Source organism: Cryptomeria japonica, chromosome 2 (assembly GCF_030272615.1).
Source record: "Cryptomeria japonica chromosome 2, Sugi_1.0, whole genome shotgun sequence".
Lineage (NCBI taxonomy): Eukaryota > Viridiplantae > Streptophyta > Pinopsida > Cupressales > Cupressaceae > Cryptomeria > Cryptomeria japonica.
This window is the reverse complement of record NC_081406.1, coordinates 361,828,989-361,973,167: the sequence shown is the minus strand read 5'-3', so window position 1 is coordinate 361,973,167 and position 144,179 is coordinate 361,828,989.

Genomic DNA, 144,179 nt, shown 5'->3' with positions numbered 1-144,179 from the left:
CTTGATCAAGCTGGACAGTTTATCTTCATTATATCTTGATAAATCAAGTTCAAGATCGATTTTTATCATCACTCACTGCATCTAAGTTCAATCAAGTTCAAGTTTGGTATCTTTTGTTTCTATCGTTCCTCAGTTCAATCAAGTTTGGGAATAGTATCACTTTAATCAGACTTCATTCAACTTTGTCGCTTCGAATCAAGCTAAACACCTTGCTCTTCATCTAGTTCGTGATCATTCAAGTTCAGAACTGGCATCTCCTATACATCACACATTCTTTGAACCAATGCGCTACTCACACATTAATTCAAAGAGGGGCAAATGTAATACCCTAAAAATGGTCATCTAAACCATGGGCCCCTAATCATGACAACATCACCAAGGTCCTAACCAAAGGCAATTAAATCAATCTTGAGCACATTATTAATTCTTTAATCATCAAATATCACATGGCAAATCAATTACTCAATATTAATTAAATATTTATTTAATTAATTGAATCATTTCCAAGAATATCATTTTGATCAATTATCCTATTTTAATTTATTAAATATCCTTGCATATTTAATTAATTAATAAATTGTCATTTAATCATGCAAAAGGAATTAATTTATTACAAAAGAGGAATTAATTACAAAACAAGAGTTGAATTGAAATTAAAGTAAAAGAATTGAATTGAGAGAGAAATCAAACTTGAGATATTATTTCTTTTTCTAAATTTAGAACTTGAAATCAGAAAAGCAATTAAATTGAATTATTGAATTATTCTCTAAAATTGGAACTGAAAGCTTTTCAAAAAAAGAAGTTCAGTTGCATTGAAAAGATTCTTTTCTTGAATAAATAAAAGAATTATCTATTTTTATCACAAATGCATGGAATTAATTTATTATTATTTCCAATGCAACTTGGACTTCTAATTTGAATGCATTTCAATTAAACTATAATTGGAATCTATCTCAAGGTTAACTAAACCCGATTTCTCAATTATTTTCAATTAATCCTAAATTGAGCTTTTCTCTTGGTAATTCTCTATAAATTTAGTCTTCAGCTCTCATTCCAATTTACCCCAGAGATTTTTGAGAACATGCTTGGAGATTATTATCATGCTAATTTTTCTCTGGAGTCATTGAAGATTATTGTTCTTTTTTAGATTATTTGCATCCATTTTACATCCATTATTGCTTGAATTGATTATTTTCTTGAATTATTCATCCATCTTGCATCCATATAGTTAATATCATATAGATTAAATCCTTCGTCTTGGTGTAGTCTAGTCACTGGTATTGCTTATAACAATCTGAGAGCAATCTTATACTCGCATCTTTTAGAAGGCGATTAGTCTCTTTGTTATGGTTTATTACTTATTTATTATTGATTACTAACCATGCATATAATGACTTAATTGAAGTGTTGTGCTTGCAGCTTATAGACCACTTTTTCACACACACAACCCGGTTAAGGGTTTCAAACTTGTTGAAGATATGAGTAATCAACAAGTAGGTGATCTAGATACTAGCATAATATGCTTGGTTAGATCCATGATATCTCATTGTTAATGCATTTCAGCATTACTTCAGTCTTTCAATATCTCCACACTTCTACTCTTTACACAGACCTAATTTTCTCTTATGTGATCGCATATACAAAACCTCATCAACATCTAAAAAACCTGGACATGATGTCCTTATAAAGGAGTCTGATTTCATGTCAATCCAATAGGATTACATTACAAGTTCCTAGGTTCAGTGCATCTAGACACATTTGGTAACACAACACAAAATCACCACCAAAGTGTCAGTGGATGATAACTCATCACAGAAATACTGGTTGGTAACTCATCATAGAGTAATACTGGTTCATACATTTTACCGATTTTCGGTTGTCAAAAATGAAGACTGGAAAAATGTTAACTATCACTTTGTTCCTTCGTACCGCTTGAGATCCTTGAATCACTTGAGGTCTTCATACCGCTTTGGGTCTTCAGTCAGTTTGTGACTGGTAAACATCTTCTGCAAAACACCAATAGTCTAAAGACTATAATACATAATACCGGTTGGAACAAATACCCGTTGAGCATAACTCATACATAAAGAAAGTGATCTCAAAATAAGTGCGTGTCCATAAATGACAATCATAGCATCATCAAAATGCCAAAACCTACATGACCATATGCATAACACAACCTACGTGCTATGATCATACTAATACATGATGCTATACCTTGTTTCTGCATATAGCATGAGTATGGATCTATTACATATGCATGGTGTCTAAGTTCACAAGTCTTTGACTCTAGCATGAATGTAAATGTAAGACATTACATAAAATCAACCTTGAACTTGACTGAATACATACACTCTAATTCCTTATGCTTATACTTTAGCATGATGGTTTTAAGTTGCTATGACTAAATGAATACTCCTATATCATTGCCCACCTTTTATAATGCAATGCTTATAGGCCATTCTATCTCACTTAATCACCAAATACATGTGCACAAGCCTACTATTGCAGCTATATTCACATTGACACTAAATATGCATTCATATTTTTATTGCAGCACTTACAATTCATGTACATTCCCATTTAGTTATTGATGATATCAATTTAATAAGTTTTATATTAGTTTTCAACCTTGGGCTGATTGGGTTACCATGGTACTAATTGTGCCAAGAGAGGTCTTGTGTTTTCATTCTCTAACTTTGGTACCTCATTATGCTCTTTGGTTTAATGTCATTGTTCAAGTCATTTTACCTCATTAACAAATTACTAACATCTACTTAGTATGCATTGATAACCATGTGAATGAGTTTGATTGTCTAGCATTAGCTCATTACTGTTGGTATTATGGATGTGTTGCATTAGTTTTGTCATTGATGCCAACACTTATCCTTTTGGAGATCTTTGGTTATGTTGAACTGACACATTATGTTCACCGGCATGTTCATTGACTTATGCACAATCACCGATATATTGTTCACTGGCAGGTTATATTGTTCACTGACACTAAGGATGACTTGTTATCATCTAAAGATCACTTGGTTATGTCGAAGACATGGTTTGAACACTTGGTTTTGGTATTTTGGTTATTGGTCTAATCGGGTTGACAAATTTGTTGTTACCGACAAATTGGTCTAGGCTATGGACCGACATGCATTATCTATTCTAGATCAGCACGACATGTTATGGAGATGATTTATTAATTGGATATTATTATAAATGTATTGAGATGACATGATGCATCGCATCTTGACTTCTTTGTAAGTGATTTTATTGTAATATTCTTAGTAATCCGACCTAGACATTTGGTCCTAGGTTTTGGTATATATGTAAGATCTCATTTGTGAGATGGAGATATAGAAAAATATTGTAAGTAAGGTTATGGTTTTGTAACATGGTATGTGCGAATATTGAAGATCATATGAGAAGACCATAGAGAAGGTTCAAGGAAGGTTTGAAAGTGATTATTAGAGCTTAACCGATACTGAATCCAACATTGGAGATGCTACTTTGAGAAGTATATTATCATTGGATTTAACCATCCAATTGTAGTCAATGTGACTCCTATTTTTTGATTGAGCAGTGAGCTCTAGGCGGTTGGCCTTTTTGCATGTGCAGACCCCATTTGTATACACATACTATCTGCAGTAGTATCATTTGATTGCGGGTAAGGTTTCCCATCATGGTTTTTCCACTTATAGGGTTTCCACGTACAAATCTTTGTGTTATGTGTTGTGGATGTTGTTTCTCTTTCTGTTTTATGCATTAAGCTTCACCGGTATTAATACTATTTGTTAATCTATCAACCGGCATTAAGTTTGGTTTACCGGTATTATGCATAAAGTTTGATTAAGTTATATTTGGGTTGAAATTAATTGACAATTGATTCACCCCCCCCTCTCAATTGCCTCTGGGTCCTAACAATTACTTATGTCAAGATATATCATAATGAAAATAATAAAACATCTTGCTATCATTGCATTGACCACATCTTCACATCCTTCTATCTAACATATTAATTCTACATAAGTTGTTGTATTTATGATCTAAACTAACTTTAACCATAGCATATTGGAATTGCAACTAACTAATTAATCATAAATAACATAACAATTTCCATCAAGGTTTTATAAATCAAGTCAAAGGATTACAATGCTTACTAATACTAAGACATTACTTACAAGTGTTTACAATTTACTAAACTAAACTAACAAATACTTAACATTGACTAACACAAAGGTGAACAATAAACAAATTGGGGCAACGAGTATTTTTAGCTTAGCCTGTGCTAATACTCGCGGCTCGCCCCAAATTTACGAGTGATCTTCACAATTAATCAATTAGACTAATAACCGATGTAAGAAAAAAGAAATCAATTAACTACAACTGAGAATGCAAGTTCAGTCATTAAAATTATACTACAATAACCATTAGAGAATCACACATATTGGAGCACCATAATGCCAACTATATCAAACTATTAATTAACAAAGACATACATGTGTGGCAGGCTGAAAAAGAGATGAATTTTATAATTCTATGGTCATGGTGAAAATGAATTTACACCCCCTACTAGTAATTCAGTTTCAGTAGGGTATTATTTAAATACTAAAATTTGCAAGATATTATTTTTAATACTAAATCTACAGGGTATTATTTAATTTTTTTCATAGCGCTGGGAGCACAACACCCTTCCCACATACATGGAAGGTGATGGCAGCAACACCACATAGGTGGTTTGTGCCGTATCACCCACCAATACATGGGAGGTGCTGGACAACACCACCACGTAGGTGGGAGGTGCTGGTAGCAACAACACATAGGTGGGAGGTGTTGGTAGCACCACCACATAGGTGGTTGGTGCTTCAGCACCCACCACCTGCATGGGAGGTGTTGGTAGCACCACCACATAGGTGGTTGGTGCTTCAGCACCCACCACCTGCATGGGAGGTGCTGGACAACACCACCATGTATGCTGGCAGCACCACCACATAGGTGGTTGGTGCTGTAGCACCCACTACTTACAGGGGTGGTTCCATAGCTCCCAATCCCACTATGTGGGTTCAAACAATGCAACAGGGTTTTAGAATAAATATGGTGAAAAGAAAACAATTTGCCCTATCCAAATTTTAAAAAGGGCAATAGCAATTTTGCTAGGGCAACTGATGAATTCAAAATTCAAAACCCATTGAACATGGGTAACTCAATACTTAGTTTGAATCACAAATTCTAGACATGGTTATCGGCATTTTACATCTGCAGAATAATGAAACCCCAATTTCCTCAATTTCACTTGATTCAAACTTCAAGGAAAAAATTAGAACTAGATTTCAAGTTTAATAGCAACACATTTCACCTAGCAACTACTGAATTTTTGCATTTCAACAAATCCCCCATGAATGCACTCAAATTTTGAAACATAGAAAGGAAGAAGAAACAAAGATTTCTTTCAAATTTTGGATTTAAACCTAAAAAGAGCAAGAGAAAGCAAAAACCTACCTCTTCTTGTGAGATATAGAAGAAAATCTTGGGCAACAACAAATCTCTTCCAAAGCAATCTCCCAATTCTCTAATTCTCCAAAAATTGTCCAGCAAGAAGGTAAAAATTACCTCCAGCTAAAAAAATGGGAAAATATCTTAATTCCCAATGTCCATGAAACCCTAGCTTGAAAATAATAAAAAAAATAATTCAATATAATATTTTCATAAACTTATAATACTAAGTTTTATGTTCCCATTTTATTTCATGGGATTTGAAAAATCAACCTAATAATATTTATATATTATTATTATTATTTCTAACTAAAACTGAAATCAAGAAAATGATATTAAAATAATAATATAAAGGTAAATATAAGAAAACTATTTAATACTCACCCTTATCATTAATATTATTCAAAATTAATCAAGTACCACTAATAATTTAAAAGTAAATTAAATGATCAAATCACATACAATAAATAATAATCAAATCGTCAATATTTAAATAAATCACTATGGTGAAATAATTTAATAATTATTAATCGCCACCAAATCCAAAATCGCTAAATTTTTAAATAAATCAAAATATCATTATTTAAATTGCAAAAAAGTGAAGATAATAAAATAGTCAAAGGTCATTAAATATCAATTGTCAATGTCCAAGGGGTTGAGCTTAACTGGTTAAAACACTGGGTCCTCATTGTGGAGACCCAAGTTCAATTCCCAATAGGGACATCTAAAGTGGAATTCTAGGTTGTGACTCTTGGCCTTCCATAGGATGGGGAAGCTCTTGGGGTCAATATAATCAAACATAATAATAATAATAATAATTCAAAGATATGTAATGGGGATGGGGCCCCCTACTGTGTCCCTGTTAGGATTAGGATTCCCAAAAATACTGAGAGGTGGGGGTGAATCAGTATCTGACTAGTTAATAGATTTACTTGACTTAAAGCATGAAAAGCATATTAAAACTCTGTATCGGTAAACAAGAAATAATGCAGTACACAAGAATATAAACAACCATGTGAGAAGCACACCATAACACAATATTTTAATGAGGAAACCCAGTGTGGGAAAAACCTCGGTGGGATTTGTGACCCACAATATTTGCTTAATGTCCAATCAGGTAATATTACTCTTACAATAGGGGCCTGCACATGCAGGAAGGCCAAGTGCCTAGAGCTCACTGCTCAATTTCAAAAGAAGTCACACTGACTTACAAAAATGGTAATCCAATATCTTGTACTGCTTCATATTAGCATCTACTATGCCAGATCCAGTACCAGTTTAAGCTTTGCTACATACATAAACCCTTAACCTATAGTTCGCATATCAGGTCTTCTTATTTCGCATCCTATCACTCACATTTCCTATTACAAAATGATCTTATAATATATGAGTCATATTACAACTCACCATGTCGGTTTATAATGATTTTACAATTAATTACAAAATACATTACAAACAAAATTCCTGTCGGCCAGGGTGCCGGTATCCTTCCTTTCACTGTTGGTGTAGAGTTTGTCGTTGCCGGTGCCAGTATCTAGTCTTGTCGGTATCATATGATTGCAAGGTTGCCATCAATTAAAAAGCCCTCAATCACCTACAATTTCTCATTGGAGTGTGCATTTTCCAACAATCTCCCCCTTTGGCATTGATGGCAACACTCATGAGAAAAATTAAAAAGTGTCCAAGATGATATCCAAAAATAGTCTGCCAAAATTATCTTGCCAAAACTATATGCTCCCCCTGAGCAGATGAAGTCCCTTCCTTCTAACCATTTTTCTCATCCCACTACTCCTCCTTTGACATCAATGACAAAGGTTGTCATTCATTGTCAGTAGAGTCTTGCTTGGATTCTTGTAACTAGTGGGTTACAATCTGAAAGATATCTGTCAAAACTAAATTTATGCCATTGCTGAAAGTTTTGCAGTCTTTTATTGCCTCTTGTGTTCTTTGCACTGTATCGGTGAGTATGTGCATTTGCTCTTCCGGTGTCTTTAGTCCAAGAACCAGAGCCTCAGATATTTCTTTTCTCAAGGAAATAAGATACTCTAGTCTTGGACTAAGTTTGTATTTTAAGTCCTTTGCCTTATCCTTTATTCCCTATTTGTCTTTCTCCAATTTCTTGATTTTCCCTTCTTGCTCTGCAATTTTCTTTTCTAATTCCAAAAATGAATCTGATGTTCCAATCAAATTGTCAGCAATATTATTTAACTTCTCTTGAGCTTTGTTGATCTCCTTGTCAAGATCCTCTGTTAAGACATTTGTTTTGGAAGTATCCCTGTACAGTTTCTTGAAGTCAAGAATTATTTCTCCAAGTTCCGGTAATAGGGTATCCATTTTCTCCTTGTTCTTATTTACAATATCCTCAAATAATTTCTCTTTTTCCTTTATCATCCTTTCCTTAAATGCATCCTCATTTATTTGATCAACACTTATTAGATTGCCGGTGATAAACTTAGACAATGTGTCTAGTTGACCTAAAGAATCTTTATTCTCAATATTGCACTTTGGTGCTATCAATTTAAGAATTGGTATAGTATCATCAATAGCCTTATAGGCTTGTGCATTGCATTCTGTGATCTTCTTTATTGATTCTAATAAGACCTTTGTTACATTAGTAGGTTTGAATTCTATCATAGCTCTACCAGATGTTTGTCCAATAGTTTTTATAATAGCCATGCTACCGGTTGTAGTTATTTCTTTGCTTGGTTCGACCTCTGGTAGGTCTGTCTGAGTTTGCATTTCCATAAACAAAGTTTTAGGCTTTTAAGTTTGACTGGGTGGCACTGTCTCTGTCTGTGCTTGTGCTTCAACCTGTACTAGTTTGGGTTTCTCCAAATGTGCCTCAGATGGTTCCTCTGAGCTTTTAGTTGCCGGTTCCTTAGTTTGTGCCTCTGAACTCTCTTTTGCTGATTCTTCAGATGGTTTTTCTGTTGTACCTATCGGTTTCTCTATGGTATCCTCTGTCGGTTGCTCTTCCTGTGTAGGTTTTTCTAAGTTTATCTCAACCTCTATAGCCGATGACTCAGTGGTCACATTTTTCTCCTTATCCTCAGTGGTTTCTCTATCAACCATGACATTAACTTCCTGAGTATCTACATTTACAGTATACAGAATTTCTGATTTAGGGTTTGTATCTTCTACTAGAGTCTCCATACTCTCAGTGGCCAGTTGATTTGTAGTAGTGTCTATCGGTGGAGTATCTGAAGGAGGTGGGGGCATATTGTCAGTTATTTTTAAACTTGGTGGTCCACCTACCTTACCTTTCCCCTTATCTCTATCCTTTTGATATACTTTGATAGTTTTTGGCTTAAGTAATTCTTCCTCTTTTTCTTTTTCCACAAAGAATATATCCCATCCATCTATTGTTTCCTCAGAGACTTCCTTTACTCTACCTGCCATCAGTGCTACATGCCGGTGAGCAGTGGAGAATACTGTTCGGTTAGCCTCACTGATTAATTTGTCTATTTCATTAGGTGAGTTAACTGGATGCACTGCAAGTAATTTTTCAATCTTAATCTTCTTGTCCAACTCAACAATGGCTAATCTTCTAGCTTCTAATCTCCTATACAGATCATTTAGAATTTCATCAACAACTTCCATTAAGGATTTCTTGTATATATCTAAGTGTAAAATTACACTGTTCTCTATACTTTCCTTGTCATATGCTGATAGTGTGTTGTATATTTTGTTGATGTTCTTCAGCTTGCCATCCTTTGTAATTTCACTAAGAAGTTTGTCTAGAGGAGCAATAGTCTGTTTCACCTTCTTCTTCTTAGGAGTCATTTTCTTCGCTGGAGGCCTTACTGCCTGTTGCTTCTGTCTTGTTCTTTTTGGTGTAGGAGAGGGTGTCGGTGAGGTTTTTCTTTTCCTTTCAACCCTTTTAAACTCTACCAGTATATCACTCTCAGAAGAAGTTCCAGCCAGTGAAGGATGAGTTTTCGGTTGAAGTTCTTTCAACTCACTTTCAGTTATACCATTTTGTTTTAACACATCTTCCTTAATTTTCTTTGCCTATCGGGTTCCTTTTCTTACAGTTGCTTCAACTTTCTTAACCCTTTTCCTTGATTGTATAGTGCTCTCAATTGTTTCTGCACTACCAAATAATTTCTCTTCCGATTCATTAGGAGCTTCAAGGAGGGCTTTTGCATAAGTTTCTATGATGTTATCATCTATCTCATAGCCCATTTTAGTTACCCAAATGGTTCTAGGGATAACTGCCTCCATCCAAATTTCATCTTTCTTGATCAAAAAATAGATTTCCTTTTGATACTTATCTACAATAGCTTGTGATATTCTTACTTTGTTCTTCATTTGATCTTTAAATGCTTGAAAATGCTCATTTATGTTTTTCTCCCTATTCTCTCCCATATTGTTTAATAGTTCTGATAGTTGCTTTCCTACCGGTATATCAAAACCAAAATCTCTAGCACCAATACTGGGTACTTGTTTGGTTATGTATAGCATCAGACAAACAAGTAAGTTTCCAAATCTAAATGTCCCCTTTTTGTCTCTTTTGATCTTACCCAAATTGTCTATCAACTCATCTTTGAGCCATTCACATATGTATATTCTTGCCTTATCAATTACCATATCATAGGCACTCTTAATACATAGCCTAGAAACAGAGTTTAACCTATTTGCATGTGTAGCCTTATAACCTAAGATCATACTGATAAATCTAACATTTGTATCCTTCACATCATTTACCCGTAGAGATCTCTTATCAAATGTTGCACCGGTTAGGTTTGTCACTAAGTCATTTGAGACCTTATTTTGTCAGGTCTGCTGCCGATGGAGGGTAACCTTGTTATAGCTTTTACTGCTTCTTTTGTGATTTTATGAATAGAGTCTAACTAGAAAAATTCACCATGTACTCTGCATAACACAATCCTTATGATTTCCTGGGGGAAATCCGCGATGCTAAGTATTTCAGTTAAACCTAGGGTTTCTACTATCTTATGTCTAGGTTTGACATTTCTAGATTCATCACAGATTACAGTCTCATACATATTTTTAGTTTTATCATCACCTAGTTCATCAATATGACAATGTATATACATTCTAGGGTCTTCAGCATATACTACTCCTTTAGGGATCTAGGAGAATGCACCTATGCTATCATCTTTCTTAGCAATTTCGGGAACTAGCTGAAAAATGGGTCTAGGTCGCTTAACAACTTCAACAACAGTAGGGTTTGCAATAAATTTAGGAGTGGATGAAGATGCCATAGCTATAAATACCTCAATCTGCCTTAAGGATGAATGCTTTGATGGATTGCTTCACTTCTTTGCTTGGAGTACCTTCACTCGAGAATTTTCACGCTCTCGAAAATTTGAATGCTCGGTGAATGAAAAAAGAGCCAAAACACTTTCTTTATAATGTTATTTTCACCAACTACCACATTTAATGCTTGCCGATTAAGTCACAACTTAAGTCATCTACCGGTATAGAAGTAATTTCAACTTCTCACTATCAACCGAGGGAATAATAGCATGTTTTTCTTTTTGTTACTAAGCCCCCAAAATAATTTTCTTCAGTTAGATGAAGAGGCTCCTACCGGTTGAGTGTTACTCTATCCTTCCGGTGGAGGTGTAATCACATCAACATTCTGATCTGACTTTTTGATCCATTGTTTTGAAAATTCTTGCTTTACCTCTTCAACTTTTTCTTTACCTTTCAAGCTAGGACCTTTGTTATTTGTCGATGATGCCTTACTTCTACAAAATTTAGCAATATGTTCGATCTTGTTACAGGCATAACAAGTCACATTGTTCTTTTGAATAGCTTTCCCATATCCTATGCCAATATGTATTCTGCATTGATTAGATAAGTGCCCAAATTTTCCACAAACATAACATCTCACATTCATTCTACAATTTTCTGAATTATGACCAACTTTGTTGCATTTAGAACATTGATCGGTGGGTGTATTAGTGTTCTGATAAATTCTAGATCTACACTGATTTTCTCTATGACCATACTTGTTATAGTTAAAGAATTTGCCATTAAACTTGTAAGTAGTAGGTTGTCTTACCAGTTTGCTATGATCATGATTATTTGTAGTACCGGAGATTTCATAAACTTCAATGCCAAGGACATTTGTATCACCATTAGGTTTCTGATTCTTCAGCATGTCACCAAGCTCTTCTGAACATTTCTTGAATTTTTCTTTGTGATGATTTGCAGCAGTTAGTTCACTTTCCAAGATTCCTTTCTGTCTTATGAGTTCAGTTCTGTCATTTTGTGTGTGCATTAGATCTGTCTTCAACATATCATTTTCATGACTAAGTCTTGTGTTTTCATTTCCAACATCATTTAGTCTTCTGGCCAAGTCTTCTTCATTCTTCTTCCTATCTTCAATTTCTTTACAAAATCTCATAGTCACATCCTGCATCTCATTCTGTGTTGTACTGATCTCTTGTCTTAGCTTGTTTACCAGGTCATTAAGAGTTTCCTTTTCATCATTCTCATTATGCATCTTTTCACAAAGTTCTCTTCTCTTATTTCTTGCAATGGTAAGATTTTCTTGAAGTGCTTGAATGATATCCTGAGCAGCCTTTAGATCATCTTCAAGTTTGATATTCTTCACCTTTTCTGCATCATAGTCTGAAAGAGTTGTTTTCATTGTTCTCTCATGTTTTCCATCTCTATCGGTGACAAGATCTTGCTCAAGCTATTAGGCTTCTGAAAATAGAGGACCAGGCTCTGATACCAATTGTTAGGATTAGGATTCCCAAAGATACTGAGAGGGGGGGGTCAATCAGTATCTGACCAGTTAATAGATTTACTTGACTTAAAGCATGAAAATCATATTAAAACTGTGTACCAGTAAACAAGAAATAATGCAATAAACAAGAATATAAATAACCACATGAGAAGCACACCATAACACAGTATTTTAATGAGGAAACCCGGTGTGGGAAACACCTCGGTGGGATTTGTGACCCACAATATTCACTTACTGGCCAATAAGGGAATATTACTCTTACAATAGGGGCTTGCACATGCAGGAAGGCCAAGTGCCTAGAGCTCACTGCTCAATTACAAAAGAAGTCACAGTGACTTACAAAAATGGATTTTATTAATCCAATGTCTTGTACTGCTTCAGATTAGCATCTGCTATGCCATATCCAATACTGGTTTAAGCTCTGCTACATACATAAACCCTTAACCTATAGCTCGCATACTAGGTCTTCTTATTTTGCATCCTATCACTCACATTTCCTATTACAAAATGATCTCATACATATATGAGTCATATTACAACTCGCCATGTCGGCTTATAATTATTTTACAATTAATTACAAAATACATTAGAAACAAAATTCCTATCGGCCAGGGTGCCGATATCCTTCCTTTCACTGTCAGTGTTCTGTGTGCCAGTGTAGAGTTGTCATTGCCGATGTCGGTATCTAGTCTTGCTGGTATCATATGATTGCAAGGTTGCCATCAATGACAAAACCTTCAATCACCTACAATTTCTCATTGGAGTGTGCATTTGCCAACAATCCCCACTGGTTCATAGCTCCAGTCAAAATCTATTCAGGCTTTGGACAATTACCTATCAAAAAAAATAAAATATCAATTGTCAATTAAATCAACTCATCAAACATTAATAAATCGAAATAAAAATTATTAAATAAATCAAGGTAAACATTATTAAATAAATTAAAAAAAAAACATTATCGCCATAAAGTAATTAATTAATATTATATAATCACTTAACACAATCAGTCAACAATCATAATCAAATGGGTCAATTAATCAATCTATTCTCAGAAATTAACAATTCACAATTAATTAGATTAAATAAATTGACCGAATACACAAACTCACCATGTCACATACTCACAGATCAAAGACATGACGACATGGCGTATCATGCCAAGACTCATGACAACATTGTTGACCAAACTAGACCTAGGGTGTGAGTAGGGAACCAATGATATCTCCATACCACATTTTTCATTGGGAAGAGACATGCTCATACCTATAAAGCTAAGGGAGCTCGCACCCGGTTGCCCGGGAGGAATAAGTGTCTTAGTACCTGCAATCCCTGCAACCACAATGACGTATATGTGCATATATACACACATATATCCATACATCACAAGCATGTGGGATGATGTCACAATGACACATTCGCTCGCAATGAGCATTGTGATGTTGATTCCCCCATGCAAATAGTCAGAGAAGACTAATACAATCGCCATCGCATCATAAATAAATCAGAACTGGGGTTAGTATGTCCATTACATAATAAAGAAAAATCAATGAAATCTATTCATGTACATGATAATCAAAGCACTAACACTATCCATCTATGCATCAATCATGAAATAAATACGTATAGCAACGTAATCATCATTTTAACATCTAAATCCCATAAAGTTGTAACTAGGCATGATCACATTCAATAATATCAAAGTCATGAAGCATATAATATCTATCATTGATCATCAATGAATCACATATAAAAGCCAAAAGAACATCCATGCATCATGTGTATCTAAACATGTCTATCAAATCCATTGCACAAAATAAATGTCTAATCAAGTCTAGAAAAATAGATTAAGAGTTTGCTCAAGTGTGGGCATTATAATAACACCGATGATGTCTTGTATGTTGAAGGTTTGAAGCATAATATTTTGATTATTGTATAGATGGTTAACAAAGGTTATGACTTGCGAGTTAAAAATGGAAAATGTAAGATCCTAAATGCCTCTGGTATAGAGATTGTGCCAGGAACTAAAACTGTAGGTAATATCTTTCATTTGAATGCTGGTGAGAAAAGTTGCTTGATTGCTCAAATTGATGAAAGTTGGTTATGGCATAAGAGAATGTGTCATGTTAATTTTGGCCCAATTATTAAGATCATTTCTACTCAAGCTATTAGAGATTTGCCTAAAATTGTTAAGCTTGCTAATCTGGTATGTAAGGAATGTCAAATGGGTAAGCAAACAAAAATTTCTTTCAAGAGTAAGCAGTATACATCTGATGAATTTCTTGATCTTGTGCATACTGACCTATGTAGACCTACTACAACAAGAAGTGTTCAGGGTGACAAATATTTCATGTTATTTATTGATGATTATTCCAAGGATGATGTGGGTTGCATTTTTGAGGGAGAAATTAGAAGCATTGGACAAATTCAAGATATTCAAAGCAAAAGTTGAAACTGAGATAGGACTGAAGCTGAAATGTCTAAGATCTGAGAGAGGAGGAGAATTATGTTCTAGTGAGTTTGATTCATTATGTGAGAAGCATGGAATTAGAAGACAATTATCAGCTCCTAGAACCCCATAGTAGAATGGAGTTGTTGAAAGGAAGAACAAGACTATCTTGGATGCTACAAGGACTATGTTGATTGAAGGGAATGTTTTGAAGATCTATTGGAGAGAAGTTGTTAGCACTGCTATTTACACATTCAACCAAGTTCATATAAAAGTTGATACCGGTAAGACTCCTTATGAGCTATGGTTTGGTCATGTTCCTACTATGAGATATTTCAAAATTTTTGGAAGCAAGTGTTATATCAAGAGAGATGAGGATATAGGAAAGTTTGATGAGAGAAGTGATGAAGGAATTTTCTTGTGATACTCTACAAAGAGAAAATCCTATCGGTGCTACAATAAGAGATTGAGAAAGATAGTGGAAAGTGCAAATGTGACGGTTGATGAGAAACGTGGAAAAGAGATCAGAGCATGCAGATATGATGATGATCAAAATGTTGTTTCAACACTAAATCAGATTGAAGAATTAAAGCAGAATGATCTGGTAGAGATAGTTAATCCGGATGCTATTGTTTTTTGGTGAAGAGGTATAGGAACTTGAAAATCAAAATAATCAGAAGATTCTGAGGTATGTGAGATTGAATCATTTTGAAAATCAGATCATTGGTGATAAAAATAAAGGTGTGATGACTAGGAGAAGTTTTGTTGCTGAAGAGGTATGTTTGATTTCTAAAATTGAACCTAAAGATGTTGTCAAGGCTTGCAAAGATGAAAATTGTGTGAAGGTTATGGAAGAAGAATTGAATCATATTGAAAATAAAAAACACATGGAAACTTGTGCCTAGAGCTAAAGATGAGAGTTTGATTGGTACTAAATGGGTATTCAGGAACAAATTGAATGAAGCCGGTAAAGTTGTTAGAAATAAAGCAAGATTGATATACAAAGGATATTCACATAAAGAAGGAATTGATTATGAGGAGACTTTTTCTCTGGTAGCTAGACTTGAAGCTGTTAGACTATTGCTTGCATATGCTACCTATAAGGATTTCAAGGTATATCAAATGAATGTCAAGTTAGCCTTTCTGAATGGTGATCTTGAGGAAGAAGTCTACATTGAGCAACCTGATGGATTTTCATCATCATATGATGGATATATGGTATGCAAATTGAAGAAGCTCTTTATGGACTAAAAAAGGCCCCTAGAGCTTGGTATGCTAAATGTTAGTCCCAACCGGTGCTGAGAGGGGAGGGGTGAATCAGCACTATATCAGTTTGTTCCAGATTTAACCTTAATCAAAACTTCTATTCAAACTTAACACTTATCAGTATAAGCAGAATTAATAAGAAACATGCACACATAAAATCAAACACACATGACTACCAAGATTTATCACGTGGAAACCCAAATGGGAGAAAACCACGGTGTGAGTAGAAATTCACAAAATCTGCACTCTTCTAGAGTACGCTCGGTGAGGAGTCATCCCTATTAGGAGATTACAAAGACACTATTAGGTGGCACCTAGTTAAGGGATTTTCTTTAAGGCCTATTAGAACCTTTACCCTGTTAGAGGTAGCCTTGTTAAAGGACTTAGGATCATCAATTAAGATGTCACCTAGTTAAGGGATTTTACAAAGGGACCTGTTAAAGTCCACCCGGTTAAGGGATTTTACTATTATAGTTATTAGAAAACAACAAAGAGAATGATTTTTTGTAATAGATACTCTTAGGTTAATTAGATCCAAATGAAGCTCTTCGGTTTGACCATCGATTACACTTACTCTGCACTCTACAGGTGCTCTGCATTACACTTTCTCTGTACTCTACTGGTGCTCTGCATTCTTTCTCTACTCTTCACACTATCTAAGCTCTGCAAACTCTCTTCACCACTTTTCTATTCACTTAGCAATTCTTCCCTCTTCTCACCTTGTTGGATCGCCTCTCTTCAAAATTGCACTTTGCAATTTTTACGATCTATCTTTTTGGTTTTCGCCAAAAACCTTTATACCATATTTTTCCAACACATACCCACTGATTCCTCAATGATTTTACACCTAACAATTGGTAGATTTAAAATTTAAATCTTTCCAAATCTTCTCACACTCTCTCTGCGTGCTTTCCATTAATCTCACCAGCAACTCATCCTTATCTGCCTCTTCAACTCATCATTTCACCAACCTCTAGGTCATATTCTATCTTTTTAATGCGAATCGTAAATTCCACACAAATCTCACCTTAACTAGTTGTTAACTGATGTAGACTTCACTAGCTATTTGTTTGATGATATCTCTCCATGACTGACTCACCTTTGGTCATCGCATTCAGCTTACCGATCACTGCTCTGAGATTCTCGGTGGATAGCATTCTTCAACCTATATCACTGGTTCACCAATGTAACTCTTCATCTTTTGCAACCAGTCACTAATCATTAATCATACTAATCACTTGTCTGTCCAGAGTGTTCTAGTTGTGCATAAGACAACTAAACTACAATCTAAGTCACTTCTTGTGATTGCATCATCATTTCATCTACCAGTTTTAAGAAACTGATCTCAACACCTATCGAGTGCTTGACTAACAGATCAGCTACCCTGTTTATCCTTCAACCAATTAGTCTTCTACCTATTGGTATTTTGGTATGGTTTTGTCATTGATGTCAACACCTACTAAATACACCTACTTTGGAAATCCAGCAACATTCACTGACAAATAGTAAACTGTGCAACAGTTACCAGTATATGATTAACCGGTAGGATATAATGTTCACCGGTACCTGGAATGACATGGAAGACACTTGGTAATGTCAAAGACATCATGTGGACACTTTATTTTGAATTAATAATCATTGGTATATTCTTATTTGCATATTTTCTTTTACCGGCAAATAGGTCTAGGTTATCTAGGGTTACACCGGCAGGTTTATCTTTTCCAGATCAGCACGACATGCTATGGAGATGATTCATTATTGTTGTAAATGCATTAAGCCGACATGTTCAATTGGTTATTGCATCAGATATTGTATTGTTTGTAGAATGTTTTTATTGTAATATCTTGTAGAGCCAACCTACTAAAATTGGTCTTAGGGTATGGTATAAATGTAAGATCTTATTTGAAAGATCAAGTGGGGAATGCAAAAAAGATTCAAGTGAAAGTATATGCGAGATAAAGCGGAGGCATACATGAAGACATCATTTGAAGGTGAAGTTAGGTTTTTGTAGAAGCATATCAGCATTACACCAGTACTGATTTTAGCATATGAGGATGCAATTTTGTGTAGTACATTCTTATTGGATTTAACCATCCAACTATAGTCAGTGTGACTCCCATTTGTGACTGAGTAGTGAGCTCTAGGCTATTGGCCTTTATGCATGTGTAGACCCCTCTTGTACACTTACTATCTGCAGTAGTATCATCTGATTATGGGTAAGGTTTCCCACCATGTTTTTTCCCTTACAGGGTTTCCACGTACAAATATTGGTGTCATGTGTTGCATGTTTCATGCATTAATTCCTACCGGTATAGCAATTTACTGTTAACATTGTCTACCGGCATACTTAACTGATTTACCGGTATTAAGCATTAAGTTGGTTAATAAGTTTTTGGTTTGAATTTATTAGACAACTGATTCACCCCCCCCCTCTTAGTTGTCTCTGGGACCTACAATTGGTATCAGAGCCTATACCTCTTTTTGTAGAAGTTTAACAACTTGAGGAGATCCAATGTCTACTAATTATTTCAAAAAGGATAGTCCTAAACTTGATGGAACCAACTATGGCATATGGAAAATTAGAATGGAGACACATCTGAATTGCATTGGTAAAGACATCTGGGAAGTTACTAAGAATGGTTATACTGCTACTGTGGCTGGTCAAACTGCTCCCACTACTTTAGCTAAAGATGAAGAAAATGATTGCAAAGCAAGAGAAGCACTCTTGAGTGCATTATCAGATCAACAAATCATGGGATTATTAGATAGGTCCACTTCAAAAGCTATTTGGGATCATTTGGAAACACTGAATGAAGGGGATTCCATAGTCAAAATTGCAAAACTTGAAAGCTTCCGAGTCTGGTATGAACATCTGAAAATGGAAGAAGATGAAAGGATTTCTGCTTTTATGGAAAGAGTAAATGAAATTGTTTTGGGTATCAAATGTTGTGGAGGAACCTTGAGTGAAGATGAGATTGTTTCAAAAATCTTAAGAGGTTTTCCACTGGCATATAAAATGAAGGTTACTGCTATAAATGAGTTGAGAACAATGCCTAATACATCAGTAACTAGGGATACATTGATTGGAAAACTTTTAGCTTTTGAAATTGAGGAATTTGGTCCTGTTACTACTATAAAAACTGATTTGGCCTTCAAAGCATCAACATCATCTGCTCCATCCTTTGACAAATCAGACTGGAGAGCCTTTTATGCAAGAGAACTTGAAGAAACCAGGAAGGAGAATGAAGAGTTTGAAGAACTTGAGGCACCATTTGCAAGAAAAATGCCAAAAGGCCCAATTGGAAGTAAGTATGAAGGTAAAGCACCCTTTAAATGTTTTAACTGCAATAAGATTGGTCATATGGCTTCAAGATGCCCTGATAGACATGCTAGACTAAGAGAAGAAGCTAGAAGAACATACAAACCTAATCCTAAATATCAGAGATACAGATTTAAGAAAAACAAAGATAAATCTTGTTACATTGCTGATGAAGGTGTGACTAATGATTCTGATGAGGATCCAGCAGACAATGGATGGGTCTTTGTTGCTATAACAGAAGATCAACCAGTACCTATTGCTCAACCGGTAGAACAAGCCCTAGCAGCTAAAGTTGAATCAAAGGATGAATGGATTATTGACTCAGGATGCTCACATCACATGACTGGAGACAAAGGTAAATTCTTGAACTTTCAAGAATACAATGGAGGTTTAGTAAGATTCGAAGATGACAAAGCCTGTTCAATCAATATCTCTTGATGGTAAACATAACACTGACAATGTCTACTATGTTGAAGGATTAAAACATAATCTTTTAAGTGTTGGTCAATTAGTTGAAAAAGGTTTTCAGTTACAATTTAAAAATGGAAAATGCAAAATCATGAATAGAACTGGTTTGGAAATTGCAACCGGTAATCAGACTAGAGGTAATATCTTTCATTTGAATAACAATGAAAAGGCATGCTTAATTGCACATATAGATGAAAGTTGGCTATGGCATAAAAGACTATGTCATGTAAATTTTGATTGTATGGTAAAAATTAGTACTTCTAAGGTAGTTAGAGATCTACCTAAAATTGTGAAACCTCAGAATACAATTTGCAAGGAATGTCAATTTGGAAAACAAGATAGAGCTAGTTTCAAAAGTATTCCAGAAAAATCCAATAATGCCCTTGATTTAATTCACACTGATTTATGTGGTCCAACTAGAACTAAAAGCTTACAAGGTGATAGATATTTCATGCTAATTATTGATGATTATTCTAGAATGTGTTAGGTTACTTTTCTCAGAGAAAAATCAGAAGCACTTGGGAAGTTCAAACTATTCAAAGCAATGGTTGAAAATGAAACTGGTAAGAAAATTAAATGTTTAAGATCAGATCAAGGAGGAGAATTCATATCTAAAGATTTTAATACATTCTATGAAGTAAATGGAATCAAAAGATAGTTATCAGCACCTCGGACACCACAACAGAATGGAGTTGTTGAAAGAAAAAATAGAACTATTTTGGATGCAGCAAGAAGTATGTTATCAGAAGTAAATCTACCACATGTGTACTGGAGAGAGGCAGTAAGCACTGATGTCTATACATTCAACAAAGTTCACATCAAAGGTGAAACCGGTAAGACTCCTCATGAACTATGGTCTGGTAATACTCCTACTCTTAAGTATTTCAGAATTTTTGGAAGTAAATGTTATATTAGAAGAGATGAGTATATTGGCAAGTTTGATCCTAGAAGTGATGAAGGAATATTTCTTGGTTATTCATCTAAGAGTAAAGCATATAGATGTTTTAATAAAAGACTATAGAAAATTGTTGAGAGTACAAATGTAAAGATTGATGAACAATTCAGAGGAACTTCAAGGTATATAGCCTCTGAACCAGAAAAAGAAATTATGACAAATGGACCTACAATAAATCCACCAGTACAGAATGATGATCCGGTTACTCCGGTATCATTAGAGGATTCCACAGTAATTGAAGAACAACAATAGACTAAGACACCCCGGTATGTAAGACTAAATCATTCTGAAGATCAGATAATTGGAAGCAAACTTAAAGGACTCATGACAAGAGGAAGATTGGAAAATGAAGAGGTATGTCTTATTTCTCAAATTGAACCATTATCTATCAATGAGGCATGTGAAGATAAATTTTGGATTAAAGCTATGGAAGAAGAATTAGGACAAATTGAGAAAAATAATACTTGGACATTAGTTCCCCGGCCTAAAAATAAAAATGTAATTGGAACCAAATGGGTATTTAGAAAAAAACTCAAAGATGGTAAGGTTGTCAGAAATAAAGCAAGACTAGTGTGTAAGGGATATTCTTAGAAAGAAGGAGTTGATTACAATGAAACCTTTGCACCGGTAGCCAGAATTGAGGTAGTTAGATTATTCTTGGCTTTTGCAGCTCACAAGGATTACAAAGTTTATCAAATGGATATTAAATGTGCATTTTTGAATGGAGATCTTGAAGAGGAAGTCCATATTGAACAACCTGATGGATTTTCCTTGACAGATGACAATGATATGGTTTGCAGATTAAGAAAAGCTCTGTATGGATTAAAACAAGCTCCAAGAGCTTGGTATGCAAGATTTGATAAGTATCTTTTAAAGATTGGTTTTACTAAAGGAAATGCAGATAGCAATTTATATTACAAAGTAACTAATGATGACATCTTGATTATTGAAGTATTTGTTGATGATATAATCTTTGGAGGAGAAGATGAACTATGCAAAGAATTTTCTCTTGAAATGCAGTAAGAATTTGAAATGTCTATGGTCGGAGAAATAAAATTCTTTTTAGGATTGCAGATTTTACAGACTGATAAAGGCATATTTTTGAGTCAATCTAAGTACTTGAAATAACTACTTAAGAAATTTGGGATGGAGAACTCTAAACCGGTAAGCACACCTATGACTACAAATGACAAATTATCTGAAAGGGATGAATCTAGACCTGTTAATCCAACTAGATACAAATCTATGATAGGAGGTTTACTATATTTGACACAAACCAGACCTGATATTATGAATGTAGTATGTATAGTTTCTAGATTTCAGAGTAATCCTAGGGAAAATCATGAATCAGCAGTAAAAAGGATTTTCCGGTACTTACAAGGCACAACAAATCTTGGATTATGGTATCCTAAAGATGAAAATTTTGATCTATATGCATACACAAATGCAAATTGGGCAAGAGATGTGGATGATAGAAAAAGAACCACTGGAGGAGCATTCTTTCTTGGAAAGAGATTAGTTTCTTGGTTAAGTAAGAAATAGAGTTGAACATCTTTATCAATAGCAGAATCAGAATATGTTGCAGCAGCAACAAACTGTACACAGGTACTTTGGCTTAAGCAAATGTTGAAATACATAAAGGTAAAATGCAAGGAACCTATTACTATATATTGTGATAACACTGCAGCAATTGATAGATCTAAGAATCTAGTATTACATTCTAAAACAAAACATGTTTCTATCAAACTGAATTTTCTAAGGGAAAAAGTTGAAGAAAAGGAGATAAAACTAGTTTATGTGAATACTAAAGAATAGCTTGCAAATATTTTCACAAAACCTTTGCCTAAGGAAACTTTTGAGTATCTCAAAGATCAGCTCGGAGTCATACCTCCACCGGTAGAGACTTAGATAGTTGATGATTGTCATCAACCAGTAGAATTAAATTGACAAATCTTTTAATCTGGTATTTGATGAGGAAGCTACTTCTCAGGGGGAGTAGTTGGTATTTTCGTATGGACTTAAATTTTGTAGCTTTGGCATTTGATGTCAAAGGGGGAGAGATATATGAGAAACACATTATCAATTAAGGAGAGATATCTATGGTGAAAATACACATTATCAATTGAGGAGAGATATCTATGGTGAAAATTGGTACAGGATAACATAAAATAACTCATGTTGCTTCCAGGGGGAGAGATTGTCACTTTGAGGAGATTGTTGGTTTTACACTTGGCATTTCTGTTTTGGCACTTTGATGGTTTTTCCATCTTGTGTTGCCATCAATGCCAAAGGGGGAGATTGTTGGTATTTTGGTATGGTTTTGTCATTGATGTCAACACCTACTAAATACACCTACTTTGGAGATCCAGCAACATTCATTGACAAACAGTAAACTGTGCAATAGTTACCGATATATGATTAACTGGCAAGATATAATGTTCACTGGTACGTAGAATGACATGGAAGACACTTGGTAATGTTGAATACATCATGTGGACACTTTATTTTTAAGTAATAATCATTGGTATATTCTTATTTGCATGTTTTCTTTTACCGACAAATAGGTCTAGGTTATCTAGGGTTACACCGACAAGTTTATCTTTTACAGATCAACACGGCACGCTATGGAGATGATTTATTATTGTTGTAAATGCATTAAGCCAACATGTTCAATCGCTTATTGCATCGAATATTGTATTGTTTGTAAAATGTTTTTATTGTAATATCTTGTAGAGCCGACCTACTAAAATTGGTCTTAGGGTATGGTATAAATGTAAGATCTTATTTGAAAGATCAAGTGGGGAATGCGAAAAAGATTCAAGTGAAAGTATATGCGAGATAAAGCAGAGGTATACACGAAGACATCATTTGAAGGTGAAGTTAGGTTTTTGTAGAAGCATATCAGCATTACACTGGTACTGATTTCAGCATATGAGGATGCAATTTTGTGTAGTACATTCTTATTGGATTTAACCATCCAACTATAGTTAGTGTGACTCCCATTTGTGATTGAGCAGTGAGCTCTAGGCTGTTGGCCTTTCTGCATGTGTAGACCCCTCTTTTACACTTACTATCTATAGTAGTATCATCTGATTGTGGGTAAGGTTTCCCACCATGGTTTTTCCCTTACAGGGTTTCCACGTACAAATATTGGTGTCATGTGTTGTATGTTTCATGCATTAATTCTTACTGGTATAGCAATTTACTGTTAACACTGTCTACCGGCATACTTAACTAATTTACCGGTATTAAGCATTAAGTTGGTTAATAAGTTTTTGGTTTGAATTTATTAGACAACTGATTCACCCCCCTCCCCCTCTCAGTTGTCTCTGGGACCTACACTACAACATACTGCTTAAGTGTGTCAATAATGCATATTTGGTAAGCATTGAATCCTCCATACTGTTTGCAGCAATGAGTAAACCATTCTGGTTTACAACACCTCCTTGCTTATGAGCTTGGCCTTATTCACCGATAAGTGTTAGTCATCAGTGACAATACTAACTGATGAATCAGTTGTTCCAACACCATTAGTTATGCCAACAATCTCCCCCTTTGGCATTGATGGCAACACTTCAAACTCCTCTTTTAGCAACCAGTCACTTTGGCTTTTGTTGTATCAATCAACTGATCTATTTGAATCTCCCCCTCTCACTGGCTTCCATTCATGTCACATATGACTTCATCTCCTTTCATGTTTCATCTGACTTCACCCTCCCTTTTACAACAATGCCAAAGGTGTAGTCTAGACATCCTATTTCACATACTGAAATGACTGCTCCCCCTAACAGGATTAGTCTATAATCATCAATCCAAATACATTAAACTTTTAGGAAAATCTTACTAGATTGATGTTGTTCCAATCTTGACTCACCTTAGAGCATGTGTGGGAATTACCCCTAGCTTACCTCTAAGATACTCAAAAGTATCCTTAGGTAGCAGCTTGGTGAATATGTCTACAACATGTTCCTTGGTTGGCACACATTCCAGTCTAACTTCTTTGTCAGAAATAAGGCAAGATTGATATGCAAAGGATATTCACAAAAAGAAGGAATTGATTATGAGGAGACTTTTTCTCTGGTAGCTAGACTTGAAGTTGTTAGACTATTGCTTGCATATGTTGCCTATAAGGATTTCAAGGTATATCAGATGGATGTCAAGTCAGCCTTTCTGAATGGTGATCTTGAGGAAGAAGTCTACATTAAGCAACCTGATGGATTTTTATTGTCAAATGATGGAGATATGGTATGCAAACTGAAGAAAGCTTTTTATGGACTAAAAGAAGCCCCTAGAGCTTGGTATGATAGATTGGATAAGTATTTATTAAAATGAGGATTTAATAAAGGTATTGTTGATAGTAATCTATATCTCAAGATTGATAATGATAACATTTTGATTGTTGAATTTTTTGTTGATGACATTATCTTTGGAGGAGATGATAACTTGAGTATGAAGTTTGTCAGAGATATGCAGAAATAATTTGAGATGTCCATGATAGAAGAAATGAAATTTTTCTTAGGATTGCAGATTTCACAAATTGGAAAAGGTATTTTTATATCTCAAGCTAGATATGTAAAGGAATTGTTGAAGAAGTTTGGGTTAGAAGATTATAAACTAGTTGGAACTCCCATGGTGATTGGCTGCAAATTGTCTAAGAATGATGAATCTCCGAAAGCTAATCAGACTTTATACAGATCTATGGTTGGTGGACTACTATACCTGACTCAGACTAGACCTGATATTATGCATGTTGTGTACATGGCTGCTAAATATCAAGCTGATCTAAAAGAGAGTCATGTCACTGTTGTAAAGAGGATATTCAAATATCTAAAAGGAACTATGGATTATGGTTTATGGTATCCAAAGAATGAAGATTTCATGTTGTGTGCTTACACTGATTCTAATTGGGTTGGTGATGTTGATGACCAAAAGAGTACCTCTAGTGGTGCATTCTTTTGGGTAAGAATTGGTTTCATGGGCTAGTAAGAAACAAGATTCAGTTTCCCTATCTACTGTTAAAGTTGAGTACATTGTTGCTGCCAGTAATTGCACTCACATAGTTTGGATGAAACAAATGTCGAAGGATATCAAATTTATCTATGATGAGCCTATTGTCATATATTGTGACAATTCCATTGCTATTAATATGTCAAAGAAATCATGCAACATTCAAAGACTAAACATGTATCAATCAAGTATCATTTATTGAGAGAAAAAGTTAGTGAAGAGGAAGTGAAGCTAGAGTATGTATCTACAAAGGAACAAATTGCTGATATTTTCACTAAGCCTTTGCCTATAGATACATTTGTCTATTTGAGAGACAAGTTAGGGGTATCTACCCCTTCTGATGGGAACTAGATGCATTGAATTGCATCAATCTGGTGGACTTCACAGTCTTATCTCTTTTGTCCAGATTAATGAGTTTATGCTACTCCTCTAGTGGAGTAGTCTATTTATGGTGATTTGTTTATCTAAGAGGGAGAGTTTGGTTTTTTGTTTTGAGAACCTTTATAATTAATATCAAAGGGGGAGAGAATCATGTGAAAAACTATTTTATCTGTTCGATCTTAGGGGGAGTTTGTTGGAGATGTTTTCTTTCTTTGCATTGACTATTTTTCACATCCATATGTTGCCATCAATGCCAAAGGGGGATATTGTTGGACATTATTGCTACTAGGATATGTTGTTGTCATTGATGTCAACATATTCCTTTGATTTAGTGATTTATTGCTCTGGCAGTTACAAATTGGTTTATTGGGATCATGGTTCAGTTTATGGATTATTTCTAGTATCATTATATCTTTCTATATTGGTTTCTGTGATCCAAAAGAAACTGATCATATCATATTATCTGGTTTATAGTTTGGTTTTCTGATCAGTGCTTTGCAGAGTTAGGTATTTTCTTCGATATATTTCAGTATGATCATATCTTGAGTTGAGATTATTTGGGATGTTCATCTGTATCTACATTTTAGATGGTTCATGATTTGGTGCTCCGCAAGATATCTTTCTAGTCTAAGTTGCTGTTGTTTGAGTGTTATTTAGTTTCAGATGTTGATCAATGAAGATTTGATAAGTGGTGTTGGTGCAGCTATTGTGGATGGTTCTAATGTGCTTGTTGGTGTTTCCTGATGTTTTCCTATTTGTTTTGGTGCTCCGTATTGACTCTTGTGCGCATTCTTGGTGATTTTGTTGATCCGGTGATATTCTTCATGTTATGCAGTATTCTTGGTGTTGTAGCGTGTTGTGATTGATCTTGGTGATATTTTTGGTGGTGTTGCATGTTTGGGCATTTGGTTTAGTTTCATGCTATGTCATGTATATCATAATATTTATCCAGTGGTCGATATTTGTATCGTGTGATGCAATTTTGTAATTGAGAGTTGAGGGTTTAGCTGACCTTGCTGCCAAGGTTGATGATTAGTATATATAGATGGCAGTCATATAATTTGAGAGTTGATAAAGTGTCTGCATTATCAGAGAGTGATATATGTTATGCTTAAGAAAATTTATTTTTCAGTAGCAAAGATTGTTACAAGGCAGACAAATATGCTTAACTGGAATTGTCATCAGGCATTAGGAGATGCTATATTTGTAGTTCATATAATCTAGATTGTAGTCTGATCATTATTGTAAGGTAGTGAACCTTCCCTAAGGGTTGTAGCCTTTTGGGTCATCTTATTTTGAGAAGTGAGCTCTAGGTAGTGTGCCTGAATGCATGTGCATTCCCCTTTGTAATATTTACATATAGTACTATAGAGTATCATCTTATTGTGGGTAGGTTCCCACTGTTGTTTTTCCCTTAACCAAGTTTTCCATGTCAAAATCTTGGTGTTGTGTGTTGTGTTGTCAATTTGCTTATCTTTGTTGTTACTGCAGTTTGCATTTGAGGTTAAGTTTGATAATCCGGTGAAAACTGATTCACCCCCCCTCTTAGTTTTCCTTCATTGTTGTTGCCAACAGACCCCTTATCATGTCACTATTAATTTCCCACAGATTCTGGGTCATTTTAGGGGCCTCTTTCTACTCAGATGCTTGTACCTACCTTGGTTCTTTTGGACTGTTTCTAGTTTGAGTATTGATCTAGTTTATAGTTTTAGTCATTATCCTTTATATAGCCTTTTTGGAGCCTCCTTTTCCATGGGTGTGGAAAGAAGTCATGTGGATCCTAGCTCTTATGAGAAATGAAAGAAAGATACTAAGATTTGGGAAAAACTTATTGAAGGTCATGTCATCCCATTCATGGAGAAACTGCATGGTGCCAACTTGAATGCTACTAGGGAGATTGTTGAAGGCTATAAGAATGAGTTTTTAAACATTTAAGATCAAATTTGTGATCTCTGAAGAATTCATAGATCAAATTATGGACCTTCCATCTAAAGGGAGTAAAATCTTTTGGGACCAAAAGGAGTTAGATGATGCCCTAGATACATTCTTCAAAGACTAGTAAAGAGATAAGATTATGTAAACAAAATATGGTGGATATGCTCATGATTCCATTGAACCCTTTCAGGAAAAGATCATAGAGGCTATTATGAGATATTTTACTTTGGATGATAGATTCACTAGTTTGTTTTGGCCACCATTTCATTTTATTGAATCACTCTTGCCACAAATTAGCCGTGTCATTTCCCTTTTACTTGTTGTCTTATTTGGAGGTTGGGATTAGGAATAAAAATAAAAATTCTAGGCTCTTGGTTCTCCATGAAAGCTTAATTTTGTTGGTTATGGAAAATTCAAAAATTATCTTAGTGCAGCAAGAGCCTAAGAACACCAAGCCCAACAATAAACATATCAAAATCCACTGCTAAGGTATGTCCACTAACACTGGGTAAATTTACTTAGATGACAGAGGGGAAGGGGTTGTTGATGATTATGAAGTGAGATCAACTTATAAGAAATCTAAGAAAAGAACCAAAATCCAAATTTCTCGATCGACTAGTTCTTCCACTAGCAATGAGGAGGAGTCTATTGACAAGAACAAAAATGATTAGAAAAAAAATCAAGAAAGGGTCAAGGGAAAAGGAGAAACAAATTTTAAGGGGAGAACAATGCACTAGGAGAATCTGAAAACCCTAATAAGGAAGTAGGAAAAGGTGAGATGGAGATGCCTTATGCTAGTGAGCATATTGGCTACACTGAGGAGGGTATTTTTGGTCACAACTCTATGGAGAAAAATGGAGGATTTCATGGGTCTTTCTAGGAGCAGAGCTTATGGTCAACTTAGGTTATCCCATTGGTTCTTTAATGATATTACCCTTAGAAAGGAGAATATTCAAATCCTTCATAGCATACTAGATAATGTTGATGTTGGGGGTGATGTTGGGAAGAGTATGAAAGACAAATTAAAATGTTGTTCTTATTAGAGGAGGTAGCCAGGTATGTAAATACTATTAGAAATGATCATGGGAGAAAAATTAGTATGTTTGAGGACATTGTCAATAATATCCACAAGAAAATTGAGACTATGATGATATTACCTATTCTTTTACTACTAAATATCACAACATCCTTATAATGGGGAGTATGGTAGATGCTTATGCATGGATCCTAAAAATTCCAAAATATTATTAAAATTGGTGAATGTATCTCTCCCAAAGAGAATTTATCCTATATTGAACTTCATAATTTTACTTATGTTTTTACTTAGATATATGAGGATATTCCCAACATTGATAAATACATTGTGATGCATAGTATTACTTTTTCATCTAATGTAAAACCTTCGACACAATATATATGAAAGATGCATGCTAAGCAAAGAAGAAAATAGAAAAGAAATTAAAAGTCAACTTTATTTACCCAATCAATTATTACCTTTGGATTTTTAACATCATGTTCATGCCTAATCCTAATAGATATGTTCACACTTGCACTAAATTTTGTGACCTAAACAAGGCTTCCCTAAAAGATATATTTGTAAGTTTAAAGGAAAATATGGATATATTTGTAATTTAATTTAGATATTTATTTGAATGTAAGTTGAATATTGATATTTATTTTAACAAATATTTTGTAGTCTTTTAATGCATGGATTCATTTGCATATGAGTAATTAAATGTTTTTTTTTTTAAGCTTGCAGGTGGTCTAGTGGATCGAATGCCTCAATAGGATAAATTTTTAACAGATGATATTTTGGAGCTTAGCTAACCTGAGCTACCACAAAACCCTCCATGTCAACAACCCCCCCCCCCCCCCCCCCCTCAATAGCCTCCACCTCCAAATGCCTCACCCCTCCACCTAATGAGGCTCCTACGAGAAAGCATAAATAAAAATATTAACATTATTCAAGAAAAAAACAATTTGATTCAAAATGAACCTCAAATCCTCCACCCCCCCCACCCTACTCATTTACCATGGTTTCCATCTTCAATGCAAATTGTTGATGATTTTATTAGATCCATTGATATGGAGCTAGATAGATTCCACCTTTAGAGAGAGAAGAGTAGGTAGTACCATGCAGATGAACTCCCATATAAATAATTACATGCCCTTCATATTACCAAACATATTATAGACCCATTTTTCATTGACACTACCAATAATCAACAAATACCTTTAAAAAAATATTCAAATAGGTGTTATATGCATCCTTATATTGCAACATATTTTTTGGGAGTGATGGTGGATGGCATTTTATTGTCCACTACACATTGATTGTGAGGTTTTATTAAATTATTTGAGGAAATTATAGAAAGAGTTTGAATTTGGTTTAGAACCCAATTATTTTGAAATCATATCATTCCAAGGGGTTAGTGGTGGCATGCCACCACATAGGATAGGGGTGTGTGTAATCCAAATCAACCCATTCATATTCCACCTATGGATTATCCTCTTTCATTTATTATTCTTGCACCCATTCAACTCTAAGTAGTAGTTTCAACATAAGGAGCATTGAATGAACTCTCAAAAAATCTCACTGAATAATCCACCCACATGGTAATGTTAGAAACATGGTTGTCGTTGCATCAAAAGATTAACACATTAATGCTTGATACAATTGTGAGATTTAATGAATCCATGGGAGGTGGTTAAGCCATGACTCGAGCACTATGTTGCACAATACAAGGAGACCAAGGGTGCACACTTTGAACCAATCCCCCCTAGAACAAGCGAGGGGCTTGGACCTGTGATATAGGCTTTGATACCACTTGTTAGAAATACGCTTGTTGTACCTAAATATTGACTTGTTAATTCTTGATATGACTGCGAGATTTAATAAATTTGTAGGAGGTAGTTAAGCCATGTTGCAAACCCAAGCACTACGCTGCACAACACAAGGAGACTAAGGTTGCACACCTTGCAATAGGTAACTACAGTATGGTCGAATATATGTCTATATTTGGCTACCTTCTGCTTTACGACCTACAATAGCAATGAAGTTGAGGCCCCCCTACTATTTTGAGGGCTAGTAGGTTAATTAATTAACATTCCTATGTAGAGAGCATAGAGGAGATGTTGTAGCTTGTCCTAACACCTCACACATGTCAATTCCATATTTGTATCAAAATTATAATCATCTATGATATGACCTTTCTCCTACACCCACTTTAGATGCACCTACATTATAGGTCATATGATATGTAGATTTTTATCATGTTGTAACGATCATCTTACATAGGTGCATGTCACATTTTAATTTGTTTCAAATTGTGTTTGATGTACATATCAAAATTTATATTCAATAACATAAATTATAAATATATGAACTTTTTGGTGTAAATGAGTGGCTTTAGGACATCACCTACATTTAATTGAATCTATTTTGCATCAATGGTTTTACAACTCAACACACATTAGAATGTAAACCAAAATATTGACACTAAAACCATATGTATCGACTTCTAATTTAAAGTTTCATGTTAAAATTTGTAGATATATTTTAATTTACTTAAATAATTCAGTTCAACTACATGTGAAATATTTTTGTTGCTACAAAGAGTGCATGTCACAAGTCCATGTTCGACCAACCAAAGGGTGTGGTGATTGCTCCTCCATCATTATTTATTATGCAGGAGACATCCTAGGTATGTATTTTAAAAATTATATTAAAAATTTATACTATATTTATTAGATGCCTATTATTTAAAATTTTTAAATCATTAAATTGAATTTATATATCTATATGTATACATGATGATATCACTATTAGGATGGGTAATATTTAGTCCACTGAACAAGGATAGTTAATGATTCATCCACATCATTTAAGTTTGTAAAGTATTATAAATTTTCTATGCAATTTGTAGGTATTTTATATGGTTGAACATGTTTCAATAAATATTTTTTAACCTAATTTACATGCTTTATTTGATGCTATTGGAATTGGCAGTTAAGAATTTTGGTCCTAATTTGATAGCTATACTATGCATATAGCACAATGTGGGAGAAGATGAGAATATTCATACGGTAATTTATGCATTTAGTCTAGATAAAAAAATTTAATTTCATGATTTTATAAATTAAATAAAATTAAATAAATTTAAAATCATATATGCACATATATTTTAAATTTTTTAAATCTAATTTCAAGTTTCTTTCTCTTGTAGACATGTCCATCTAGTTCATTTAGAACGAAGAGGACTCTTCATCTTAGTGAAGATAGGACTTCGAGATATTTCACTATTTCATGAACTATGATTTATGTTTATTTATATGTTGCCTATGAGTAAATGTTTTATTACCTTTCATGGACTATCAATATTTTAGTATTTTATGGACTTTATGCCAATATTACTTGTTTATGAAATTTATTTCAATATTCATGGACTTTATTTTATATAAATCATGGAATTTATTTCAATGTTACATGTACATGCACTTTATTGAACTTCTCTTAAAGTACCCATTTCAATCTATATTTTTTATTGGTAGGAATTCTTAAATTGAAATTGAAAATATCAAATATTATAAATGTCAAAAAGGAACTATAATGAGTGATTATCATGATAAGTTTGATTTCGTTTCTAGCTTAATATAATTGTTATGATTTAAATTTAACTTGTGATTGTTAATTCAATTGTCATAATATAAATTTCATTTTTTGTGATTCTTAATTCAATTGCCATATTTAAATTTAACATAATAAAATATACATGTGTTATAATTCATGTCTCAATTTTTAACTAAGATGTCATTGTCGAATGACTTGATACTTTGATTTATTATTTTATTTTAGTTTAAATCAATTTAAAAAAATATTTACCACAATTATTCAAGAATATCCACACAATTTACATTTTTAGTTTAGTATACATTTTTTAATAAAATGAATAACTCTAATTGATAAGAAAATTTTAAAGGGATATCATGGCAAGAAAGACATAAAATGATCTATTTATTAATATTAGTCAACCAAGCTTTGTGCAATTGAATTCTAATTTGAGAAAGAAAAGCTTTACTCACCAAAAATAAGATTCTATAGAATGTGAATGTCTCCTCATTATAATGTGGTCTGAAACTTATTTTACTCCACCTTTCACTAAATTTAATATTTTAAATAGATGACACTATTCAATTTTTAAAGTCATCTCTTATGGAATCCTTTAGGAGGAACAAAATTTTAGCCAACCAATTACTTATTATGTTGGTTGAATATCCTTAGCCTCTTACCACCTTAATTAAGCATAGATAGAAGCCCCATGAGATTAATAATAGAAGGATTCATAACCTCACTAAGGTATATTATATTTAATTTCAAGTACCTTCAACAATTCACATGCTTTTGAACCATCCTAGTTGTTGGTACTAGGATAAACCTTTTCTACCTGTTATCAACAAATGGACAACCATAAGAGTTATTTATTTTTATAATAATTTTGAGTACCTATAATACCAAATAATGTTATTTATAAATTGTAACATTACCCAACTCCTTGCCATCTATCCAAGCCTTCTTCTCATATGGTGGTCTTGATTTGAGGAAAAATGAAAATCTTAATTGAACTCTCATACATTATATTTGATTAATTTGTATGAAGGATAGAAAATTTAAACACTATATTACTCATTTTTTTCCTCTACCTTCCCTATGGGACCTCTCATATAGAATAATATAAGTAAATCTAGAATCTTATTGGCTAAAGAGATGCTAATGAGGGTTAGGAGGCAAAATAACAATGGGAGTAAATTAATATTTACTCACAATCTTAATTTTACATAGGCATATCATTTTCCTAGGTAGTAGGTGTAATGGGTGAAAATGGAACCGGGTAGTATTAGGACCTAACTCCATTTTAATTCATACATTGGAATACGAAAGCACCTAAAGGAGTGATTCTCTTTTACTAACTCTTGTGCAAGAAAGCCAAGTAATTATTTTGGGGTCTTTATTCCTTCGGTGCTATGAAAGTGAATGTGCAACATATGGGAGGATGTGAAACTATGAAAAGAAGATGAATACAAGTGACTAAAACGGTAAGACAACAGATTGATAACTTAAAAAATTTGAGACAACAAGTACATATCTGATAATGGAATTATTTTGTGCACTCGTGACCAAAATTTGAGCTCAAATCAACAGGACTAGGGTGTTGGGCACCATAGTCCCAGAGTCTGGGTTGAGATACAAACTAGGGAGATGAAATCTAAGACTGTTTGAGAGATTTCTACCAAATCTAAGGAATAGGGGTTTGGGAACCTTGGTCCTGAAGGACTATGACACTGGGAACTCTGGTCTAGGAACTTTCTAATAAAATTTTGTTGGATACTTTATCTTTGGGTCTTGATGTTGTTTTGATCTTCCCGGCTCCACTAGCTACCTGTAACTACACACAAGAAGGAAATAAAGGGGGTTGTGGATAGGGATTTGTCTTAGATCAAACCTCGGGTTTGGAATTAACCCTAATTGAAATAGAAAATAAATTTGAACTGATTTGGGAAAGATTTCCTTTTGAGGGCAAGGAGGAAATGCTTGAATGTAAATGATTACACCTTCAATAAGTGATGCAATGCTCTTAGGATAAGTCCTTTGTGTGTTGATGCAATCACATAAAATCCATCACGAAATCATAATTGAAACATAATATGAAGATGCCTTGATGTAGTTTGCTGCTCCTTGAATCAGATATTCTCTTGGGGAAGAATAATTGCCCTTGAATTGATGATAATGGTAGCATAAAGTGTAATATGAAAATGAATTGAGAGGGATGCCTTGTATAGGGATTTCATAATTAAAATCATCATTAGGATGACTTAGATTTAATAAAAAATGATACAAAGTGGGATTTGAACATTATAGTACTGCCAAATTAAGCTCTCGAAATTCAAGGAAAAAAGTATGGGAACTGAATGCTAGCATCACAGTTCGACCGATTTTCTTCAATTTTCTAGGAATGTGAGATATTGTGTTTATAAAGTCAAATACAACATGGTAGGTCAATCTAAGGTGTTTAGATATGCAAAATTGTTCTTAGAAGATTAAAATTAGGACATTGTTAGGATTAAATTATGATTAAAATAATAAAGGGCACACCTAGAATTAAGGACCCAAATAAGAGTGTGATGATGTAATAAAGTGGAATAAGATTGGGGTATGTGAGGCTGTTGTGCAGCTAGGGTTCACTACCCACCTATGTGTGGTGACTATCTCCTAGAGGCTAACCACCATACATAAATAAGGGGTAGGCACTGTGGCCTTGTATGGATGGTTTCATCATATATGTGTGTGGCTTAACAACATCATGCCACTGAGTGAGAGTTATAGATTATGGATCTCAGACTTTAGGCGATGGTTTTGTATGCTCTTGGTGACTGAGTGTGAGTTTGTGTCTAAAGAGATTTGTCCACTTTTCTAGCCTTGTGATGTGTACTTCCCGATGATGTGCATGAGAATGTATGTGTATATTGTTTGTATGAAATTAATTGGTAATTTTCTAGATTACATGTAATATTGGATAGAAGTGTGTTTGTCTTAAAGAAGTTGGAATTATATGGTATGGTTAAGAGTTAATGAGCTGCATATTTCATGTTTTAATAAGTGCTTATGTATGTATGTTTACTGTATAACTAGTTCATAAGGATGCCTATGAATGATCCTATGAGTGAAGAGTTCTTTGAGTGTTTGTATTTGGTAGTAAGATTCACTCCTCTTTAGTTAAGGTTGTGTTGTGCTTCATGTTAGTACTTTTAGTGGGGAGATTGGGAGGTATGCTTGCCATGAATCTTATTTTCTATTATGAGTATGGACTATATAATTTGGTTAATGGGTGATATATTGATTATATTTGAATTTGAGGAAACTTGTTCTAAGAAACTTTTTCACTTTTAATAGGTGTATTGTGTGACTTCTTCAGTAATATAGGGGAGTGTCTATGGTGAAGTGTTGTGTAAAATGTATATTTGTCTTCTTACTTGTTTTTAAACAAATGTTAAAATGTGTTGTTATGCTCAAAAATGTGAGCTACTTGTGATTTGTGTTTACTAATTTGGTGATGAAAATTATGATTAAAATATTATGCCCTACAAGAATATTGTTGGTGATGGTCTTTGGAAGAGATTTGAGTGAAGTAGTGTGCTTATTGTAGTTAATGAGAAGTGAAATACCTTGTTTTAAACAATTAATAGTGTACCAATTTGAATAATTAGAGGAAGAAAATGAAAAATTTCTATGCATTATAGGTATAGAACTCTATATGATTCTAGAATAGGATAACTTTGAGATGATGTATGCCATTATTGGATTTGCTGGACTTTACTATGATGATAGAAATAGGATGCATGTCTTATGTATGGATCAAAATTATTAGGATTATGATAATTACTTATGTGGATTTATTTGGATATAAGATATATTGATTTTGTTTAATGTCAATTGTATGCAGAGTGTTTGATGTGTATTCTTATTCATGTGTTTAATTTTATATGAGGTTATTTGGAATTACTAATGTGTAATTGAGTTGCGCAGGAAAATTATCCATGTGACCATGGAAATACTATGGAGAACCAAACCTAGAACTATGTACGTTCATAAAACCAGGGGTTGTCTATTTGGAGAGACAACACCCCGTATGTATCGTATTTTATTTGCAATAGTAAATATTGCATGTGTGTTAAATTGAATTTATTAATTTGTGTAAATCCAACAAGAGACAAATTCCATGTGTAATTTTGTAATGTATTTTATTGTGTCACTTGACACGTGTTGATTTGTATCTTGATTTTTGACTTGTCTCTTGGAGGGAGTTGGTTCAACCATAGCCCTTTTCAAACATTTGAATGTGGTCCCAAATTTTCCCTGGGTAGAGAGCCTTTGGAGTCGTCAACTTAGGTTTGACCCAAAAGTTAACTTCAGATGGGTTTCTAAGGGGTCAAATGGACTCCTAGGGTAGTTTAAAGGTTTTTCCTAAAGTCCATAAGGTATACCTATGGGTTAGGAGTATTTTTAGGCATGTGACTACTCCCATGTGACTGTTTAGTCACCTCAAAAAGTGGGTTTCCTAAGGTGAGCGAAAATTCAATTTAGAAGGTTCCATCTAGGTTAGATAACCTTCCTTTTTGATGTGAGTTCCTTTTCCCCACTCTCTCTTCCTTTTTCCTTTTTTAGTTTTAGTAACCTGTGAGAACTCTCACTAAGGCCTTCTTAGGCAAGGATTAGGGACTTAGTGGGTAATCACCCACTCTCCATTTTTTAGATCTTGCAATTTTGAAAAGAATAGTTTTGAGATAGAAATTTGGCTAAGTGTAGAAGAAAGGATTGTGGAATTGGGCTGCTCATCCTCAAACTAGTTCTAGCAAACCTTTGGGGAGATTGAAGGTTGGTTCATCTTCTCCCATTCACGTTGCATGTTTATGTTGGAAAGATTGTTTATATGTGAAAGTTGTTTTCTTGTATTTCCCTTTGTGAAATTATTATGTGACCTATCTGTTATTTATTTTATGCATTTTCTTGTGATTTGGGAGTAACCAAGGCCTTCTACTCTTGGGAGAGTAGGATGGTCTTGTGGGTGGAAGGAGTTTGACAGCCTTTGAGTGAGAGGCTCTCATTATGAGAGTGATCTCAAGGGTTGTATATGTGACCCTTGCTGCATAGCCTTGTTTATGTATTTGGGGGGTCATAAGGAGAGAAAGTATGGCATGAATTCCTTGGGGGGCATAAGGATGTGGGGTTAATAAACTTATGATATATCTTTGTTTGCCATGAGATGGCTTTGTGATCTACCATTCTTGCAGTCTCCTCAAGGTATTTGGTCCACTTCCACCCATGTAAAAACATCACATTTTGTGATGAAGTGTAGCCTTGGTTGGGAAAGTGTTGTTGTGTGTTTTTCCCTTTCTTGTTGTGTTTGCTTGAGTGTAACTTGTCTAGGGCTTGGTTCTCCAAGCTCGAGGGTGGCTTCTAGAAAGCCTAGGCTGGGAGCTGAGCTCTCCATGGTCATAGCCTTGTGATTTATTTGTAGGTTGCTTGGAAATAAAAGGAAAGAGACAAGCTAGGAGTTGCTGGTTTTACTTGATTTGCAGAAAAAGATTAGGGAATGGGATATTATATTTTAGTTGCAGCAATGTAAAAGAAAAGCTATATGTTGTATTTATTCTGAAAAGGAAATGTAATCATTTTATTTTAAGTCCTCATTAATAGAAATGAGAGACTAGTTGGGTATCTCACCCATTTGTAATGTTGACTATATTGTATTCTAAATATGCTTTAAAGAAATGCATTATTCTATTAAGTTATTATTGCAAAAATGAAATGTTTATTTTTGGATTAAGCTCCTATAGTTGTTGAAATAATATTGTTGCATTCATGTTATTTTTGGAAAATAAAAGTTCATTTTATCTCTTTATGCATATTGAAATAATGGAAATGAGAGAAGTAGTAAGCTTGCATGTTAGTAAGAGAAAAGTAGGCTTTTTTATTTCCATTTACAAATTATGGTTAAAACGATTTAAATTTTTTATCTCTAAGATTTATTTTAAATAATTTCTAGGCTAATGTAGTTGTTGTTAAAATTTATTAAATTCTGTCATTTTCTTTATTGCAGAAAATAAATCTAAAATTAATAGTCTATCTCTAAAGTTAGCATCTAGATTTTAAAAGAAAAAAAAAAGGAAATACATTATTTAAATCTGCTAAGCTTGTTGTTATGTGTTTTAAAAAAAAAGATTACATATTTAATCTTAGGCAAAAGAAGTAAAGAACTCTCGCAATGCTAGTTGTAGTTTGTAGAGGAAATGGTTAGTTTATGTTTAGTATTTCATATGTGATAGAATTAAAATCTAATATTTGCACTATAGATTTATTCCTAGATTTAAAAGAAGAAATAAAATATTTGACTATTGCTATGCTGCCATTTATTTTATTAATTTCCTGCAAGTTAAAAATAATAATATTCATCTATGAAAATCCATATTAAACCTACCCTTGATTTAACCAATGAAAGATTTTATATATATATATATATATATATATATATATATATATATATATATATATATATATATATATGTATATATATGTCTATGAAAATCCATATTAAACCTACCCTTGATTTAACCAATGAAAGATTTTATATATATATATATATATATATATATATATGTATATGTATATATATGTATATATATATATGTATATGTATATATATGTATATATATATATATGTATATATATATATACATACATACTTATAGAGGTCTATATATATATATATATTTTATAACAAAAAAAGATAAAAAAAAAAAGAGAATTTTTAAATATATATATATATATATATAAAAGGGGTTTCGGGTTGAAGGCCGAACCACTGTGTATGCACACAGTGGTCGGCATGGCTCGGGCCACCACATACTTATAGAGGTGTATATATATATATATATGTAAAGCAGAAAATCGGACCCTAGGTGTTCCCCCACTCCAAGGAGAGAGAAAGGAGGTCACTAGGATTGACGGTTTTCACTTAGGAGAGACTTTACATTCAAAAGAGGGGTTGAAACTCACAAGATCCAATCCCACACAATGCAAGATTGAATTCTAAATGAGTTTCAAGGGTTGAGACATCAAGGATACCCTCTTTTGTAAAGAATGTAGATAGAAGGATTGAACTAGGAGTGTATGTAAAAGTAAGAAAGATTCGCTTGTAGACGGAGATAGGGACACGGGATGAAGCTACGGACCTGAAATTAGCAGTAAAATGTCGAGACGATGCTGTCCTACAAGTTTGAGCGAAAGTTGACAGGATGATGGCGCCCGGAGTGCACACGGTCCTCCGAAAAATCCGCAAAATGAAGGGGGATCTGTCCGTCTCTGCACAAGGATTCCAGATCTTCAATTACAGCCGCGTACCTGCAACCTACACACAGAAAAGAGAGGATGATTGGGGGGTTAGGGATTAGGGGTTTGCCTTCAGGTCAAACCCCGGTTTTTGAATTAACCAAGAAATGAGAATGCTGTAAATGTAAGTGTTTTTAATGTAATCAAGTATTGATACCTTGTTGTAAGAATGTTTGTATTCTTACATGCGAAGGTGTAATGATGCTGTATGTTGTATGTTGTAGGTGATCTCCTCTTCAATGGTTGAATCCTTGTCTTGAATGCAACACCTAGCCTTGAATGGAGACTTAGAATGCTCAATTGCTTGAAGGAATGCTTGAATACTTGAATGTTTGAAAATCGCTTCCGCCTCTTGCACACATATGTTTCACCCTCTCCCCTTTTTCTGGGAGGGGAAATGTAGTTTATATACTTGTCAATTAGGGTTAGGAGACTGATTTTTCTGACCTTAGGCTGACCTAGGAGCATTATTTTCCAAATTGCAAACTTGAAGACCTGATGCCCAACAAGAGACCGGGCCCAAAATAGGGCCAGGGACCAGGGCGCTAGGCGCCATGGTCCCACCTCCCGGGACAGTAGGGTGCAAGGAGGATCAGGCCAAGGTGCAGAAAGATGCAGTTTTTGAAGTTGTAAATAGGTTTCGGGGTCTCCATTCAGGTTCAATGTTGCGCCGACATCGTGAAGACCCAAATGCAGTTGAAATTGCAAGTGTCACAATTTTACGATGCTACATTTAGCCCCCACTTTAGCGGGAGTATAAGCGTACGCCCATACTTCTGGTAAAGTACAAGGAAACAACATTGAAAGACTTTCACCATGTCAAGGAGGCAAGATACACCAAGCCCCCAGTGGACTAAGGATCTTACAAATTCAATTGACAAAGTAAAAGGGAAGATCATGAGGGAGAACCATGACTGTCAGTAGTAAGGTTCCCTCACTATGAGTCATGCAAGAAAAATACCAAAAATTTTCAAGGCAAAGCTAAGTTCGCCAAGAAATTTTCAAGTATCTTGAAGAGATATGAACGGAGTGTATGCCCCCTACATTAAAGCGATCGTACACGCCTCATCAGGGGTGATTGCTTTAAGGTAGTGATAGCCATAAGAAATGAGAAGGGAAAGGAGCATGTTATCACAAAGATTTAGCCCCCAAGTGTGAGATAAACCCAAGGATAATAGACACAAAACACAAAGCACGAGGTGACTTCACTTTCCTTGGGGTCAGAATGTTGTATGATAATTCATGTATATCATATGTATGTATGCATAATTGTTCTTCATTCCCTAATCAAGGAAGGTCACCTAGAAGAAGGGAACACATGTGTCTTTTGAGTCAACATGAGAGAGACCAAAAGAGATCTCAATGCTTTGCATCGTCCTCAAGTAGACAACACTAAGGACAACAAATAGAAGAATGAGAATAACACATAGAAGAAGTAACAAAAGAGATCAAGAAAGGAGGAGAGAGTCTGCTATGCGAATGAACTAGTCTAGCACATCATCCACCCCCCGATCTTGCTGATCAATATTTCGGGAAGGTAGGAAACACGCTAGAGGAGGAACATCCAACACAGCAGATGGAGCTATCACTAGATCCAAACAAGGGCTATGTTCATGTTCCAAGCCACATTGTTCTTGTCTAGGAGCTAGGATAAGTGCTTTAGAAAATTCTTTAGATAAATGGTTATCAATATCAACATATTCATATTCACTATTAGAAGAAAGAGGAGTAACATTTTCATCATGAATAACATTTTCATCTATATCATCATCAAGATTTATAAAAATAGGATCTTTAACTCGCACAGGATCAAAACCATCATGCATCTTATGTTTAGGAGATTTTGGCTCAATTTTCGGCTGAGGAGAAAATGGAATAATACTAGCTGAAGGTGTTTTTGGGGATTGCAAAGTTTGGGAAACAGCTGCACGAGCTCTAAGATGACACTTTCGTCAACGTTCACGTGTAGAACGATTTCGTCTAGTCTTAGTAGGAAGTTGAGAAGATTGAGGAGGAATGTTCTCATCCTTATCACTTGGGTGTTTAGGTTGTGGTCTCTTAGGTTGGACAATAGGAGAAGAGGAAGGTCTCTTCTCTCTATAAGAGGAAGGAGGAGGAACTGCTCCATATAAAGGAGGAATATCTGGTTTAGGAAGGAGACCAAGTCCATCATGACGAGGAGGTATAGGTCTACCTTTAGAAAGTTTATTAGTCATAGACATAGTCACATCCATAGAGATGGGTTGGGAATCTTCTTGAGGAAAGACATTAGTTTTATCTTTCAAAGGAAGAACTTCCTTCTCAAGAATGATAGGAATATCAAGTTTGGGTGTTCTAGGTTCACTTAGAGATAGGATCATATCTTTTTTCCACTTTTGATAAGATTTGAAAAGATGATCACTTCGCGGTGGAAGAGATTGAAATTGTTTAGGCCAAAAATAATCAATAGGAATGCTAGAAGTTCTTTCAGCTGGTTTAAAGAGACTATGATTGATAGTAACAACTTCACCATTATGGGGAAATTTCAAACACTTGTGAATAGGAGAAGCAATAGCTTTCATGGAAGATAGCCAAGGATAGCCTAGCTTCACACGAAATTGTTCGGATGATGGAATAATAGCAAAGCTCACATCAAGGGATTTGTTATGGACCTCAATAGATAATGTAATAGAACCAATTGCAGGAGAAGAAAATGCATCAAATAGTTTCACAACCACATTTGTTTTGTCATAGATCACTTGATTCAATTGCAAAGTAAAAAGAAATTCTTCAGTAATGACATTAACCATACAAGAAGGATCAATAAGCACTCCACGGCAAGGTGTATTCTTGACTTTTGCAACTATATATAAAGGACCATCAGGTGCCCTGATAGTTTCACTAGAATCAAATGTGATGGAAGGTTCTTTAGGGATTTTTTGCTGCTCCACAAAGTTAATCACATTCAGAGTCATAGACACAAGACCATCAGGTGAGAAAGAGGAATCATTAGTCTCAATCACATTAGAGGTATGAGAAGGTAATGGATCAGTAAAAATCTTAAGATTTTGGTTAGGAGGAGCTACAGATGTGTTGCCTTTATCATTCACACCTGAAATAGAGATAGTATTATTATCAATCAAATCTTGAATTTTACCCTTTAAAGCAAAACATTTTTTTGTATCATGCCCAGGTTGACGATGAAATTGACAAAAAGATTTGTTATCAAAATAGGGTGAATTAATCTTTGCAGGATCTATTTGCTTTATAGGAGGGAGAGTAAGCACATTTCGTTCCAATAACTTATTCATAATACTATGCAATGATTCATTCAAAGGAGTAAACTCTCTTTCTTTCTTGAAAAACTTAGAAATAGGAGGCACACCTGATGCTGCATTCACATTGTTGTTGGTGATGTTTTCATTGAACTTAATGAACTCTCTGTTCGGTTTAAACTTCCCAAATGGTTGTTGACTACTATCACCCTTATCACTCAGAGCCATAGGATTTGCTTGTTCCATTTGACTCACAGTCAGTTGATAATTGTGAAGAGTTGCACACAACTATTGGAAAGAAGTAAACTCAGAAAACAAAAGTTTTTCTCTAATATCTTTTTGTAAATTAGAAATAAAGATTCTTTGAATATCATTGTCAGGTACTGGAAAAGAAATTTGAGCACATAAATGCTTATATCTACCAATGAAATCAGTCACTTTTTCTTTAACACCTTGTTTACAATGCATTAAATCAATCAAAGTAACTTTAGGACTTATATTGTTTTGGAATTGTTGAATAAAAGCATTTGCAAGTTGTTGGAAAGAAGTAATAGAATAGGAAGGCAACGAGCAATACCATTGTAGAGCCTTATCTCTTAATGTTCTAGCAAACAGTTTTGCAAGCAACCTTTGGTCATGAGCAAAATTGGTACATATTTTTTGAAAGGTCTTAACATGTGTTAGAGGATCACCTTTACCATTATAAAGCTCCAATTGCAGGATTTCAACATGCTTAGGGGGGATAGCTCGAACAATGTCAAGAGAAAGTGGGCTCGCAACATCAAATGTGGGCACACTAAACTTAGATTGATTCATAGAGGCAATTTGTTGTTGTAAAGAAGAGACAGTTTGTGCAAGATTGTTAATGGTCGCTTTAGTTGAAGAGTTCATATTAGACATGTTAGATTGTGATTGAGGTATTATGTTATTGAAAGAAGGTATTGATTGAGAGTAAGGTGGCGGGACACTATGATAGTTAGTCATAGGAGATGATTGGAAAGAAGGAATACTACAAGGAGGAATGGAATGGTTAAATGAATTTCCCCCTTGCGTCATGTTCATTTGTGGAGATGTAATAGGGACACTCATTGAAGGAATGAATGAAGAAGTCGGATTGAATGAAGGAAGAGGGTTGATTGAAGAAGAAGGATTGCCCCCATGACTGGTGATCATAGGTGGAATGTTTTGTATTGAAGTAGTCATTATGATTGATGTAAAAGTAGGTATACTAGCAATAGAAGTTGTCAAAGGGGTAGAATGATTGACTTGAGTAGGAGGTTGTGTATAACCTAAAGTTTCGGCACAACTCTTCATAGGCATCACATTCGAATCCACAATGTGTGCAATACTACACAAAATATCAATTCCATTCTTATCACTTTGAACCATACATTTTAGACCCTCAATTAATGAAAGAGCTTGACTATTGGGGTATTCTTGAGACATCCATTTCTGAAAATCATCAAATTGGTTATCCAATTTCGAAAGTTGTTCTACAGAAACCTCATGGAGAGCTTCTTCATCATTAAGAGGATTAGAGGAATTACCCATGTCCTCGTTAAAAAGGCCACTCAAATTAGGTTCCATCTCCTCGGTAATTAAACCTTGGAAAGACTTAATTCTAAGGCTTCATCTAACGGGAATAGTGTAAGTAGGGCTTATTGTTGTAAAACTCATGCACTAGAGAGAGAGAGAGAAGATTTTGAATTTTGAAAATAAAGTTGGTGAAATTGAACAATGAGATAATGATTATCCAATTTGAACTTTGTGAAAGAAGAAGGAAACACAACTTCCAAGAAAGGTAGGCACAATTGAAAATTAGGGCCAAGGGGGTAGCACTTAATTTTAATTGTTATCTTGAAAATTGAAATCTTGAATTTTGAATTTATTTTCGAATTTAGAGGTAGCAAATTTCAATAAAATCAGCCAATCTCCTAGATTTAAGCAGAAAATCAAACCCTAGGTGTTTCCCCACTCCAAGGAGAGAGAAAGGAGGTCACTAGGATTGACGGTTTTCACTTAGGAGAGACTTTACATTCAAAAGAGGGGTTGAAACTCACAAGATCCAATCCCACACAATGCAAGATTGAATTCTAAATGAGTTTCAAGGGTTGAGACATCAAGGATACTCTCTTTTGTAAAGAATGTAGATAGAAGGATTGAACTAGGAGTGTATATAAAAGTAAGAAAGATTCGCTTGTAGATGGAGATAGGGACACGGGATGAAGCTACGGACCTGAAATTAGTAGTAAAATGTTGAGACGATGCTGTCCTGCAAGTTTGAGTGAAAGTTGACAGGACGATGGCGCCCAGAGTGCACACGGTCCTTCGAAAAATCCACGAAACGAAGGGGGATTTGTCCGTCTCTGCACAAGGATTCCAGATCTTCAATTACAGCCGCGTACCTGCAACCTACACACAGAAAAGAGAGGACAATTGGGGGGTTAGGGATTAGGGGTTTGCCTTCAGGTCAAACCCCAGTTTTGGAATTAACCAAGAAATGAGAATGTTGTAAATGTAAGTGTTTGTAATGTAATCAAGTATTGATACCTTGTTGTAAGAATGTTTGTATTCTTACATGCGAAGGTGTGATGATGTTGTATGTTGTATGTTGTAGGTGATCTCCTCTTCAATGGTTGAATCCTTGTCTTGAATGCAACACCTAGCCTTGAATGGAGACTTAGAATGCTCAATTGCTTGAAGGAATGCTTGAATGCTTGAATGTTTGAAAATCGCTTCCGCCTCTTGCACAGATATGTTTCACCCTCTCCCCTTTTTCTGGGAGGGGAAATGTAGTTTATATACTTGTCAATTAGGGTTAGGAGACTGATTTTTCTGACCTTAGGCCGACCTAGGAGCATTATTTTCCAAATTGCAAACTTGAAGACCCGATGCCCAACAAGAGACTGGGCCCAAAATAGGGCCAGGGACCAGGGCGCCGAGCGCCATGGTCCCACCTCCTGGGACAGCAGGGTGCAAGGAGGATCAGGCCAAGGTGCAGAAAGATGCAGTTTTTGATGTTGTAAATAGGTTTCAGGGTCTCCATTCAGGTTCAACGTTGCGCTGCCATCATGAAGACCCAAATGCAGTTGAAATTGCAAGTGTCACAATTTTACGACGCTACAATATATATAACAAAAAAATGAGAATTTTTAAATATATATATATATAAAAAGGGATTTTGGGTTGAAGGCTGAACCACTATGTATGCACACAGTGGTCGACGCGGCTCGAGCTGCCATAATGGGCGGCGCCAGACCGCCACTGTGGGTAAACACAGTGGCGTCCGAGGGCATGCCCGCCCGATGCACGTACATGCCCTCCTCTGCTCCTCCCTCCATGGCCACCGCCGAGACCCTTGGTCACAGCCTCTATTGCCCTACAACAAACACACACACACACACACCATACACACAGACAAAAAAAAAAAACTTAGGTTATTTTGGTGGTATTTTTTTTTAAAGAAACATATGCAACCCTAACCCAATTTCAGGTTAGGGTTTGCATAATCACTCATAAGGGAGAAGAATAGAGGAAGTTTTATAACTTTAGGTCATGGGCTTTATTTTTTATTATGATTTATTTATTGTTGGTTTTAGAAATAGGGGGAAAACTTACTCAAAATTTGAATAGGGCATCCCCTTATTCCATTTAGTGTTAATGGTGTTTTTAGTTTTAAATGTTTATGACCTTTTAATTTTATTTATTCTTTTAGAGGGTTATTGAGATATTCCTATCCTAAAAGTTGAGTGTAGATATCTTTCATTCTTTAAAAATGATTCATAAATGTATAAATATTTATAAAGGTTGGATTTTATTTCTATGGGGGTTAAAACTTTTAAGAACCTTGTAACAAATTTTGTAAGTTATTTGGCTATAGGGGATTAATTTTAGTCCACCTAAGTTTAGGCTTTTCGAGATTAAACTTTATAGGGCAATTTTTCATTATGGGTTTATTTAGCCCTTTAGTCAAATTTTAGACATATTATAGTTATTGTTAAAATAAATCTTGGGATTTAAAAGAATCCAATTGCTAGAGTTAATTTAATTAATTCCTAAAATGATTAAAAGATAAATGGAGATTAATATTATCTCTTGTCAATTAACTTAGAGGTTTTTGGTTAAATGAATTTATTTAATTATTAATTGATGAGGTAATAATAATTTCTTTGGAGAGTTAATATTCGGCATGTAATTTAGATTATCCCGCTTACTTGATTTAGTTGTAAAAGGATTCAAACATAGTTAAGACAAGACTTGTTACTGCATTAGTTTAGCAAACTTAGTTTTATTAGGTTATGTTTTAAAAAAAAAAAAATTATTCCATTTGTGCCCAAAAGTTCGGGCATGACATAGATTATTCGATTTTCTTGTATTTAACTTGGAGGAAAGGTGTAATTTGGTAATATTCAAATAAAGCTTCAAGACTATTATGAGCATTTTTTATCCTATCTTTGCAACTTCCAGGAGCAAGTTGATTCCTAGGGGGGAGGATGTAGTGCCCCTCCCTAATCACTCCTTTGTGATTGGATTTGTAAGATATTTATGAGTTTGTTTGTGCTCTTGGTACTCTTTGTGTCTTGTTTTATTCTTTATCTTGATATTCTATTTGATATTGGTAGATTCATTGTGATTACTTTGATGATCTTGGCAATCTTGCATCAACCAAAAATATTTCCTTTCCAATTTGTTTTCTATTTTGTAGTTTCAATATATCTCTCTATATTTTCTTGAATTTTCTCACCGGATCTTGTGAAGTTGGATTTTTCTTGGGAACATGATCATCTTCCTTATTCCTAAACCATGTAGCATTTGGGTCATTTACCAACAAGTTATTGCTTCTAGATTTCGAGACAGTTTTCTAGCCTAGAACCACATGGATGTATTTGCTTTTGGTGAATCTTGCAGATCCTTTTCATAGCTTGCAGAGCCCCAGTTCATTGATTCCAATGTTACTTGGTGTGTGGCCAACCTTCCTTTTGTTCCACATTTCATCCTTTGGATTTTCCATAGGAATCTCTTTGGCGGAGGCCGACCTAGTGTTTTAAATGTTTGATCATGTTTTTCTCCTCTTAAGCTGACTAGATCCCTCTAGACCATATAAATCATTGTAATTGAGCATTAGAAATCAGTTAGGAAGAATATAGAAGATATCTCTTAATATTTGGTGGTCCAGAATTGACCAATTCTATAATTGAGCATGTATGTGGTAGGCCAGTGAGCCGAATCTTGTAACCCGAATGTTACCGATTATTTGTAATCAGTTTTTATGATCTAATTAATTTAGTTTTGTATTGCCTCCATCATATCCTCATGTTTTCATTGTGTTTACTCTTGTTTTCTGGTCTCAATTGATCTCTTTGAGGTCCCTCCTAACCGGTGACTGCACCAAGTGGTATCAGAGGGAGATTTAGTTCTAGAGCTTGCGTTGTCCTAAGAATTTTGTTTTAGGGTGGCAGACTGTGGATCGTGTTGGTATTTTTCATATGTTGATATGGTTTTATCATTGATGTCAACACCTATCATCACTTGTCAACACTTATCAACACTCGAAGATCCTTGGTTATGTTCACTGGCAAGTCAGAGAATTATGAACAGTCACCGGTATTTGGTTATTTGTTTATTCGGGTTTGCATATTTGTTGTTACCAAAAAATAGGTCCAAGTTATGCCACAGGTATATCTATTCTAGATCAGCATGATAGGTTATGGAGATGATTTATTATTATTGTAAATGCATTGAGCCAACTTCATGCATCGGATATTGAATTATTTGTAATTGATTTTATTGTAGTATCTTTTGTTGGCATTTTTGATGTGCATGTTGTCATTGTTTTTGATGGACACACACTTGCATTAAGATCCTCTTTATATGTATGAGTTAGAGCACAACCGGTATTTGTTCCAACCGGTATGTTGTAGGTATGTTGTATTATAGTCTTTAGACTATTGATGTTTTGCAGAATGTGTTTACTTTTCTGAACCGGCATGTTGACCCCAAGCGGTTCATGGATACCAAGCGGTACGAGGGATTAAAGCGGCATAACACATTTTTACCAGTCTTCATTTTAACAAACCGACAACCAGTATTTTGTATGAACTGGTAATACTTTGTGATGAGTTACCAACCGAAATTTTGTGATGAGTTACCATCCACCGATTCTTTGACGGTGCCAACACTATAACGGTGCTTTTTGTGTCATGGTACCAAGTATGTCCAGGTTCATTGAACCTAGGAAATTGTAATGTAATCCTATTGGACTGACATGAAATTAGATTCCTTTATAAGGACATAATGTCTAGGGTTTTAGGTTGTTGATGAGGTCACAACAAAGAGTTTATGTTGTTGCTAAGGTTTAAGGTGGTTGAGGAGTTGGAAAGAATATGAATTTGTAGAAGACTGAAGTAATGCAGGAGTGCATTAAGAACTAGCTATCAAGGATCTAACCAAGTAGTCTATGCTAATAGATAGATCAAACACTTATTGATTACTCACATCTTTGACAAGTCTGTAGCCCTTAACCAGGTAGGCCCAAAAGCCTTTTTGTAAATCCTCTAACAAGGTGGTTCACATCTGTGGATCAAAAATCCTCTAGCAAGGTAGTCTTTAATCAAACTTATCTCCTAACAGAGATTGAGATTCCTAATAGGATCTATTCTGGTAAAGAACATTGTAAGACCTTAACTGGTCTAGTTCCTATTCTACAGATAGTGACTTGTGAGTTCCATCTCACCATGGTTTTTCCCATTTGGGTTTCCACATCAAAAATCTTGTGTTATGGTGTTTGTGCTTCTATGGGTAAATGCATTATTAGCTATTTGGTTTGCATGTTTGTTAACTAGTTTGTCTATTAAACTGTTTTACCGGTTTACTACTAGTCTTGTAAAGTGTTTTAGTGCGAAGATTTTTTGCATACTAATTCACCCCCCCTCTTAGTATTCATCAATTGGTATTAGAGCCTACATTTCTATAAGTTTAACCACTTGGAAAGAGATATGGGGGAATACACCTTGAGAGAACTTACTCAATAGCTCCCTCAGTCTGAGAAAGCCTATGATGATCTTATGGTCAAATACAAGGCATCTCAAGCAAAAAGGAGAGAACATGCAGAAAAGCTGATGGAGCTATCTGAAAATAGTTCTGCAGATGAAGCAGATATGGAAGCCCTGATTGCAGAAGTAAATAAGCTAAATAAATCAAACTCCAACCTAAGAAAGGAGTTGGAAGGACCTAGTGAAAGAAAGAGATTTTGACATCTCCAAGTTGAAACAAGAGACGAGTGCTCTAAATGCTCAACTCCATGCAAGCTAGGTGGAAAAGGAAGAAATGTAAGGAGAACTGAACACTGCCATCTTTGAGAATGAAAACCTATTGGAAACAAATATTGCTATTTCCAAAGAACTCTCTGAGTCAAAGGAAATACTTGCTAAGTTCAGCAAGAGTACTATCAAGCTAGCGCAAAAGCTTGAATCTACCAAACTGGTCAAGAATACCAATGGACTTGGTTATTCTAGTCATGAGGAAGGAGAGACCTCTGTACAAATGCTGGAACATCAAAGAAGCAACCGGTATCAAAGGATAAAGGTAAGAAAAAGTTTAAACCTATTTGTTTCAACTGTCTTAAAGAAGGACATACTGCTAATACGTGTAGGAGTAAGGCTTACAATAGTTTTCCTTATTTCCTAAATGATAAGCCTAGACCCTATAGATTTGATGGTAACTGTTATGCATGCAACAAGTATGGGCATAGAGCATCTGAGTGCAGGTTTGTTATGAATAACACTGGAAGATATCCTCAAAGGACCCAAAGAGTTGGTCCTGAAGCTTTTGTGAACCAGAATCACAACTGGTTTAATACCTTCAATCATTAGCCAAGAAGTGACGGTTATCAAGTGGCAACCAGATGGAGAGAAAATTGTATGATCTATCATGGTCATGGTCATACTGCTACAACATGCAGAAGGAAGAATGGAAACATGAACAATTGACCTTGGAGAGCACCTGGATTGGTCTGCTATCACTACAACAAACCAGGTCACATTGCTAGATTCCGTAGATCAAGAAAGAGCATATCTGATGATATACCAGTCACTCTGGAAGGAAACATTGATGTTGACACTATTTAAGCGGACATGAACAAAATCTGGAAGAAGAAACCAACAGTGTTACAAGAGGAACCGGTTTCTGCACCTAGTGTGGAAATCACAGAACCGGCAAACTAAGCTTCAGGAAAACTTAGGGGGAGCAAACGAAAAAATGTTTCAAACCCCCAATTTTCACCGGTAAAAAACCTTAACCGGTATGTTATACCTATCATTTGACAAAAGACCAGAAACAGTAAAAGGGCAAAATTAGGGTTTATGCCCTAATGGAGGAGCATTAATGATGGTAGGTGAGGACTATGTTTAAAAGCATTTTTGAAATCATTTCTCAATATCAGTTTTCAAGCGAACAAAAGTTTTTCAAAGAGAAGAGCGATGAAAAGGTGATTTGAGCAAAGATTTGGAGAAATTGAGAAACCCCGAAGGAGATTCAAATTCAAACTGGAAACGGTCAAGTGGAGAACACAAAGCGGTGATTCAACAACTGACGAAGTGTGAAGTAAAGGAGAATCTACAAGCCCTAATTTCACATGCTTCAAAAGGTATTTCTCGAGTTCTTAAGGTTTCTATCATGGCTTCCACATCTCATACCAGTTCTAGTGCATTTGTTGAGTCTGCAAATTTTATTCAACAAAAGTCCAAGTATAATGCCCTATCACAAGTTCCGGCTAGTGTGATAGTAGAAGAGGGAATCTCTGACTACATAGACTACAAAATAGAAGACCTAGGGTCTCTAGCTATCCACTCCCAGTTAGATTTGTTTTGTGGCAAGGATAAGAAAATCAAACTAGAGTATAATATCTTGGAGAAGAAGAAACTCCACAATGTTGTCTACTTCCTGGAAGATTTTACAGAAAATCACATAAGGATCATTTTGAGCAGAGTCCATGGTGACAAGATGTACCTAGAGAGGATGCATGATATCTTGCCATAGGTAATTCATGAAGTCACCAGTTTCTATAATATAGGGGATGTGCCAGCCCTAAGGATGGTTAGCAAAACTGAAATGTCCAAGCTCACCGGTTTAGTGAGTGACTCACGTGGCATGATAGTCAATTCAATCAAGGATGATCTGGTGAAGTATGCATGTAGGGTGATTGGTTACTAGATGTTCTCAGCCAGTAGAATTAACTTTGTATCTACTGCAATGGTAAATGCCACTTACCGGATGATAAAGGAGGATGCATCATTTGACCTATGCATCGATATGCCGAGGCAACTCCTATTGAACCTGAAATCAATCAAATAAGATAATGCACTGAGGTTCAAGTTTGGACAACTATTGGTTGGGTTGTTCTTTTACTTTCAAGGATACTTCCTAGGAGTGGGAGATATTCAGTGGTCTACAAACAAACTGGTCACCAAACAGATAAAGGAAAGTTTGCAAACAGTGGGAACCAGTTATCCTAAAGTTTTGAACAAGTATTTTGATGAGTTTGGACGAAAAATGAGCCAAAGGATGAGGATCTCAGGTGATATCATCAAGAAATATGAAGATGACATCTGTTTCACCATCAAGGTGGACCAATGCTTAATGGAGGTTGTTGAGCCTAGACAGGAAGAAGTTGAGCCAATGGGCTATGAGGTGATGTATGACATGCTGGAAGGGTATGCCTCTACCCTTATTGCCTCACCTCTTGATCCTAAGGCAAAGAGGACTGGAACCTATCTGGAAAGGGTTACACTAGTTGAGGAACTCTCTGCGAAGAAAGGAAAAGAACCTATAGTAAAGAAGGCAAAGGCAGTTCCTGCAACATCAACATCGGTTACTACTACAACTCCAAAAGTGACCAAGTGGTCACCAGCCAAAAAGAAACTGAAAGTAGCACTGACTAAAGTCTTCGAGAGGAAAAGGAAGGCAAAAAGAAACTCTCTGGACTCAAAAGAAACTGTGTCTGAGGAGCAGCCCAAGAAGGTGAGTCAGACAAGAAAGAAGATAAAGAATGAACCGACATCATCTACACCGGTAAATATTGATATCTCCTCCTACAAACCTTTGACACATTGTCAAAGAACTATCAAAAACATTCAGAGAAAAGTATTGAATGATTTAATTGATTATTTGGATGACTTCAATGATGATGAAAAGGAGGTAGTGGAAAAAGAAATAATTCAATATTTATGTGTTAAGGACCGGTCCCCTTTAGAAATTGATTTGAAACACCTCATTCTTTATATAAGTCCTTAGACAATAAATGGCGCATTGCCATAGAGTGGGAACAAGAAATGAGAGAAAAAGTTTTTGCTGAACATTTTCCTAATGTATCAAATTCGGAACTGTTCGATGTAATGACCAAATACAAAGGTCTTTTCTTCATGAGAAGAAGAAGATTCCTGTTACTGGAAGGAAAAGGTAAGGAAGTGCTCAAGGATACACACACTCATGCTCTAGATGCTCTGAAGATGCATCAAGTGGTTGAAGCCAACTGACAAGCTGAGAAAGAACCGGTTATATCCAAACTGGGTGAAGTACTTGATGATGAAGGAAATCCAGTTGATGAACCGATTGACACTATTGATGTCAATGCCCTGAATGAAGAAGATGTTACTCAGGAAATACCATCTGAGGCAACAGGACAAGAGCAATAGGATGAATAGGAGAAGAAAGCTAAGGACAGATAGGAAGCGATAAAGGAAGAGGTAGAGCAGAGGAAAAAACATGAAGAAGAGAAGAAGAAGAAGAAGGAAGAAGAGAAGAAGAAGAAAGATGAAGAAGAGAAAAAGAAGAAAGATGAAGAGGAAAAGAAGAAGAAAGATGAAGAGGAGAAAAAGAAAAAAGATGAAGAGGAGAAAAAGAAGAAGGAAGAGGAGAAGAAGAAGAAAAATGAAGAGGAGAAGCAGAAGAAGGATGAAGAGGAGAAAAAGAAGCAAGAAGATGAAAAGAAAAAGAAAGAAGAGGAGGATAAGGAATATGAGAAAAAGAAGGAAGCAGAGAGGAAAAAGAAGGAAAAAGAAGACAAAGAATAGGAGAAGAAGATGGAAGCAGAAAAGAAAAAGGCTGAGGAGGACAAGGAAGTAGAGAAGAGGAGAGAAGTGGAGAAGAAGAAAGCAGAAGAGGACAAGGCAGGAGAAGCGGTGAAGAGCACCCAGATGGAGACTCCGAAAGCAACTAGGAGTCAAGCCAAACTGGCTAACCTCTCCAGTCCTATAGATCTCCAGTCTATAAGTGAAATGGAGCTAATGCAGAGTATCAAGGTAGCTCAAGAGCGCCTTGAAATTATTCGATGGAATAAGGAGCAGGATGTAATCCAAGCAGCTATGGATACGCTTATCGGTTTGATACCTGGTACAAATTTTCCAAACACCGATTCATCATTAGCTAGACTAAAGTTCCTATGCATAGTAGTAGATGATCAAGTGCAGAGCCTTGAAGAGGTAGTAGAGGCTAATGTCAAGAAGGAGCATCAAAAGGCTCTTAATATAGCTCTGGTGAAAAAGTTGAATGAGCTCCGGACTGAACTGAAGAAAGAACAAAAGGATATATGGGATGCTCTAGATAAGGGGAATATGCAACTTAGCAAAATCCATCAACCCCATCTATTCTATGATGATGTGCTAGCTGAAAAGCAAAAAATTGAATAGGACTTGCAGTCCTACTTGAGCACATTTTGTAGGTCCCAAAGACAACTGAGAGGGGGGGGGGTGAATCAGTTGTCTAATAAATTCAAACCAAAATCTTATTAACCAGCTTATTGCTTAATACCGGTAAGATAGTTAATTGTGCCGATAAACAATGTTAATAGGAAATGTTGTACCGGTAAGAATTAATGCATGAAACATAAGCACAAAGTCAACCACAACACATGACACAAATATTTGTACATGGAAACCCTGTAAGGGGAAAAACCATGGTGGGAAACCTTACCCACAATCAGATGATACTACTGCAGATAGTAAGTGTACAAAGAGGGGTCTGCATATGCAGAAAGGCCAACAGCCTAGAGCTCACTGCTCAAACACAAATGGGAGTCACACTGACTACAGTTGGATGGTTAAATCCAATGAGAATGTACTGCACAAAATAGCATCTTCATATGTTGGATTCAGTACCGATGTAATGTTGATATGCTTTTCCAAAAACCTAACTTCACTTTCAAATGATATCTTTGTGTATATCTCTGCTTGATCTCGCATATACCCTTCCTTAAATCTTTTTTTTGCATTCCACACTTGATCTTACAAATAAGATATTACATTTATACCATACCCTAAGACCAATTTTAGTAGGTCAGCTCTACAAGATATTACAATAAAACATTTTACAAATAATACAATATCTGATGCAATAACCAATTGAACATGTTGGCTTAATGCATTTACAATAATAATAAATCATCTCCATAGCGTGCCATGCTGATCTAGAAAAGATAAACCTGCCAGTGTAACCCTAGATAACCTGGACCTATTTGCTGGTAAAAGCAAATATGCAAATAAGAATATACCAATGATATTACTTCAAGGAAAAGTGTCCACATGATGTCTTCGACATTACCAAGTGTCTTCCATTTCATTGCATGTACCAGTGAACATTATATCCTATCGATTAACTATATACTGGTGATTGTTTGAGCATTTTACTAATTGCCGGTGAATGTTGTTGGATCTCCAAAGTAGGTGTGTTAGCAGGTGTTGACATCAATGAAAAAACCATACTAAAATACCAACAATCTCCCGCTTTGGCATTGATGGCAACACAAGAAGGAAAAACCATCAAAGTGCCAAAATAGAAATGCCAAGTACAAAAACCAATTCTCCCCCTGGGAGTAATATGTGTTTATACAAAGATTTATTTACAATACTAATCTCTCCTCAAAAAGATAATGCATTTTTCCATATATTTTTCTTTAATGTTTTTCCATATATCTCTCCCCCTTTGACATCAAATGTCAAAGTCATAAAAAGGTCAAGTTCATACAAAATACCAACCAATTCAATATACCAACTACTCCCCCTGAGAAGTAGCTTCCTCATCAAATACCGGAAAAAAAGATTTGTCCATTTAATTCTACCGATTGATGACAATCATCAATTGTCTAAGTCTCTACTGGTGGAGGTAAGACTCTGAGCTAATCTCTGAGATACTCAAAAGTTTCCTTAGGCAAAGGTTTTGTAAAAATATCTGCAAGCTGTTCTTTAGTATTCACATAAACCAGTTTTATTTCCTTTTCTTCAACTTTTTCCTTTAGAAAATTCAGTTTGATAGAAACATGTTTTGTTTTAGAATGTAATACTGGATTCTTAGATATATCAATTGCTGCAGTGTTATCACAATATATAGTAATAGGTTCCTTGCATTTTACCTTTATGTCTTTCAACATTTGGTTAAGCCAAAGTACCTGTGTACAGTTTGTTGCTACTGCAACATATTCTGATTCTACTGTTGATAAAGATGTACAACTCTATTTCTTACTTAACCAAGAAACTAATCTCTTTCCAAGAAAGAATGCTCCTCCAATGGTGCTCTTTCTATCGTCCACATCTCCTCCCCAATTTGCATCTGTGTATGCATATAGATCAAAATTTTCATCTTTAGGATACCATAATCCAAGATTTGTTATGCCTTGTAAGTATCGAAAAATCTTTTTTACTATTGATTCATGATTTTCCTTGGGATTACTCTGAAATCTAGAAACTATACATACTGCATTCATAATATCAGGTCTATTTTGTGTCAAATACAGTAAACCTCCTATCACAGATTTGTATCTAGTTGGATTAACAGGTGTAGATTCATCCCTTTGAGATAATTTTTCATTTGTAGTCATAGGTGTACTTACCGGTTTAGAGTTCTCCATCCCAAATTTCTTGAGTAGTTCTTTCAAGTACTTAGATTGACTCAAAAATATGCCTTTATCAATATATAAAATTTGCAATCCTAAAAAGAATTTTATTTCTCCAATCATAGACATTTCAAATTCATGCTGCATTTTAAGAGAAAATTCTTTGCATAATCCATCTTCTCCTCCAAAGATTATATCATCAACAAATACTTCCATAATAAAAATGTCATCATTAGTTACTTTGTAATATAAATTGCTATCTGCATTTCCTTTAGTAAAACCATTTTTTAAGAGATACTTATCCAATCTTGCATACCAGGCTCTTGGAGCTTGTTTTAGTCCATATGGAGCTTTTCTTAATCTGCAAACCATATCATTGTTATCTATCAAAGAAAATCCATCAGGTTGTTCAATATAAACTTCTTCTTCAAGATCTCCATTCAAAAATGCACATTTAATATCCATTTGATAAACTTTGTAATCCTTGTGAGCTGCAAAGGCTAAGAATAATCTAATTGCTTCAATTCTGGCTACCGGTGCAAAAGTCTCATTGTAATCAACTCCTTCTTTCTAAGAATATCCCTTACACACTAGTCTTGCTTTATTCCTGACAACATTACCATCTTCATTGAGTTTGTTTCTAAATACCCATTTGGTTCCAATTACATTTTTATTTTCAGCCTGGGGAACTAATGTCCAAGTATTATTTTTCTCAATTTATCCTAATTCTTCTTCCATAGCTTTAATCCAAAATTTATCTTCACATGCCTCATTGATAGATAATGGTTCAATTTGAGAAATAAGACATACCTCTTCATTTGCCAATCTTCCTCTTGTCATGACTCCTTTAAATTTGCTTCCAATTATCTGATCTTCAGAATGATTCAGTCTTACATACCAGGGTGTCTTAGTATGTTGTTGTTCTTCAATTACTGTGGTATTCTCTGATGATACCGGAGTAACTGGGTCATCATTCTGTACCGGTGGATTTACTGTTGGTTCATTTGTCATAATTTCTATTACTGGTTCAGAGTCTATATACCTTGAAGTTCCTCTGAATTGTTCATCAATCTTTACATTTGTACTCTCAACAATTTTCTGTAATCTTTTATTAAAACATCTATAAGCTTTACTCTTAGATGAATAACCAAGAAATAATCCTTCATCACTTCTAGGATCAAACTTGCCAATATACTAATCTCTTCTAATATAACATTTACTTCCAAAAATTCTGAAATACTTAAGAGTAGGAGTATTACCAAACCATAGTTCATGAGGGGTCTTACTGGTTTCACCTTTGATGTGAACTTTGTTGAATGTATAGACAACAGTGCTTACTACCTCTCTCCAGTACACATGTGGTAGATTTGCTTCTGATAACATACTTCTTGCTACATCCAAAATAGTTATGTTTTTCCTTTCAACAACTCCATTTTGTTGTGGTGTCCAAGGTGCTGATAACTGTCTTTTGATTCCATTCACTTCACAGAATGTATTAAAATCTCTAGATGTGAATTCTCCTCCTTGATCTGATCCTAAACATTTAATTTTCTTACCGGTTTCATTTTCAACCATTGCTTTGAATAGTTTGAACTTCCCAAGTGCTTCTGACTTTTCTCTAGGAAAAGTAACCCAACACATTCTAGAATAATCATCAATAATTAGCATGAAATATCTATCACCTTGTAAGCTTTTAGTTCTAGCCAGACCACATAAATCAGTGTGAATTAAATCAAGAGCATTATTGGATTTTTCTGGAATACTTTTGAAACTAGCTCTAACCTATTTTCCAAATTGACATTCCTTGCAAATTGTATTATGAGGTTTCACAATTTTAGGTAGATCTCTAACTGCCTTAGAAGTACTGATTTTTACCATGCAATCAAAATTTACATGACATAGTCTTTTATGCCAAAGCCAACTTTCATCTATATGAGCAATTAAGCATGCCTTTTCACTGTTATTAAAATGAAAGATATTACCTCTAGTTTGATTACCAGTAGCAATTTCCAAACCAGTTCTATTCATGATTTTGCATTTTCCATTTTTAAATTGTAACTAAAAACCTTTCTCAACTAATTGACCAACACTTAAAAGATTATGTTTTAATCCTTCAACATAGTAAACATTGTCAGTGTTATGTTTACCATTAAGAGATATTGAACCCTTACCTTTGATTGAACAAGCTTTGTCATCTCCGAATCTTACTAAACCTCCATTGTATTCTTGAAAGTTCAAGAATTTGCCTTTGTCTCCAATCATGTGATGTGAGCATCCTGAGTCAATAATCCATTCATCCTTTGATTCAACTTTAGCTGCTAGGGCTTGTTCTACTGGTGGAGAAATAGGTACCAGTTGATCTTTTGTTATAGCAATAAAAACCCATCCATTGTCTGTTGGATCCTCATCAGAATCATCAGTCACACCTTCATCAGCAATGTAACAGGATTTATCTTTGTTTTTCTTAAATCTGTATCTCTGATATTCAGGATTAGGTTTGTATGTCCTTCTAGCTTCTTCTCTTAGTCTAGCATGTCTATCAGGGCATCTTGAAGCCATATGACCAATCTTATTACAATTGAAACATTTATAGGGTGCTTTACCTTCATACTTACTTCCAATTGGACCTTTTGGCATTTTTCTTGCAAATAGTGCTTCAAGTTCTTCAAGCTCTTCATTCTCCTTCCTAGTTTCTTCAAGTTCTCTTGCATAAAAGGCTCTCCAGTCTGATTTGTCAAAAGATGGAGCAAGTGATGTTGATGCTTTGAAGGCCAAATCAGTTTTTATAGCAACAGGACCAAATTCCTCTATTTCAAAAGCTGAAAGTTTTCCAATCAATGTATCCCTAGTTACTGATGTATTAGGCATTGTTCTCAGCTCATTAATAATAGTAACCTTCATTTTATATGTTGGTGGCAAACCTCTTAAGATTTTTGAAACAATCTCATCTTCACTCAAGGTTCCTCCACAACATTTGTACCTAAAACAATTTCATTTACTCTTTCCATAAAGGCAGAAATTCTTTCATCTTCTTCCATTTTCAGATGTTCATACCTGACTCGGAAGCTTTCAAGTTTTGCAATTTTGACTATGGAATCCCCTTCATTCAATGTTTCCAAATGATCCCAAATAGGTTTTGCAGTAGATCTATCTGATAATCCCATGATTTGTTGATCTAATAATGCACTCAAAAGTGCTTCTCTTGCTTTGCAATCATTTTCTTCATCTTTAGCTAAAGTAATAGGAGCAGGCGAACTAGCTATAGCAGCAGTATAACCATTCTTAGTAACTTCCTAGATGTCTTTACCAATGCAATTCAGATGTGTATCCATTCTGATTTTCCATATTCCATAGCTGGTTCCATCAAGTTTAGGACTATCCTTCCTGAAATAATTAGTAGACATTGGATCTCCTCAAGTTGTTAAACTTCTACAAAAAGAGGACTAAGCTCATATACCAATTGTAGGTCCTGGGGACAACTGAGAGGGGGGGGGGGGGTGAATTAGTTGTCTAATAAATTCAAACCAAAATCTTATTAACCAACTTATTGCTTAATATCGGTAAGACAGTTAATTGTGTCGGTAAACAATGTTAATAGGAAATGTTGTACTGGTAAGAATTAATGCATGAAACATAAGCACAAAGTCAACCACAACACATGACACAAATATTTGTACGTGGAAACCCTATAAGGGGAAAAACCATGGTGGGAAACCTTACCCATAATCAGATGATACTACTGCAGATAGTAAGTGTACAAAGAGGGGTCTACACATGCAGAAAGGCCAACAACCTAGAGCTCATTGCTCAAACACAAATGGGAGTCACACTGACTATAGTTGGATGGTTAAATCCAATGAGAATGTACTGCACAAATTAGCATCTTCATATGCTGGATTTAGTACCGGTGTAATGCTGATATGTTTTTCCAAAAACCTAACTTCACTTTCAAATGATGTCTTTGTGTATATCTTTGCTTGATCTTGCATATACCCTTCCTTAAATCTTTTTTTTACATTCCACACTTGATCTTACAAATAAGATCTTACATTTATACCATACCCTAAGACCAATTTTAGTAGGTCGGCTCTACAAGATATTACAATAAAACATTTTACAAATAATACAATATCCGATGCAATAACTGATTGAACATGTCAGATTAATGCATTTACAACAATAATAAATCATCTCCATAGCATGTCATGCTGATCTCGAAAAGATAAACCTGCCGGTGTAACCCTAGATAACTTGGACCTATTTGTCGGTAAAAGCAAATATGCAAATAAGAATATACCAATGATATTACTTCAAGGAAAAGTGTCCACATGATGTCTTCGACATTACCAAGTGTCTTCCATGTCATTGCATGTATCAGTGAACATTATATCCTGTCGGGTAACTATATACCAGTGATTGTTTGAGCATTTTACTGCTTGCCGGTGAATGTTGTTGGATCTCCAAAGTAGGTGTGTTAGTAGGTGTTGACATCAATGACAAAACCATACCAAAATACCAACACATTCAAGCCGCCTCATGATTCCTTCACAACTTATGGGCAAACCGTTCACTAGTTTCATATCCAGTCAGCCAAAATGGAGCAAGAGATCAACACACGGTCTAGAGATTTGCAGCAGCTACAACTAGTTCTACTCCCACATCTGCAAATTCTTTAGAAGTGTTATCTGAACCTGGATGCTTTGATAGTTACATAGGAGATGAGCACAGTTGATGCCATGGAAGAACAGGTCTCCCAGATGCAAATAGAGAAAGAAGTAGCCACCTCCCTACTTGAATCCTAGTCTCTATCGATGAAACAATTCTTGCAGGACTATAAATCTATTTTTGACAAGTATTATTCCTTGTTGTCATAAACTTTTATTATTTTAATATCAAATGGAAACAGGGTTGTTCAGCAATACTTTGTCATTGTTGGCAAAGGGGGAGAAGTACTCTATTTATTTTGGAGAAGTACAGGGGAGAAGTATCTAGATTTAAAATTTCACTATATGATTTGATATACGCTCTAATATCTCAATGTTTATGCTCTATATGCAAAAGTGCTATACATTGTATTGTTAAAGGGATAGTGTATATGCTTAGGGGGAGCAATTTTGCTAATGGCATGTGTAGACATATAAAAATGACCATATTCCTAAATGAATATTTTATGTTCATTTCTCTATTTAATTAAATCCAATTTAATTAAATTATCCACATTCCTCTATTTAATTAAGTAAATTATTCAATTTATTTAAATTAAATTCACTATACCCATTTAATGAATAAATCATTTTATTCAATTAAATTCTCCCTATACACTTTTAATTAAATTCAAATTTAATTAAATAGTTATCCTCAATTGAATAAATCTAATTTATTTAATTTCCCCAAATTGCAACCAAATTGAATTAAATCCTATTATCCCTCCATCCACTTGCAAAATCCTACATCTCCCACTTGCCTTCCTAAACCCCTTTCTAATCCTTTCTAGACTCTTCTAATCACTTCTAATTAGCCTAACCCATCTTCTAAACTTTGTCACATCCCTAAGCAAGGGGAGGTCACTTCTCAAATCTTCAAAGTCTTTGATAACCATTAAAGGCTTCAAGCATTCAACCACTTAATTTCCCAAAGTCTTCATAACCATTAATGGTTAACTCAAACCCTCTTACATGGTTAAAGAATTTCTTTTAACTCAACCTTCATCCAACCCAAGGGTCTCATCAAGCCTTTAATGCTTTGACCATGATTATCTCTTAATCATTTGCACAAGGGTTTATCCTTGGATTAACTCTTAATCCAATGGGTAATATTAACTTACACTTGACCCTTACCCTCTAGATAACCATAAGGTCTTCTTAGGCATTTAATGCCTCCAACCCCTTCTCTCAACCCAACCCTATGTTGACACTTGTCACCATTTCATTGGTACAAATTGCAAACATGGATCCCCAACTTTCAAAATCAACCCTTGATCAACTCTTTCAATCCTAACCATCCATTGCCCTATTTTTGCTATAAATAGAGCTCTCATTCCTCCATTTTAATCATCCTCCAAATTTGTAGTATCACACTTATGCTCAAATACATTCAAGCTTTCATATATCATTTTTATGCTCATCATTTAGCCTCTCTTTAGAATAGAAATTAGTCTAAATATGCATGTTTAGAATATTTTCTTTATCATTTAGCTCAATCATAGACTAAATATATCATGTTAGGATAGTATTCATACTAACCTTGTCATCTTATAATCTAGTTTATTGTATTTCTAGAATCATGCATAGCTTAGGATGCATTTCATTCTAAAATCTATCAAAGCATCCCTCGTTCTTGCATTTGCCATCCCTAAACCATTTTGCTTAGTGATCTGAGAGCAAAAATATTGGTTTGAGGGACATTGTAAGATAGAGAACCATGGGACCCACCTTGGGAAGTTGAGTGATACTTCATTAATCCATAGCTTGCACCAAGAAGTCTTGTGTGTGTGTGAGCAAGGCTCCATAGAGCTCCATTTTTCACATATTGAGTTCTATCGACCCACTTTTCTCGCATACATTTCTGGTGCCCACCGTGGGGCCTGACCACATATATAAAATTGGTTTTTAAATTTAACCACTTTTGCAGGCATGCGGGAAAAATGAATTACCGCGTTAAGTTCACTGTTTAGCGCATCTGGTTAATAGCCTAGCGCATACAATTTATTGTTCAGCGCGTAGAGTCCATCATCCAGTGCGTGAAGTCTATATTAAAGTTTTCTGTATTTCGCATAAACCTTTAGTAGGTCTGCCTTCCCGAGGAGTTGAAATCAACTCTTAAAGCTGTTTATGGCCGGTGTGAAGGGAACGACCTAAGTGGGGAATGACTTTGACGCCAAAAATTCCAAACCACTATAATCAAACATGGAAAGTGATGAAAGTCCTTTTCAATGGTTGCGCACAACGATTAGCCTTCCCCCAATATCCTTGAGATATGTAAAGCCTTTGTTCTAAAGGTTGGGAAGCCTCCTGAGGGAGTTTATCACTGACGACCGAATGGGAAGCCTGATTACAAACCATAGAAATAGAAGCTTTGAACCGAGTCAGTACCAGACATTTATAACATCATAGTGCAAGGGTGGGGAAGAATCCACCCCCAAGATTACTCACCATATATCTCCCAAGATAACTACTCAACTGTGAAGCAATTCACTTTGGGTTAATTTCTAGCAAAAGGCAAAAAAATGGGCACCCTCTAGGGGGTGACACGGCTGTTTGAGCTGATGGAGTATTGAGACTAGTGGGCTATGATGTTATTTATGACCCTTGACTAAAGAGTCTTTCTAAAGTGTATTATTCATATCCAAACCTGTTAAAACATTAGGGATTTGAACACATCCTCATAGAACATACACTTTTTGTTAGATTAGGCAAAATGGTTGTACTTTTTGTGCCGTGCTTGCATTTACTACTTCAGAAAATCATCCATCAAACTTGAAAAATTCACAACAAAAATTCAAAAGTTATAAAAAATTAACCAAAATAAAAATCAGGGTAGTCTAGTGCATAAGAGCAACTTCTTAGCATGTGAGGTACTTCTGTTAGCGCATCCAACCATCAATTTAGTGCGTCGGTTCCAAACAGTAGCATTTTATCCCAAAGCAAAATAGTGTGAAAACATTTAGCACATCAGAGAAATAGTCTAGCACGTGGAAGCATCAGCTTAGCGCATGGAGGCTAAACATTAGCGCATCAGGTTCATAGGTTAGCGCGTTGCAAGCCTAGATTAGCGCATAGCTTTTTCAAAACAGATAGAAAATAATTTTGAACAGTCAAAACTTTAGTGTGTATCTGGGGGCATCCTGGCACGTGTGGTCATTAGTTTAGCATGTGGAGTAATTTCAGTAGCGCATGTAGTCTTTGTTTTAGCGCGTGATCAAAAACATAAAAACAAAGGGCAAAACAGTGAGGAATTTTAAAATTTTCGAAAACATTTTTTGAAGCCTTCTTCATCAAACATCATTTTTCATCAAAATAGAGTAGCGAAAGCAAATCGTTAAGACTATTTCTTGAGCTAAATTTGTGTCAAAACAAATGTTGTAAGAATCCTAAACTGATCGCACGATAAAACATGTCTATCTTATCATAATCCAGAAACCTCATCATCAGTATCAATAGAATCCTTTACCATCTTATGGATTTCATCTCAAAAACACTTGTTTAAAATTTTCAAGTTTCCATATCGAGAAGCTTTTATCCATATCATTTGACACGCTTTGTCGTGAAGGGGCATCTAAACCTTCACTTTGATAAAGTAAGATTTGAACTTTTCCAAACAAGATCAACCAGATCCAAACAAAATCAAAGGAAACCATTGATCACTCATGAATGACTAATCCCCATATTCTAAGAAGAAAGAACCTTTATCGTAACATCACGTTGAAGAAACAACAACCTAGTTTTTCCAAGTTCATCAAGAGAAACAAGTTTTTATACATCAATCATCAACTCTTCAAATCTCATCGGGTATTCCTTCATCACGTCAAACATTATATCCAAAACAAATCCAACGAATTCGACAAAGAACCCTTGAAGACAAGAGCCTACTGTCAAAAGTCTGCTTTTAATCAAATCATAAACTGCGGAGGAAAAATCAATCCAGCATTCTTGCCCGATGAGTGTATCACTTATAACACATCTCGACAAGAACCACCCACCCCCGAGCAACATATGAATGAGGCTTCTGTCCCTTTCATCATTGAAAGTTTCTACTAAAATGCCTGTTACTCGCTCTCAAAGAAACCAACAAAGTGAGACACACGCCGAGTCTAGTATGAATCAAAGATTGTCAAATCCTTTTGAAGTTCCACACTTAGAAGAACCTAAAATTTCTGAAGCACTTCTTCAGGAATGTCAAGAAAACCCTTCATTCCAAAAGCTTGTAGAAAGGCTCATGGAAAATGACAAAGAAAAATATCTGCTGATGCTTACAAGTAAAGGTGTTAAACTTCTTGAAGATTTAGACTCAAACATCTTTAAAACTAGATCTTGACAATATACATATCAAGAGCAACAAAGAGAAGATGAAACTAATAACTTTGAACAACACATACTTGAGCAACACATTCTAGAACAATGCATACCAGAAATGCATATACCCGAACTAGAAACACCAGAGCAAAATATACCATTTACCACACCTTTTCAGCTGAGAACAAATACAAGGGAAGAACTTTTCCCTCAACAAGACAATATACCTTTGGCTGCCCTTACTCAACAAATGCAAATGTTGCAAAGGCAAATATAGGATATGCAACAAGGGACAATAGTGCGGTACTCTTTAAACAAAATTTATCTTTATCCATTTGATAGAAGATTGAACATGGTGCCTTTTCCTCCCAACTCAGACATTCCCAAATTTGATAAATATGATGGGAAAAGTGATCCCCGAGATCATGTTCGATAATTTTGTACCATGAGCCTTGAATTTTCTCATGATGACACCTATTTGATGAGGTTATTCCCAAGAAGCTTGGGATGGCAAACAATGGAATGGTTATCCAAAATTACACCACCTGTCAGATCATTTGATGAATTGGTTAACAAATTCATAACCCAATATTCCTACAACATCCAACATGCCATAACCATGCTAGATGTTTGCAACACCAAACAAAAGAACAACAAAACATTCATGGTGTTCCTTCAACGCTGGTGATGTATGGTCTCTAGATATCCTCGAGATATTCCCGAAAAGGAGAAAATGGAAATCTTCATCGATAACTTGAATAGTGAAATGAGTTATAGACTAAAACTTCAATGCATACCATCTTTCGCTAAATTAATTGAGAATGACATTCAAGTAGAGGAAGCATGTGTCAAAAAGGGAACACTCAAATTCTACAAGGAAGGAACAAACTCATCAAACTACAATAACCAGAACAACACCAACCTTGACAAATCTCGATTTTGGACTCGAAACAAAAACGAAGGCAACAATGAATCATATGATCCCAAATCTAAGCAACCAGTGCTCGCATTATCCGAGAATCCTCAAAACATGAAAAATCCTGAGAATGCTAATCCAAATGCTAACACATATGCACCAAACACCGACCAAGGACAACTCAACACCAATGATACTCAAAGCAAAAACATGAATACAGGACCTAACAACAATTCACGCAACAACACAAACAATTTCCAAAAGCGTATCTTCACACCACTGGGGCAATCACTAGAATCAACATTCAGAGAACTTTTGGCACACAAGATTCTTTCTTTGCCTCCTATCAGCAACTATGAACCCCAAATCAAGCCACCTTGGTGGAATGATTCACACTATTGTGATTACCATCGTAACAAGGGTCATCAGACGAATGATTGCATGAGGTTAAAGCATGTAGTTCAAGATATGATTGATCGAGGTGACTTAATAGTAGATGGTCTCAAAATGAATGGTGATCATAGACCCTTTAACAATCCTCTTCCAAATTACAACAAAGATGGCGCTTCAACCTCAGATAATACACACGGAGATCGTGTCAACCATATCTACAACAACACCATAAATCACATATCAGTTGAAGATCATCAAGTAAATGTCATCACCATCCGAGATAAGCGTGATCATGAATCTGTCAATGTAACAACTCAAACTCAAAAATATGTCTTGAAAGGACATACTGCACCTACAACTACCACACCAAAAATCTAATGACTTGGTTAGCCAACTACGTAAAACTCCAGCACAGATATCTATACTAGAATTGCTGAAACTATCACCAAAGCACAAAGACATATTGGAACAAGCGCTATTGGGAACCAATGTACCTCAAAATTTAGATACAGACAGATTTCAAGCCATGGTCGCCCATATGATAGGACCCCACAACCTCACCTTCTCAGAGCATGACGACGCTTCCTTGAGTCATCCGCATAATACTCCTCTCCATATCAAAGTCATTCTTTGCAAACACCAAGTAAAAAGAGTCTTGATAGATGGAGGAGCCTGACTTAATATATGTACTTTAAAGCTTATCCATGCATTAGGCTTCTTAGAAGGATCTATTGATCCCTACAAAAAGATTACCATAAAGGCATATGATGATGAGGAAAGGTCCTCTAAAGGAACTATGATATTACCCATTCAAGTAGGACAAGTGCAAAAAGCTACTATATGTCAGGTTTTAGACATAGATCTCACCTACAATATTTTGTTAGGGTGACCCTGGATACATGAGATGCAAGCAATACCTTCTACGTATCACCAGTGTGTCAAATTTCCTTACGATGGACAAGAAGTTTCCATAGCTGCTGATCACAATCCATTTCAACATTGCAACACAATGGGGGCAGCCCAAGATAGTTTGGTTCCTCATAATAGAGAGAAACAACGATCTTTAACATCAGATCTACAAACAGCAAAGTCTAACTCCTTACTTGAAGACTTCAAACAGAAAATGCAAATCAAAGACCAAGGTATGGGAGAATACTCTTTGGAGCCTTTATGTTTGGCCGAATTGCCAACATCACCTAGATCTCATGGATTGCCTACTACATCAACACATCTGGTCACTCAGCCCATCACCAAATTTGATGGTACCTTTATCCAATTGGGCACTCTAGTACATGAATCAGAAGACAAGGATGTTCTTAGCTGGTTATACAAAGATGAGAAAGAAGATAATAGAGCAACTACTCTAGATATTGTTCTACCTACACACCTATATGGAAAAGGATACTTAATCATGCAGCAAATGGGATATGATGGTAAAGGACCTATTGGGAAAAGCAAGGAAGGAGTCACTGAACCTATAGATCTTCCTTCGCAGCCTAATGGAAACAAAGCAAGATTGGGTTGTGAGCTCACTTTCCTATTAAAAGGGCCACCCCACCTAACTACAAAACCTCAATGGCAAGTAAAGAAGAAGTACAAATAAGAATCCTGGCAAGAAGCACTCTTTGAATCAATAGAAACAATCCGCAACGCACGGGAGCGTCAAGATCAGAAATTACATCAGGAAAAGATTCTAAAACACAAAAGGGCTATATCTACAGTAGTAGCTCATATTCAAACACCAATATCTCAAGAAACAATAAAATCATCTCCGGATACCATTATTCCTCCCCGAGGAAGCACAGTCTATGAACAAATATAGAAAATAGAAGAAGGATCTGATACAGAATCAACAAAAACTATCAAAATGGTACCCATTATCAAAAATTTGTTTTCACCATACAACATACCACTTTATAGCACTAATAGAATCTGGGATGATGCCTCTGAGACTGATTCCAATGAATATGAATGGGGTACCTACTCCAATGCTACTACAGATATCCCTAATGATACTGATGCTATATCTCTTTCTCAAGAAGAACATAATGCAAAAGATAGACCTCTTGAATTTGGACCACAGAATATCTATGACACTAAGGAAAGTGAACAAAAACATTATGAACAATTCTATGCGGAAGATAATACCATCGAAGACCTCGATGAAATCTTGGACTTCTTTAAAACCAAGAACAATCACGATGAAAAGTCTGTCCTAACACTCACAGTAGCCAAACTGGATCCACCTAATGATTCCTTACTGCTTGTCTTTCCTGACCTCATCGACTGGGATGAACCTAAAATCCATGATATACCAATTTTCCCAGATGATGAATCTATTATCCATTACCTATGTACCGTAAATCCGGAAACAGGCTCTACCAGTGAACAAAGTAACGATGTCTGCCAACCAGGGAGTGCCAAGTCTCTCAGTCGCAAAAATGAACCAAGTAAAGGGTCTGATGCTGAAAACCAGTTAATGGTAGCTCTAGATCACAAAAAGGTAAAAACAAAGGACGCATTGGAAGGTGAAAACCTTTTTAAGGCACCTAACGATGGGAGACTTGACACTCTTCCTGAGCACTTTCATGAGCAATCACCCATCACTCAATCAATCAACATTGGTACCACGGAAGCAACCAGAAACATACACCTTGCAGAATCTCTGACAGAGGAAGAAAGATTAGCATTCATCCTTTTCTTTACAGAACAACAAATTAATTTTGCTTGGTCATATGCTGATATGCCCGGAGTAGATCCACACTTAATCATGCATCACTTGTCCATCTCTTTAGGAGTTAAACCAGTCAAGCAAAAGCTACGAAAGATGAATCCATAGGTGTCACTCATGGTCAAAACTGAACTAAAGAAATTATTAGATGTTGGATTCATCCGACCCATTGACTATGCAGAATGGATTTCCAACATCGTTCCAGTATCAAAACCAGATGGTAGTATCAAAATATGCACTGAATTTCCTCTTCCCAGTATTGACATAATTGTAGATCTCACAGCAGGCCATGCAATGCTCTCAGTAATGGATGATTTCTCAGACTATAATCAAATCAAAATAGCTCCAGAAGATCAAGATAAAACCGCATTCACCTGTCCTTGGGGAACATACTATTGGAATGTTATGTCTTTTGGCTTAAAGAATGCAGGAGCCACTTATCAAAGAGCAATGACAACCATATTCCATGACATGATGCATACATTTATGGAAGACTATGTGGATAATTTACTAGCTAAATCCTTTACCAAAGCAGAACATCTTAGCATCCTAACAAAGATATTTGATCGATTGGAGAAATTCCAAGTCCGGCTCAACCCTAAGAAGTGTGTCTTTGGGGTTACATCAGGCAAGTTACTAGTCTACATTGTCTCAGCTAAAGGTATTGAAGTAGATCCAGCAAAGGTACAAGCCATTATGGACATGCCACCACCAGAGAATATCAGTCAACTCAGATCTCTACAAGGATGACTTCAATCAATCAGGTGATTCATCACTCAGCTAGTAGATAAAATTCTACCATTTAACCATTTACTACACAAAAATGTACCATTCAAATGGGAGACCAAGTGTGCAGAATCTTTTTACCAAATCAAATAGTACCTGATGAATCCACCAATTCTGGTACCACCATTCGTAGGAAAGCCTCTTATCCTATATATCTCAACAATAGATATATCGTTGGGGGCACTATTGTCACAAGAAGATCAACAAGGAAAGGAACAGGCCATATATTAAATCAGTAGGACATTGAATGGCTATGAACTCAACTATATGTTCATTGAAAAGGCTTGCCTAATAGTGGTCTTCATATCTCAGAAGTTCTGACATTATATGCTAGCACACACCATTAAGCTAGTCGCAAAAATTGATCCTCTCAAATATCTACTCAGCAAGGTAGCTCTCACAGGCTGATTGGCTAAATGGGTCATGATTCTCAGTGAATTCGACATCCAATACACAGAAAGATGAGCCATCAAAGGACAAGCAATTGCAGATCAGCTGGCTGAAGCACCGCTACTAGGACAACAAACCATGGAGATTGAATTTCTAGATAGGGACATTCTTGCTCTTTCTACCAAACAATGGACCCTATACTTTGATGGATCCTATACACAACATGGTTCATGTGCTGGCATTCTATTCATCACTCCTGAAGGACACACTATACCAAGATCATATAGGCTTATGTTTCCATGCACAAATAATGTGGCTGAATATGAGGCATTGGTTATAAGCATCAAAATGGCCGTAGAATGGAAAATCATAGAGTTAAAAGTCTATGGAGACACGCAACTGGTCATCCATCAAATCAACAACAACTATCAGACAAAGGATGACAAGCTACTACCCTACAAGCGAATGGTGGATGATTTCAAAAAGTATTTTGTGCACATCACCTTCGAGCAAATACCAAGATTAAACAACAAAGCAGCCAATGCAATGGCTACTATCACTTCACTATTACAAATTCTAGAGCAACAGAGTCATTACGAGTTCCTGGTAGAGCAACTGTTCTCCCCAGCCTATGACCACTCTGAATCCCATGTTATCTATGCCTTGACTAGTTCAGATTCTCTGCTATATGGACCAATATACAACTACCTCAAGCATAATATCTTACCAATTGACCAATCCCATAACCAAAAACGTAACTTTATCTAACAAGTTGTCTATTACACCCTTACCGCTGATACTTTGTATCATTGAGGTCTAGATGGTACTCTTCTTCATTGTCTTGATCGTAATGATTCTGATTCTACTTTACATGAGCTTCACAAAGGTATTTATGGAACACATTCGATTGGTACTACTCTTGCTAAAAATCTTCTATGGATGGGATACTACTAGCCTACATTGGAGAAAGATTCATACCACTTTGCCAAGAAATGTCCTAAATGCCAGATTCATGGTAATCTGACACATGCACCAGCACAGGAACTACAGCCATTTACAACATCTTGGCCCTTTTGTTAGTGGGGACTAGACTTAGTGGGCAAAATTCATCCTTCATCTTCAAATGGACACAAGTTCACTATAACAGCGATAGAATACTTTACCAAATGGATAGAAGCAGTTCTCATGACCACAGTGACCAGGAAACAAATTGCCTCTTTTATCCTCAATTATCTGATCTGTAGATATGGTATTCCAAGTTCAATCATCACAGATAATGGATGACCTTTCAAAAACCAAGATGTACAAGAACTATGTGAAAAATTCAAAATCCAACATCGATTCTCTACACCATACTACCCACAGGGAAATGGTCAAGCAGAAGCATCTAACAAGACAATCTTGAAAATCCTAAAGAAAACCGTGAATGATGCAGGCAAAGATTGGCACATACAACTCAATCCAACACTTTGGGCATACAAAACCAACATCTGCACACCTACAGGAGCAACACCATACTCATTGGTATATGGATCAGAAGCCATTTTACCCCTGGAAGTAGAAATCCCATCTCTCAGAGTCTCTTTAAAAGGATTAATCCCAGATGAAGAGTATCGAGTTAACCGACTACAAGAACTCAAACTATTAGATGAAAGACATCAGCATGCTTACACTCATCTCAAAGCATATCAACAATGCATGTGCAAGAGCTACAATCACAAGGTCATCCCCCACAACTTCAAAATTGGTGACCTAGTCCTCAAAGAAAATCCAAGAAATCAGCAAGATCGAGAAAAGAAAGGGAAATTTGAACCTAACTGGTTGGGTCCCTATGTTATCATATCAGTCTATGGATTAGGTGCCTATCAGCTAACAATTTTAGAAGGAGATGTGCTCAATGAACCAACTAACAACATCCATCTAAAAAAATACTACACTTAAATAGCCTAGTGCAAAAAAAAATAAAAATTCTAGAAAAAGCAAAAACATAAAGTACAATAAAAACAAATAGTGAAAACCTGATAAACATGCACTCTTGTGAAAGAATGGCTCCTCTATCTATCTCCATACCATTTTATCTGTACAAACACTATTGGCCATTGCCCGACACTTAGCACATATCCATTCAAGACACACTTAGTGTAGTCACTATCCTGGTTTATCCATATATATCCTCTTATCACAATCTACCATGGCTTGGAAATCACTGTACATATTCACATCAAGAGGCACACTCAGCTAGGGGCATTCAAATCATCTAAAAATTGCAAACATTTAAGACATCAAAACTATTTGCAAGACTCAGAAGCATGACATCCAACAACCAAAAACTATGCTTCATCGCAAAACAAAACAACACAATTCATAGAAATACCAAGGATGGATGATTTTCTGAAGTACTGAATGTTGCATTATCACATAAAAATCTTAACTATTTTTGCGTTTTGAACTTTTTCAATTTTGGATTTTCTTCCTTATCTCACTAAATGCTTCAAAGCCAGAGATCATGGGAAACTTCCAACATTTTCTTAGTCTTCTATCTAGGAGGCGATCACTTGTACTGTGTGAATACTTGCCTCGAGATGTGATACCTCGAATATCACTGAAGGTCTGATTCCACTTCACGCATACAAATGATTTAATCTTGTTTGTTTACGCAATATGCACTCAAGTCATCTTGGTTCAATTATACATTGACACTTGTGCTATCTTGCAAAATCAAACATCATGTATATTTTTCTCAGGTCATTATGGTTCAATTATACCATTATGCTTGTATAAATTTTCAACATATCTTAAACAAATCAATGCTCAATGATGATACCTCCAAAGAAAGCAAACAACATATGGCTATATTGGATGGCAAATACAGAATGAGGATGCTACCAAAAACATAATTGCATATCATTTTGAAATAGCTGCATATCATTTTACAATTAATTGCATATCATTTTAACATATTTGCATATCATTTTACATTTAGTTGCATATCATTATCATAAATTTTCAAGATACATCTCACAACATATAAAAACATACATCCTGCATCGTACATTATATCATATATTTAAGCATTGCATCATCATCACATAAACAAAAAAAGCACATAAGCACATCCATCCATATAACACACCACATGATCAAAGCAAATAATGTCGTATATATATATATATATCTAAAAAATGATGAAAATGTATCAACACTGTGTCCAGTACGAAGAATACAAATGATCAAAAATACACCAGAGACCATGTCTCTCAAGTATGACTATCCCCGGATGGCGATGGTCTAGCTCCAGATGTCCCCACTCCTGGATCCCCAGGAGGGTCCTTTCTCAGTGGCCCTATGACACCTCGGCTCTCAAACCGTGACCCAGTATCTCAAGATCGACTAGATCTCGACTGTGCAAAGCTCTGTACTCAACGATCCCTGGGTACTGCTGCCTCATAGTGCCACCGATAGTACTCTGCCTCCTGAACTCTCAATGCTAGCTCTCTCAGGGTGTCTCTCATCGGACCACTTGCCATTGCTCTCTGCATACTGGATACCAGCTCCTTTGCTCGCCCTCTCTGCTCTATCTTTGTATCTCGCTCAGTAGTCAACTGTGCAATCTGCCGCTGATATGTCAAAACCTGTGCCTGCAGCTACTGTACAGTCACCTGTAGGGTTCGGATCTGCGCATCCTCAACATGTGTAGGGACCCAAACCCGTAGTGGTACCTATGTAGGGGAAACCCCTCCCACTCTGCCTGTCCTCAGTGTTGGAGGTGGGAGCACATCCCTCCTCCTCCTTTGCGCTGGTCGCCTCACCTCATCAGTACCCCCCACTGCAGCTAGCACCTCCCCCACTCTCCCCTCTCCACCGGCTCCAATAGCCAATCCACCTCTCCCCCTATTTATCACCCCTTGTCTCACTGCTCTCTCCACACCCATATCTCCTCTCCTCCCTCTATCTCCCCATCTTCCTCCGACTTCTCCTCCATCCTCTCCATCATCATCATCTTCCTCTCCCTCCTCATCATTAGAATCAAAAGCTAGCCGCATCTCCTCCGGATCAGATATCCTGGCCACTGCCCGTGCAGCAAACAATCTAGCAAACTCATCGGTCATGCCCACATCCAGAATATCTAGGGCATAATCCCATATCTACCTTGCCAACTTAAAAAACTCCCCCACCGCCACTGCGCTATCAATGGTCAAACCCCAATCAGCTACATCTTGCCTCCGACGTGCATATAGGCAAGCTCCCTGTGGAATACCCTGCTGGCGCCCAAGCTGTCTCAAAACTCGGGTCACCACAAACCTCTCTATAACAAAAGGGGTCCTCCCGATTAGGTATCTAGTCATAAATACAAAGGGAATCTCCAGCCCGTCCTCCGCCCACACCTCACATCCTGTATACGGTCACCATGTGATCATATCAATATCATCTAACACTCTCCTCCAATGCTCTAGTTTGCCTAGCTTTTGCTGGACAACTAGACCCCTATATCCATAAGCATATGTTGCTCTAACGGGCTTGTCTCTATCTGCTAATGGCCTCATAGCTGGAATGTGCTCCTGCCACCATACCTGTAACAGTGTCACGCCAGCTGACAAACTATCATAACCAAGGTATACCACCTCATGTAGGCCCCTGTACAGATGGGCCAGCATAGCTGATCCCCATGAAAACCTCCGGCCCTGTGTGACCATCTCCTCTAATACCAATCCCCATCCCATGAAGAATCCCTTTGACCTGCGATTAGGACAAAGGAATCCACTAATAAACCCTACTAGTGCAGATGGCAGTGGTGCATAATCCAAGTCTAAGAACTCCTGCCATGGGATCTCATAACCACAGACTGTCTCATCATGGAAGATGCAGCGTAGTGCCTCTGTACCACTCTCCTCCGACTGCTCATATGGTAGTAGTGCCCCTACTACGGGAATGCATAGGATCCTATAACAGTCCTCTGGTGTGACTGTCATCTCTCTGGTCACAAAATGAAAGGTGTTTGTGTCGCTATGCCACCTCTCTGCAAGTGCTATCAGTAGCCCCCGGTTCATAGTGAACCGAGGCATATCCAAAAGGGAGGTCAAACCACATCTCTCAATAATGTCCTGATCAGCCTGGGTCAACCGCTGTATCAATGACCACGGTCTCGAAAATCTCTCCCGTGACTAAACCACACCCAATCGCTCTTGTTAACAAGCAACACAAATCCAATATCAGTTTCCACATCAAAACAAAGATATCAAAATCAAACTCACATCAACAACATGAAACAATTTTCTCATCTACATCAAGTTCAAAATCCTATCATTTCATATCAACTTGTAACACAACTCAAGTTCTAAAAAACCATATCAAAACTTGTAACACAACTCAAGTCTCCACAATCACATAAACTTGTAAAACAACTCAAGTTTCCCACCCATATCAGCTTGTAACACAACTCAAGTTTCCAACCCATATCAGCTTGAAACACAAATCAGGCTTCACACATTGAAGTTGAAACAGGGTACGCAAATAAATCATATTTTTATCAAAGCACCACATTGATATCTATACATAACTTGAAATATCGCAAATCAAAACAAGTTATATCGACACTCATATTGGACAAATCCATAAAATCATGATAACACGACACAACAAATTTACAAACCACCTCATCTTGCAAAAAAATTTCCAGATGCGCTAAAATAGACTCCCGCTGCACTAAAATTCACCCACACACTAGGCTGTCTTTCCTACACACTAAACTACTCACCCTATGCGCTAGACTGACTCTACGCACTAATGTTTTTGCCCCATGTGCCACCTAACCCACCCTATGCGCTAACCCCTACCCACGCACTAATCTATACCTCCCGGGCGCTACCTGTTTGACCCTATGCGCTAGGTTAACCCTACATGCTAAACCCCCTTACCCATGTGAACCCCTGTGACCCCTATGCGCTAGGTCTACCCTACATGCTAACCTGCTAACCTAATGCGCTACCCGACTATCACCATGTGCTATTCTACGTCTATGCGCTAACCTATATTTCCTATGCGCTACCCTATTTTATTTTGGACGCGACCCTAAAAATCGACTTGATGCACTACTTAAAACTTCGTATGCGCTAATCTATGACTTTGATGTGCTAAAACACTAAAACTAAGTTTTAAAAATAAAAAAAATGACTAAAAATGACCAAATCAAAAATCAAAAGAAGGTCAAAAATGTTGACTTACTGGTGGTCCATATGCTGCAGGTCTCCAGTACCTCTGAACGCACTCGAAATGGTGTCTGGAATACGGAATAGGCATTTTCTCTTCAGACCAAATTCTCTTTCTCCAAAGTTAACAATGAACAAATGAATCTAATTAAACCACTTTTCCCCTTTTATAGGAGGAAAATGAAATTAGGGTTAGCCAAACGGACATGTAATGTGGTCGCGGTCTCCCCTATCCCCTACACAATAAACATTATCGGGAGATGAATCAATTTACACACTTTTCACATAGATGAAATCCTACACACCACACACAACTCATCAAATTAAATCAAAATTTTCAAAATATTGATTCATCTCCTGAGGGGGCATCACCATCAAATATCAAATCTGAGGCATCATGCACCAAATCAAATCTGGGACACGACTTGCAAATCAAAAGAGTGACACAAAATGGCATTTGATCATAAATCACGATAATGCATCATTTTCTTTGAAATAACATGTGCACACACATCACTTCAAAGAGGGGCAAAATGTAGACATATAAAAAAGACCATATTCCTAAATGAATATTTTATGTTCATTTCTCTATTTAATTAAATCCAATTTAATTAAATTATCCACATTCCTCTATTTAATTAAGTAAATTATTCAATTTATTTAAATTAAATTCACTATACCCATTTAATGAATAAATCATTTTTTTCAATTAAATTCCCCCTATCCACTTTTAATTAAATTCAAATTTAATTAAATAGTTATCCTAAATTGAATAAATCTAATTTATTTAATTTCCCCAAATTGCAACCAAATTGAATTAAATCCTATTATCCCTCCATCCACTTGCAAAATCCTACATCTCCCACTTGCCTTCCTAAACCCCTTTCTAATCCCTTCTAGACTCTTCTAATTGCTTCTAATTAGCCTAACCCATCTTCTAAACTTTGTCACATTCCTAAGCAAGGGGAGGTCACTTCTCAAATCCTCAAAGTCTTTGATAACCATTAAAGGCTTCAAGCCTTCAACCACTTAATTCCCCAAAGTCTTCATAACCATTAATGGTTAACTCAAACCCTCTTACATGGTTAAAGAATTTCTTTTAACTCAACCTTCATCCAACCCAAGGGTCTCATCAAGCCTTTAATGCTTTGACCATGATTATCTCTTAATCATTTGCACAAGGGTTTATCCTTGGATTAACTCTTAATCCAATGGGTAATCTTAACTTAGACTTGACCCTTACCCTCTAGATAACCATAAGGTCTTCTCAGGCATTTAATGCCTCCAACCCCTTCTCTCAACCCAACCCTATGTTGACACTTGTCACCATTTCATTGGTACAAATTGCAAACATGGATCCCCAACTTTTAAAATCAACCCTTGATCAACTCTTTCAATCCTAACCATCCATTGCCCTGTTTTTTCTATAAATAGAGCTCTCATTCCTCCATTTTAATCATCCTCCAAATTTGTAGTATCACACTTATGCTCAAATACATTCAATCTTTCATATATCATTTTTATGCTCATCATTTAGCCTCTCTTTAGAATAGAAATTAGTCTAAATATGCATGTTTAGAATATTTTCTTTATCATTTAGCTCAATCATAGACTAAATATATCATGTTAGGATAGTATTCATACTAACCTTGTCATCTTATAATCTAGTTTATTGTATTTCTAGAATCATGCATAGCTTAGGATGCATTTCATTCTAAAATCTATCAAAGCATCCCTCGTTCTTGCATTTGCCATCCCTAAACCATTTTGCTCAGTGATCTGAGAGCAAAAATATTGGTTTGAGGGACATTGTAAGATAGAGAACCATGGGACCCACCTTGGGAAGCTGAGTGATACTTCATTACTCCATAGATTGCACCAAGAAGTCATGTGTGTGTGTGAGCAAGGCTCCATAGAGCTCCGTTTTTCACATATTGAGTTCTACTGATCCGCTTTTCACGCATACAACATGTTTTTGTTGTAAAACACTTAGATGTCAAAATTTTATTTTCCTAAGTGTTGCCATCAATGCCAAAGGGGGAGATTGTTGGCGATTTTGATGTTCATGTTGTGATTGTCATTGATGGACACACACTTGCATTAAGATCCTCTTTATATGTGTGAGTTAGAGCACAACCGGTATTTTTTCCAACCAGTATGTTGTAGGTATGTTGTATTATAGTCTTTAGACTATTGATGTTTTGCAGAATGTGTTTACCGGTCTGGAGCGGCATGTTGACCTCGAGTGGTTCGTGGATACCAAGCGGTATGAGGGATTAAAGAGGCATAACACATTTTTACCAGTCTTAATTTTGACAAACCGGCAACCAGTATTTTGTATGAACTGGTAATACTCTGTGATGAGTTACCAACTGGCATTTTGTGATGAGTTACCATCCACTTATTGTTTGACGGTGGTGACACTATAATGGTTCTTTTTGTGTCGTGGTTCCAAGTACATTTAGGTTCATTGAACCTAGGAAATTGTAATGTAATCCTATTGGACCGACATGAAATCAAATTCCTTTATAAGGACATCATGTCTAGGGTTTTATGTTGTTGATGAGGTCGTAGCAAAGAGTTTATGTTGTTGCTAGGGTTTAAGGTGGTTGAGGAGTTGGAAAGAATATGAATGTGTAGAAGACTGAAGTAATGCAGGAGTGCATTAAGAACTAGCTATCAAGGATCTAACTGAGTAGTCTATGCTATTAGATAGATCAAACACTTGTTGATTACTCACATCTTTGACAAGTTTGTATCCCTTAACCGGGTAGGCCCAAAAGCCTTTTTGTAAATCCTCTAGCAAGGTGGTTCACATTTGTGGATCTAAAATCCTCTAGCAAGGTAGTCTTTAATCAGAGTTATCTCCTAATAGAGATTGAGATTCCTAACAGGATCTATTCTGGTAAAGAAAATTGTAAGACCTTAACTGGTCTAGTTCTTATTCTACAGATAGTGACTTGTGAGTTCCATCTCACCGTGGTTTTTCCCATTTGGGTTTCCATGTCAAAAATCTTGTGTTATGGTGTTTGTGCTTCTATAGGTAAATGCATTATTAGCTATTTGATCTGCATGTTTGTCAACTGGTTTGTCTGTTAAATTGTTTTACCGGTTTACTGCTAGTCTTGTAAAGTGTTTGAGTGCAAAGATTTTTTGCATACTAATTCACCCCTCCCACTTAGTATTCATCATCTTTTAGTGAGCCAACCTATTCAATTGGTCTTAAGTTATGGTATAAATGTAAGATCTCATTTGTGAGATTAAAAAGTGAAGAAAAATAGAAAAAAGGAATTGTAATAAGGTATATGGAAAAATAAGCAGAGCTATACATGCAGACATCATTTGAAGGTTGAAGGAAGGTTTTTGTGAAGGCAATCAGAACTAAATTGGTATTGAATCCAACATATTAAGATTCTATTTTATGCAGTACATTATCATTGGATTTAACCATCCAATTGTAGTCAATGTGACTCTCATTTTGTGATTGAGCAGTGAGCTCTAGGAAGCTAGCCTTTCTGCATGTGTAGAATCCATATTGTACACACATACTATTTACAGTAGTATCATTTGATTGTGGGTAAGGCTTCCCACCATGGTTTTTCCCCTTTCAGGATTTGCACATACAAATATTTGTGTTATGTGTTGTGGATGCTATTGTCTTTCTATTTCATGCATTAATCTTTACTGGTACTGAAATTAATTGATAAAACTATCTACTAGCATTAAGTTTCATTTACCACGATTAAGAATTAAGTTATGGTTAAGTTAATTTTGGTTGAATTTATTGGACAACTGATTTGCCCCCCGCCTCTTAGTTGTCTCCAGGACCTAATAGATCCAACTTGCAACTATAGAGGACTGGCATAAAGATGGCGCAAAGAAGAAATAAGAATGGTGGAGCATGTGGGAATGCAGACCCTATTATGATGGAAATGTTGAGAGGAATTGCATCCTGGTTGGAAGCCATTGAGACATCCTAGAGGAGAGGTTGACATATTGAAGATGTGAGAGAAGATGAAGAATAAGAAGCACTGATAGAACAAGTAGCAAACCCACAGGCGATTGGTCTAGATGAAGAGGTATTCGTGAGGGTTTTAAGTAGGGAAAACACTAAACCACATTTTACCCCACCAAAGTATGATGGAAAGTTGGATTCGGGTGAATTAATGGACTAGATTTTGGAGATGGAGAAGTACTTAGATTTTTGAGAACATTGCAAAAGAAAGGAAGGTGAAATATTCCTGTACCCGATTGAAAGGTCATGCATCTCTTTGGTGGGAACATTTGCAAGTTGATAGACAAAGAAAAGGTAAAGAGAGATAAAATCATGGGAGAAGATGGTTGCCAAGTTAAAATCAAAATTTATGCCTACTAATTATCAAGCAAATTTGTTTTGAAAGTTGCCAAACTTGAAGCAAAAAGAATCTAGTGTGAAGGAGTACACCGAAGCATTCTACAAGTTGAATATCATATCCAAACATGTCGATGATGAGGTTGAATAAGTTGCAAGATATTTGAATGGAATGTGGATGCCTATAAAAGATGTACTCAGTTTGATCAAGTTGTAGAGTGTTGAAGAAGCTTACCAATATGCCCTTAGAGCAGAAGAGAAGTTGAACAAAAGACATGAGCAGAGACAGAGAGGTAGAGGTGGAAGGTTTTCCAGAGAAAGATTTTAGGGAGCAAGAGGATATTCCAGAGGAAGAGGAACCTGTACAGATCAGACCAAGGACAAGGAAGTAAGCAAAGATGACAGTTCATACCAGAAGGATGACATAAATTTCTACCAAAGGAGAGAATCTAATGGTTACCAGAATGAGGGTTTCAAAAAAGATGACATAAGACAAGATAAGAGAATGTTTAGAGGCACTTGCTTTAAGTGTGGAGGAGAAGGACATCATGATTTTGAATGTAAGAAGACAAAGAATATAGGGAGGACAACCTTAGTGGAAGAAAGCCCCAACAGATCAGCTAATAAACTGGAAGATGGAGAGCTATTGAGGATGAGGAGAGCTTTGTGTCATACCAGAGAAGATGAAGAGCCCTTGCAAAGGTGAAATTTGTTCAAGACCAGATGTAAAGTATCTGGTAAGTGTTGTAAAGTAGTTATTGATAGTGGTAGTTCAGATAATCTTATTTTCGAAGAGAGGGTGAAGAAATTGAAGTCAGAAAGATTGAAATAGCCTAAGACTTATCAAATAGCATGGATTCAGGATGATCATAAGTTGTTAGTAAGTGAACAGTTCTTGGTAAAATTGAAAATTGGGAATTATCATGATGAAGTTTTGTGTGATATCATGCCTATAGATATTTGTCACCTTTTGTTGGGTAGACCTTGACAATTTGATAGACAGGAAATACATGATGGGAGAAAGAACGTATACACTATTATAGTGAATGGGATGAAACAAACCTTGTTGCCCTTGGAGGAGCCTTTGAGGAGTGAAGTCTGTACAAATGCTACAATTTATTTGGTGGATGAAATAAAATTCCTGGATGGAGTGATACATGAGAATGTGTATTTTGACTTAGTTCCTAAGAAGATTGAGAACCTAGAGCATGAAGAAGAACAACCAAAGGAGATAAAAGAGTTGTTGATAGAGTACAAAGACATCATTTCAAATAATGTTCTTGATGAATTACCACCTATGAGGAGTATCAGTCATTACATGGAACTGATTCCTAGAGCAAGTTTGCCTAACAAAGTTGCACACCAGTTGATACTGACAGAGATTGAAGAATTGAATAAACAAGTACTAGAATTATTGAAGAAAGGTTTGATCAGAGAAAGTTTGAGTCCTTGTGCAGTGCCAACAGTATTAAAACCTAAGAAGAATAGAGAATGGAGGATGTGTACTGATTCTAGAGCAATAAAAAATATCACAGTGAAGTACTAGTTTCCTTTACCTAGGATGGATGACATAATGGATTGTTTGAGAGGAGACAAATACTACACAAAGATAGACTTGAAGAGTGGATATCATTAGATCAGAATTAGAGAAGAATATGAGTGGAAGATGAAGGATTGTATGAATGGTTGGTGATTCCTTTTGGGTTAACTAATGTACCGAGTACTTTCATGAGATTGATGAATAAGGTATTGGAGAAATTCTTGGGTAAGTTTGTTATTGTATATTTGGATGACATTTTGATTTTCAATAAGACCAAAGAGGAGCATTTGTTGCATTTAAGATAAGTTTCACAGAGATTGAGAGAAGAAATATTGTTGATAAATGTTAAGAAGTGTAATTTCATGAAGGAAGAGTTAGTCTATTTAGGATTTGTGATATTTGTGGATGGATTGAAGATGGACCCTGAGAAGGAAAGAGAAATTGTTGAATGGCCTACACCAGAAAGCATTGGAGAGCTAATATCATTTCATGGATGGCTAGTTTCTACCAGAAGTTTATCAAGAATTTCAGTTCAAATTGTAACCATATGACTGAGACAATGAGAGGAGATAGGAAGGAATTCAAGTGGACAAACAAAGAAAATAAAAGTTTTGAATTGTTGAAGCAGAAAGTGATTGAACAACTTGTGTTAGCTTTATTAGATTTCAAAAATGTATTTCAAGTGGATTGTGATGCAAGTGGTAATGCAATTAAAGAAGTATTAGGTAAGGAAGGGAGATTAGGAGCTTATTTTAGTGAGAAGTTGAATGATGCCAAGAGGAGATATTCAGTGTATGATTAGGAATTTTATGCCATAATTCAAGCATTGAAGAAGTGGAGACATTACCTGTTGCCTAAGGAATTTGTGTTGTATACTGATCATCAAGCCTTACAGTATTTGAACAGTTAAAATAAGTTAAATCATAGACATATGAGATGGGTAGAATTCTTACAGAGCTACACCTTTGTATTGACACATAGGAGTGGGAAGTCAAACAAAGTTGTTGATGAATTAAGTAGAAGGAGGAATCTACTAACAGAGATGAGAGTGACAATATTAGGATTTGAGGAGTTGAAGACCTTGTATGAAGATGACCCAGATTTTCAAAACCTTGGAAAGAATGTAGAGCACCAGTTATGGTAGATAGAAGAAAATGGTTGGATTATTTCATTCAGGATGGGATTATTTTCAAAGGATTTCAACTATGTATACCTAAAAGTTATATGAGAGAGAATCTAATAAAGGAGAAACATAGTGGAGGATTAGCCAGACACTTTGATGTTGACAAAACAATAGCATTGGTGAGTGAACATTACTTTTGGCCTCAGGTTCATAAGGATGTTCCAAAATTTATGCAGAGTTGTAGAGTTTCTCAAGTTGAAAAAGGAAGTAGTCAAAACGTGGGATTGTATATACCTTTGACAGTACCAGAGAGACCCTGAGAAGACATAAGTATGGATTTCATACTTGGATTGCCTAAGACACATAGAGTGAATGATTCTATATTTGTGGTGGTGGATAGATTCTTGAAGATGGGTCATTTCATACCTTGTAAGAAGACATCAGATGCAGTGCATATAGCTGACTTATTTTTCAAGGAAGTACTGAGATTGCATGGATTACCTCAAAGCATATTGTTATATTGAGACACTAAGTTTGTTAATTATTTTTGGAGAACACTTTGGAAGAAGATGAAAATAGATTTGAAATTCAGTTCTGCTTGTCACCCATAGACTAATGGACATACAAAAGAAGTAAAAGGAGCTTGGGAAATTTGTTGAGATGCTTAGTTGGAGAGAAAACCGGAATTTGGGGTTTGATTCTTGCACAAATGGAGTTTTCCTATAATAATTTAGTGAACAAGAGTACCAGAAGAACACATTTGGAGATTGTTACCAGAGCACACCCTAGAGGTATATCAGAATTGAGAGATATGAGTAATGGAGACAAGTGGAGTGCAGAGGCAGAAGAACTTACAAATCACATGAAGGCTTTACATATTCAGGTTAAGGAACATTTGGAGGTTATGAACAACAAGTATAAGGAGAAACTAGATGAGAAGAGAAGACATAAGGGATTTTAACTTGGTGATGAAGTGATGGTGTATCTAAGAAAAGAAATATTTCTAGTTGGAACATATAACATGTTGTAGATGAGGAAGTTTGGACCTTGCAAGATTTTGAGGAAATTCAGTTCCGAAAAATGCATATGAAGTATAATTACCAGATAGTTTGAGTATTTTTCCTATATTCAACATTGAAAATCTACATCACTATCATGAATCAAAATTTAGTGAAGATGGTATTGTAGACTTGGAGAAACAGTTTCCCCAGAATGAACTAGAGTATATTGAAGACATTTTGGATAGTAGGATTAGGCATAGTACCCCAAGAAGTCAATACAAGGAGTATCTTGTGAAGTGGAAGGAAAAATCAGTTGAAGATTTATCCTGGATTTCTTAGGTAGAGGTGGACCATCTTGGGTTCCCTCTGACCCCAGTAAAGTGAGGGACTCACTTTTTCAACAATCCCATCTATTTGATACAAGAGCATCCCCGGTTCTTAGCAATCTTAAATCAACCAAAAATATTTCCTTTCTAGTTTGTTTTCTATTTTGTAGTTTCAATATTTCTTTCTGTATTTTCTTGCATTTACTCACCAGATCTTCCAGATTTAGATTTTTCTTGGGAGCATGCTCATCTTCCTTATTCTTAAACCATGAAGCAATTGGATCATTTACTGGCAAGTTATTGCTTCTGGATTCTGGGACAATTTTCTAGCCCCAGAACTGCTTGGACATATTTGCTATTGTTGAATTTTGTGGATCCTTTTCATAGCTTACAAAGCCCTAGTTTGTTGTTTCTAAATGTTCTTTGACGAGTGGCCGACCTGGTGTTTTACATGTTTGATCTTGTTCTTTTCCTCTTGGGCCAATTGGATCCCTCTAGACCATATAAATCATTGTAATTGAGAATTAGAAATCAGTTAGGAAGAACATAGAAGGCATATCTTAAGATTTAGTGCTCCAGAGTCGACCAATTTCATAATTGAGCATGTATGTGGTAGGCTAGTGAGCCAAATCTTGTAACCTAGATGTTATCAGTTATCTATAGTTAGTTTTTTATCATCTAATTCATTCAGTTTTGCATTGCCTCCATCATATCCTCATGTTTTTGTTGTGTTTACTCTTGCTACACAGTCTGCATTGATCTCTTTGAGGTCCTTCATAATTGGTGTCTGCACCAAACAAGGACAAGGAAGTAAGTGATAGTTCTGATACTTAACATAAGTACAGATCCAATAGCCAACAAGATGAGAGGGGGGGATGAATCATACAAACTTTATCATCCATAAAAACATCAGATTCAACCTTGGTAACATATATATCAGTAATATAACCAAAACTGTTAAACATTCAAACTCAAAAGCATATGAGCAATATAAACCTCATAACACCAGATTTAACATCGAAACCCAAATAGGGAAAAACCACTGTGGGATTTCGGACCCACTAAGAAATATACTCTTCTAGAATATGCTTGGTTAAAAGCAAATCCTATTAAAGATTACAAACACATTGCTAGATGCGACTCGGTTAAGGGATTTCCCTTAGATCTATTAGGATCTTCACTTTGTTAGAAGTGACCTTGTTAAAGGATTTCAAACATTCAATCAGAATGTCACCTTGCTAGAGGGTTTACATATAAGACTATTAAGTCCACTCAGTTAAGAGATTTTCTATCACTTTCACAAAATAACAGTAATAAAAATCTATCTACAACTTCACATCTAAAATGCTAAAGCAGATTCCTATTTGTTTAATACAATCTAGACATAGAACTAATCTTGTCTATCTACTAGGCTTCTATACTCTATTATTCTAACAGGTCTTCAAGCTTCTGTGCTCGGTAGTCACTATGTAGCATCCCTGTGCATACACTTGCCTGCATACATTGTTTATCAACAGTTTCCTATTTATAAACAATTAGGTAACCACTTAATCTCCTTGATCACATTTCCCATGATCAATGATAGCCATCAGATCTTCAATCTTGTCCAGGTTTAATGCATCTTTTGATTTGAAAATGTTTTACCCCACCTTGGAACTTGCATAATAGTCTTGGAACTTGTGCCAAGGTATTACGGTTCAATTTGAGCTATAGATCTTCATGCCGACTTTCCATTGCCTTAGATTCGTTAACAAACTTCTTCCATGGCTTACCAATCATTTAATCCGCTCCAGCTCATCAGCTTCCTTCATTAAATACTGCATGTAAACATTTAATGCATTTTGTTATAGCTCGGTTGCAACTTGGTAACAACTCGGTGAATACTAAACTCCACTCGGTAGACATTCCACCTTCATTAACCGATAGCGATAACCTTAGGGTTTACCGAATAGGTTCCTTAGGGTTTACTGACTAGGTTCTTTGCTTGATAACATAGTATAGTATTAACCTTTACAATTTACATCATATGTATGATGTTAAAACAATCTAAAACATCATGATCTCATCATTGTCTGACTCGATAGTAGTTGCCTATTGAATACCTTATTCATCATATTCTTTCCTATGTCTTTTACCGACATCTTTATAATCTTCATATCATACTTCTCAAGATATGGCAACATCATACTTAATTAGAAAATCAATTTCTTGACATCAATGACAAAATAATAATATCAAGACAGTAAAACATCTTTAATCAGTTATATCCATAATCATCAACAACCTTCTCAATATCCTTAAGAAATGCCAACAATCTTTCATTGTCTGTTATAATGCAATATTGCCAACAATCTCCCCCTTTGGCATTGATGGCAAAACCAATTGATTTGACCTTAATAGATTTGGATTGCTATGATTCTGAAATGCTGAAATGTTCTCCCCCATACATTAGACTTCTCCTCATTTCTTCAATCTACTTCCCAATTTGTAGTCTGCTCAGTTTTCTCTTAGTCTTCTCCCCTGATAGATCTTCTCTCAGTCTTCTCTCGTTTATAGGTCTTCTCCCCCTTTGACAACAATGCCAAAAAGAAAATAAAGAACTAAAACATAATTTCTTTATGTAAGAAGTGATTTCCTGTTGTTGTGTATCAACTGAGTCTCGGTCAGAGGATTTGTCTTCAATTCCTATTCCTTGTAATATTTCCTGTATTAATTCCAGTACACTTTTACAAAACATCCTAAAGTATATAACTCGACATCAACTCCCAAAAGATATCCATTAGAGTCATCGGATTGATACTTTCACCGAACTCAGTCAGTGGGTAGAAGATAGGGGTAGGACCCCTAACTTGCTTCTGAGATATTCAAAAGTGTCCTTTGGTAGTGGCTTGGTGAAGATATCTGCTATTTGCTCCTTTGTGCTAACATATTCCAACACCACTTTCTTCTCTTGAGCTTCTTCTCTAAGATAATGATATTTGATAGATATGTGCTTTGTCTTAGAGTGCATAACAAGATTCTTTGAAATATTAATGGCACTAGTATTGTCATAGAATATAGTTATTGGCTCGGTAACTTTCTCATTTATACCTTCCAATAGTTGTTTGATCCATGCAATGTTGGTACAATTCAATGCTGCAGCAATGTATTTAGCTTCTACTGTTGACTGTGAAACACATCCTTGTTTCTTGCTAAGCCAACTCACTAGTCTTTCTCCTAAAAAGAAAGCTCCTCCACTTGTGCTTTTTATGTCATCAATGTTGCCTACCCAATCAGCATCAGTATAAACTTTTAAATCAAAATCATTTCCTTTCTGATATACTAAGCCATAATCCTCTGTGCCTTTCAAGTATCTAAAAATTCTTTTGATTGCTGTCATGTGTGTTTCCTTAGGATCTGCAGAAAATCTTGCAACTATACCTACTGCATGTGCTATGTTTGCTCTGATGTGAACAACATATTGTAGTTTTCCAATCATGGATCGATAGAGTGTCTCATCAATACATGCAGATTCATCATTCTTAGATAATTTACAGTTGGTAGTCATAGGGGTACTTACTAGTTTTGAATCATCCATTCCAAATTTCTTCAAGATTTCCTTTATGTACTTGGATTGAGTAATGAAAATATCATTTTTCATTTGCAGTATCTGTAAACCTATAAAATACTTTATCTCACTAATTAATGACATCTCAAATTCTTTGCTCATTTCATTTCCACAAAATATAATATCATCAACAAATATGGCTGAGACTAGTATTCCATTTTCATCATTCTTCATGTACATGTTGTTGTTCTCACTTGTCCTTATAAAACCAATCTTAATCAAATAAGAGTGCAATCTTTCATACCATGCTCTTGGTGCTTGTTTCAAACCATATAAGGCTTTGTTCAATTTACATACCTGATCTTTATTATTTCCTTCAACAAATCCTTCAAGTTGTTCAATGAAAACTTCTTCTAATATTCCATTTAGAAATGCAAATTTGACATCCATTTGATATACCTTGAAGTTCTTGAAAGTAGCATAGGCCAACAATGTTCTTACTCCTTCAAGTATAGCAATAGGTGCAAAGGTTTCACCATAATCAATTCCTTCTTCTTGAGCATAATCTTTGCAAACTAATCTTGCTTTGTTTCGAATGACTTCTCCTTTTTCATTTAGCTTGTTTCTGAAAATCCACTTTGTACCATTAGATTTTTGTCCTTCGGTCTTGGGATTAGTGTCCATGTGTCATTCTTCTTGATTTGATCAATCTCTTCTATCATAGCATTTACCCAATATTCACTGTTAAATGCCTCTTTCACTATTCTCGGTTCAAATTTAGATATCAAACATGTGTTCTGTCTCAGTTTGTTCCTTCATCACTAGATCATCCTTATCTCCTATAATCTGATTTGGTGCATGATGTCTTCTGACATTCTTGGCTAATACAGGCTTAGTAGGCTCTATATGATCTTCTTCATCACTCGGTAACTTGATATTCTCTTCATTTTCTTCAACAATCTTCTCGGTAGGGTTTCTCGGTTCAACATAGACAAATTCATCATAGTCTTCTAGTTCCTTGGAATTTCCTTCATCATTTCTTTCTGCAAATTCATCAATTTTCACATTTGCACTTTCTACTATTTTGTTAGATGATTTGATCAGACATTTAAATGCTTTGCTTCTGGAAGAATAACCTATAAATGTTCCTTCTTCACTTTTCTAATCAAACTTGCCATTTCTATCATCTTTATGAACATAACATCTACTTCCAAAGATTTTAAAATAACTAACATTAGGTTTCTTATCATACCAGATTTCATATGGCGTCTTCAAAGTACCTTCAATTGAACTCGGTTCAAGGTGTAAACATCTATGCTTATTGCTTCTCTCCAAAATGTTTGTGGCACCTTCTTTTTAATCATCAATGTTCTAGCACAATCCACAATAGATCTATTTCTTCTTTCAGCTATTCCATTCTACTATGGAGTTCTCAGTGTAGAGACTTGTCTTTTAATACCATGATCTTTGTAGAATAAGTTGAATTCATCAGATGTGAACTCTCCTCCTTTATCTGATCTAAGACATTTCAGTTGTCTTCCTATTTCATTTTCAACTCTTGCCTTGTACCATTTAAACATTTGAAAAGCTTATGATTTTTCCTTTAAAAACATTACTGACATCATCCTTGAATAGTCATCCACAAATAATATGAAATACTTATCACCATAATAACTTTGAACTTTCATAGAACCACAAAGATTAGTGTGCACTAGATCTAAAATTCCCTTAGAAGTGTAAGACTTGTAAAGCTTGATCTTGTCATCTTACCCATCTGGCATCCTCGAAACATAGCATTCTTAGGTTGTTCAAGACTTAGTAGACCTCTTACTCTGTGCTTCTTACTTATTTTGATCAGATTATCAGAATTTACATGACAAAACCTTTTATGCCATAACCAGGTATCATCAATCTTTGCATGCAAACACTTATTCCAATTTGAGTCAAGGTGAAATGTATTACCTTTTGTTTGTGTCCTAGTAGCAGCTAACTTTCCATTCTTGTCATGAACTTTGGCAATTCCTTTCTGAAATTCTATTCAGTAACCTATGTTGTTTAGTTGTGCTACACTCAACAAATTGTATTTCAAACCTTCAACCCAATAAACATCATTACATCTTGAATTATCAAGAAGTGTTATAGATCCTTTACCTCTTACTGGACATGGTGCATCATTACCAAATCTAACATAGCCTCCATCATAATCTTCTAACATAACAAACTTGTGTTTATCACCTATCATATGATGTGAGCATCCACTATCTATAATCCAAGAATCATTAGTGTTTATGTGAGATATTAGGGCTTTTTCTTCATACCTTTCTTCATCTAAGCCATCCTTGATAGCCACATAAACTACTTCCTTTGTATCACTCTCATCTGATTTATCATCGTTAGATTCCTCATCAGCTATTAAGCATGTCTTTCTATCTCTTCTTCTAAAGTCTCGGTGTCCTCTGTAATGGTTATCTTTCTATCTATTATCTTGGTAATCTCTCTTTTCAGTAAAATCTTTTCTAGGATAGTTAGAAGCCATATGTCCTATCTTATCACAATTGAAACATTTCAAAGGTAGTTTTCCTTTATACTTACCTTTGCCTCTCGGTAACCTTTTGGCTAATAGTGCTTCAAATTCTTCTTGCTTTCTGATTTCTTCATACAGTTTGTGTACTTCTTCCATGTTCTTCTGAAATCTTTCACTTGCTCCACTATGATCTCCTTCAGAGTACTTATACTTTCTTTCATAGTAATCATTAGATTCATCAAGATGAAAAGAACTAAATGTAGATTCAACTTTATTTACCGATGATCCACTGTTATCAAAATTACTTAACTCAAATGCATGTAGCTTACCAATAGTAGCATCCAAAGAAACTGGCATATTAGGTACAAACCTCAATTCATTGATTGCAAAGACTCAGATTGCATAAGCTGGTAGAAGGGTTCTTAACAACTTACTTGTTATATCCTTTTCTTCAATAGTTCCACCTGCTCCTTTGATTTGATTGACAATCTCCTTTAGTCTTGTATTGTATTGAGTTATGGTCTCACCTTCATTCATCCTCATAGATTCAAGTTGTCCTCTCAGACTGTCTACTTTTCTCTTTGAACATGTTCATCTCCTCCATATACTAATATGAGCTTATCCCACATTGCCTTTGTATCATTGCAGCCTTCTAGATCATTAAACTCTGAATCGGTCAATGCAGATGTTATTTCAATCATTTCTTGAATATGTTCTTGCTTCACTTTTATCTCTTCCATAGTCAATGGATAGGTGCTCGGTGTAACAAAATCATTCTCCAGATAGTATACAACATATTCTCCAACTCCTGATAGATGCAGCTTCATTATTTTCTGCCATGTAGAGAAACTTGACTTGTTCATCTTTGGTGCATCCCTCTTATACATCTTTGGATCTTTAACTCAAGTGCCTTTAAACTTTCCTTCTTGAGTCCAAAGCTTTAATACCAATTGATAGTTCTGATACTTAATATAAGTACAGATCTAATAGCCAACAAGATGAGAGGAGGGGAGATGAATCATACAAACTTAATCATCCATAAAAATATCAGATTCAACCTCGATAACATATATATCAGTAATATAACCAAACCTGTTAAACATGCAAACTCAAAAGCATATGAACAATATAAACCTCATAACACTAGATTTAACATGGAATCCCAAATAGGGAACTATGGGATTTTGGACCCACTAAGAAATATACTCTTCTAGAGTATGCTCGGTCAAAAGAAAATCCTGTTAAAGATTACAAACACATTGCTAGATGTGACCCAACTAAGAGATTTCCCTCAGATCTATTAGGATCTTCACTTTGTTAGAAGTGACCTTGTTAAAGGATTTCAAACATTCAATTAGAATGTCACCTTGCTAGAGGGTTTACATATAAGACTGTTAAGTCCACTCAGTTAAGAGATTTTTTGTCACTTTCACAAAATAATAGTAATAAAAATCTATCTGCAACTTCACATCTAAAATGCTAAAGCAAATTCCTATTTGTTCAATACAATCTAGACATAGAACTAATCTTGTCTATATGTTGGGCTTCTATACTTTGTTATTCTAACAAGTCTTCAAGCTTCTGTGCTCGGTAATCACTATGTAGCATCCTTGTGCATACACTTGCCTGCATACATTGTTTATCAATAGTTTCCTATTTATAAACAATTAGGTAACTGCTTAATCTCCTTGATCACATTTCCCATGATCAATGATAGCCATCAGATCTTCAATCTTGTCCAAGTTCAATGCATCTTTCAATTTGGAAATGTTTTACCCCACCTTGGAACTTGCATAGTAGTCTTGGAACTTGTGCCAGGGTATTGCGGTTCAATCTGAGCTGTAGATCTTCATGCCGACTTTCCATTGCCTTAGATTCATTAAAAAACTTCTTCCACGACATACCAATCATTTAATCTGCTCCAGCTCATCAGCTTCCTTCATTAAATATTGCATGTAAACATTTAATGCACTTTGTTATAGCTCGGTTACAACTCGATAACAACTTGGTGAATACTAAATTCCACTCGGTAGACATTCTGCCTTCATTAACCGATAGCGATAACCTTAGGGTTTATCGACTAGGTTCTTTGCTTGATAACATAGTATAGTATTAACCTTTACAATTAGAAACATATGTATGATGTTAAAACAATCTAAAACATCATGATCTCATCATGGTTTGACTCAGTAGTAGTTGCCAATTGAATACCTTATTCATCATATTCTTTCCTGTGTCTTTTACCAGCATCTTTATAATCTTCATATCATACTTCTCAAGATATGGTAACATCATACTGAATTAGAAAATCAATTTCTTGACATCAATGACAAAATAATAATATCAAGATAGTAAAACATCTTTAATCAGTTATATCCATAATCATCAACAACCTTCTCAATATCCTTAAGAAATGCCAACAATCTTTCATTGTCTATTATAATGAAATATTGCCAACAATAAGAGAACTTGATAGTTACTGAAATGAGGATTATGGAAAATATGACATAAGAGAAGATAAGAGAGTGTTTAGAGGAACTTTCTTTAAGTGTGGAGTAGAAGGACATCATGCTCTTGAATGAAAGAAGACAAAGAACATTGGGAGACAACATTGGTAGAAGAATGCCCCAGTAGATCAACTAACAAACTAGAAGATGGAGAATTGTTGATGATGAGGATATTCTTGTGTCATACCGAAGAGGATGAAGAGCCCTTGCAGAGGAGAAATTTATTCAAGACCAGATGTAAGGCATTCGGTAAGTGTTGTAAAGTAGTTATTAATAGTGGTAGTTTGGATAATCTTGTTTCATAAGAGATGGTGAATAAATTGAATTTGAAAAGATTAAAACACCCTAAGCCTTATCAAATAGCATGGATTTAGGATGATCTTAAGTTGTTAGTGTGAATAATGCTTGGTGAGAATGAAAATTTGAAATTATCATGATGAAGTTTTGTGTGATATTATGCCTATGGATATTTGTCACCTTTTGTTAGGTAGACCTTTGCAGTTTGATAGACAGGCAATACATGATGGAAGGAAGAACATATACACTATTGTAACAAATGGAATGAAACAAACCTTTCTGCCTTGGAGGAACCCATGAAGAGTGGAGTGTGTATGAATACTAAAATCTATTTGGTGGATGGAATGAGACATGAGAACATGTGTTTTTTCTTAGTTCCTAAGAATATTGGGAACTCAGAGAATGAAGAAGAACAACTAGAGGAGATAAAGGAGTTGTTGAAAAAGTATGAAGACATCATTTCAGATAATGTACTTGATGGATTACCACCTACGAGGAGAATCAGTCATTGCATGGCCCTGATTCCTGGAGCTAGTTTGCCTAACAAAGTTGCACACTAGATGACAACAGCAAAGAATGGGAAACTGAATAGACAAGTACAGAAATTGTTGAAGAAAAGGTTTGATAAGAGAAAGCTTGAGTCCTTGTGCAGTACCAGTCATGTTAGCACCTAAGAAGAATAGAGAATGGAAGATGTCTTTCAATTCCAGAGCAATAAACAAGATCATAGTAAAGTACCAATTTCCTTTGCTTAGGATGGGTGACAAAATGGATTATTTTAGTGGAGCCAAATACTACACAAAGATAGACTTGAAGAGTGGATATCATCAGATCAAAATCAGAGAAGGAGATGAGTGGAAGACAAAATTCAAGACAAATGAAGGATTGTATGAATGGTTAGTAATGCCTTTTGGATTGATTAATGCACCAAGTACTTTCATGAGATTGATGAATGAGGTATTAAATAAATTCCTAGGTAAGTTTGTTATTATATATTTGGATGACATTAATTTTTAGTAAGATAAAAGAGGACCATTTGTTGCATTTAAGAAAGTTTTACAGAGGTTGAGAGAAGAGAAGTTGTTGATAAATATAAAGAAGTGTAGTTTCATGAAGGAAGAGTTTGTCTATGTGGGATTTGTGATATCTGCAGATGGATTGAAGATGGACCTTCAGAAGGTAAGAGCAATTGTTGAATGGCCTACATCGGAAAAAATTGGAGAGGATAGATCATTTCATGGATTGGCTAGTTTCTACCAAAAGTTTATTAGAAATTTTAGTGCAGTTTGTAGCCACATGGCTGATACAATGAGAGGAGATAGAAAATAATTTAAATGTACAACCAGAGAAAATAAGAGTTTTGAATTATTGAAGAAGAAGGTGACTAAGCATCCTATGTTAGCTTTACCAAATTTCACCAAAGTATTTCAAGTGGATTGTGATGCAAGTGGGAATGCAATTTGGGCTATGTTAAGTCAGGAAGGGAGAGCAATAGCTTATTTTAGTGAAAATTTGAATGATGCTAGGAGGAGATACCTAGTGTATGATCAAGAATTTTATTCCATAGTTCAAGCCTTGAAGAAGTGGAGACATTACTTGTTGCCTAAGGATTTTGTGTTGTATATTGATCATCAAGCTTTGTAGTATTTGAACAATTAGAGTAAGTTTAGTCAGAGACATATGAGAGGGGTAGAGTTTTTGCAGTGTTACAACTTTTTGTTGAACCATAGGAGTGGAAAGTCAAATAAAGTTGTTGATGCATTGAATAGAAGGAGGAATTTATTGACAAAGATGAGAGTGACTGTGTTAGGATTTGAGGAGGTGAATACCTTGTATGATGATGACCCAAATTTTCCAGAACCTTGGAAATCATGTAGAGAACCGTCTATGGTAGATAGAAGTAAGTGGTTGGATTATTTCATTCAAGATGGGATATTATTCAGAGGAGTTCAGTTGTGTATACCTAAGAGTTCTATGAGGGAGAAACTGATAAAGGAGAATCATAGTGGAGGATTAGCCAGACACTTTGGTATTGACAAAATAGTAGCATTGGTGAGTGAACATTACTTTTGGCCTCAAATTCATAAGGATGTCAGGAAATTTGTGTAGACCTATAGAATTTGTCAAGTTGCAAAGGGTAGTAGTGAGAATGTGGGATTGTATAGGCCTTTGACAGTACCAAAGAGACCTTGGGAGGACATAAGCATGGATTTCATACTTGGTTTGCCTAAGAAACAAATAGGAAATGATTCTATATTTGTGGTGGTGGATAGATTCTCAAAGGTGGCTCATTTCATACCTTGTAAGAAGAGATCAGATGCAGTGCATATAGATGACTTATTTTTCAAGGAGGTAGTGAGATTACATGGATTACCTAAGAGCATAGTTCCAGATAGAGACACTACACTTGTTGGTTATTTTTTAAGAAGACATTGGAAGATGATGAAGATAGATTTGAAATTCAATTCTAATTTTCACTCACAGACTGATGGAAAGACAAAGGTTGTAAACAGGAGTTTGGGAAACTTGGTTAGATGCTCAGTTGGATAGAAGAATAGAACTTGGGATTTTATTCTTGCACAAGTAGAGTACTGAAAGAACACCTTTTAAAATTGTTACCGAAGCACAACCTAGAGGTATATCGGAATTGAGGGATATTAGTAATGAAGACAAGTGGAGTATAGAAGTAGAAGAATTTGCAGATCACATGAAGGCCTTACCTATTTAGGTTAAGAAACAATTGGAGGATATGAACAAAAAATATAAGGAGAAAGCAGACGAGAAGAGAAGACATAAGAAATTTGAAGTTGGCGATGAAGTGATGATGTATCTAAGAAAAGAAATATTTCTAGTTGGAACCTACAATAAGTTACTGGATAAGAAAGTTTAGACCTTGCAAGATCTTGAGGAAATTTAGTTATGGAAATGCATAGGAAGTGGAGCTACTAGATAGTTTGAGTATTTCACCTATATTAAACATTGTAGATCTACATCAGTATCATGAATTAGAATTCACCAAAGATAGTATTGTAGACTTGGAGAAGCAGTTGACCCATAAGGAATCAAATCAAATTGAAGAAATTTTGGACATTAGGATTGGACATAGCACCTGGAGAAATCAATACAAGGAGTATCTTGTGAAATAAAAGGATAAGCTAGTTGAAGATTCATCTTAGATTTCTCAAGAAGAGGTGGATTGCCTTGCTTTTCCTCTAAACCCAACAAAGTGAGGGACTCACTTTTTCAACAACCCTAGATTTTTTATATAAGAGCATCCCTGGTTCTTGGCAATCTTGCATTAACCAAAAACATTTATTTTCAGTTTGTTTTCTATTTTGCAGTTTTAGCATTTCTTCTTGCATTTTATTGCATTTTCTTATCGGATCTTGCGGAGCTGGATTTTTCTTGTAAACATGATTATCTTCCTTATTTATGAACCGCAAAACATTTGGATCATTTTTTGGCAAGTTATCACTTCTAAATTCAGAGACAACTTTTTGGCTTAGAACACTAGAACCGTTTGGACCTATTTTCTATTGGTGAATCTTGCATATCCTTTTTGTAGTTTACCGAGCTTCAATTCATTGATCCAAATTTTCCTTGGCATGTGGCTGACCTTCCCTCTAATCTACACTTCTTTGTTTGGATTTTACTAGAGGAATTTCATTGGTGGAGGTCGACCTAGTGGTTTTACATGTTTGATCTTGTTCTTCGGCATTTGATCCCTATTGGGTCAACGTGGATCTCTATTGATCATATAAATCAATGTAATTAAGAGTCATAATTGAATGGAGATAATATAGAAGATATATGTTAAGATTTAAATGTCTGGAGTTGATTGATTCAGTAATTAAGCATGTATGTAGCAGGCTAGTGAGTCGAATCTTGTAGCCCAGATGTTACCAAACATTTGTAATAAGTTTTCATTCATTCAGTTTTGCATTGCCTCCATCATATTGTCTTTATTTTGTTGTGTTTACTCTTGCTGCATAGTCCAGATAGATCTCATTAAGGCCCCTCCTAACTATGATTGCACCACTTAAGGATACTAAAAATTTCATTATATCATTGAAAGAGAAACGAAACAAGTCTAGGGAAAAGATAAAGGAACTCTATGGTCAACTAAAGAAGAAAGAAAGAAAAAGAATGGAAGATGGTCACTTGAGTGAAGCCTTGAAGGAGAAGATAGAAGAATATGAGAAGCTTGCAAAATAAAATGTAGCCCTAAAGCATGAGATGGAATCTATGGTGATGGGATTGACTAAGGAGATTGAAGGAAGGAGGAAGAGTGAAGAGATTCTTACTCAGACCTTGAAAGATAGATATGATGAATGTTGTAGACTTGATTGTAATATTGGACAACTAAATCTTGATCTACAAGAATCCAAACACCACAAGGAAGAGATTGACAAACAAATTATCATTCTTAGGGATGAACTTGTGACTGCAAATGAGTATAGGGAGAAGTTAAAGATTAGCTCAGCTAAGCTTGATGTAATAATTGAAATCTCGAAGAATTTAGATGACAAGAATGGTCTTGGATTTGAGAAAGGTGAAAACTTTGAATCTAGTCAAAGTAATCCTAAGTCAAAAAAGAAGAAGAGCAAAGTTCAATGCTAATTTCTTTGTTTGCAATAAATTTCATTACAAAGCTATTCAATGCAGAAGTAGAATGAATCAAAATGGTCCATATTTCTCCAATCAATGTTTGAAATGCAATAAGTATGGACATAAATCAAATGAATGGAGAAGTATGATGAATAACTCTTTCAATAGAAGGAATATTAGATGTTATACATGCAATAGGTTTGGTCACATGGCTAATTAGTGTAGATAAAGAGGAAATCATGGGAATTACATATTTTGAAAAGGAAATGTTGTGTGCTACAATTACAATGAATCCATTCACATTGCAAGATTCTGTAGAGGCAAGAATGTGAATAGAAATGGTCTGGTAGACAAGAACAAGAATGTCTAGTTAGATGCTAGAAAAGTGAAAGTGGATGTGATCAAGAATCAAATGAAAAGTACATGGGTAAAGAAGAGTGAGAATGATGCAACGAATGGGTCTGCACTAGAATATGGTGCTAGAAATTCATCTGAGAATTGATTTAAGGCCTCTGACATAGAGGGATTTTTCAAGAAAATCCTATTCCCCCTGTAGTAGTTGATACCTTAATCTGACATGTTGGCAAAAGTTGTATCAAGATATTGTAGATGATTTATAAGGATTTTTAGAAGATATTGAGTGATATTGAAGATCTGAAGATGATTTTTTATAAAGCAATCTGTGAAGCAAAGGTATTCAAAAAGGTTAGGGAAAGATCATTTATTGCACTAAAAAGTTAAGGGCATAGACAATGAAAGGAAAATTAACCTTGTCATTTATCACTTTGTTTCCAAAGAGAAAGAGGTTAAGAGTACTGTGTAGGCAGATTTCTGAGAGATCAAAACTACAAGAAGATTTCCATGCAAAATCCTAATCTAACAAAGAAAGGTATTTATCTGTAGTAGTTGATATCACTGAGAGAGTCCTTTCTAATTTCAAGAAGCATCCATTTAAATTAGTAGTAGTAGATCTGGTTAGTGCTTTTTCTTTGGTCATGTACGATTTTCTTCATGTTGAAGACATTAGGGTTTACATTCATCCAAACATTGAGGAGTTAAGATCATATTTGTTAAATTTGTACTCCAAGCAACTGTTAGATGAAAATTTTAGACTTAAACCAGAATTCAAGGTGCTAGAGGAGAGGAATTTTGCTCAGTTTGTCAAATTTTTTATGTTTGATAAAAATGAATGGGTCTGGTATGTTCTAAGTAGTATTCATTATGAGTTTATATGGTTAAATAATTTGTTTAAGAATACCAAGAATTCCATCAGGGCCATAACTGGTCTATGCTCATCTGGTGATTTGCCCACATTGAAGTCTATGAAGAACCAACTCGTCACTGATACAACCAGTTCTAAATTTGATAAAAGGGAAATGACAATCAATGACATACTTGAACATGTGAGATTTTCTTCAATGTTGATTGGCTACAAAATTTACCACTCCAATTGGGAGAATTCACTTTCCGGTACTAGAATCTATGCAACAAATGAGATGATCAAGGAAAATAAAAAATATGACTTATGTGAGTTGCTCCGGAGTGAGCTGATGAAGAATCTGACAAAAATAAAGCAGGACAAGAAGAACACATTCACATATGGTACCTTGATCTTGTGTTTATTCTTTTTCTTCATGAATGAGGTTTTGAGAATTGATAATGTTCAATATGCATATGGCAAACCAGTAATAGTTCAAATCAAAGAACTCTTGTACAACACTAGTGATAGTAAAACCCAAAAAGACTATCTTTGGGGCTACTTCAATAATTTCCAAAATCTGATGTAGGATAGGGAAAGGATCCCTAAATTAATTGTTGAAAAGTATAAAGATACAATTTTCTTCATGGTTGATACAAATTAGTGCTTAATGGAAGTAGTGGAGCCAAGGACAGTATGGATCATGCCCATGGGGTATGAATTAGATGCTTATATTTTGGATATGTATGCACAACATCTCTTGAGAAAGCCATTAGATACCTTAGAAGAGAGATTCAACACATTTATAGAGGAGGACTTCTAGCTGTATAGGCAATTCAAGAAGCCTAAGATTATCCAAAAGGTTAGAAAGGAAGTTGAGAAGTATGAAAAGAGTATTGGGATTACAAAATAATAGTCTGGGAGGTCAGAAAGAGAACTCAACAAGTCATAGATGATAGGCCAATGAAAGTTGAATCTACTATTTCAGAAGCCTCTATTCCCAAGCCAAGGTAGACTAGAAGCTCTACACCCTCCTTCAGTTCTCATAAGCCATCTTTCTTTGCGAAATATCAGGCCAAAACATCTAGTAAAGGTGAAAAGTGGAAGAAGGACAAAATCTCTAAGGTATATGTCACTGTGAAGGATGATGAAGAAACTGAATTAGATGAAGCAGTGAAAGAAATTAAGACAAAAGACACCAAAGTAATAAAAATCTCTAAATCCAAGCCATCTGGTGAAGAGAAGGCAAGGAAGAAAATGAAGTCAGATAAATCCAGTATGTCCGTTGGTGATGTAGAAAACACTATCACTATAGAAGGTAACTTATAGACACTTTTTTAGTTTTATGATAAGTTTGATGATGTTGAGAAAAGAATATTGGAAGAAGTCACAATAAAATATTTGAATAGATTCAATAGGGTTCTTATAGAAATCATGTCTAAAATTCCAAATAGCCTATACAATCTCTTAGAGATGAGGAGATTTAATGCAAATGTTGAAGAGGAAATACTTAGAGAACAAGAGTTGATAATTTTATACATCCTCTTATATCAGTTGAAGAGATGAATCAGATATTTAAGGAAGCAAAAAGGGAGTTCAGAATTAAAACACGGGTGAATAAGCCTATGATTGGGAAAATAGATGAATTGGTAAAAGAGAGAGAAATATTGAAGGTAATTATTGAAAAGAATAGATTTGATGTTGTCTCAGAAGGAGAGCATGGTGGTCATGATCATTTTGTTTTGAAAGGGCAAGTAGTGCACTCAAAAGTTGAGAAATTTGAAGTGAATGTTTCCTCTATTTCGGAAGGGGAAGGTGTCGATAAATAGTAGGAAGATGTGATGGATCAAGGTAGAGAGGAGTTAGGAAAAGGAAATGAGGTTGAGGATACTCAGAATCCTTCGGATTAGCCAATGCACACCATGCCATCTATGGAGACTCAAGCTCCAACTAATAATGAAGGTCCAAAGGAGATCAAAACATAAATTGACACTGAAATCAAGAAGGTTGAGGTAATTGGTCTTGTCTTTGAGGCAAGAGACACTACTGAGGATGTTAAGGATATTCTTGAGAAGGATAAATATATCTTTGATGATCCAACACTCTCTCATTGGCCTATCAAGTTAGACACTCTTTATTTGATTTATAAGTTGAATCTAGCATCACTTGCATAGGCTAAGGGAAGAGAAGAGATATTGAAATACCACATGGAGGATAGTGAGTTGCTAAGTTGAAAAGATAATTCCTATATTATAGAAGGACACATCAGATTCTCCCTTCGGACAGCTGAAGAGCCTAATTAACTCAGTAATTACTCATTTTGAGTCATTAGAGAAGTCATAGCCCAAAAAGAGTTCAATGATAAGAGGTTTAGTGAATTGAAGAAGATGATAATGAATGATAGGATTTTTCTAGACACTTGTGTTAAGAGTATTTAGAGTGCCTTATCTGAAGGTGGTGCATTTTACAAATCTTGTTTATCATCTTGCAAATTTTTTGAGGACATTGAGAAGAAGATGAAGGAGTATGAGAAACAATTGGCATATATCTCTTAGTTCTTTGATCCCTTGACCACCTCTATGGCCAGTCAAGAAAGTTAGGTTATATCATTTATTGACAAGATCAAGAATCTAAGTCATGATAGGGAGAATATGGTTGGTAGAGGTGGTGAGCTTTGGAGTCTAATTACTCCTAAGATGGATACAGTGCTTAGTTCCTTGAAGGAAGCTCAGGATGCTATGACCACAAATGATCTCATAGATCTTAAGTCAGTAGAGATGCAAGAGTTCCTTTTCAATGGTCTCATCTCAATTTTGGAGTGTCTTAAGAAAGGTTGGGATAGTCATTTGAGCTCATTGAATAACATTTTTGTAGATATATTTTAGTATATGTAAGTTAGAAAAAGTTTGTGTGTACATATCCGGTCTGTATATAAAGTTTTGTATGAATTTTTGGCATGTGGATCCCTACCTTTGGCATTGATGTCAAAGGGGGAGTGTAGGGTAGTGAAAAATGTTATATTCATCTTAGGGGGAGTTCTAGATTTTTTGAATTTTTGAGTTTTGTAGTGTATACATATGTTGGTACTGATTCTAAAACTTAGTCATTTTTCACTAAGTGTTGCCATCAATGGGAAAGGGGGAGATTGTTGGCAAGAGACACTACACAGCTAGTTAGGTTTTATCATTGATGGCAACCCAAGTTAGTGATCCCATCTGCATTGCATGATTTGTTTATAGTGAAAGTCAGATTGGTGATTTGGTTAAGTTCAAAAAGCTAGAATAGAGCATTTGGCAGAGTTCAGTATTTTGGTTGGCATTTCATTTTTGTTGTATGTTTTATGTTACAGATCTAAACGAAGGTTAATATATGTCTCGACTATCCTTATTCTATATTTTTGGTCTTTGGTGATAATTGGTATGCATGTTAGAAGATTCTAAGTACCAATTTTTGGTTTGCCAGTGAGTATCAAGTTGACTTGTGTAGTTGATCATTGTGCGGAATCGATGGAGTGGTTTTGGTGATTGATTTTGTGTTCTAGGGAGTTTGGCCAACATTTGTGGAAGTGTGTGGATAATTCTTTTTGGTTTGCATAAGCATTAGAGTTTGAATGCATCTGACAATGTGTACACTTTTCAATAATGTGTTGTCTTGATGAGCCAACTAGCGATGGATATGATTTCTTGTTGCGGATATATAAGGGAGATTGTTTTGATCATTTTGGATGTATGTAATATGTTAGTGATCGATTGTGTGTAGGCTAGAGATTGGTTCTCTAGGTTATAGCAGAATAGTGTAACATAGCAATATAAGACAAAGTGTGACTTGAGTATGGAATCTATGTAATGGGCTTAACCAAAACTGTACTTTGGCATTTGTAAATGTTTCTCATCATTTCAAATAATCTATAATCTTTGTATTTGAGTTGTAGGCAATGAACCTCTCTCTTTTGAGCAGTGAGCTCTAGGAAGTGTGCTTGAATGCATGTGCATTCCCCAATTGTAATATTTATATACTTTTGTAGAGTATACTTATATTGTGGGTTCATCCCTATCATGGTTTTTCCCTTAACCATGTTTTCACATACAAAAATATTGGTGTTATGGTGTTGTGGTTATTTTCTTTATCTTCTTGCATCTTTCTTTTGTTCATATGTATTAGGTGGTTGAAAGAATAGTTTAATAAAGTTAAATAGTGCATAACACTAATTCACCCCCCTCTCAGTGTTCCTTGATTCCAACATACAACTCTTGAAGATCTAGAAAGTGTTGAGTCAGAGAATGAGGAAATGAAAGAGAATGTGAAAGTAGTGAATGAATGTGTGAAAAAGCTGAGAGAACAAATCTAGAAGTTCAAATTGAGACATAAGGAAGTTAACAATCAGTTGAAGAGAGCGAATGAAACTATTAAAGATTTGATGCAAAAGATTGAGGAGAAGAACAAGATAGAGGAAACCCTAAAAGAATCAATCAAGTTGAAGACCAAAGAATGTGAGAAGCTATAACAATAAGTGAAGAAGTTGAAGGCAGAAAGTAGGGTTCTTGATAGAAACAAACTTTTGGAAGATTTGATTAACATGCAGAAAGCTCATTTAGACAAGACTGGACTTGGATTTTAAACCCGTGAAAGTTAAAATTAGAATGATAAAGATAAAATAAAATAAGTTAAGGTACAAGCAAAGAAGAAATCAAAAGATGCAAGAAATCCCTGAAATCAGAGATCTATTGCAAGAAGACTATTGGTTCGCTAACCAAATGTACAAAGCTACCCATCATTTAATGGTTATTGTTTTCAATACAGTATATTTGGTCATAAGGTTACAAACTATAGAAGAATTCAATGTTACAATTGCAACAGGTTTTTTCATAGAGAAAATTATTGTATAAATCATGCTATGAGTCAAAATCATAATTAGTTGGAGTGAATAAGGTGAATAATAACTTTCATGAATATTATCACACATGCAATGATTATGATCAAGAAACTAATTAGTGTTGATCTAGATTGCATTTAGTAAATTCAGTACAAAAGAGCATTAGTTGTTACAAGTGCAAGTAATTTGGACATTATGCTAATCTGTGCATAAATGAAAATGTGGAGAAGTCTACTGAGAAGAATATGGTGAAGAATAATGAATCAAAGAAAAGAGTAGTTATGGTCTAGAGAAAGAAGGAGATGAACAATAAAATAAATCTTGGTGTACCATAATCTAGTGCAGGAGCCTCTTCCTCCAGTAATTGAGCTTATTTCTTTGGCTCAAGTTGAGTTTTCAAAGAAAATATCTTGGTACCCTCTTTTGAGATGGTTCATGTCGTCGTTCTGGCATGACTGTGTTATAGATTCTATTCAATAATTGAATATTTGTGTTGATGTCATCAATAAGACACTTTTTGGTGGAAAAACCCTAGAAGAAATTGGTAAGTTAAATTTGAGAATTAAAGATCATTTTCATCATTATGCGAGAGATATTTTTTGAGGAGCACGAGCAAAAAAGAATGAAATCGAATATGATTGTCAAAGAATCAAGTAGTGAAATTTTTCAGTTGATGGTAAGGGTTTGTATAGATGAATTTGACATAGAGAAGATCACAAAAATAGTGAGGCAGGATTTTAGAAGTTTAAAGAGATAAGTCACAAAGGAATGGAATTATGGAGTGAGTTCTCATGGTTCAAAAATGAAGATGTAATCAAGTTAATTTTGAGTCCTGTGCAGAATGAATGCATCATGTTGGAGAAATCCTATCCAATCACAAAGGACATTATTTTGGATGTTACTAGCCTATGCGATAGTGGGAGTGTACCGATTAAGAAGACAGTGAAAAACAAGGAGGTTGAAACCCTAACCAGTGTAATCAGTGATCAAAGGGTGTTGTTGATCGACAAAATCATTCATCCTATTGTGAGGTATGTAGCATATGGAATTTCTTATTAAATTTATTTTAGAAACATAGAAGGTTCAGCTTTGGCTATTATAGTGTATGTTGTGCTTAAAATTTCTATGGAAGATGCCATGTTTGATTTGTGTAAATTATTAAAGGATTAATTGTTAGAGAATAACAAAATGACAGATGATCAAGGTTACCCCCTTCTAATTTGGATCATTTCTTATTTGTTTGGCTATGTCTTGTCTAGGATCCCTTCCAGCTAAGGATAATATGATATGGGAATATGGAGTCCTAGTTGCTAGGCAAATATTTTGATATTTGAATGGATTGGATAAAAAGGAAGATGTATGTAATGCCTATTTCAAATAATTTTTGGATATGTAGAGTATTGGTCCAATATCCCCTGCTAATAGTTCAATTGAGGAAGGTTCTTCCTCTAGAAAGAGAAAAAGGAAAGAGACTGTGCCTTCTAGTTCTTTGGAATCTAAGAAGTGAAAAAGGGATCATAAAGAAGAAGGCATTGTTGTGATTGAAGATCTAGAATCCATTGTGGCTAACTGAGTAGTTGTTACAGAGTAGAAAGTGAAAGCATCTGAATTTGATGATGAGTCTAATTTCCTAGAGATTATTGGCAGACTGGATGGAATAAAGAAGATCAGAAAGATATGGCTGACTTATGTTGAGGCAGACAAAATTGAGGATGTCCCGATAGATCATTTTCTCCATAAAAATACCAAGATTGAAGATGTTTGTGATGTGCTTCCAGAATCTTTGTCTAAGATAGTCAAAGAGAAATTGTTTGAGCGGCCTTTTAGTATAGAATATTTAGAAAAAAAAGATGATAATCTGTAGAGTATATTGGAGAAATGCAATGATGCACATAAGGCTTTATCTAAATGTGTAAATTAAATGAGAGATTGTATCGGTAGTGCTAGAAAGGTTTACAGATAATGTCTTTCATGGCCGACTACTATAGTGAATCATAAAAATATGATTAATGTTGTTGAAGAAGAATTATGTTCTTTAGGTAAGTCATTTGATTTTATAGGTGACAAGGATGGATAGCAAAGGAAAAAGGTAATTTCTCTTCAAGTTGAATTGTTATTGTTATAAAGGAAAAGGGAATACTATGTGAGTGTTTTTTGGAAGGTGAAGAATTTTTTTGATGCTAAGCTAGAGCACTTTTCTGTATTGCTTGGTCATGCGGTTGAGTATAAGTAAAACCCGTCTACTCTAGACAATGTTTCTCATGCTATTGACCTATTAGAAGAATATAGGAGTTTATCTATTAGTATCAACTGAACTATTCACTCTTGGAAGGTTATTCTTTTGGAATTGAAGGAGAAGTATAAACAAATATTTTAGAAGAAGAACAGTTGAGTCTCATTTTGGATTGGTATGCAATTTTGACATTCTTTTTACAGTTGAAAGCATTTTTTTTTTCTTTTTTCATCAAAGACATCCTTTGTCCTTAGTGGAAAATGGGGAGAAAGGTAATAGAGTAGGAGAAATAAGGAGATATATGAGTAAGGGGGAGTCATATGTACATATATGTTTACCAATTTAATCTTTTTGAGATGTTTCACCATCAATGACAAAGGGACAGATTGTTGGATTTGTGTGAATGTTGTCATTGATGTCAAACTCAGTAATCTAGTTAGGACCAGTTAGAATACCACATCTAGTGTATGTTTCTAGAAATAGTTTTGGTATTACAGATAGGTGTGAACGTGATATAAACATATAAGGGATAGATGATCTATTGGAGTCATTTCTGGAAGATCCTCATTTGTAAAATCATGTGTTGTGCTTATTTTGGTTAATATCTTGTTCTCGTATCAATTGTGTGAAGTTTGATATCAATGGTAGTAGTTATACCTGATTGTATCTATCATGATCTATTTTTTGACATTTGCGGTATTTGTGGTATCTGTATCTTGGAGTTTTGTGCTTATGGGTCTAGTATACCCCTATTTTGTCATGGTAATTAAGGTGTATGCATCGGTAAATAAAATGTGTGAAGGAAGTGTGTAGGAGATCAAGTGAATGCTGACTTTGTTATCATGTTTTTGGTCAAGGATTTATTGGATAACGTGTTTATCCGAGCAGCTATTATTATGTAAATCATTTGTGTTTGGCCAACATACTATCTTGGTGTATGAGCTTGCCGATATATATATATATATATATACATATATATATATATATATATGTATATATGTATATATGTATATATATATATATATGTATATATATGTATATATATATATACATATATATATATATGTATATAAAAATATATATATATATACATATATGTATATATATATATACATATATACATATATTTATGTATATATGTATATATATATATATATATATATTGCAGTATAACAAAGTAAGGGTTATGCAAATGAGAGAGTTGTGGACAAAAAAGTAGTTGTAGCATGAGGATTATATGAATAAAATAATATGTAGCAAAGTTAGTGTGCAAACAGTGTTGTAGTAATCCTTTACCAGATTTGTTAAAAGTGATTGATTTGGAAAATAAATGTAGTAATCCCTTACCGAATTTGTTGCAGGTGATTGTGGATAGTGGTACAATGATCCTTTTCAAGATATTTTGTAAGTTATGTGAGTTGTTATTTGAGCTTAATCTAGAACTGACCACATGCATTAGGAGATGTAGTTTTTCTTAGTTCATTTATATCTATTGTAGTGAGCATTCTGACAGTAAGCCACTTTTGTAATCTAGCAATGAGCCATCCGGCAGTGAGCCACCCTTTTGTAAACACCATATAACTCGTTATATTATCTTGAGAGCTAACACTCTCTATGGTTTTTCCCATTTGGGTTCTCCACATAAAATTTGGTGTTCAATTTGTGGCTATGTTGTTTATTTATTTTGCATTTGCTTTTTCATATTAATGAGTTTAATTGATGAAATTGGTATATCGATACAAGGTTTAGAAATTGTGGGAAAGTTTTAGTTATTGTGGGAATACTGATTCAACCCCCCTCTAGTATTCTAGTCCATTCAACCATTTCAATAAATATTTTTGATAGGAGAAATGTTTTTGAGGAAGTTTTTGTTTTGCCATTAATGACAAATGGGGAGTTTGTTGCACATATGAGCATCTTTGTTGTCATTGATGTCAAACCTATGTGGTCCAAATGTTGGTGATGTTGGTGCTATTAGTCTGGATATGTATTTTGATGTATATATTTCTATGTCTATGTTGTGAATTGGAAGAGATGTATAGTATAAGTATGTGGTTTAATATGTTCATGTTCTTGATGATTGGATGCATCTCTTTGCTAGTTTAGATGCTCGTTTGAATGATGTTATGTTATAGAGTTGTTTTCATATTCATGTTGTTCTGATTAGATGATCTAGGATGATGATTTAAGGTGATTTTGAAAGTTTAATGTTCCTCACTTGGTGTGGAAGTGATGTTGTTATCTTTAATTATTTCTCTAGTAAACTATAATGTGGTTTGGAATATGTTTTTGTAACGGATATGCTACATATGATCATGTTGTCCATTGCAGAATTGTTCTAGTAGCTTGTGTTTAGATTTCCAGATTATTTGGATAGTTGTTTATGGATAACATTTTTATTCTAATGTTGTTTTCAAGAGTGTGCAAAGGAATGTATTGCCTTCCTCATCTTGACATTATTGTAAATCAATTGTTACTATTCCTAAGGTGTTATGGTCCTTTTGTTGTGGACCACCTATTTTGTTTTTAGGTCTGGATTAAGATATTTTTGGATTAAGAAAATTAGTTTGTACCAACCTATGCATATTGGTCTGAGTGATTACGTGCAAAGGTCTTTGATGATGAATAGAAGGTGTTTTGACTTGGTGTGAACCTTCACGTCTTCTTTACCTTATAGATGATATATTTTGGGTCAATGTCATGTACATGTTAAACTTTTCTTTTAGTTGTCCTAGTAGAGATTATTATTTATCCAATTGATATATAATGGACAAATTAGTAAGGTTTTGGTATGGATATGAAGTAAGTAATATGGCGAGGTATGTAGTGCAAAGAAAATGTGAAGTTGAAGAGAATTAGACGTTCGAATGTATTGCAAAGCCAATAGATGAGTATTATGTTGTGAACTATTATCCACATTTTTTCAGATGTTATTTTGTGTACAGTTTAGCCTGTTATTCCTTTTATATCTAAATAATTGCTTTGTATCTGCCTTGAAGAAGTGGTCTTCAACTGTGCAGGTTTTTGTCTTGTATCTTGCCTAAGGTTCTGTACCTTAGTCTACAAGTTTGGAGCAGTGAGCTCTTTGGCTAGTGGCCTTAGTCATTGTAAATAATTATTATATATTGTCAATTTGATTCTCACCATGGTTTTTCCTAGTTTTAGTTTTCCACGTAAAAAACCTTGGTGTTCTTGTGTAGATTATTTTGATGGTTCAGTTGCTTACTTTCATGCATAAGTGTTTGAATGAATGTTATTATTCAAGTAACTTAATGTGATCAAGTTTTTGTATATGCTGATGCACTCCCCCCCCCCCCCCTCATCTTTTAGTAGTGTTCAACATCCTCTTCAATGCTCTCTTTATTCAATTCACCCTAGCTTGAAAATGTGGTGGGGGGTTTGTACTGAATGAAAACCTTTTCTTCTTTATATAGAAGATGTGGTCTTCCATAAGATTTTGGAGAAGTAGGAAACTTCCCAATGTGAAATGATTCAGCCATGTTATATTCTACACATCCCTAATCTTGGATCTTAAGCTTACCTTTTCTTAAGTTTGCCAATGATAGAGGGTTCACATATTGAGAGGAGCTAGAGGATGGTTCTTCTCTATTAACTAGTACTTGTTGCTCAGGAGTCCCTTTTAGCTTGGCATTAAACTAGAAAGGATTAGGATATCTAGGAATAGTAACCTTTGTTCCATTGTAAGGGTATTTCAAACATTGATGGTAGGTTGATGGTACCACTTTTATTGCATGGATCTAGAGACAATGAAGAATCATGTTACAGGGTAGATCAAGGTCCAAGACATGTAGCAATGTCTTTTCAATAGTTGGACCGACTTGATTGAGTATTATGATGACTCCCTTGGTAGAGAATTTTGTGTCATCATAGACCTTTATTAATAATTTATTGGAAGAATATATATCATTTTCAAAATATCTGAGAGCTATTACAACTCTTAAGGTGTATATATTTAGCTTTTCTTTGCCATCTATCAAAACTCGACTAATTTTGCAATTGTGGACAAAGACTTCCAAATGTAAGTGATCATTATGGTTGGGTTTGTCATAGGGGACACCATCCTTAGTGAAGGCATTATGTTTAGTGGAAATAAGATAAGCTATCATGGCCTAAAACTGATCAACATTTTTGTCTATGGGAAGTGTGGAATCTTGCAAGGCTTTATATAAGACAACTCTATGGGTAGGAGACATGCACAATAACTCAAGAATGGAAATTTATGCTATCATCTTACTCAGATGATCAAGGAGATTGCATTGACTACTCACTTGTGTATTTGGGGGGGCTCCTTGCAAAGTGGTTTTAGATCATGAGGTGGCTAGTACACACTGGGGATTTTTCTCTTTGATAGTAGACACATAACTATATAACACTTGGATGCAATTTATTATGTATTCATGAGTAGATTTGGTATAATTCACATTATCTTTAGGTTTAGATCCATAACTAGAGGCCTTTACCTTCCAATGATCAAGTAATGGAGACTTGAAAATCATGTAATCAACATTGGATGATCCTATGGGAACTTTCATTTCAATTATACCTTGGTCAATCTGATCTTGTATGAGGCATTTTAATTAGTAATATGAAGCAATTTTATGTCCTTTTGTATGATGATACCTATAGTAGTCATTATCATTCCACCATATGGGTTTGACTATGGGTTCATTTCTTAGTTCAAGCAACTAGACAAAATCTGATTGAAGCAATTGTTTCAAAAATAATTCAATAGGCTCTCCTAATGGTGTAAACTATCTAGGAGGTGCATCCCTTGGTCTAGGAGGTTTGCATTGTTGGTTTTGTTGAATTTCATTGGTTGCTTGATTTTGTTGTTGAGGTTGACTGGGTGTTTGGATGTTTGGCTTTGTTGCTCCTTTGAGATTGATCTTAGCTTGCACATTACTGACCATTCTCACATCCACAAATCCATCATTTGTGACATTTTTATTTTGAGACCAGAACTTGTTCTTATCATTCAAAGTGCTTGGATTTCTATTGTTATCTTTGTAAACCTTAATAATGCCCTTTTAAATGAGGTATTTCTCAATATTTATCCCCTTCTTAAAGATCTTTTCAATTATGTTGGGACTTTTGATTTTTAATTCTTACATTAGTTTTGGCACAAGATTATTAATACGTAAATTTACTTGTTGCTCTTCAAGAATTTCGAACGGGCATTGTCTGAGAAAGTTACACCATCATTGCAAAAATGTAATGAAAGGTTCACTCATATTTTATTTTGTGGTACACAAGTTTGTCATGGTGACCTCATTGTTAATATTGAAAATGAAATGACAAATGAACTTTACATCTAATTCATTCCATGATTTTGTGTTTCTAAGTAATCAATTATACCAATCCATTGCTTATCCTAAGATACTTTGAGGGAAAGGCCACATAAGGTATGTGTCATTATAATTAACCTCCATGTAGGATGCATAAAATTTCCTAATATGATCTTTGGGATCTCCCTTTCCTTTGTAATTATCAAACTATGGTACATTGAAATTCGTAGGAAATGGAGGCATATACAAACTTTTATCAAATGGATTAGGGAATATATCCTCCTATGTATAACCCTCTCTCATCCCTTTTGTTTGCAATGATTCTACTTGTCATGCCAGTTTTTTTAATTTTTTGTGTCATCACATCTAAAGGCAATAGTTTTGGAGTTTCATCATTCATACTTGGATGGCCTCTTTGCTGATATATTGTGCCCTAAAATGAGATTGGGGTATGATATTCATAAATTGTCATTCTCAGGGTGTTTTTTATTGACATGTTTTGATATGGATCTCCATATTGTGCTGCTATAGTGTTGTGAGGCCCTACCCTGACTCATCCTAGCATTTTAGTATTTTTTGTGTTGAGACTATTATGGATGCTTTATTTTTATGCATTATGGATTTGGAACTTATATGATTTCATGATTTGGATAACATTGATATATATTGATGCTTCATTTCTATGCATTATAGATATAGAACTCTATATGATTCTAGAATAGGATTACTTTGTGATGATGTATGTCATTATTGGAATTGTAGGACTTTACTATGATGATATAAATAGGATGCATGTTTTATGTATGGATCAGAATTATGTGGATTATGATAATTGCTTATGTGGATTTATTTGGATATAAGATATATCGATTTGTTTAAATGTAAATTGTATGTAGAGTGTTTGATGTGTATTCTTATTCATGTGTTTAATATTATATGAGGTTATTGGAATTACTAATGTGTAATTGAGATGCGCAAGAAAATTATCCATATGACCATGGAAATATTATGGAGAACCAAACCTAGACCTATGTATGTTCATAAAGCCAGGGGTTGTCTATTTAGAGAGACAACACCCCGTATGTATCATATTTTATTTGTAATAGTAAATGATGCACATGTGTTAAATTCTATTTATTGATTTATTTAAATCCAACAAGAGACAATTTCCATCTGTAATTTTGTAATGTATTTTATTATGTCACTAGACACGTGTTGATTTATGTCTTGAATTTTGACTTGTCTCTTGAAGGGAGTTGTTCAACTATAGCTTTTTCAAAACATTTGAATGTGGTTCTAAATTTTCCTTGTGTAGAGAGTCTTTGGAGTGGTCAATGCAGGTTTGACCCGAAATTTAACTTCAGAAGGGTTTATAAGGGGTCAAATGGACTCCTAGGGGTAGTTTAAATGTGTTTCCTAAAGCCCATAAGGTATACCTATGAGTTAGGAGTTTTTTTAGGCATGTGTCTACTCCCATGTGACTGTTTAGTCATCCCAAAAAAGTGGGTTTTCTCAGATATGCGAAAATTCAAAATTAAAAGGTGTCGTCTAGGCTAGATAACCTTCCCTTTTGATGAGATCCTTTTTGATCTTTTTCTTACTTTTTCCTTTTTCAGTTTTAGAAACCTATGAGAACTCTCACTGAGATCTTCTTAGGAAAGAATGAGAGATTTTATGGGTAATCACCCACTCTCCATTTTTGGAGACTATGCATTTTTGAAAGGTTGGTTTTTGGATTCGAAAATTTGGCTAAGTGTAGAAGGAGGATTGTAGATTTGGGCTGCTCATCCTCAAACTAGTTCTAGCATACCTTTGGGCAGATTGAAGGTTGGTTCATCTCTTTTCTTTTTACGTTGCATGTCTATGTTGGAAAGTTTGGTTTTATGTGAAAATGATTTTCATGTATTTCCATTTGTGAAAATTATTATGCATCCTATCTTTTATTTTCTTGTATGCATTTTTTGTGTTTTGGGAGTAACCAAGGCCTCCTACCCTTGGGAGAGTAGGATGGTCTTGCAGGTGGTAGAATTTTGATAGCCCTTGAGTGAGAGACTTTCTTTATGAGAGCAAACTCAAGGGGTGTATATGTGACCCTTGCTGAATGATCTAGTTTGTGCATTTAGGGGTCATAAGGGGAGAAAGCATGGCATGAATGCCTTGGGGGGCATAAGGAATGTGGGGTTAATGAACTTATGAAATATCTTTGTTCTCCATGAGGTGGCATTGTGATCTACCATTCTTGCAATCTCCTCAGGGTATTTGGTCCACTACACCCATGTAAAATCATCACATTTTGTGATGGAGTGTAGCCTTGGTTGGGAAAGTGTTTGCTATATGTTTTTCCCTTGCTTGTTGTGTTTGCATGTCTGTAACCTGTCTAGGGCTTGGTTCTCCAAGCTTGGGGGTGGCTTCTAGTAAGCCTAAGCTGGGAGGTGAGCACTACATGGTCAAGCCTTATGATTTATTTATAGGATTGCTTGGAAAGAAAAGGAAAAAAGACAAGCTAGGAGTTGTTGGTTTTTGTTCTTGATTTGTAGAAAAAGGAATAAGAAAATGGATGCTATATTTTTCAGTTGCAGAAATGTAAATAAACATTGCATGTTGTATTTATTTTGAAAGGAATGTATTCATTTATGTAAAGTCCTCATTTAATAGAAAAGAGAGACTAGATGGGTATTTCACCCAATTGTAATGTTGACTATATTGCCTTTTAAATAAACTTTAAAGAAATGCAATATTTTTGTTAAGTATTATTTTGTTGCAAAAAAAAGGAAAAAAGAAATGTTTATCTTGGATTAAGTTCCCTATAGTTACTAAAATAATAATTTTAGTATGCATGTTACTTTTGAAAATAAAGGTTCATTTTATCTCCTTATGCATAATGAAAAACAAAAGGGAAATAAGTAAAGTAGAAAACTTCCATGTTAGTGAAAGAAAATTTTGCATTTAGATCTAATTATTTATGTCCAAATACATATCATGGTTTAATAAATTTAACATGTATATCTCTAAGTTTTATTTCAATGATTTCTAGACTAATATAGTCTTGGTTAAATTTATTTAATTCTGTCAATTATTTATTTGTAGAAAATAAATCTAGAGTTAATTAGTCTATCTCTAACTTTAGCTACATGGAAACAAAAAAAAGGAGAGATACATTGTTCTAAATCTAGAAATTTTTAATCAATCTATTAAAAGTTCAAAAAAACAATCATATCATACATTTGCATGGTAAATTCAACCCTATATATCATGTGCATCCAAAAATATATATATCTGCATATATATATATATATATATATATATATATATATATATATATATATATGTGTATGTATATATATATGTATGTATGTATATATATATATATATATATGTGTATGTATATATATGTGTGTATGTATATATATATATATATATATACATACATATATATATATATACATACACATATATATATATATATAATAAAATAAAATGAAAAAAATAACGGGGGTTTCGGTGGGGACCAAACCCACTATGTGGACACACAGTGGCGTTGTGGCCTCCACTGTGTGGACACACAAGGGATGACTTGCGGCCCGCCACTGTGTGGACACACAGTGGGCGGTGCCTGCGGCCCGTCCTCCAAAACACCCGCTGCCACCTGCAACACAAGCCCTCCGCCATGGCCTCCTCCCTGCCAAACAAAAAAGAGAAATATAAAACCCTAACCCAGTTCGGGTTAGGGTAGCATAAAAAAATATAAAAGCAAGGAAATGAAGGGGTTAAGTTTTTAAATTAAAAAAAAAAAAAAGAAATTAGGGTTTCATTATTATTTAATATTTTAGTTAAGTTATATGGGATATTTATAGTTTAGAAAATATATATTTTCGTATATATGTGTTTTAATGAATATATATATATATATAATTTAAAATATGAATGTATAGGTCAAATTGAAGATTAATCATTTTATTAGATGCTTATATTATATATATGTTTTTAATAAACATATGGGTATATTTAAAAATGATGTTTTAAATTCTAATTAATTTGGAGTTTAATCTCTTAGGAACTTATAATAACTTTATAAGTTATTTGACTATAAGGGATTATTTAGTCTACCTAGATTTAGGCTATTCCAGGGTAAATTTTATAGGGAAATTTTCATTATGGATTTAATTAACCCTTTAGTCGAATTAGATTAAACACATTTTAATTATTGTTAAAATAAGATATAGACAATTAATAATCTAAGTGCTAGGACAAATTTTATTTAGTTCCTAAAAGCTATTAATGATTATTGGAGGTTAATATTATCCTTGTCAAAAAATTTAGAGATTTGTGATTTAATTTTATCTATTGATTTAAATTTATGAGAGAATAATTAATCATTTTAGTATTCCGCATTTAATTTAAATATTATTTTGCTTAATTGAGTTAGTGGTTAGAGTTAACCCAAACATAGTTAAGACAAACTCTTTAGTGCGTTTCGTATTAGCAAATTTAATGTTATTAGGTTCTTATTTTAAAAAAAAAAAATTATCCCGTTTGTGCCCAAAAGTTTGGGCATGACATTTTGGTATCAGAGCAAGGTTTCTTACACTAGGAACCTTTCTCCATTACGTTTCGCTTTAATTAGTTAATTAATTAATTTTATTCCATTCTATTTATTTTTAATTAATTAAATATTTCTCCGAAAAATTATTTATTTATTTTATTTTATTTTTATTTTCTCGTAAGGATGCCTCCAACTACGCGACAAGCTCTCAAACATGGTAGAGGTCCTAGGCATGAAAGTATAGCACACAAAGAGGTCAATAGGGAGGAATCGGTTCTTGAAAGGAACCCAGAGGCTCCTCCTGAACGACCAGTTGACCCAAACCAAGACATCTTAGAAGCACTCCAGAACCTAATAGGGATAGTCCAGGAAAGGCTTTCAGCAGAGGATCATCATGTTGAAAATTAGAACTCAGGGAGCCATAGATCAACATATAGGGAACGAAGTAGGAGTCCACCTCCTAATCCCATAGAGAGTCAGGCTGGACATGAGCCCGAGTCCATTCACCTACTAGGACCACCTCCAGTAGCAGAGCCAGTGTATTATGAGAGATCACGTCGGGATCCAGGGGATCTAATTAGAGAGGTTATGCACCTCCAGCCACCATCTTTTGGGGGATCTACCGACGGGGTGGAAGTTGAGGCTTGGCTTTTGAGCCTAGATAGGTGCTTTGCATTGTGCTCTTACGAGAGAAATCTAAAGGCATGTGTAGCAGTCCACCTATTGAGAGCAATGACCTCCACATGGTGGAGATAAGAGGAATACAAGTGTGGTTTAGTTGCTGATACTCTCACATGGGAGATTTTTATACAGAGGTTCAGGGAGAGGTACATGTCAGAGCATTACAGACAGCATAGGATAGACGAGTTCCATGACCTCCAGTAGAAGGGTCTCTCAGTGACCCAGTACAAGAGCAATTTCTTCAAGCTCTTGCCATACGTGGACTACCTAAAAGATGAGAAGCTTCTCGTCAACTATTTTATTAGAGGGTTGAATGTTGGCATAGCAAGACTAGTGAGGATGTCTGCTCTAGGGAGCCTTTGGGTTGCCATGGAGAAGGATTTGATAGCAGAGGAGATTCAGGTCAGGCCACAAGATACAAGGGATCAGTTCTAGAACTGAAACTCTATACCCCAGACATATGGGTTTTAGAAACCCCATTGGAAAGGTAATAACAGACACACACCTAGGTTCTCCAAACCCCCTCCTCTACAACAGTTGTAGCAAAACTAGAGGTAGATGCCTCTGTAGAGTCAGCAGGGCATAAAACCCAAGCAATGGCAGTCTCAGGGTCAAAGGCAAGATCAATGATCTTAGGCTCCTTACACACCTCCGGTGAGGACTCAGCAGTCCTCCAGGGGTGGGTATAGTGGTTCTAATAGGATAGGGGGATAGTCTTTCTCTAGGCCTTAGGGCATTCAGTTTCAGGAACGTGGTGCTTGTTTCACATGTGGAGCAATGGGGCACATGGCAAGAGAATGTCCTGAGGGTCAGATGGCAGGGAATCAAAGGATGGCAGCATCAGAGCCTATAGTTGGAGATATGGGAAGGTCCCATAGGGTCTTCACAGTGGCTGACAACCACCAGGCAGAGCACCAGGCCATAGTCATTAAGACTGCAGGTATGATCAAAGGTAGCAGTGTATCTACATTATTTGATTCAGGAGCTACTGACTCCTTTATATCTCCATTGGTTGTGCAGTGTTGTGGGCTTGTGGCAACTAGACAGGGTGTTAGTTGGGAAGTGGAGTTAGCTTCAAGGGCTAGAGTGTCAGTGGAATCGGAGGTTAGGGCATGTCAGCTTCAGATTGGCAATACCACCACCTTAGTAGACCTTAGAATTACACCACTTGGATCATATGGCATCGTACATGGCATGGATTGGATTTATGCCCATAGAGCCAAGATGCATTGCCACTTGAAAAAGATCGAGTGTGAGGATGATCATGATTCGCCCATAGTAATCACCGGGATTCAAAGATCTGTGTCTCTTCGTATGATTTCCGCAATGCAGCTTAAGTGGAGCATGCAAAAGGGATGTCAGCTATTTGCCATCACCATCAGTGATAGAGAGGAAGAGGATGAAAAGGAAACATCATTTGATGACCATCCTATCCTTAAGGGATATTCAGACGTGTTTTCTTTAGAACTACCTGGAATGCCACCCCGTAGAGAGATTGACTTTCATATAGACCTTGTACTAGGAGCTAAGCTAGTTTCAAGAGCACCTTATAGGATGACCATAAATGAGCTTAATGAGCTCAAGATGCAGCTTGAGAAACTCCTAGAGAAGGGTCACATTTGTCCTAGCGTATCACCTTGTGGTGCACTAGTCATCTTCATGAAGAAGAAGGATAGATCTCCTTGGTTATGCATGGATTATCATCAATTGAATAAAGTAACCATCAAGAACCAATATCCCTTACCCAGGATCGATGATTTATTCAACCAACTTTAGGGTGCCAAAGTATTTTCCAAAATTCATCTAAAGTTAGGATACCATCAGTTGAAAATAGTGGAAAGTGATATGCACAAGACCGCATTTTGCACTAGATATGGCCACTATGAGTTCACCGTGGTTTCATTTGGTCTTAGGAATGCTCCAGCTATTTTCATAAGCCTCATGAATGGGGTATTCCGCACATTTCTTGACCATTTTGTGATTGTGTTCCTGAATGACATATTGATATATTCTCAGAATGAGGAGGAGCATGAGGAACACCTGAGATAGGTTTTGCAGTGTTAGAGGGACAACCAATTGTATGGTAGTTTGTCAAAGTGTGCTTTCTTTCATTCTGGGGTCAAGTACCTTGGGCACATTATTTCTAGGGATGGGATCTCAGTTGACCCATCAAAGATCAGAGCTATTATGGATTGGCCAATGCCAACTAGTGTGGCAAAGGTGAGGAGCTTCATGGGCTTAGCAGGTTATTACCAACGCTTTGTCGATGAATTCTCTAGAGTCCCACATCCCATTACTTCTCTTCAACATAAATGGAAGAAATTTGAGTGGACAGAGAAGTGCGAGAGGGCCTTTCAGGAACTCAAAAAGGCGCTTACTAGTGCACCTATCCTTGTAGTACCAGATCCCTCAGCTGACTTCATGGTTTGCACAGATGCTTCCCTAGAGGGTTTAGGAGCAGTCCTTATGCAAGATGGTAGAGCTATAGCTTTTGAGTCTAGGAAACTTAAGACTCATGAGCTTAACTACCCTACTTATGACCTTGAGCTTGCAGCAGTAGTGCATGCACTTGTGAGGTGGAGACACATCCTTTTGGGTCATCATTTTGAGCTTCATTCAGACCATCAGAGCCTTCAGTACATATTCACTCAGCCAAACCTTAATGCACGTCAGAGGAGATGGATGGAGTTCTTGTACGAATATGATTTTGATGTTCACTACATCAAAGGGAAAGAAAATGTAGTTGCAGATGCCTTGAGTAGGAGACGTCACGATATATACACCATATCTATGGGCACAGATTTGAGAGATTGGATATTGGAGCAGTTGCTAGAGGATGGATGGTATTTAGAGGTTTGTTAGGTGATATGAACTTAGGATACTCTAGAAGGGAAATATGTGGATTATTCCTTGGAGTTTGATGGACTATTACACCATAGAGGGCACATCTATGAACGTTCTTCTAGGGAATTGCGAGAGGTCATTGTCATGGAGGATCATAGAGCTCCTTATGCAGTACATCCCAGAGTTAAGAAGATGCATGCTGACTTGAGATAGTTATATCATTGGCCAGGAATGTGGCAGCTCATTGCTAAGTTAGTAGCTCGATGCCTTGAGTGTCAGAGAGTCAAGGCAGAGCACTGCTATCCAGGTGGGTTGCTCTAGTCTCATGCTATACTAGAGTGGAAGTGGGATACTATATCCATGGATTTCATCATTGGTCTCCCTATGTCATCTCGTCGCCATGATGCCATCTTGGTGATAGTTGACAAGTTGGCCAAAGTGGCCCACTTTTCACTAGTTCGGACTACCTTCATAGCACCAGCAGTAGCACAGGTGTTCTTGTGAGATATTGTTAGACTTCATGGCGTTCCATGCAAGATTATTTCTGATAGGGATTCCCTCTTCACTTCTTCCTTTTGGAAGGCATTACAAGTAGCTATGGGCACCAAGCTCAATTTCAGTACAACCTATCATCCAGAAAGGGATGGTCAGATAGAGAGGGTTAACTAGGTGTTAGAGGATATACTTTGCATGTACATCATGGATCATTAGACTAGATAGGAAGAGTACCTCCCCTTAGTGGATTTTGCCTATAACAATGGGTCACACTTCATTGGGGATGCCACCCTATCAGGCATTATACGACAAGCCTTGTAGGGCACCGTTGAGTTGGGACCGCATAGAGGACATAGTTGCTATTGGTCCTGAGATAGTTCGAGATATGGAATAGTAGGTGGATTTGATTAGGAAGCATCTTAGAGAGGCATAGGATAGACAGAAGAAGTATGCAGATGCGAAGAGGATAGATCATAGCTACTTGGTTGGAGATAGAGTTTTTTTGAGAGTACGACCGCATAAGAGTCCAATCCATTACGGAAAGGGTTCTAAGTTTACACCTCACTTTGTAGGACCATTTGAGATCCTTGAGAGGATAGGCCCAGTTGACTATCATTTAGCATTGCCACCTAGCCTGTCATGCATCCACGATGTTTTTCATGTATCAATTTTGAGGAAGTATATCTATGATGAGTCTCATATTTTAGATTGGGATGCCTTGCAGGTGGAGTCGGATGGGCCGCTAGCTTTGGAGACCATTCACATTTTGGCACACCAGATGCTGGACCTTTAAGGTCGAGAGCTAGACTAGGTTAGGGTCCAGTGGGATTGCTATGATGAGGTTACAGCTTCATGGGAGGACACAACACGTATGAGATCACAATACCCCCATCTTTTTGATGAACTCCGGGAGGAAGTTCATGCCTAGAGGGGGAGGGTGTGAGGCCCTACCCTGACTCATCCTAGCATTTCAGTATTTTTCATGTTAAGACTATTATGGATGCTTTATATTTATGCATTATGGATTTGGAACTTATATGATTTCATGATTTGGATAACATTGATATATATTGATGCTTCATTTCTATTCATTATAGATATAGAACTCTATATGATTCTAGAATAGGATTACTTTGTGATGATGTATGTCATTATTGGAATTGCAGGACTTTACTATGATGATAGAAATAGGATACATGTTTTATGTATGGATCAAAATTATGTGGATTATGATAATTGCTTATGTGGATTTATTTGGATATAAGATATATCGATTTGTTTAAAAGTAAATTGTATGTAGAGTGTTTGATGTGTATTCTTATTCATGTGTTTAATATTATATGAGGTTATTGGAATTACTAATGTGTAATTGAGATGCATAGGAAAATTATCCACATGACCATGGAAATATTATGGAGAACCAAACCTACACCTATGTAGGTTCATAAAGCCAGGGGTTGTCTATTTGGAGAGACAACAACCCGTATGTATCATATTTTATTTGTAATAGTATATGATGCATTTTTGTCAAATTCTATTTATTGATTTATTTAAATCCAACAAGAGATGATCTCCATGTGTAATTTTGTAATGTATTTTATTGTGTCACTTGACACATGTGATGATTTATGTCTTGAATTTTGACTTGTCTCTTGAAGGGAGTTGTTCAACTATAGCTTTTTCAAAAAATTTGAATGTGGTTCTAAATTTTCCTTGGGTAGAGTCTTTGGAGTGGTCAACACAGGTTTGACCCGAAATTTAACTTCATAAGGGTTTATAAGGGGTCAAATGGACTCCTAGGGGTAGTTTAAAGGTGTTTCCTAAATCCCATAAGGTATACCGATGAGTTAGGAGTGTTTTTAGGCATGTGTCTACTCCCATGTGACTGTTTAGTCATCCCAAAAAAGTGGGTTTTCTCAGATATGCGAAAATTCAAAATTAAAAGGTGTCGTCTAGGCTAGATAACCTTCCCTTTTGATGAGAGATCCTTTTTGATCTTTTTCTTACTCTTTCCTTTTTCAGTTTTAGAAACCTATGAGAACTCTCACTGAGGTATTCTTAGGAAAGAATGAGAGATTTTGTGGGTAATCACCCACTCTCCATTTTTGGAGACTATGCATTTTTGAAAGGTTGGTTTTTTGATTCGAAAATTTGGCTAAGTGTAGAAGGGAGGATTGTCGATTTGGGCTGCTCATCCTCAAACTAGTTCTAGCATACCTTTGGGCAGATTGAAGGTTGGTTCATCTCTTTTCTTTTTACATTGCATGTCTATGTTGGAAAGTTTGGTTGTATGTGAAAATGATTTTCTTGTATTTCCATTTGTGAAAATTATTATGCATCCTATCTTTTATTTTCTTGTATGCATTTTCTGTGATTTGGGAGTAACTAATGGCTCCTACTCTTGGGAGAGTAGGATGGTCTTGCGGGTGGTAGAAGTTTGACAGCCCTCGAGTGAGAGACTCTCTTTATGATAGCAAACTCAAGGGGTGTATATATGACCCTTGTTGCATGGCCTAGTTTGTGCATTTGGGGGTCATAAGGGGAGAAAGTATGGCATGAATGCCTTGGGGGCCATAAAGAATGTGGGGTTAATGAACTTATGAAATATCTTTGATTTCCATGAGGTGGCATGGTGATCTACCATTCTTGCAATCTCCTCAGGGTATTTGGTCCACTACCACCCTTGTAAAATCATCACATTTTGTGATGGAGTGTAGCCTTGTTTGGGAAAGTGTTTGCTATATGTTTTTCCCTTGCTTGTTGTGTTTGCATGTTTGTAACCTATCAAGGGCTTGGTTCTCGAAGCTTGGGGGTGAGCATTTCATCATCAAGCCTTATGATTTATTTGTAGGATTGCTTGGAAAGAAAAGGAAAAAAGACAAGCTAGGAGTTGTTGGTTTTTGTTCTTGATTTGCAGAAAAAGGAATAAGAAAATGGATGATATATTTTTCAGTTGCAGAAATGTAAATAAACATTGCATGTTGTATTTATTTTGAAAGGAATGTATTCATTTATTTAAAGTCCTCATTTAATAGAAAAGAGAGACTAGATGGGTATTTCACCCAATTGTAATGTTGACTATATTGTCTTTTATATAAACTTTAAAGAAATGCAATATTTTTTTGAAGTATTATTTTGTTGCAAAAAAAAGGAAAAAAGAAATGTTTATCTTGGATTAAGTTCCCTATAGTTACTGAAATAATATTTGTAGTATGCATGTTACTTTTGAAAATAAAGGTTCATTTTATCTCCTTATGCATAATGAAAAACAAAAGGGAAATAAGTAAAGGTGAAAGTTTGCATATTAGTGAAAGAAAATTTTGCATTTAGATCTAATTATTTATGTCCAAATACATATCATGGTTTAATAAGTTTAACATGCATATCTCTAAGTTTTATTTCAATGATTTCTAGACTAATATAGTTGTTGGTTAAATTTATTTAATTCTGTCAATTATTTATTTGTAAAAAATAAATCTAGAGTTAATTAGTGTATCTCTAACTTTAGCTACATGGAAACAAAAAAAAAGGAGAGATACATTGCTCTAAATCTGGAAATTTTTAATCAATCTGTTAAAAGTTCAAAAAAAAAATCATATCATACATTTGCATGGTAAATTCAACCCTATATATCATGTGCATCCAAATATATATATATATACATACATATATATATATACATGTATATATATATATATATATATACATGTATATATATATATATATACATGTATATATATATATATATACATGTATATATATATACATATAATTAAATATCTATATATATATATCTATCTATATATATATAGATATATACATATATATATATATATATATATGTATACATATATACATATATATATATATATATGTATACATATATACATGTATATATATATGTATACATATATACATGTATATATATATGTATACATATATATATGTATATATATATGTATACATATATATATACATATACATGTATACATATATACATACATATACATATATATATATATATATATGTATGTATATGTTTATATATATATGTAGCTAGGAAATCGGGAAATCATCAAAGCAAATATCAATATTAGTCATAGCTCAATCACAAAAGCAGAAATGCAATGATCAATCCTAATTACATCCAATAAAGATATGAAAATAAAACATTCAAGATTTGAAAATTAAGCAAACCAAATTGAGATCTAAATGTCTCCTTCATGTGGCTCCATTGTCCTTCTTTCTTCTTCAAATAATTTTGTTGTGGATCTCACCTGCTAGTGCATGATCATGATATGAAAGCAAGTAGACAAGATGATTGCTCAAGAATACTCGAAGCGTGATTGATTCGACAAAGTGGTTATTAGATAGATAATGTGATTATTAGATTAGGATTGAAGAAATTCATCCAATTTATAGACACATTGGAGAAAAGATCAAATTAGCATGAGGAGATTCAAATGGAAATTGCAAATCAAAAATGTCAATTATGACAAATTATGACAAATTTGCACTTTCTATGCAAGATTGATTGATTGATAATTCATGACAAAATTATGACAACTTTCTATGTCAAAAATTGATTGATTGTCAATTATGACAAATTATGACAAATTGAAATGTCATTCCCATGAAATTAGGAGAAAAATAGGAGGAAATTGAATTAGAAATTAGGAAAATTAGAAAAATGGAAATTAGGAATTTTAGGTGAATTAATTAATAAATTTTCATTCATTAATTAATTCACAAAAAGAGGGGGAATTAATTAGCCAATTAAATAAATATTTAATTGTGACAAAAATACTTAGGATAAATAAATAAATTATTTAACCTAGAGGGAAAATGACAAACAAGATTAAATGAATAAATCATAAAACCTTAGAAGATTAGGTCTTGACAAAAGATAATTGATGTAGATTCGATTTAATCATGATTCTGACTTGATAAATGATTTGATTGATAAACAATTGAAATTGGTTGACAAATTGACCAATATTGATAAAGAGACCAAATTGATATGCGCCAATTGACATGATTAAAGAGGACAAGGATCGATGACAAATCGATCGCAAAATTGAGGAAATTGACAAGGACGAGGATCGATGACAAATCAATCTCAAAACGACAAGATTGATAAGAGGTCAAAACCCTAATTCAAAAGCGATAAAAATGAGGAATGTAGAAGGACTCGATGCTCGCAAATGATAAAGACCAAGTATGCAACATAGAAGAAATGTTAATGCAACGTAAAAACCTAAAATAAGGCAATGCGTCAATGTTAAAGTATGACTCCGCAAGCATTGACCATTTTTAGGTGTCTACAATATATATATATATATATAGATATTTAATTATATATATATATATATATATTTACATGTATATATATATACATGTAAAAATATATATATATACACATATAATTAAATATATATATATATTTAAAAATATATATAAAAAATAAAATGAAAAAAATAACGGGGGTTTCGGTGGGGCCGAACTCACTGTGTGGACAGATAGTGGCACCGCGGCCTCCACTGTGTGGACACATAGGGAACGGCCTGCGGCCCGCCACTGTGTGGACACACAATGGGCGACACCCGCGGCTTGCCACTGTGTGGACACATAGTGGGTGGTACTCGCGGCCCGTCCTCCAAAACACCCGCTGCCACCTGCAACACAAGCCCTCCGCCATGGCCTCCTCCCTGCCAAAAAAAAAGAGAAATATAAAACCCTAACCTGGTTCGGGTTAGGGTAGCATAAAAAAATATAAAAGAAAGGAAATGAAGGGGTTAAGTTTTTAAATTAAAAAAAAAAGAAATTAGGGTTTCATTATTATCTAATATTTTAGTTAAGTTATATGAGATATTTATAGTTTAGAAAATATATATTTTCATATATATGTGTTTTAATGAATATATATATATATATATATATATATATAGTTTAAATATGAATGTATAGGTCAAATTGAAGATTAATCATTTTATTAGATGTTTACATTATATATATATGTTTTTAATAAACATATGGGTATATTTAAAAATGATGTTTTAAATTCTAATTAATTTGGACTTTAATCTCTTAGGAACTTGTAATAACTTTATAAGTTATTTGACTATAAGGGATTATTTAGTGTACCTAGATTTAGGCTATTCCAGGCTAAATTTTATAGGGAAATTTTCATTATGGATTTAATTAACCCTTTAGTCGAATTAGATTAATCACATTTTAATTATTGTTAAAATAAGATATAGACAATTAATAATCTAAGTGCTAGGACTAATTTTATTTAGTTCCTAAAAGCTATTAATGATTATTGGAGGTTAATATTATCCTTGTCAAACAATTTTGAGATTTGTGATTTAATTTTATCTATTGATTTAAATTGATGAGAGAACAATTAATCATTTTAGTATTCCACATTTAATTTAAATATTATTTTGCTTACTTGAGTTAGTGGTTAGAGTTAACCCAAACATAGTTAAGACAAACTCGTTAGTGCATTTTGTATGAGAAAATTTAATGTTATTAGGTTGTTATTTAAAAAAAAAAAAATTATCTCGTTCGTGTCGAAAAGTTTGGGCATGACAAGTGTTTTGGTATTGATCTATCTATTGTGACTATTAGTACTCAATTGTGGGTTGAACCAATAGTTGATATTAGATAGTTGAGTGCATTTGTGGCTGGTATTGTGTCATATGTTGAATTGCTTGTTGGAATTGAATTGTTGATTGAGGATGATGTTGTTGAAGTTATGTCATCAATTGATAATGTGTAGTCATTTGTTGTTGTGCACTTGGTTGAACACGTAGTTGGAATTGGAGTGTTGATTGGATTTGTCCCTAATATTGTGACACATATTTTTGTTGTGTTTGTTGAGCTTGTTGGATTGTTGATTGTTGTTGTACCATTTGTTGCATCTATCCAACATATTAGAAGATTGGTTACTGACGTGGTTAGTACTAGCCTCTCATTTATTGATGTTGCATTGTTGATTGTGTAGTACCCCTCCCTGATTGATCTTGCCTTTTTATACATCAATGGATCATATTGATATAGTTTAGTCTACTTTAAGATTATTTGATGGTATCATACTATGTTGTGATAGGGACGATGTCATACCACTAATTCATGAGCATGATATGATATTGTGATTCTCCTTCACGTGTATGCTTATTTAATGATATATTATTGTAAACGTTGTTGTATATGTATTGGTGGTAACAGGTTTACAAGTAATAGATATTGACTCCACCTATCTTCACAGTTCTAAGTGTGTCTTCATCCCAATGGCAAGTTGATCGGAAGTGACATGAAATTGCATTATACACTCTAGCTTTAAGTTGGCTCCTTGTTAATCTTAGTTTGTGGTTAGAATTGTCTTGTTACACTAAAGGAATTCTTTATATGAAATTGATGGGCTCAGTTTAGGCATTGATGGTGGAAACTATTGGAAATGGTATGCAAGACAATCAAAAGCATTGCAGCCATTGCGTCTTGGTTTTTTTTCATTTTTTGAGGTTGATAGTTGGGACCCATTGTAGTCAATCTAGTCAGCACTTTGTATATCTTTTCTTGGGATTTTAAGATGAGGATGAAATTAAGTATTCATTGAATTTGTTTTGCTGGGTGGTTTTTATTTTCCTATAAGATTAATGGGTTTACGTTAGCCGTAACCAACAGGAAGGGAGGGCCTATGCAAACAAGATTTATTTTCCATGTTGTCATGAAATGATGAATCTTCATGAATTCATTAGGTAGGTCCTAATTGTCTTGTCTAAATTTTGAGGGGAGAGACAATCAAGCTCCCATCCATCAATGATGCATAACTATAGTTTGTGGACAACTATTTATGAATTTCTCAAATTATTTAAGCTAGTGTATGGTGCATAGGTTTCCCAAGGCAAACAGGGGGCAATCAATACACATTTCAAGGCCATGGATTCTATTGAAGCCCAATCCAAAGAAAATAAGTGTTTGGTAGAGGACCTATATATAACATTGGAAAAAAAATCATGTGTGTGGCCATCATGGTCTTTATCGTGGTTGTGGCCTACATATCTATTATCGGTGTGTTTGGAAGATGAGAAACAATTCATTTTTGTACGTATGAATGGTCAAGTGTCCACCTCTCTTCTGCAATTTACAATGTGTTGGCTTCAACTGCTTCATCTTCCATGACAACTTGGGCTCTTACTCTTCTTTCCATGGGGTAATCATAGAACATGTTTGATTTAAATATAGAAGGGGTTGTTAACTATTGAAGCTTAATATTTTTTTAATTCAAATCATACTATTTGATAAAAATTTAAATTAAAAATCATCTTTAATAAAATCTGTTTCAAAATGATTTGTCTTGCATCTATTTAAAAAGATCTTTTAGCAATATGTGTAACCAAAAGGGAGAAAAGAATTATTTCGATAAGCATGCTACAAAACCTATGGGTTGGCATGCAAGGAGATCCATTTACATCATGCTAGAAGCCCAAAGCTAGTGTGTGGTTTTGCTTTAGTTAGTATTTTTTAATATATGTTTTTATAATTGTCCCACAACATTTACGTTTTATACATCATAAACCTACTTTGTTGATAAACCCTTCCCTCTTTAAGTATTAAAAGGTAGAAAATTTCTGGTTTTATATACATGATGATATATTGTCTGTGAAGATTTCTTTGGAAGCCTTCATCATCATTCTGTATGCAACAAAATTACTTTACATGATGGTCATCCGTGTTGGATTATTTGCTTGAAAGAGAGGCAAAATAGTAGGATCTAATGTATGTTAGACTTCCTGTAGCTTCACCTTAGCAAGCAAATGCATATAATATTATATAATGAAGTGTAAAACTAGGAAAAGACTAAAATTATTAGGCCATACCCTAGATGTTCATGAAACGACTTGAGCATTGTTTTAGATATTATTGTGGCAGAAAATTAAGTTTAGTAATTAATATTTTTTAATTTAAAAAATTAAGATTAATAGTGATTGATTTGATTAAGTATTTCAAGTAAGACTTCACTAGTTTCATGTATTCACATTAGTTTCAATCTATCAGAAATAAAGAGCTAATAAATATAAGACTGAACATTAAAAATATGAATGTAATATAATATGAAATCACTAGATGAATTCAACTAGAATGGAGATTAAAGTTCTTAATTATGGATTAAGGTATATATTTATTTCATTTAATTTCATAATTGTTTATGTGGATTGTGGACAGGTTGTAGGTGACATGGAATGCCAAAAAAAATTTAAAAATAGGGTATTATGTCTATGGAAAATGTCATTATTAATGATTTTAAAAACAACTTGGGTATGTGATGTAGGAGCATCCCCAGTTCATAGCAATCCTGCATCAACCAAAAACATTTTCTTTATGTTTTTCTTTTTGTTTGCAGTTTCAGCTTTTCTTTATGTGTGTCTCGGTTTTGGCTCACTGGATCCTGTGGAGTTGGATTCTACTTGAAGACTTGATCATCTTTCTTAGTTCCAGCCCGCATCGCATTTAGATCATTTTCCGACAAGATATCACTATCAGTTTCCTTGACAATTTCTTGTTACTAGTTAATAGTTCTTGTTACCGGTTGCGTGGACCTATTTTGGTGATCTACCAAAACCCCTTGTGAAGCTTGCGGAGCCTTGGGCATTGATTTCAATGTTCCTTGGTGTGTAGCCGACCTTTCCAGATATCTAGATTTCATCCTTTATATTTTCAAGAGGAATCTCTTGATGGAGGTCGACCTTGTTAATTTTTACATGTTAGGTCTTGTTCTTCAGGTTTTGATCCCTTTTTGGGCTGACTAGATCCTTTGGATCATATATATAATTGTAATTGCATATTAAAATGTAATCAATCAAAGAATGAAGTAGTGAGACTATGCATAGAAGATAGATCTTAAGATTCAAGGTCTTGGTTGTGACCTATTCTATATGTTCTACCAGGCTTGTGAGTCAGTTATGCTGTAACCCGGTTGTTACCGGTTGGTTGTAATCAATTTTTATGAAATAAAACAATTTGTTCTGCATTTCCTCCATCATATCTTTGCACTTCCATTGTGTTTACTCTTGTTGACTCATCCAAATTCATCTCTTTGAGGTCCCTCCTCACTGGTGACTACTTCAAGTGGTATTAGAGTGAAGTTTCATTGTGGAGGTTGCATGTCTTGAAATTTTTTTTGTTGTAGGGTGGCAAATTGTGGATCTGACCTACAACTGCAGAGGGCTGGCATAAACGATGGCACAAAGAGGAGCTAGGAATGGTGGAGCATGTGGGAATGTAGACCCTGCCATGATGGAGATGTTGCAAGGTATAACAGCCCAGTTGGAAGTCATGGATACATCCCAGAGAAGAGGCTGACATATTGAATATGTGAGTGAAGATTAAGGAGAAGAAGCCCCAATAGAACAAGCAAACCCATCGACTGTTGATCTGGGTGAGGAAAGGTTTTTGAGGGTTTTGGGTAGGGAAAATACTAAACCTCATTTACCCCACCAGAATATGATGGGAAGTTGGATTCGGATGAATTAATTGATTGGATCTCGGAGATGGAGAAAAAATTTGATTTTGAAAACACTGCAGAAGAGAGGAAGGTGAAATATGCCTGTACCTGATTGAAAGGTCATGCATCTCTTTGGTGGGAGCATTTGCAAGTTGATAGATAGAGAAGAGGTAAAGAGAAGATTAAGACATGGGATCAGATGATTTCTAAGTTGAAATCAAAGTTTATGCTAGTTGATTATCAAGTGAATCTGTCCCGGAAGTTGTAGATTTGAGACAAAAGGAATCTAGTGTGAAGGAGTACACCAAAACATTTTATAAGTTGAATATCAGATATGGACATGTTGATGATGAAGTTGAACAAGTCACAAGTTATTTGAATGGATTGTGGATGTCTATCCAAGATGAACTTAGTTTGATCAAATTGGAGAGTGTTGAAGAGGCTTACTAGTATGCCCTAAAGAAAGAAGAGAAGTTAAATAAAAGACATGAGTAGAGGCAGAGAGGCAGAGGTGAAAGATTTACCAGAGGAAGGGGATATACCAGATGAAGAGGAACTAGTAAAGATCAAAACAAGGATAGGAAAGGAACAAAAAAGGTAATTCATATCAGAAAGATAATAGAAATTTCTACCAGAGTAGAGAATCAAATGGATACATGAATGAAAATTTTGGAAGACAAGACAAGAGGACATTTAGAGGAAATTTATATAAGTGTGGAGGAGAAGGACATCGTGCATTCAAGTGTAAGAAGATAGAGAATACTGGAAGAGTCGTAGTGGTGGAAGAGAATCCCACTAGATCAAACAATAAATCGGAAGATGGAGAACTGTTGATGATGAGGAGAGATTTGTGTCATACCAGAGGAGATGAAGAGCCCTTGCGGAGGAAGAATTTGTTCAAGACCAGATGTAAGGTATCTGACAAGTGTTGTAAAGTTATTATTGATAGTGGTAGCTCAAATAATCATGTTTCGGAAGAGATAGTGAATAAGTTAAATTTGAAGAGATTGAAACACCCTAAGCATTATCAAAATCCATGGATTCAGGATGAACATAAGTTGTTAGTAATTGAGAAATGTTTAGTGAAATTGAAAAATGGGAATTATCATGAAGTCTTGTGTGATATTATGCCTATGGATATTTGTCATCTTTTATTGGTTAGAGCTTGACAGTTTGATGGATAGGTAGTACATGATGGGTGAAACAATACATAAATTATTGTGGCCAAAGGGATGAAGCAAACCTTGTTGACTTTGGAGAAACCTTTGAAGAATGAAGTTTGTACGAATGCTAGAATCTATTTGGTAGATGGAAGGAAATTTGTGGATGGATTGAGACATGAGAATGTGCATTTTTCCTTAATTCCTAAGAAGACTGAGAAACCGGAACCGGAAGAGAAATAATAGGAAGAGATAAAAGAATTGCTGACAGAATATGAAGACATCATTTTAGATAATGTACCTGATGGATAGTCATCTGTGAGAAGTATTAGTCATTGCATGGACTTGGTTCCTGGAGCTAGTTTGCCTAACAAAGCTACACACTGGTTGACACCAGTAAAGAATGAAGAATAGAATAGACAAGTGTAACAACTATTGAAGAAAGGTTTGATCAGGGAAAGTATGAGCTCTTGTACAATACCGGTAGTATTAGCACCTAAGAAGAATGGAGAGTAGATAATATGCATTGATTCCAGAGCATAAACAAGATCATAGTGAAATACTAGTTTCCTTTTCTTATGATAGATGACATAATGGACTATTTGAGTGGTGCAAAATACTTTACAAAGATAGATTTGAAGAGTGGATATCATCAGATCAGGATCAAAGAAGGAGATGAGTGGAAGACAATGTTTAAGACAAATTATGGACTATATGATGTTGGCTTGATGATGATTGCAATGTATTCACCACTTATCATCATTGATGAAACACTCTCACACACAAATATGATAACATTGACTACCGATGTAACTTCAAATGGTTTACACTATCAACCGATATGTTTAATATCTATGTCTAACCGGTATCTTGGGACAACCGGTATGTGCCTTTGAGATAACATGTGTTAACACTAAGTCGACATCAGAATGAGAATGAAGATGTAAAAGAAGATCAAGCGGAAGATCCCGTAACAACGGTTCACTAGTTTTATTTCAACCGATATTAAACTGCTCCAACCGGTATTTGTTTTGTGATGAGTTACCAACACTGTTTGTTTGGCGGTCATTTTTGTGATGAGTTATGATTATATGTCTAGATTCATTGAACCTAGGAAATTGTGTTCCTATGGCCAACATAAGGATTGTATGTCTATTTAAAGATATCATATAGAATCATTTGATGATTCTTTTCTATGAAAAAAAGAAAATAGATAGAGAGTCATTATGTGAAAAGAGTGAAAAAGCTTTTGTTGAGAAGTGATAAATGTTAAGATGTAGAGAAGTATTGATTGTACTTAGAAGGATCTTATCAAGCAAGTCTTGTGCTACTTAGAATAGATCAAGCTACTCTTGTTGTTTTCTAATCATTACAACAGGTGCAAATCCCTTAACTGGGTAAGCTCTAACAAGCTTCATTATACAAATCCTCTAACAAGGTGATTCATTAGTTTGGGTTCTCAAATCCTCCAGTGAGGTTACTCCTAATAGGGTAGTGCTCTTAATAGGTTATAAGCTTCTAATCAAGCTTGGAATCTCTAACAAGATTCTCTCCTAGCAGAGCTCTTTGTAAGGCCTTAACTAGTTAGTTTTCTATTACTACATATAGTTAACTTATGAGTTCCATCTCACCGTGGTTTTTACCTATTTGGGTTTTCCATGTATAAACACATGTGTTATGGTGGATATTCTACTTTATGTGGATTATGTTATTTCATTTTGGATAGCATGTATTTTGTTTAACTACTTGGTTAAATTTATCTATCGGTCAGTGTTTAAAGTATTGTTTATTTTGGAGTCACTGATTCACCCCCCCTCTTAGTGCTTTTCAAATCCATCAATTGGTATCAAAGCCTAACTTCTTTGAAGCCTAACCACTTAGAAGGGAATCTTGAAACAACCATGGGGGACAAAAGCTACTTTGAGATGGTTAGAGAACTAGAATCTAGTAGAAATGAAGTTAAAACTCTTAGGGGTAAACTGAAAGCTTCTCAAGTCAAGAGGAGAGAGCTATCTGAAAAACTGTCAGAAATATTTGAAAATAGTTCATCAGATGAAGCTAATATAGATGCCTTATCACAAGAAGTTGAAAATTTGCAGAGTGAGAAACTGAATCTAAGAAGAGAACTAGAAGGTCTCACTATTCACATGAGTCAGGAGCTGGAATCCAGAAGAGGTGTTGAAGATCTTATCAAAGAAAAGGATCAAGAGATTCTAAAAATCAAATGGGAAAGAGACACCATGTATGAGGACTTAATTGCTGAAAAAGAGGAAAAGGAGAACTTAAAACTAGACCTCGAGTTGGCAACATCTTTGAAAGAGAATTTGTCTAAGTATAATGAAGATCTTGTCACTAAGCTTGCTGAAGCCAATGACAAACTAGAAAAGTTTGTCAAAAGTTCTACCATGCTGGAAGAACAAATTCAGTCACATGGAATGAAGGTTGATATCTCTGGACTTGGCTTTCATACAACTGAAAAAGGTGAATCCTCTGGTACCAAGAACAACTATTCAAAGAACAAAAATGCATCTAAAGTCAATAAGACTACTGGCAAGAAATATTTCAAACCTGTCTCTTTTGTTTGTCATAAGCCTGGTCATACTACAAATGTTTGTAGGAACAAACCTATCAGAAATGCAAGTTATAATACCAATGCTAGGTATGTATCTAGAAAGTTTTAAGGGCATTGCTACACTTGTGGAATGTATGGGCATAAACATATTGAGTGTAGATATGGTGCAAACAATCCTATACCACACATGCATCCTAGACCATATGGTGACCAAACAAGGAATTTTGATAAATGAATGAATAGGAACTAGCAAAGATCCTATGACAATCGGTTTAGTCTGATCGACATGGAAAAGGAAACAAATATTGTGTGTACCTCTTGTAATAAAATTGGTCATCTAGCTATGAATTTTAGAAAAAGAGTAGGAAAGGGAAATGCAAGACCCTGGAGATCATCTGGTATGGTATGTTACCACTGCAACAAACTGAGACACCTGGCTAAGTTTTCTAGAACAAGAATTAGAAAACAAGTCAGCTCCTCTAAGGATAAAAAAGGAAATCAGAAGGTTGATGTTGAGGAAACAAGAGAATATATGAATCAAACATGGAAAAAGAAGAGCAAAGAAGTTCTTGTAGAAGAAGTCACTCCTTCACCCAGTGAAGAGAGTCTGGTACCAGTGACTTAAGCTTGTCTAAAATGGCTAAGGGGAGCATAATGGTAAAACATAATTCAGACCCCTTTTATAAGAAAGAAAGAATCTTTTTGAATTTTGAATTTTGGTGACTTTTTGTGTTGATGTGTCAATCAACTAGTATGTCACTTAAGTGGCAAAATTAGGGTTTTTAACCTAAAAGTATGAGCATTTATTACGGTTGGTAAAAAGGATAAAATGAAGTTTTACCTTATCATTTTTACCCTAATCTCTTTGAAAAAGAATTGAAGCGATTGCATAGCAGAGCAAGATAGTCTTGGTACGAATTATCAAATTTCTTTGAGATTAAGAGAACTTAAGATGAACTGGTAGCTGCAGAGAAGTGAACGGGAGTGCATTTGAACAATTCAACTAGGAAATAGAGCAGCATGCAAGACAATAGGTATTTCTTTGAACTCTATCTTGAATCTTGTTTATCTACGAATTACATCTACATCTAAACCTATAGAGAGATTATTAATCACTACTGAGCCTGAAGAAGCTGTAAAGGCAGAGAAAATTATGTCTTACAATGCATTATCAGAAGTCCCAAATGGAGTCATTATCCAAGGTGATTTGTCTAGCTATATAGATTGCAAGATTTAAGATATGGGAACTCTTCACATCTATACTTAGCTGAAATCACTATGTGATGGGGAAGGAAAGATAAAAGCTAAGCATGCTAGGGTTTTTGAGAAAGGATTTCATAATTCCGCCTACCCTCTTGAATATTTTGAAGAAAACATAAGAATAATTCTGAGTCGGGTACATGGAGAAAATATGTATCTGGAAAGGACTCACACAATTACCAAGGAAGCCATTAGGGCTGTAACGGGTTATTACTCAACTGGTAAAATTCCTGAGTTAAGGAAGATCACAAAAGACATAGTCTTCAAGCTAACTGGTTCCACCTCTGATGGGCATGCTTTCTATGTTAACAATATCAGAGATCCTGTGGTGAATCGTGCAACAATGGTGATAGGCTATAGAGTATTTTACTCTAGTAGACTTAACAGTGTTCCGTCCATAGCAATTCATACAACATATAGTATGATTGTTGAAGATAAAAACTATGATATTTGTGAAGCTATCAGAGTCCAACTTTTTCTAAATTTGAAGTCCATCAAAAAGGACAATACTCAGAAATTTAAGTTTGGTCATCTACTAGCTGGGTTATTCTTCTATTTCTAGAACTTTCTACCTGGTATAGGTGACATTGAATGGTCCAGAGAACAACCGGTCAATACTCAGATAAGAAATAGCATTAAAGCTATGAAAATACCTTTTCGGCTACCACCAACAAATACCTTAATGAATTTCAGAAGAAAATTAGAATGAGAATGAGGCTACCAGAAGATGTAGTAAGACATTTTGAAAAAGACATAATCTTCATAGTTACAACTGATTTTTTCTTAATGCAAGCAAGAGAACCTAGAGAGGAAGAGATGAATGAAATGAGCTACTAAGTCAATGATGACTTACTAGTTGGCTATGTTAATACTATGTTAGCATTGCCCATAGACAAAAAGAAGGCAAAATTGGATATTCTTGTAATCCAGGCTGCACCTGCTGAAACTAGTACTGAATCTGTAGCTAAAGCTAAAGGAAAGCAAAAGAAAAATGAAGAAAAATCTTCTGAGAAGAAGACTACAAGGGTGACTAGAAGTGTCCTAAGGAAGAAGGAACAAACACCCATAATAATTGAGAAAAAGGAGAGTGTACCAAAGAAGAGAAGGAAGAAGAAATTAATTTTGCAACCAGAGTCTGAGGGAACATAGTATGATGAATAACCTAAGAAGGAGAAGGAAACTAGAATAACGTCTAAGAAGACAAAGGTAGTACCAAAGGTAATTACACCTTTAGAAATTTCCTCCTACAAACCTGAAACCATATTTGAAAGAACAATGAAAATGTTGGGAAGGAACAAGTTTTAAAATTTTAAATGTTGGGAAGGAACAAGTTTTAAAATTTTAAAGAACATTATGATTCTTTTACTATAGATGAGCATAAGGAAATACACCAATAGGTATAACCTTGTTGAGTCATTACTGTAGATATCTGCAAGAATTAGAAAAAGATATTTCAGTATCCTTGTATAATACTTTGTTATAAAAATGGGAAGAAGCCACTCAGTTAGATAAGGAAATTATTGATGAAATATTTGTACAGTATTTTCCCACATTGTCATCAGATGGAATTAGTGCTTTGTCTGAGGAATACAAAGTAAATTTTTATTTTAAAGTAAGAAGATTGAAGCTTCTTAATGGAAAAAGGGTAGTTATTGAGACAGAAACTCACCAACTAGCCTATCAAATCAAGCAAAGGGTAGATACCCTCCAATCTATCGATAAGGATGAAACTGCAGATGATGTTTCTCTACTAGAAATGGACATAGAGGAAATTGTCCCAGCTGATATAGTCTTCTCAACCGAGAAGAAGGATGACTCAGTTATTCATGTTGATGAGGACATTGAGGATTCAGTAAACCTATCTGAAGATACTACTGCACCAGATATGGATCCTCCTTCAATCATTGAAGTACAAAATACAACAGGTGATCAACCGGTTACTCAACCAAAGGAAGTAAGTATACCGGCAACTGAACAACAATAGAAACCTCAACCAGTAACTGAACAACTAGAGAAACCCCAATCTCCACCGGTCATTGAGATCACTCAAAAAGAGACCACTAAGGAAGCTGTTACACAGAAAGCAGAAGATAATTGAAAGTAAATACAGAAAGAGCCATCATTAAGTGTATATCCTATGAAAAGGGAAAGCAAAAACTGCTTGATGATGAAGACTCTTTAAGTATTTCAGGACCTATTGATATGAATACCCTAAGTGCTTTTGAAATAATGAAGTTTGCACATATGATGGAAACTCGTGCACATAATAAGAGGATGAAAGAACAAAGAATTGAGGCAGAGACAATTCAAAATGTTGTAGAAATCTTGTTTGGATTACTACTAGAAACCTTTGTTGCACATCTTCTTACTTGTATCAGCAAACTCGATGAGTTAGTTGCAGAGGCATTTGATCAAATCAAAACACTTGAAGATGCTTCTCAAATGTTTGTTGATAAGAGCCATAAAAAGGCATATGGAGATAAGCTAGCAAAGCACATTGACAATAGAAAAATGGCTTTATCTGATAATGGCAGTCTATTGAAGGAAGCTATTGAATCTGGAGGAACATATCTTGCCTCTACCTCCAATGTTACTTTCTTTTATTCCGATATTTCTAAAAATCAAGTTGAAAGTAAGCAGGAAATAGAAAGGTTATGTAAGGCATATGTCCCACTCCATGACTCTATTCATGTCTTTAACCAGTCTATAGATGAACTGCATGACAAAATGATCAAGCATGATAATGAGAAAGCTAAGAGATTCCAATCTCTAAGAGAGCTCAAGAGTCAGCTCACCTCACAGCTTGACATTCTTCAGAGAGCCTACTCTCATGCTAAAGCTATTCTTGCTACTTTGGAAACGTGCTCACTTGATTTAATGGAGGAATTCCATTCTCAGTTGATGTCTACCTCTGAGTATACGAATCATGTACTAGAATCATGGCAAAATTCTCTATCTTAGATGAAACAAAACTTCAACAATATTTTTATGAGAATTCCTAATTCATGACTTTGTTTTCAAAAGTCATATATACTGAACTTTTTGATACAAATTTTCTATGTATATATATTTTTCTTTATAATTTTGGCATTGTTGTCAAAGGGGGAGTAATAATATGTATGTATGTGTGTTTGTTTTTGAATTTTTTTTATTTATGCATGCATTAAGGGGGAGTATTACAATGTTACATTCAAAGGGAACTTGAGCATATATATGTAGATATGTTGTGTATGCACACTTAGCAGTATTGTAAATTACTCAAAAATTTCAGTATTGTAAATTACTCAAAAATTTCTAAGTGTTGCCATCAATACCAAAGGTGGAGATTGTTGGCTTGATGATGATTGTAATGTATTCATCACTTATTCTCATTGATAAAACACTCTCACACACATAAATGATAACATTGACTACTAGTGTAACTTCAAATGGTTTACACTATCAACCGGTATGTTTAAGATCTATCTCTAACCAACATCTTGTGACAACCGGTATGTGCCTTTGAGATAACCTGTGTTAACACTAAGTTGGCATCAAAATCAGAATGAAGATGTAAAAGAAGATCAAGTGGAAGATCCCATAACAATGGCTCACTATTTTTATTTCAACCGGTATTAAACTGCTCCAACCAGTATCTATTTTGTGATGAGTTACCAACATCGTTCATTTGGTAGTCATTTTTGTGATGAGTTATGATTATATGTCTAGATTCACTGCACCTAGGAAATTGTGTTCTTGTGAACAACATAAGTATTGTATGTCTATTTAAAGATATCATAGAGAATCATTTGATGATTCCTTTTGATGAAAAAAAAGAAAATAGATAGAGAGTTGTTATGTGAAAAGAGTGGAAAAGCTTTTGTTGAGAAGTGATAAATGTTAAGATGCAGAGCAGTATTGAATGTACTTAGAAGGATCTGATCAAGCAAGTCTTGTGCTACTCAGAATAGATCAAGATACTCTTGTTATTTTCTAATCATTACTACGGGTGCAAATTCCTTAACTGGGTAAGCTTTAACAAGCTTCATTATACAAATCCTCTAACAAGGTGATCCATTAGTTTGGACTCTCAAATCCTCTAGCGAGGTTACTTCTAACAGGGTAGTACTCTTAACAGGGTATAAGCTTCTAATCAAGATTGGAATCTCTAACAAGATTCTCTCCTAGTAGAGCTCTTTGTAAGGCCTTAACCGGTCAGTTTTCTAATATTGAAGATAGTTAACTTGTGAGTTCCATCTCACCATGGTTTTTACCTATTTGGGGTTTCCACGTATAAACACTTGTGTTATCATGGATGTTCTACTTTATGTGGATGTTGTTATTTCATTTTGGATAACATGTATTTTGTTTAACTACTTAGTTAAATTTATTTATCGGTCAGTGTTTAAAGTAGTGTTTATTTTGGTCACTGATTCACCCCCCCTCTCAGTGATTTTCAAGTCCATCAATTGGTATCAAAGCCTAACTTCTTTGAAGCCTAACCACTTGGAACGGAATCTTGAAACCACCATGGGGGACAAAAGCTACTTTGAGATGGTTACAGAACTAGAAGCTAGTAGAAATGAAGTTGAAACTCTTAGGGGTAAACTAAAATATTCTCAAGTCAAGAAGAGAGAGCTATCTGAAAAACTGTTAGAAATATCTGACAATGTTTCTTCAAACAAAGCTAATATAGATGCCTTATCAGAAGAAGTTGAATAGTTTCAGAGTGAGAAACTAAATCTAAGAAGAGAACTAGAAGGTCTTACTATCCGCATGAGTCAGGAGCTGGAATCCAAAAGAGCTGTTGAAGATCTTATCAAAGCAAAGGATCAAGAGATTCTAAAAATCAAATGGGAAAGAGACACCATGCATGAGGACTTAATTGCTGAAACAAATGAAAAGGAGAACTTAAATCTAGACCTCGAGTTGGCAACATCTCTGAAAGAGTATTTGTCTAAGCATAATGAAGATCTTGTCACTAAGCTTGCTAAAGCTAATAAGAAACTGGAAAAGTTTGTCAAAAGTTCTACCATGTTGGAAGAACAAATTCAATCATAGAGAATGAAGAGTGATATCTCTAGAATTGGCTTTCATACAACTGAAAAAGCTAAATCCTCTGGTACCAAGAGCAACTATTCAAAGAATAAAAATGCATCTAAAGTCAATAAGACTACCGGCAAGAAAGCTTTCAAACATGTCTGTTTTGTTTGTCATAAGCCTGGTCATACTACAAATGTTTGTAGGAACAAACCTATCATAAATCCAAGTTTTAATACCAATGCTAGGTATGTATCTAGAAAGTTTGAAGGACATTGCTACACTTGTGGAATGTATGGGCATAAACATATTGAGTGAAAATATGGTGCAAACAATCCTGTACCACACATGCATCCTAGACCATATGGTGACCGAACAAGGAATTTTGATAAAAAGATAAATAGGAACTGGCAAAGATCCTATGACAATCAGTTTAGTCCAATCGAAATGGAAATGGAAACAAATATTGTGTGTACCTCTTGTAATAAAATTGGTCATGTGCCTATGAACTATAGAAAAAGAGCAGGAAAGGGAAATGCAGGACCCTGAAGATCATTTGGTATAGTCTGTTACCACTACAACAAACTGGGACACCTGGCTAAGTTTTGCAAAATAAGAAACAACAAACCAATCAACTCCTCTGAGGATAAAAAAGGAAAGCAGAAGGTTGATGTAGAGGAAACAAGAGAAGATATGAATCAGACATGGAAAAAGAAGAGCGAAGAAGTGCTTGTAGAAGAAGTCACTCCTTCACCCAGTGAAGAGAGTCCGACACCAGTGACTTAAGCCTGTCTAAAATGGCTAAGGGGAGTGTAACAATAAAACATAATTCAGAACCCTTTTATAAGCAAGAAAGAATCTTTTTGAATTTTGAATTTTGGTGACTTTTTGTGCTGATGTGTCAATCAACTAGTATGTCACTTAGGCGGCAAAATTAGGGTTTTTAACCTAAAAGTATGAGCATTTATTACAGTTGGTAAAAAGGATAAAAACAAGTTTTACCTTGTCATTTTTACCATAATCTCTTTGAAAAAGAATTGAAGTGATTACAGAGCAAAGCAAGATAGTCTTGGTGCGAATTATCAAATTTCTTTGAGATTAAGAGAAATTAAGTAGGATTGATAGCTACATAGAAGTGAAAGAGAGTGCATTTGAACAATTCAACCAAGAAACGGAGCGATGTGCAAGACAATAGGTATTTCTCTGAACTCCATCTTGAACCTTGTTTATCTACAAATGGCATCTACATCTAAACCCATAAAGAGATTATTAAACACCGATGATCCTAAAGAAGCTGTAAAGGTAGAGAAAATTATGTCTTACAATGCATTATCACAAGTCCCAAATGGAGTCGTTATCCAAGGTGATTTATCTATCTATATAGATTACAAGATTGAAGATATGGGAACTCTTCACATCTATACTCAGCTGAAATCACTTTGTGATAAGGAAGGAAAGATAAAAGCTAAGCATGCTAGGGTTTTTGAGAGAGGATTTCATAATGCCACCTACCCTCTTGAAGATTTTGAAGAAGAAAGTATAGAAGTGGAAAATTAATAAAGTTGTTGATGCATTGAGTAGGAGAAGTAATTTGCAGATAGAGATGAGAGTGGTAGTATTAGGATTTGAGTTATTGAAGACCTTGTATGATGAAGACCCGAATTTTGCAGAACCTTGGAAAGCATGTAGAGAATTGGTTATGGTAGATAGAAGCAAGTGGTTGGATTACTTCACTCAAGATGGGATGTTATTAAGAGGAGTTTTGTTGTGCATACCTAAGAGTTCTATGAGGGAGAATCTGATAAAGGAGAAACATAGTGGAGGTTTGGTGGACATTTTGGTTTTGATAAAATAGTAGCATTGGTGAGTGAGCAATACTTTTGGCCCCAAATTCATAAGGATGTTAAGAGATATGTGCAAAGTTGTAGAGTTTCTCAAGTTGCAAAGGGTAGTAGTCAGAATGTAGGATTGTATATACTTTTGACAATATTGGTAAGACCTTGGGAGGATATAAGCATGGATTTTGTACTTGGATTTCCTAAAACACCAAGAGGGAATGATTCTATATTTGTGGTAGGGATAGTTCTCGAAGATGGCTCATTTCATACCTTGTAAGAAGACATCAGATGCATTGCATATAGAAGACCTATTTTT